Source organism: Balaenoptera musculus, chromosome 20 (assembly GCF_009873245.2).
Source record: "Balaenoptera musculus isolate JJ_BM4_2016_0621 chromosome 20, mBalMus1.pri.v3, whole genome shotgun sequence".
Classification (NCBI taxonomy): domain Eukaryota; kingdom Metazoa; phylum Chordata; class Mammalia; order Artiodactyla; family Balaenopteridae; genus Balaenoptera; species Balaenoptera musculus.
Genome location: NC_045804.1, coordinates 58,406,568 through 58,519,927, shown reverse-complemented (window position 1 = coordinate 58,519,927; position 113,360 = coordinate 58,406,568). Strand labels below are relative to the sequence as shown.

Sequence of the window (113,360 nt, the reverse complement as noted above, 5' to 3'; positions counted from 1 at the left end):
AAATACGTAGGTGGTTTTGCTCATTAAACAAATTCTTGAGTTCCTACTGTATGCTGGCCAAGCCCTTACTGTGGCCCCATAGTGAGGAAAACCCTTCCAGCCGCTGCTCTCAAGAAGAGTGCGGTAGAGCTGTGGGTGCAGATCCAGGCTTGAGGCAGAGGGGTTTGGGTGGACTAGGGGTGGGGTCCAGGGCGTCTTAGTCCCTCCGGATCCTGGACCTGGCTCCCGGGTTCTGGTCAGGGGCTTTGGTCTAGAGTCTCCCTCATTCACTTCCAGTGCCCAGAGCCAGTCTGCTTGGCCAAATTCTTGCTGTGAAAACCTGGCAAGGCACTTAACTCCCCATTTAACAGGGAGGGGAGAGTCCAGAGGGAGCAAGTGAGTGGCCAGGGCTCAGGCCTGCAAATCAGTGACAGGATGTGAAGTGGGGGTGAGGTGGGCAGAGCCTCCTTGGGGTCTGTGGCCAGTTGGGCCTGCAGGGGTAGCCACTGGGCTGGGCGGATAGGGCCCTGGATGCCCCGGAGAGGAGACATTGGAGCTGAGGGAAAGGTCACCCACACCGTGCCTGGGCCCCTGACTCGGGTCACGGGATGGGGGCTCGTGCGGAGGGCTGGGGAGCTGCGAGGGATTCTCCACTGCAGCTGTGACAAAGCCAGACCTGGGTTCTTCCTAGTCCCCGAGTGAAGGAGGCCTTTCGCCTTGAGGACTGAGGGATGAGGCCAGAGGAGCGGGGTCCAGCCCTCGGAGGTGCTGCTGTGTCTGGCGCAGGTTTCTGTCCCCGTACGGCGGCTCCATGGCACCCCGTCTCTGGGACTGTGAGAATCCTCTGAGTAGTCCCCAAGCAGATGGGGGGCCGTATCCGAGTCCCTGAATCTGACTGTCCCCAGCCCTCTGCTGGGGCACTAGCGAGCTGTGTGGGCCATGTGCTGAGTCCCATCTCTGCTCCCAGCCCAGGCTTGTATACAGTAGGTGCTCTAACAACACCTGGTTCCAGCCCTTCCCACCTGGGGAGCCCATCCCATTCCTATAATCCTGTTGTGTGGTGGGGGAAACTGAGGCCCAAAGTCACATTCATTCATTCAAAAAATACAGGTGTACGACTGTGCTGAGCTCTGCTGAGGGTACAAGACAACCTGGTGTGTGTCACACACACACACACACACACATAAGGTTATTGTAGATCGTACTCATAGATGTGCAGCACATAAATTACCAGTAATAAAAGAGTACTCTTTAAGTTCTGTTTAGCCAGTTGTTTCCCACAGAATGCTTTTATTGATTTTTGTTGTCGTTGTTGAGTTCTTGTATTTGTAGCTTGCCTGTGGTGGTAATTCAGCCACAATATGGTAAACGGAGCTGCATCCCATCTGCCTGTATTAGTTTCCTGTGGCTGCTGAAACAGATCGCTACATGTCTGGGGGCTTAAAACAACAGACGTTTATTTTCTCACAGTTTGGAGGTCAGAAATCCAAAATCACCACCACTGGGCTGGAATCAGTGTGGCAGGCCTGTGCTCGCGTCTGACAGCTCCTGGCGGCTGTTGACATTCCTTGACTTGTGGCCACATAACTCTCGTCTCTGCCTCCGTGGCCACACGGCCTCCTCTTCTGTGTCCCAGATCTCCTCTGCCTCTCCCTCATTACAGCCTCCCTGGATAACCAAAAATAATCTCCCCATGTAAAGATCTTTAGTCACATCAGCAAAGTTAAAAAATGTTAAAAAAATTTACATTCCAGGAATTGAGACCTGATACCTTTGGGGGCCACTGTTAAGCCTACTACTACCCTGCTCTCTTCCCAATAAGTTTGTCGTTAAATTTGATACGTGACCTACTGATTACTCACTGATGAACAGATTGTTAGTGGGATTGAAATGTTTCAGCCTCAGTATTACTTTTAAATCTGCATCATTAATATTTTCTCCACCCATTTCTTAAGTCTAGACCTGTGCTGTCCAATACATTAACCACTGGAAGCGTGGCTGTTGAGCACCTGAAAAAACGTGGCTGGTTTGAATTGAGTTGTGCTTTAAGTGTAAAATACACACCAGAATTTGAAGAGTTAGTACAAAAAAAGAGTGTAAAAAATATCATTAGTTACTTTATATTGATTACATGGAAATGATAATATTTTGGACATACCTGGGTTAAATAAAGTATGCTATTTAATTTTACCTGTTTGCTGTTACTCTTTAAGTCTGGCTACTAGGGGAGTTTGAAATTACATGTGTGGCTTGCACTGTGTCTCTGTTGGAGGCACTGGTCTAGAACATGAGCGGTAAACCCAGCCTGATTTGTGGCCGTGGAAACATTCCCTTCTGGCTGGTTCCAAGCACAGCCGCGAGCGCCGTTATCACAGTGTCTCCACCGCACAGATGCAGCCAGTGTAATGCAGAAGAACAGACAGGAGGGAAACGAAGTAAACCAGGAAGTGCTTAGTTCTGAACTTTACCTCTGTTTTCAGTGTAAGTTAGTTTTTAAACAATGGCTGTGTTTAACAGCTGGCTCACAAAGATTCTTAGACCGTGACAACTGGCGGTTGCAAGCGGCTCCCCACGGAGGGCTTTGCGGAGAGGAGGAGGTGGTCAGACTTAGTTAGGGTCCTGCAGGCTGCTGTGTGGAGAGCAGAGAAGGGAGCGTGGCAGGCACGGCACCTGTAGAGATTAAGGGGCTCCAAACCGAGGGCTGGGGTCTTCCAGCTGTGGGTGTCGGGGCGTTCCCTGGCGCACTCCCTCCGGTGCCCACGGTGCGGCAGCAGAGTCCCAGCGATGGTGCCTCGGAGTGGGCGGGGCACAGCCCTCCCTTGGTTTGGATGGGGAGCTGAGGCCCCAGGGGCAAGAACTTGGGTTCCCCACTGCTGCCACCCTGCTCAGCCAGGGCCCCCGGGTGAGCGGCTGTGCAGGGCGGTCCAACTCGCCGGGCATTGTCCCCCGAGCCTTTGCGCTGCCAGTGGCCTCTGCCTTAGGCGGCTCCTGCTGGAAGCCACGTTGTGGGACAGGGCTGCCCTGGGCTCCGTGGACCGCTGGCTTCCCTCAGCACAGCCCAGGGAGCTCTGTGTGGCCCACTGCTGCCACCCCAGGCTGGGAGGCCAGGACTGAACTCCCTAACTCCCACCCTCTCTGGACTCGTTGTGAGTGAGGCCCTTTACGATCTGTCTCATTTAATTCTCAGCACAACCTCTAATACCTCGCTTGGGGCCCGGGCTCATATCCTGACTCTGCCATGTACTAGCTGTGGGACTCTGGGCAGGTTACTTAAATCTCTCTGATCCTGGTTTCTTCCTCTGTAAAATAGGCATAGAATGAAAGGAATGACTGGTGCCTGGTACAGATCAACTGCTCAGTGTTAATCAATGGTAGCAATTACTATTCACCCCCATCTTGCAGAAGAGTAAACTGAGGCCCAGAAAGATGAAATGGCAGAGCAGGATTAGAACTTGCAGCCACAGAGACGAATGAAGCACAGAACCCCACCTTCCAATAGGCCTCTGAGAATCTCCTGGAGCCTCAAACCTGACACCCCTGCAGGGGGCCGGTGCATCCAAATCCCCAGGTCCTGTGACACAGCGTGAACCGAGAAAAGCACAGTTCAGACCCAGGCTCAGGGCAAGTGTGAGGCCTGGCAGCCCTGCCTCTGGAGAGGGAGCCCTGGGCTGGAGGTCCAAAGACCCCTGTGTGGTGGTCCCCCACGTGACCCTGGGCAGGTCACTTCTCTCTGAGCCTCAGGTTCCTCCCTTGGAAAACGAGGACAGGCTGGGTCTGGCCCAGCCTCCCGCTGCCTGGCCCCTTCCCCGAGGCCCAACACACTGCTCACCCTCCTTGGGCCCCAGAGCCCCTGCCCCTGCCCCTCCCCTATCTGGGCCCTCAGAGCCACCATGCAGGATGAGGGCCCCGGTGCTCTCCCAGGCAGCCCCCACCCTGCTGGACCCCTCGTCTCCTCCCACCCAGGCCCCGCCCACCCTGCCCCCAGCCCAGATTCCACTCCAGGAATCGCGGGGCCTGCCAGGCCCCCGGGAGCTGAGCCGCCAGGAAGAAGCTGCTTGTGTGGTTCGGGCAGCAGAGGAGGGTCGTGGCCTCAGCCAGGATCTGGGCCAGCTCCTGGAAGGCGGGGCCATCTGCCTGGCCCAGGCTGTCCTGCCTTCCCTCCCACTCCCTGGCTGCTGCTACGGGGCCTCCCTGCGGCCTCCCTGCGGGGCTTTCGCCACCCCTTCTTCCCTCCTTCTCTCCACAGGTGGCCTTGGGCCTTAGCTTCCATTTCCCGTCTGTGAAGTGGGCTGTCCTTGTACCTACCTCCAGTGTCACCGCAAGGCCCAGGCAGATAAAGCACAGATACAGCGTCTATGGGGGCGCCTGCCTCTGAGGATGCCAGCCTGGCTCGGGGACACCCCTACTCTGCACCTGCCTCGCCACAAGCTTCAGCCACCATTTCCTGTGACCTCTGACTCCCAAACAGTGTGGACTATTATTATTTGCGTTTTGTATTTTTAATGCAATATTTCAAACACACTGACAGATACTTAAGAGAAGCCACACTACCACCAACACGTGTTAACAGTTTGTCACATTTGCTTCTGATCTTTTTTTATTAATTCGTACATTATTTTTTAAATGTGTTGAGTACCTACCGTGTGCCAGGCACTGTTCTAGGCACTGGGGACACAGCAGTGAACAGCAGCATTAAAAACTGAGCCCTCGGGGAGCACATTCTCAAGCTGGAAGACAAGCAACATACACAGAAGTCAGAGGCACGGTGGGTGAGAAGAGGCAAGCAGAGAGGAACAAGGCAAGGGAGGCATCAGGAATCGAGAGGCCAGGGGGGACTTCCTTGAGCAAGTGTCATCAGGTCAAGACCAAAAGGAGGGGAGGGATTTGGTTAAGTGAAAACCTGGGGGCAAAGCATCCCAGGCAAGGAAATAGCAAGTGCAGGGGTCCCAAGGCAGAGCCTGTCTGGTAGGTTTGAAGAATGGTGAGGCAGCTAGTTATGAGCCAGAGTCTAGGAATGACTGGCTCACTAGATACAGAGCCTGCCAGGCCCTGGGCTCCACTCCTGTTGGAATCATCTCATTTAGTCCTTACTGCATTTTACAGATGGGGAAACTGAGGCCCAAGGTGGACAAGTGGCTTACCTGAGGTTACCCAGCTAGCAAGGGCATGTCTTGGGGTTTGAAGCCAGACCTGGGTCCCACCTCAGAGCTGGGTGAGGGCCCTGGGGTGGCCAAGGAGAAGGAGGAGGAGGAGGAGGCTGTAGGGAGAGGCCACCCCACCCAGGAAATGCCGAGAAGGTAGCAGCCCATCCCTGGCCTGAGGCTGACCTGAGGCTGGGAGGCTGCAAGAGGGACCGGCTTTCCCTTCGAGTGCTGCTGACTCAGGCGCCCTCCTGCCCCCATCATCCCCCCAACCTCCAGGACAGCTGCGGGGCCGCCTCAGGTCACTGAAGACCTTGTGTCCATGCCCTTGCCTGGGCTCCCCAGAGCCTGTTTCCTGCTTTGAGCAATGAGCAGGCGTGGCCCTGTTGCCCTGTGACCATGGTAATCATACGCCTGGGCCCGGGCTCACGGGGGAAGGGAAGCACGAGCAGTCCTTGGTGTCCCACCCTCACCCCGTGCCATTCTTAACCGTGCCCCACGTGTGGGGATGGGCTGGGCCTATCCGCTCACGTCTCAGTTTACCCATTTAACCCCTTGAACCTGATCAGATGGGGCCAAGCTGGGGTCTTAGAGTCACCTGGGAAAGGACTGGTTTAAAATCCAGGCTCTGGGGCCCTACTCCATGGGCATTCGCACAGGTGTGGGGGGAGTTCTGACACTCTGAGAACCCCTGCTTGCCTGGGCCCCCCCTCTCCACCCCCTGCCCACTCTACTGTTGAACTGCTCACCCATTACAGCCCAGCTTGAACTGCCCCCCTCCCTGCAGGGGCACCTACCCTGCATCAGATGCCTCTTCTGGGCTCCCACCGCCCCGGGGTGTCCCCATCACAGCACAGCGAACTCCGGGTGGCTGTGGTCTCCACTCGGCTCTGTGCTCCCCTAGACTGTGAGCTGGGGGTGCGCGGTGGGGCAGGCATGGCTGCTTACTGCTTGCTGACTCAGTCCCCTTTCAAAGACAGAAGTGGAGACTGAGGAAGGGCAGGGACTTGCCCAGGGTGACAGAGGGGCAGAGCTCAAACAGCAATTAGCAAGAGCTCTAACAACAGCTGAGTCCCACATGGCACTTCCTGTCTGCCTGGCGCGGTCTGGTCTAAGGGCTTTACAAGTGCTAATTCATCTCATCTTCCTAACGACCCTCTGAGGCAGGTACTAGGATTACCCACGTTTTTACAGGTGAGGAAACCGAGACACAGAGAGCTTAAGCATCTTGCTCCAGGCCGCACAGCTTCTAAAGGCAACGGAAGTAGGGATGTGAATTAACACCTTCCTAACGCTTCCCCGTGTGAGGCCTTCCTTCTGCAGAAGAGGCCACTGGGGCTCAGGCTGTGAAAGTCAGCCATGGGTGGCAGGGCAGGGACCAGAACCCAGGCTTCAGATCTGCCTGAGCTGCCTGTGCTGGACATGGCGTGGGCAGAGGCCGGAGGTGCCTGGCCCGTCTCAGTGCAGCCAGCTCAGCCCCTTGCCTGCACCCACCTGTCTTAGCTTCCTCATCTAGAACCTCGGGGCTTTCCTCCCTCACAGACCTGTTGAGAGCACTTAATCAGCTGAAACCAGGAAAGGGATGTGATTGGTGTCTGCCACACCTGTAGACACTCGTAAGCCTTGTTCTTATCTTCCTTCCTCTCACCTCCCTGCCTCTCTGCTCGGCCCTCTTCCAGATCCAGCCCGAACCCCAGGTAAGGGCTGAGCAGGGCTGACTGGGGGCGGGGGTGTGGTCAGGCCTGTGGCTTGGCAACTGCCTGGGGTCACAAGTCAGGCGCCTCCCTTGACACAGCTGGTGGGGTCTGGGCCAGGCCTACCTGCCCCACCTAAGCTTCTGGGACCCTGAGCCCAGGGCAGCCTATTCTCAGTCTTGGAAGGAAAGGTTCAGCCTCCAGGCCACTGTCCAGATGAGAAAAGGAGGCCTGGGATGTGGGTGGGGACTCAGCGTGGAGGCGGTGCAGCTTTGTTTATACACCATTCCCTGCGTAGGGAGGCCCTCCCCCCACGTCGGAGAAGCCCGGATCCAATCTCGGGACCAAATGCCAGCTCCCCAGGAACGGCCTCTTCTCCCCACTGGGTCTCTGTCCCTCTCTTTAGCTGATGGCGCTCCTAAGAATCCCCCGTGCTGCCACCAGAGCTTTTTATGTCGGATCCTGAAGGATGTATAGGAGTTCCCCAGGGGTGCTGTGGGCGGAGAAGGGCAATCCTGACTCACCACCCAGCGGGACCAGAAGCGTGGCGTGGGCGGTGCTCTGGCACGCTGGGGGATGGTCCAAGTGGTGTCCCGTGAAACTGGTCAAACATAATACAACTCGTCAATCACTGGCCAATGGCGCAGATGGGGAAACTGAGGCCGGGGACCAGGGAGTCGCCCCGGTCAGAATTCTCCTGGCTTTCGGGACGGGGCTGCCTCATTATCTGAGTGTGCGCGTCGCTCGCTCATTGCAGGAAGGGAAAAGCCTCCTCCGAATGGGGGAACGCGCGTCTCCCCTCAAAAACTCGTCCCCAGTGGCCCACGCCGGAGCTCTGCTCGTGGACTACAAGTCCCGGCAGGCCCCGCGCCGCGGCGCACGCGCAGCGGGCGTACTCGCGGGCGCCCACTGAGCGGCGGCAGGGGCGGGGCGGGCGGGGCGCGGGCCGCCCATTGGCCAGGAGGCACGTCCGTTGGGCGGGCCCGCCCCGTGCAGGACCCGCCTCGCCGCGCCCGCGCCTGGCGCCCGCGCCTCAGGACCTGCGGGGCCGCGCGGCGCATCCTGCGGGCGGCGGCGGGCGGCCGGGCGCAAGATGATGAAGTTTCGGTTCCGCAGACAGGGCGCCGACCCGCAGCGCGAGAAGCTCAAGCAGGAGCTCTTCGCCTTCCACAAGGTGCGGCGGCGGGCCGGGGGCGGCTGGCCGGGGGCGGGGACCGGGCCGGAGCCACGTCGGGCCGGGGGAGGGGGCGCACGCTGGGCCCGGCCGCCCCGCTCTGCTCTGCCCGAGCCGCGCGCCAGCCTCGCTCCATCTCTGCCCTCTGCTCCCCTGCTCCTGTCTCCGCGCCTTGGACTCCGCCGGCCTCTCCCTGCGGGCCTCTCCGCCTCCGTGTGTCTCCGGGCGGCTCTCAACTCTCGCTCCGGCTCCCACTGTCTGTCTCTTTATCTCTTTCTCGGGGACCCCTCGGCGCCCCTGCGCAGCCTTTGGGCCCGGTTTGTTTTGCTTTCGCACCCAGGCCGGTGGGGAGGGGTGCGGAGTGGAGGCAGATGTTGGGGGGTGGGGCTGGGAAATCCCTTCCCGGTTCCTCTCCTCCCTTCCCCCACCGCCCGGGGCTCCGGCTTGCGCTCTGCCCGGCACCGCCGGGGGCTCCAGCGGGGGATGCCTGGCCGTGTCAACTGCACTTCGAATCGCGGGGCCTCAGTTTCCCTTGCTATGGAATGGGGTCACTGTCCTCCTTGCTGTGGGCTCTGTCACAGGGGCAGCCGACCCACCGCCTCTCCTGGAGCCAAGGCGGAGGTGGGGGCGGAGGGCTGCTCCTTCCTTTCTTTCCTGGGTAGGGCCAGAGGGGCCACGGGAAAGGGGCTGCCTTCAGCCCCGCCTCCCCTGCGCTGGTGTGTGGTGGAGAGAGGCCCCAGCCTGCCCCTTGCTAACTCTCCCCAGGGGTGTCACTTCTGGCCTCAGTTTGACACCCAGGCCCTTTGATCGCAGGGCCCCTTGCTTCTCTTGGGGCTTAGAGTCGTTATGCCCACACACCGGTGAGAAAATTGAGGTTCAGGGCTGACCACGTGCCCAAAGTCAGAGTGAGCTGGGGCACTTGGTCTTTGGGTCCCCTTGTCAGTGGGATTTGACTTTAGCCTTGAGGGCCAGGGGCTTCGGGAGGGGTGCTGTGGTCCTGAGCTGGCTGTCAGGAGACTCAGGTCCAGGAGGAAGCTCTGGGGCGACCGGTCCTGCAGTGACCGAGGCCGGGTCGTCTCTCAGGGTAGGCGGGGTTTTCCAGGTGGCGTAGGGGCTGCCAGGACCCTCAGACTTGGTGGCCAAGGGGCCCAGAGGGGAGGCTGGTGCCCAGGGGCTCTGAGGTGTCCCCCTTCCTGTGCTGAGTGGCCGAGGGTGAGCCCCCTCGAGATGAGAGGACAGTGATGGTAGGGCAGGCATCGCGCTCAGGTGTCACTTCCTCAGCCAGGGAGTCGGGGTGTGAAGTGGGGACCTGAGACAGGTGGAGAGGAGGCTTGCTCCCCCTGGCTGGCTCCTGGTGGCAGAAGCTGGTCTCCCTGCCAAGGAGGGTGAGGCCCCGTTCTGAGTGGGCAGCAGTGGTGGGAGGGGGCGGTCTTGAGCAGAGGGTCACTAGAGGGGCTGGTAGGTGATCACTAGAAAATAGGCCCAGATTCCCGAGTGGTGGGGCATGGGCAGGGGGTGGTGGTCCAGGGTGAGCCTGGACTTTGGACTCGGTCTCGGGTCCAAATCCCAGCCCTGCCCACAAGTTGCCTGTGGCATGTCCACTCTATGTCAGTTTAACGAATACCGCCTTGGGGGTGCTGATGTACTAGTTGGGGAGATAGTGAGAAGCCAAAAGAAGAGAGGGAAGTGTGCAGCCTGCGGTGGTTTGGATGGTGGTCAGTGCCGTGGGTGAGATCAGGCAGGTGAGGGTGGCAGGTGAGGGTGTGGAGCGATGGCTGCTGGGCCAGCTCAGGGGGCCTCTGAGCAGTTGTCTCCTGAGCTGTGGGAAGAAGCCCACCTTGGAGAGTGCTGAGTAAAGCACGTTCCAGGTAGATGGACCGTAGATGCAAAGGTCCTAGTAGATTGGAGGAGGGCGGAAGGCCATCAAGTGAGCCAGGGGCCGGTGGGAGGAGCCAGATGGAGGGGACTTGGCTTTGACTCGGAGTGAGCCGGGAGCCCCGGAGGGTCCTGAGCAGAGGAGTGGGCTGCCAGACTCGGTCAGGTCCAGCGTGGGCACGGCGGTGCGGGTGCTCCCCACCCCACCCCGGTCAAGTGGGCCACGCTGTCCTCAGGTGGGCTCACCAGTGCCCAGATGGGAAGCCGAGGCTTGGCCAGTGCTGTGACTTGCCCAAGGCCAAGCCAGCTGCTCAGAGGGATCAGTCCCTGCCCAGATGGGATGAGGCTGGAGGCAGGCTGGGGCCACGGGCCTGGGGACCAGGGTTCCTTATAAAACTTGTGTCTTGCTGACGCAGTGGTCGGGGTACCGGCACCCACATGGGGTGTCCCACCTTGGTGTTGAGGGCAGGGGGCTGGGGGCCCAGGGGTGCAAGCTTCCCAGGGAGGGCCCCCAGCCAGGCTTCGGGGTTGACTAGGGGCTCCTTGGGTAGGTGGAGGGGGGGCAGGGAGCCAGGGCTGGTCTGCACTGGGACTGGCCCTGCCGGGAGCTGGGGACCTGGTGGGAGCCGTTGCGTGGACACCCCCAGTGCACAAGCCGCCTGCCCACCATCCCAACCAGGGATGGGAAGGGAATCACGTCTCCCAGTTTCCAGGTGGGAACCCAAGTCTGGCAGGTGCGTGACACCTTCAGGGCCTGGGCAGGAAGCTCCATCTCTCTGGGCCCCAGTCTCCCTGTCTCTGGGGCTGGGGGTGGGGAGCAGCCCCGGGTCGGGTCGGCGCTCGAGAGCCTCTGCCTAGCTGGCCTTGGGTACTGGCCTCTGACCACCCCCCAGAGCCTGTGTTGGGGGTTACCTGGGGCTGCACCCCACTTCAGTCTGCCTGGAGGAGTGGGGTGTGGAGTCCTGCTCCGTGGGGCAGCCAGGGTTCACTTCCGCGCCTGCGCCTCCTCTCGAGCCCCGTTCTGTTTGTTTTCAGAGCCCCGCGCACGGTGGGGTGGACCCGGGTGTAGAGAGGGACGGGGCCTCGACCAGGGAGGCCTCTGTGGCGGGGCCAGGGGCTCAGGCCCTTCCTCACTGGAGGTGTGATTACCCGTTTCGCAGCTGAGGGCACTGAGGCCCGGAGCACGGGTGTGAAGCAGTGGCAGAGCCTGGAGGCTGCCCTGGGGTGGGTGGGCTGTGCCTGTGCCAATGCCCTCACCTCCCTGCAGACCGTGGAGCATGGCTTCCCCAACCAGCCCAGCGCCCTGGCCTTCGACCCTGAGCTTCGCATCATGGCCATCGGCACCCGGTCTGGGGCTGTCAAGATGTATCCTTTGCGGGCCGCGGCCTTCGGGGCCCGTCAGAATGTCCTGGTTGCAGGTCACCGTGTGCCGGGCCCCTGGGGCAGGGCCCCGGCTGCCCCGCGCTGCCTTTCAGCCAGCCAGTTACCTGGCGGTTACCATCCCGGCAACTGTGACCCGGGAGGTGGGCCGGGGCTGGTTGCACACGGTCCCCAGCAAGAGTGGTGGGCGGGCCAGGGTCACGGCGGGCCTTGCGCTGGTGCCCGGGCACACACACGTGTGCCAGTGTGAAGACACGTGTGTCCAGCCGAGGCGCTGGGGGCAGTACCAGGCTCGGCATGGTGGGCGCAGCGCGGCCCGCACCTGGGTGCTGGCGCCACACAATGGGCCTGTGAGCCGCACAAAGGGGCATTTTCCTGCGAGTGCAGGGTGGGTGCGGGGGGACGCTGGCAGCTGGACGCCTCCTTCCTGCCGTGGAGGATCCCAGCCCCGCTGCACGGGGTGAGCCCCTCAGGTGGGGCCCCAGGGGCAGGGTCTGGCCGGCCACTGCATGGTGGCACGGGGTCTCCCCACCCAGGGGCTGCAGGCACTGGCCAGGAAGTTGTGAGTTTGCCGACTCCAGGGAGAGCGGCTGGACCTGGGTGCCCCCACCTCCTGTGGGCCCCTGAGGCATCGGTGGGCACGCAGGGGACGGTGCCCCAGCCGCTGGCCCAGGGGTCCCACTTCCTGGCCCGCTGCTTCTGCGTCTTACAGCGCTGTCCTGCCCCGTGTGTGCCATGGGCCCGGAGCCCCTTCCTCTGTGTCCCGGGGGAGCCTCTGCTGGCGGCATGGCCTTTCTTGTGCGCTGGCCCCTCGTGCTCACAAAGGACGGGCCGGCAGACGGCCTCAGAGGGGGACGAGGCCCCCCCAGCCCCCCCAGACCATTCCGGCCCGAGTCCTGGGCTGGGAAACTGAGGCTGGCCACAGGGGCCGCAGCGCCCCCCCCCGCCCCGGGTCTGGCCCCGTCTCCTTGGCGACCCTGGTTCCCTCCCAGTGCTCCTGCCCTGTTTTTTGTCCCCTTGTCTGTGTCCTCCCGGCTCCTGCAGGGAATCCCAACTCCAGCTCCAGGCAACGGCTCCTGCCTTGTTTCCAGGCAACGTCCCTGACCCCTGCCCGGTCCTCCCTCCTGGGGCCCCTCGGCCTGCCCGTCCACTGTGAAGCCTGGGGTTGCTGGGACTCTGGCGCTCACACTGGGCGCTTGAAGCAGGTCACCCAAGCTCTCCAAGCCTCTGTGGCCTCTCCCCTTGCGGTGGGGGCTGCCTGCCCCAGAAGGAGGTGGGGTTCCTGGCTTGCAGCTGGTGTCGGCCTGTGGCTGAGCCTCCCGGGCCTGGCTTGGCATCTCCCCCCTGTGTGATGCTGACGTGCGGGGCTGACTCCTGTGCACGCAGCCCGGAGAGGCTGACGCAGAGCCGTGAGCCGGGCCCGGGCCGTGTGTGCGGGCGGTGCGTTTATTCTCACGTGCCCGCGTCAGCCCCACGAGGTCGGAGTGCAAGTCGCCAGCCCCTTCTAAAGATGAGGAAGTGAAGGTCGTGCAGCAGCACCGACTTGCGGGGCCGAGCGAGCCCGCGTGTCGTGTGGCGGTGCAAGATGGTGCTCCCTGCGGCGAGGCACCCCCGTGGACTGGGGAGGCGCCTGGATAGGCAGGCCCATTGGATAGGGCCGGTCAGAGTGGTCCTGGGAGGAGGAGGTGTGGTTTCCCGGCCTGTGCCTGCTTTCCGCCCTTGACCCGTCACCCTCAGCTACGGTGCCCCCGGCGTGGAGTTCACGGGCCTGCATCAAGACGCGGCCACCGTCACCCAGATGCACTTCCTGCCCGGCCAGGTGAGCCTCGGCCCTGCCACTGGCTCCCGTGAACCCCTTTTCCGCCCCGCCCCCTGCCCCAGCCCGGCTCAGTCTCGGTCTCACTCACCTGCCAGGGCCGCCTCCTGACCCTGCTGGACGACAGCAGCCTTCATCTCTGGGAGGTCGTCCACCGCAACGGCTGCGCCCACCTGGAGGAAGCCCTCCACCACCAGCCACCCAGTCGCCCGGGCTTTGATGGGGCCAGGTACTGGGGGACTCGGCCAGGGGCGGCCGCCGGACGTGGGGCAAGCCTGTGGAGGGCAGGGGGGCGGGAAGCTGCCCCGGGGCTGGGGTTCAGGGGGCACGTCTGGTGGCCTGGCAGGGCGTCAGGTGGGGGTCCCGGCAGAGTCTGAGGTGAGCAGGGACGGTCTGTGCTCCAGGACCACTGGGGCCCCAGGAGACACGGGACGGGAGAGTGTGTCCAGAGCCCGGTGAGAGGCACTTTCTCCCCTGCGGTGAGGGGCGTCTGGGGCAGGAACTGACGTCAGCACAGGTCCCCTGGGCCCTTGACTGGGGGCAGGGCGACGGGCCACAGTGTGCCTGGGTGAAAGGGCGGGTCGGGGCAAGGAGCGTCCCGCTGGGCTGTGAGGTGCTGGCAGGGTGCCCCAGGGGGGCGACAGCATGGGCTTGGACCCCTGGGGAGAGAGTACGGGGCCTCTTGGTTCCTGGCCTGGCAGCCCTTGTTGAAATGGCCAGAGCGGGTGAGTCTTTCAGGTTGCAGGCTGCCTGTCCAGCTCCGCGGGAGGCTTGTCCTGCTTGGGCTTGAACTGGGGCTAGGTGACCCCCCCCCCGCCCCGTGTCCAGCCCTAACCCAGGATGGATTCCCGGGGTCTCCCAGCCTCTGCAGGGGAGCGATCCAGGGCCCATCTGCAAGTCAGGGAGACATCCATGGTCTGGGGGCGGGGCTTCCTGAGTGGGGTTCAGGGGGCCGTGCGTCCTGAAGGTTCTGGTCCTGGCCCAGGTGGGGCCTGGTTCCTGCCTTCCCCTCTTGGTAGGTGGGAGGAGCTCAGGGGCCCTTCTCCAAGACCTGGGGACCCATTTTTATCCCTCTCCCCGCTGACGTCCTGATGAATAACCGAGCGAGCTGATTACGATGTCCGTGGCCACCGATGTCTGCGGCCACCGCCGTGGCCTTTCTGGGGCTGCCGCGAGTACAGAGGGGCTGCGGCGAGCTGACGGTAGCAGCTCAGCCCCCTCCACGCCCTCCTCAGCAGGCGGATGGGCTCCCACCCTCACCCCCCTCCCCTTGGCCCCCACAGTGGCCTGCCCATCCTCGCCCGCATCACCGTGGTCCTGCTGGTGGCTGCCGGTGACCTGGCAGCCCTGGGCACTGAGGGCGGAAGCGTCTTCTTCCTGGATGTTCCCACCCTGACGCTGCTCGAGGGGCAGACCCTTGGCCCGGACGAGGTTCTGCGAAGGTGAGAGGCCACCCGGCTTCCCTGCACCCTGTCTGCCGGGCGTGCTGCTGCCGGCTCACCCCCCACGCACCCCTCCCCTCCGCCCTCGCAGCGTGCCTGACGACTACCGGTGCGGGAAGGCCCTGGGCCCCGTGGAGTCACTCCAGGGACACCTGCGGGACCCCACCAAGATCCTCATCGGCTACAGCCGAGGCCTGCTGGTCATCTGGAACCGGGCCGCGCGGTGTGCTGACCGCATCTTCCTGGGGAACCAGGTGTGTGGTGGAGTGGGGAGGCCAGCGGCTGCGCCGGGGCCTCTGCTCACGGCCGCTGCGCTCACGCCCGTCCACCCCGCCCCGCAGCAGCTGGAGAGCGTGTGCTGGGAGCGCAGCGGCCGCACGCTGGTCAGCTCTCACAGCGACGGCAGCTACGCCGTCTGGGCCGCGGACGCCGGCGACTCCCCGACGACACAGCCCACCGTGGCCACCATGCCCTACGGTGAGTGCCGGGGAGGCCTGTGCGAGGTCGGCAGTGACCCCGAGCTCAGACTGGCCTTGGTGGGGGGCTTTGGGAGGACTTGTAGAAGGCGGCGGGGCTGAGCCCAGCCACGAAGCTGAGACCCCCCCGGGGCTGTCGGGCAGCGTGCCTTCCCCTCGGGAGGTGGGAGTGATGGAGGCAGGAGGGGAACGGAGAAGCGGCGAGAAATGCAGCCCGGGGCTCGGTGAGCCTGATGCTCTCCTACCCCTCCAGGCCCCTTCCCTTGCAAAGCCATCAGCAAGATCCTGTGGCGAAACTGTGCCTCTGGGTAGGTGGGGCGCCGGGGCCGCGCCTGGCTGCGGGAGCGCAGGGCGGGGGTGGGGGAGGCTCTCCCCGTCCCCACAGGGCCCCTCCGGTGGCTCACGTGGCTCCCCTGCCCCGAGCAGCGAGCACTTCGTCGTCTTCAGCGGCGGCATGCCCCGCGCCAGCTATGGCGACCGCCACTGCGTGAGCGTGCTCCAGGCCGAGACCCTGGTGACGCTGGACTTCACCTCCCGCGTCATCGACTTCTTCACGGTGCACAGCACGCGGCCCGAGGACGGTGCGTACCTGCCCTCCCACCCCGTGCCCGTGTGTCTGCGGCCATGCTCACCCACCCCATCCTGCAGAGTTCGACGAGCCCCAGGCCCTGGCCGTGCTGCTTGAAGAGGAGCTGGTGGTGCTGGACCTACAGACGCCCGGCTGGCCGGCTGTGCCCGCCCCGTACCTGGCCCCGCTGCACTCGTCTGCCATCACCTGCTCGGCCCACGTCGCCAACGTCCCCGCCAAGCTGTGGGCCCGCATCGTGAGCGCTGGCGAGCAGCAGAACCCCCAGCCGGCCTCCGGTGCCTCGGTGTGTGCCCGGGGGAAGGGTGCTGCCTGGGCACGCGCCTGAGATGGGGATGTGGCAGGTGTATGTGGGGAACTTGGAGGGACTCTGTGCCCTGGATGCCACTCCTGGGGTGAGAGGAGGAAGACGCTTGTCCTGACCTTCCGTTTCCGTCTCTGTCCCCGTCTCTCAGAGCTGGCCTATCACCGGGGGCCGGAACCTGGCTCCGGAGCCACCCCAGCGAGGGCTGCTGCTGACCGGGTAGGTGAACGCGTGTCCCCGGCTCAGCCCAGTTGTGACGGGTGGTATGAGTGTGTGTGTGTGTGGGCGAGCAGGGCCTGGCGCAGCCCATGCGGGTGCAGGAGGGCCCGTCCTGGGTCTGGCGGGAGCTGACCTGCTCGCTGACTCAGGCCTGGCCCCTGATGGGACCGGGTCATCCCCATTCCCACAGGGTGCACTGGGGTGAAGCCTCCCTAGACTCTGGTTTAAGGCTCAGCCCTCCTTTTAGCCCGAAACTGGGCTCCACCCACTCAGCCTGCGCTGGGACTGGAAAATCTGGGCTGGCCCATGCCGAGCTGCACAGGGCAGGTGCCCGAGAGCCCGGCCTGGGCCTGGCGGGCGCTGACGTGCCCGGTGACTCGGGCCCCGACTTTCTGCCCAGCCCCTGCCTTGCGCCTGTGCTGGGACCCTTGGGCCTCTGACTCCAGCGCCCCCTCCCCAGTGAGAACTCCTCACCATGGCTTTCAGGGCCTCTGGAGCCGTCCCAACCAGTCCCATGGCCTCACTCACCTTCTCACGCCCTGGCTCTGGGCTCCCCCCACCGCCCAGGCGCCTGTGACCTGGACTCTGCAGCTGTGTCCTGAGGCTGCACCCCAGTTTGGTCTGCTCCTCTCCTCTTTCCCTCTCTGCTTCCTCCCAGCCTCCCCAGGCTTCCTGCTCCTGCCCCTGCCCCAGCCGATCCCTCCGCTCTGTGACTGCATCTCTGGTCACCTTTTCTGGAGGCTCGCCTGGGGGCAGAACCCCCGTAGTCCTCTGTTCCCTGTGTCACCCACCCCTCACCTCCTGTTCATTATTTCTGGTGATTATTTCCACACCTTCTCACCCTCTTTGCAGGGAAGGGCCCAGCACCTACTGTGTGTGGCCTGGTGTACAGGAGGGGCTCAGTATGTGTCCTGTACGGTTGGTAACTTCCTGTTTGCTGTATGCAGTAGGAATCCAGTCAGTGTTTGGCTTAGGCGCTTAGTGCCCAGTGCGTGGTCGCTGGATGACTGGAGGGGGCGGGGGGCTGGAGGACCTGGGACCTGACCTCACCTTCCCTGCAGGCACGAGGATGGCACCGTGCGGTTCTGGGACGCCTCCGGCGTGGCCCTGCGCCCACTCTACAAGCTGAGCACCGCCGGCCTCTTTCAGACAGACTGCGAGCACGCCGACAGCCTGGCCCAGGTCGCCGAGGACGACTGGCCACCCTTCCGCAAGGTGGGCCCCTCCCCTGGCCCCGGGGAGCCTGGTCCGGGCTCCGCCCTGTGTCACCAGCCCTTCCGCCCTGCAGGTGGGCTGCTTCGACCCCTACAGCGACGACCCACGGCTTGGCGTGCAGAAGGTGGCGCTCTGCAAGTACACCGCCCAGATGGTGGTGGCCGGCACCGCGGGCCAGGTAGGGCCAAGGCGTCCCCAGGGCTGCGGGTCTTGGGGGGCTTTCTGGAGGGTCTGGTGGGGTGGTAGAGGGACCGGAGCAGCAAAAGCCCAGAGGTGGGAACAGGGCTCCAGGTGGGACCAGCCAGGGCTGTGGGGACCCACAGAGCCTTGGGGCCGGGGTGGGAGCACAGGTGTTAGATGAGCCCCAGGAGGGCAGGGCTGGCAGGTCCTGGTCGCCACCGTGTTGCTCAGTGAGGGCCCTGGTATACAGTGGGCGTCCAGTAAGTGTTTATTCAGAGGATGCACTGGAGACAATCCTGGGACCACTCTGGCAGAGGCATCGGAGGCTCGGGCGGGGCACAGGTGGCCCCCTCTTTGTACCGATGGCCCCCTGCGCCCCCCGCCCCGCCCCTCAGGTGCTGGTGCTAGAGTTAAGTGATGAGCCGTCAGAGCAGGCGGTGGGCGTGGCCAGCGTGGACCTCCTCCAGGACCGTGAGGGCTTCACGTGGAAGGGCCACGAGCGGCTGAGCCCACGCACAGGGCCGCTGCCCTGGCCGGCCGGCTTCCAGCCCCGCGCCCTGGTCCAGTGCCTGCCGCCGGCTGCCGTCACTGCCGTCACGCTCCACGCCGAGTGGGGCCTCGTGGCCTTCGGCACCAGCCACGGCTTCGGCCTCTTTGACTACCTGCGCAGGAGCCCCGTGCTGGCCAGGTGCGTGCGGGCCCCTCCCGAGCTTTGCGGAGGCGCAGGTGGGGGGTGCCTTCGAGCCTTGCGGGAAGCGCTGCTGGTGGAAGTGAGGCCCCCCGGCGGCTGGGCTCGAGGGCGGGCTTGGGACTCGGGCTTCCCTGATGCCCGGCACCTGCGCCCCCCAGGTGCACCCTGCACCCCAACGACTCCCTGGCCATGGAGGGGCCGCTGTCCCGTGTGAAGTCGCTCAAGAAGTCGCTGCGCCAGTCCTTCCGACGCATCCGCAAAAGCCGCGTCTCGGGCAAGAAGCGCTTGACTGCCGCCGGCAGCAAGGTGGGCCGGGTGGCCGGGTGGCCGGGCGGGGCGGCAGGGGCGGGAAGACCGGGCTCCCGAGCCTCGTGCCCCTCCAGTTGCAGGAGGCCAACGCGCAGCTGGCGGAGCAGGCCGGCCCCCACGACGTGGAGGTGACGCCCGTGCAGCGCCGCATTGAGCCCCGCTCGGCCGACGACTCCCTCTCGGGCGTCGTGCGCTGCCTCTACTTCGCCGACACCTTCCTTCGCGACGGTGAGGCCGGGAGGGGTGTGCTGGGGAGGTGGCCCTAGGTGACGTGGCCCGGGTTCCGGTCAGCCGCCTGGGAAATGGGCGTGGAGCGGCACCTCCCGGAAGGTTGGAAAGTGTTGCCTGCTGAGTGCCGGGCTGCGCTGGTGACAGGGTGCCCCGGCCCACAGCCGCCCCCGGGACAGCCTGACGGTGGGGTTGGTGAGCGGAGACCCGAGCGGAGACGGGAGCCCGGGGCCTGGGGGGGAGCGCGGGCTGCAGCACCGGGGCCGAGGTGGGCGTGTATCAGGAGACCCGGGCAGCATGGCTGGAGCGGAGGACAGGCCCGGGAGGTGTGGGTGCCGGCCGCCTAGCCAAGGAGCTGGCTTTATAGTAAGGTATTTTTTTTTTTTTAAATATAAATTTATTTATTTATTTTCGGCTGCATTGGGTCTTTGTTGCTGCGCGTGGGCTTTCTCTAGTTGCGGTGAGCGGGGGCTACTCTTCGTTGCAGTGTGCAGGCGTCTCATTGTGGTGGCTTCTCGTTGTGGAGCACGGGCTCTAGGCGCGCGGGCTTCACTAGTTGTGGCACGTGGGCTCACTAGTTGTTGTGGCTCATGGGCTCTAGAGCGCAGGCTCAGTAGTTGTGGCGCACGGGCTTAGTTGCTCCGCGGCATGTGGGATCTTCCCGGACCAGGGCGCGAACCCGTGTCCCCTGCATTGGCAGGCGGATTCTTAACCATTGCGCCACCAGGGAAGCCCGAGAGCTGGCTTTGAGCCCGAGCGGTTGGAGCCCCTGAGGGTCCTGCAGAGAGCAGTGATGCGGTCGGGTTTATGGACGGAGCTGCTGATTGGTTTAACTTGATGATGGGGCACATCCCGTTCAACCCCACACCCCGCTGCCCGCCCCTGCTGTCCGTCGTGTCTCGTGGGGGATTTTAAGTGAAAGCCCCTGTGTGAGCAGCTCAGTGTGCGTCTGGTGGACGTAACCTACAGCCAGGGTGCCCGAGTCGCACGCTGTAGCATGGACGCTGATGCTGGAGTTCTCCTGTCACAGTCGGCCCACAGGCGACTCTGTTCATCTCAGGAACGCCTTTTTGGGGTTGCGTCAGCGTCCAGCTAGTCTGCACGTGGCGCTATCATTGATGCATCTTTCCATCTCCGTCTGGGAGGGGAGCCCCCACTTCTGGTGGTGTTTGTGGAACTTCCCACTGTCTGGATGCGGCAGCCCGGGGTTTTGGTTGGCCTGCTTCCAGTGTCCCCCTCAGAAGCCGGCTGGGCTTTGGCAAGCATGGCTTTGATTGCTCGCTCATGTTTTGCTCAGGTGTTCCCACCCCCCATGGTTGCTGCTCAGGTCACCAGTTCATCAAGGGTGCACCGGGGTGACTGCCCGGTCCATCCACGCCTGTGCGTTTTTAGCTGATTTTCCACTCCTTCCTGAGGGGGGTCAGCTTGCACGGGATGGCAGGCTGGGTGTCTGCGGCAGGACCAGTGATGGACGTAGGGGAGTCGGGGCTCCGCGACGGGGCCGCATCCCCGGGATGCTGGGGGCGGGGGGGTCTGAGAGGTCAGGGTCCAGCTTGACATCCCCACGGAGGTGCCCTAGAGGTCACTCCTGTGCCTGCAGGAGGACTGGCCGAGGTCACCAGGGAGGTGTGGGCTGGAGAGAACCAGTCCAGGGTCCCAGGGCATCGGGAGGGGCGGGGAGGGGAGGGGAGGCACGTGCCTGCCTCACCAGCCCATCACCCCCCAGCGGCCCACCACGGCCCCACCATGTGGGCGGGCACCAACTCGGGCTCCGTGTTTGCCTACGCGCTGGAGGTGCCGGCGGCAGCAGCGAACAGCGACAGGCGGCCCGAGCGGGCAGTGGAGGCCGTGCTGGGCAAGGAGGTACAGCTGATGCACCGCGCGCCCGTGGTGGCCGTGGCTGTGCTGGATGGACGCGGCCGCCCGCTGCCGGAGCCCTACGAGGCCTCAAGGGACCTGGCACAGGCGCCCGACATGCAGGGCGGCCACGCTGTGCTCATCGCATCTGAGGAGCAGTTCAAGGTGAGCTGGCACAGAGACCCCTGGGGCTTCCGCCTCCTGGACACCGCCAGACCCTCGACGACGCTTGCCCACCTACGCCCGCTTGCTGAGACCTCCTGAGAGCCCCCAGCTGGCAGAGACGCCCTGGGGAACCCCGGGGGCCCCCAGGACCTCGACCGCCCCCCCAGAGCTCGAGGTGTGGGGGGGTCCCGGCCCCTGGCCCTTCCACCTGGCGGGACTGGCTCCGCCACAGTGGGAGGGGCCTGGCAGGTTTCCGGGCAGAGAAGCGGGTGGGGCCAGAGGGCCGGGCTGGGTGGCGGCGCGGGGGTGAGGACGGGCCGGGCTCTGCTCAGCGGCCATCCCCTGCCCGCCTCCAGGTGTTCACGCTGCCCAAAGTGAGCGCCAAGACCAAGTTCAAGCTGACGGCCCACGAGGGCTGCCGCGTGCGCAAGGTGGCCCTGGCCACCTTTGCCAGTGTGGCCTGCGAGGACTACGCCGAGACCTGCCTGGCCTGCCTCACCAACCTGGGCGACGTGCACGTGTTCTCGGTGCCCGGCCTGCGGCCCCAGGTGCACTACACCTGCATCCGCAAGGAGGACATCAGCGGCATCGCCTCCTGCGTCTTCACACGACACGGCCAGGGTGAGGGCCCTGGACGGCAGGGGAGGGGCTGGTCACAGGGCTTCCGGGAGGGGGGCGGGACCTTCACTGCGCTCTCTGCTCCCCCACCCCCCCCACCCCCCCCCAGGGTTCTACCTGATTTCCCCGTCGGAGTTTGAGCGCTTCTCCCTGAGCGCCCGGAACATCACGGAGCCGCTCTGCTCTCTGGACATCAGTTGGCCCCATGATGCCATGCATGCCAGGTGCGTGGAAGGGGTGGGGCCTGGAGCAAGGAGCAGGGTCGCCATCCCCCGTGTCACCCCTCTCTGGTCCCAGGGCTCAGGAGTGGGAGGGTGGGGGCCTGGCCCTCGAGCCATGAGGCACCTGCCCCTGGTCCCCAGCACAGACCCATCTCCGCAGCTACAGGCCCCGAGAATCGCCCAAGCTGAGCCAGGCTAACGGGACCCCTGGCGTCGTCCTGGGCCCACAGAGCCGCGGCGGAAGCCCCGATCCCACCCGCAGCGAGGGAGCTGGTGAGGAGAGCGGGCGTGAAGTGCGGCAGTTCATCCTCAGGGCGGGCCTCTGCGGGATGCAGCCACTGAGGGGGCCGGGGGGAGGGCGTGCTGGGCACGAGAGGGTGGGGGTCCGTGTGTCGGTGCCGTGGTCCACTGTGCGCTGGACTCGGGACCAGGGCCCCAGGTGTGGAGTCTGCCCCGGGGCCCTGGGAAGGGCCTCATCGCTTCCTCTCTGCAGACACCCCGGAGCCGCCTGAGGCCACGCTCTCACCCACGTCCGTCGACTCGGCCACCAGTGCCGACACAACGCTGGACACGACAGGGGATGTGACGGTGGAGGACGTGAAGGACTTCCTGGGGTGAGGAGGTGGCTGGGTCCACAGGAGGGGGTTGGTCGGCTCCCAGCCTCCCTCCCCCCTTTTAGCCAGCCTCATATCCCAGCTGGGCCCAGAGGGCCGAGGAGGGCCTGACCCCAGACCCGCTGACCGCTGCCCCTCTCCCCAGCTCTTCGGAGGAATCCGAGAAGAACCTGCGGAACCTGTCAGAGGATGAGGCCCGAGCCTGCCCCATCCTGATCGGATGAGGCGCTCAGGTGCGGGGCCCTGGGTCTCCCTGGTCCCCTCGGCGTGGCCTCACCCACCCCACCCCCACCCCCACCCCCACCCCGGTCTTGCACCCGAAACCCTGGCAGGCCCCGGGAGGCGTTTCCCCAGCCTGCCCCTCCCGGAACTGTCCCGGCAGAGCCTCCACAGCCCACGCAGACGTGCTTCTCGTAGTTTGCTGTTAGAAATCAGGGCCAGCCAGTCAGCCCCCAGATAACAAGGCTGGTGTCTGGAATGAGACCAGGCCAAACCACTTAGGGGGACGGCAGCTTGGGGGCTCAGGTGGTTTTGGCCAGCCTGTTTCGCAGGTGAGCTCACCCAGGTGTGCGAGATTGGGCGCTGCCCGAGGCTGACCGGCCCCCGCGCCAGTCTCGGCGCGGCCCAGGCCCGACTCTGATGCCGTAGGTCTGCCCCCGACCCCCGCCTCTCCCTGCACAGACGCTGCGGCTCCCTCTTTGTTGCTGGGGTCACCGCTGCCCCCTCCAGGGCCACGCTTTGGCCTCAGGGGCCCAGATGTGGCCGGGGCTAAGGCTGTCACTGCAGGGCCCTTGCCCTCATCCTGGACAGGAGACTGAGTGGTGGCACACGTGTGGCCAGGTCGCCTGCCCCCTGGGACCTCCCTGGCCTTCGGCTGATGCCTTTTTCCTTCCTCTACCAGGAAGGCCAGAACTGCCAGGCCTGCCCTGTTCGGAGCTGGGACCCAGGACCCCGGCCCTTCACGTAGACCTGCACCTGCTAATCTCAGGCTCCAGCGGGACCTGCCCAGCCTGGCCCCAGAGGCCACCCGGGAGGTCAGGTGCCACAAGGGAGGGCAGCTGGGGCTCACAGCCTGTCACCTCCCAGGCGACAACACCGTCCTTTCCCTCTCCTTTTGCAAAGAGTATTTTTCTAACGCCTGTGCCAGGCACCACAGTCATTTCTAAAACTATTTTGGTACGTGCTCCTGGGCCAGCACCCACGACCCCCGCCAGGCTGTGCACGAGTGTGTGTGTGTGTGTTTGTGACTGAGAGCTCCACTGGGCAACCAGGACTGGGGCGTGTGCGTGTGTGTGTGTGGAGCGGGGGTCAGGATGGGTTTCCTTGTAGATTGTACCCTGGGGTTTTTTTTTTCTGTCATTTTGTTAAAATTAGCAATTTTAATATTAAAAATACTGCTTTTTAATATTGAAAATAAAAGCATTTAATACAACCACACCTGCTTTATCCCTGGCAGAAAAGGGGGCATCACACGTGAGCTCACGGTGGAGGAGAGCCACTTTCCCAGGCCCCGGGGGACACTGGTCAGGGTTACGCCTGTTGCTGCTGCTGGGGACTACGGCACTGGGGGCAGGTGGTGGACAGACAGGCCCTTCCTTTCTCTCCCTCCGCAGAGCCTGTGGTGCCCACCAGGGCACGCAGGCAGCTGCCCTAGGTCAGGGCCTGGCGGAAGGTGCTCCAGGCGTGGAAGCAGCGGGTGAAGGCGTGCTGCTCGTTGCCCTTGCGCACCAGGCGCAGGCGGCGGGGACGCTCGTGCTCCTTGGAGCGCATGTGCTGGATGTACACCTGGTGGGCGGGACGAGTGAGTGCGTGCCTGCAGCCTCGGCCCCTCCCCCCAGGCCCAGCCTTGGCCCCCTCCCCCGCTCACCTGGCAGGCCTTCAGACTCAGCTTGATCTCCACCTGGCTTGTCTGGGTCCCCACCCACATGTAGACCTGTGGGGACAGCGGGGGAGGTAGTCACCCGGCCTCGGAATTCCCATCTAGGGACGGCAGGGCTCCCCGAACGGGCAGGGTTGGTGGGCTCTCACCTCTTGGCCATTGTCTAAGAGCATGATGTCATCATCTGCCAAGTCGTCTTGGCAAAAGTCAGAGCACTTCTCGGTCACTGCGAAGTAGCCCTTCTCGTTGGAGCACCTGGGGGTCAAGGGTCATGGGGAGGCTGAGGGTCGCAGCAGCGGGGCCAGGACTGAGGGGGACACGGGGGGCGGGGGCGGGGCCGGCCTCACCGGAAGAGCCGCGTGTGCTTCATGTACTCGGCGTCGTCGTCGTAGGGCTTCCGTGCCCCGATGCCCACCCAGAAGAAGTTCTCGGGCTCCTCGCCCTCATTGATGACCTGGGGGAAAGGTCGGTCAGCTCGGGGCCGGCTGCCCTCGCCCAGCCACCCGCGTGCGTCACCCACCCTGCTCACCTGCTTGCTGTAGGAGGCCTCAAACATGCTATTCAGGATGTCCTCTGCCAGCTTGGCCTCGTCGGGGTCCGACGCCCGGCCCACCCACGCGTACACGATGCCCTGGTTGTCCTCGCTCTCGAAGGGAACCTGGGTGTGCGGAGGCTCGGGTCACGCCCTGCCTGCACCCCCGCCCTGCCCCGCTCCCGGCCGCGCCAGGCCTCACCTTGAGGATGAAGCAGAACTCGGAATTGAGGAGGCCGGAGTCGGTGCTGATCTGGATGCACCTGGGGGAGGGGGGTGGTCAGCAAGGAGCCCAGGCAGGACACAGCCCACTGGCCTCCCGCGCCCGCTCCCCGCAGACAGGCACCGGGTGCAGAGGGCGCTGCCGTTGGTGCGGATCTGGTACAGGCTTGGTTGCAGGGCTCCCTGGGCCGCCTTCCTCTTGCCCCGGTGGATGATAAACTTTCTCTTGAAATGGGACAGAAACTTGGGGTTCTCCTGCTGCTGTGTCATGCGCACCACCTGGGGGCACGGAAGCCATCAGGGGCAGCTCCCCGGTGGGGCAAGCCTCCCCTGGGTGAGTCCCAGGGACACCCCCTCCCCGGGTTCTGGGGGTGTGGCCGGCACACCTCCAGCTTGCCGGGGAAGAGGCTCTCAAACTTCTTCTGCAGGCTGAAGGTGAAGGTCAGCCAGCCCATGCTGGACGCCTGGCGGCCCTGCCAGAAGTACACGACGCACTGGAAGTCCTCCTCGGGCTGCTTCTCCGCCTCGGCCGCCACCTGCTCTCCCTCCTGGCCCTCCGCCCCCGCCTTCGCCTTCGCGGTCGCCGCCTCCTCCTCCTCCTCCTCCTCGTACTCCACGGGGACCCAGTACCTGCGGGGTCAGAGGGTGGTGGGCAGGGCCGAGCCCCCGGCACCGGGGGGCGGGTGGGGCGAGGGGCGCAGGGGAGGCACCTGCAGAGGAAGACGTAGCAGTCCTGCGTGTAGAAGTGGCCAAACTCCTCCTCAGGCAGCCGTGCGAACTTCTTCCCCTCGAGCACGAAGCCCTCCATGCCGTCCAGGTCCTCGTTCCACTCCTCCATCAGCTGCTCCGCCTGCGTGCGACCCCAGCCGTCACGGGCCTCGTGGCCCTGCCCGGCCCTGCCCCACCCGCCCTGCGCCCCAGCCCCGGGCCCACCTCCGCCAGAGGCATGCGCGGCTGCCGCGGCAGGAAGAGCGAGGTGAGGTCGGCCTTCATCTGATCTTTCTTCTCGGCGTCACGCTTCACCTTCCCCGCGAGCCCCGGGCCCTGCAGCACGGCCTCTGCGTTGCGCGTGTAGTCTACGGTCAACACATCGTCCCAGTTCTTGAACTTGGCCTTGAACACCTGAGAAGGCACAGGTGGAGTAGGAGGCGGAGCCTGGGGAAACAGGGCGGGGCCTAGGAATCGGGAGAGGTGTGGCCTAGCAACCTAGGGGGCGGGGCTCGGGCAGAGGGTCCGGGAAGCTGTGGAGCTTGGTAACCAACCGGCCCACAGAGGGTCAGGGCAAGAACGCGCCCGCGGGATCTCGGGGAGGAGGCCTCCGGGGGCGCCGCATCGCGCACCTGCGCCTCTGTGCCCTCCAGGCTGCGGCTGACCGTGGCGTGGCGCGGCCGGTGCAGCATCCCACACAGCTCCTGGCCCAGCTTGAGGGCGGCAGCGCGTACCAGGCGCGGAGACTTGCGGCCGAGCCAGATGAACACGTCGGACCAACAGTCCAGGATGTACACGCAGCGCGTGTCCAGCAGGCTCTGCAGCTGCGGGGCCCCGGGGGCTGGAGGTCAAGACCAGGGCCACCAGCAAGAAGGGGTCCAGCCCCCACGCCCTCCTCCCTGTGCGTCTCACCAGCCGCATCCCAGGCATCAGTTCCACCTTGGGCCGCAGCTTATGTTCCACAGAGAGCTTGTAGTTGATCTGCGGCAGCTCCAGGTAGCCCAGGCCCAGGCCCACCTGGCAGGAGCAAGACGTGGTCTTAACCAGGCTGGGTCTGGGGGACACGAGCCCCGGCCACAGCAGCCCCTGCACTCAGGTCCACAGCCCACTCCTCTCCAGGCCAGCTTCCTCCCTCCACCCCAAGATGCTTTCTAGAAAATCCTATCAGTGGAAGAAAGGCTGGTAGATGGTGCCTTCCCTACCCGCCCTCTCCAGGTCCTTTCGGGTTCTCTCACCTGTCCTCTTCCCGCCCACAACACGCCCACCTTCCTGTCACCTACAGCACGAAGGCCAGGTCCCCAGGCCTGGCACCCATGTGCTTCTTGGCCTCCCTCTCCAGCCCCGCCTTCCCGGAAGCACAGAGCCCAACACCAGTGCCCCCGGCCCCACTCAGAGCCAGCCTCAGACCCGTGCTGAGCTACTCCTTGCCCAGAAGGTGGCACCCTCTCCCCACTGAGGTCCCGAAGGAGACCGCAGCCGCCGCCTGACCGCCAGTGAAGTCAGGCCAGCCCCGCACCCCCGGCTCACCTTATACAGCTTGGGCCGGGGTGGCGAGAAGTCATCGGGCACGTGCTTCTTGATCTCGGAGGGCTCCCCGCCCAGCACCTCCCAGAACTCGGGGGGCTCCTGGCCTTGTACCAGCAGCGAGATCTCCGCCTTCCCTTTTCGTTCATTCTTGTTAATTTTCTCTGCAAAGAGCCTGAGAGCGGGTGCAAAGCCTTAGTGATGAAGCCCACGCCTCCTCCTTGGGTGACAGTTTTCCTTTGCACAGAACACCCCAGCACGTCTGGGCAGGTCACAGCCCTCTTACCTGGCCTTGGTGGTGCTGCTCAGCGTGGCCTGGGCCCCCCGCCACACGTAGATGTCCAGCCCTTGGTCCAGCAGGAAAACAAACCTGGACAGGAGGGGTGGGAGGGGCTGCCACTGGCCACGGGCAACGACTGCCCCCATACCTCCGACCCCGCCCCAAATCCCTGCTTGCTGGACCTCCTGCCAAGCTCTGCGGGACAAGGGCTGGAAGGCCTGTCTAGAGCCGAGCCCTGCCCCCCACTGGTGGAGAGAAGGTTCGGGGTGAAGCACCCCACCTCACGTCATGGGGCTCACCTTGGGTCCAGGGAGGCCCCCTTAAGAGGCACGGGCTCCAGCTTGAGGTTCTTTTTTCCATACACACGGTACATCCTGGGGGCCAGAGCAAGAGTGGCTTGGCGGGGGCACCAAGGGGCAGATTTACCCCAGTACCCTCCCCCCATCCTCCCCAGCTAAGCCCAGGTCAGTGCTGCCTGCACACCCCTCACCTGGTTACGTAGTGTGTGTCCTCCACGGTGTAGAAGCCGCTGGCCGTCCCACCCTCGACGTAGGAGATGTCGTTGTCAAACACCTGCGTGCGGGGCGTGTGGGCTTTCACCGAGCTGTCCCCCCACCCCCGCCCAATGCCACCTGTCAGGAGGGGCGGACTTGCGTGCAGCAGAGTCAGAGGCTGCCAATCCATGATGATGTTAAAAATACAAGATCTGTGTCTACAGACGTAAACACACACGGGGTGGTACGATGTACATAACCGTGAACGCATTTGCTCATGTCCGGACACAGCATGTTTAGACACGCGCGTGTCAGGGAACAGGACCGGGCAGGTTTATGGAAGAAAGCAAACTTAGGTGGAAGTGCCCAAAATCTCGTCTCGTGTAGGTACCTACGTGTAACCAGCTGGCGGGTAGGCCGGCGCCTCTCACTAACCCAGCTCACTGGACTCTGGCCCTGCCCCTGGCCCCGCCTCCTTGGTGGCCGGCCGGTGGGCCACCCTCTAGCAGCTCCCCATCTCTCCTGGTCTCCTACACCGCCACCAACCCAGTTTCCAGCTCCCAAACTAGCCTGGTCTCCTTATCCTCACCTGAGCCAGGACTCGCCTCACCTCACTTCCCTGACCTCACCCCATGCATCCCTGCTGTCTGCCATAGGTCTGCGGGGCTCAGCACCTGATACAGTTCAGTCAGCCCCGCCCACTGGCCCTTGGCTCCGGCCCCGCCCCTCCGCACCTGCAGGAATTCGTCGCTCTCTTCCCCCATCTCCTCGCGCACGGTGCGGCACTCGGCGCCCAGGTAGTTGCGCAGGTTGACGGCGTGGATGGCAGAGCACGCCTTCTTGTCGAGTGTGGCCTCCCCGCCGATCCAGTAGTAGATCTCCCAGTTCAGAGACCCGCTGTCATCCAGGAAGGTCTGGAGGCCGGGGCAGTGGCCGGGTCAGCCCCCGCCAGGCTTCTGCTGGGCGGCCTCCCGGGCCGAGCCCTCGCCGCCCACCCTCCCCCGGAACACGGCTGGGAGCGGGGGGGTTCTGAGCCGTCCAGGTCGGGCCTCACAGCCCCCTGCCCCGCACCTTGAGCACAATGTAGCAGTCGGCCTCGTAGAACCTGCCGTGGAGGGCTTCCCCCACCAGCACAGGCACGAAGTTCTCCATCTGCCAGATGGTCAGGCCAGGAAGCTGGCCCACGTCCTCTGTGAAGAACTCGGAATAGTCGAGGCGCGGCTTCTCCAGGCCCTGGTCCCAGCGCCGCACCTTGCCCCCAGGCGCTCCAGAGTCCACACTCTCCTGGGATCGAAGGCACAAGGCTGGCTTGACTCTGGGCAGCCGCTCGCGCTGGTCGGCCTGCGACCCAGCTCAGGACCCCTCTCCCGCTGGGCCTGGGTTGCACTGCTGAGCAGAGCCTGAGCCCCGGCCCGGCTTACCTCCTGCTTCTTGTTCTTCTCCTGGGCCACGTCCGACATGCCCTTCAGCACCTGCTTGGCCTGGTCATCCTGGGCCGAGTCCTTGCGCCTCCGCAGCCGCATCTTGCGAGCCAGGGGGTCCTTGGGCCCACTCCCTGCTGAGGGGAGGGGTACACAGCTGACCCGGCTGCCCCCACTCCGCCTGGGGCGTCCAGCCAACCAGGGGCCAACCCCACGCCCCGCATCCAGAGAGCGCGTCCCACCCAATTTACAGATGGGTAAGCTGAGGCCCAGAGAGGAGCCCCCACTGCCAGGCCAGACCTTCCCCTGCTCACCAGCCGCCGCCGCGGCCACCGTGGCAGGGGAGGCTCCCGCCAGCCGCAGCTGGTTTTGCAGCGAGAAGTCAATGTTGTACCACTCGGCGGTGCGGTCAGCAGGCTTGGGGGGCATGACGAGGCTGGGGTTCTCCCGCACGTCCAGGACCTGCCTCGTGGGGCGAGCGGAGCCGGCGCTGAGCCCGAGTTCTACCTCCTGGCCACCCCAGACCCCTGCTCTTTGCGACCTCTGGGTCCAAAGGACCCAGGTTCTCATCCTGCAGCCACCCTCGTGGGCTTGGGCTTTCCCGTCTGTCAAGTGTGACCTTGCAGACTGGCTGGTTATGAGGCTTAAGCAATGCTGTTGAGCGTGATGTGGCCACAGGACGTGGGTCACCCCCTCCTCACCCTGCCACCAGCCACCCCTCCAGGAGCCCTTTGCTCGGTCTTCTCTGGGGGTCTGTCCGCACCTCTCCCGTGCCTCCCTCCCCCCAGTACCAGCCGCCTGCCCAACCTCTATCTCTGCCAGGAAGTGGACGGCCTCCGGGAGGGTCACCAGGCGATTCTTGTTCAGGACCAGCTTCCTCAGCTTTGTGCACCTGTGACGACATAGCTGGGCCTCAGGTGGGTGACAGACGGGGAGCCGGGGGCCTTCCAGTCCCGGGTTGGGGAGGCAAGTAGGGCCAGAGAGACTAAGCAGCCCAGCTAGTTGGGAAACCAGCCAATTTGAAGGTGCCGGGAAAGACGGGAGGGGCCGGGGTCTCCTCACGGCTAAGTGACCGGGAGGGTTTTTCTGCGGCTTCTACAGGGCAGCACCTTCCAAAGGGGCCTTCCGAGAACTAAAGACCCCTGGGTGCGAACAAGAGCGCATCAAAAAACATGTTCTGCCCTCGAATTAACCCGGAAGCTGCCGAGGGTCCTCTGTCCTCAGTGCCGGGGACCATGCTGGTGGACGCTGTGACCTCTAGGAGGGGGAGGGGACGGAAGCAGCACTGTGCCCCAAATGCAGGTGGCAGCGGAGCCCTTCTGGCCTCATCCCTATCGGCATCCCCCCGGACACTGCTCTGGGGACGTCACCCGCAGAGCCAACTCCAGCCCTCCCGTTTTCTACGCGGCACGGAGACCGCGGGGGCAGGGTGGCGGGGCCGCGCTGGGATTCCGGGGCTTTCCGCGCCGTGCTCCTTTGCCCGGCCTCGGCCCAGCACCTGCAGAGGCTCTCGGGGATCAGCTCCAGGTTGTTGTTGGCGGCCATGAACTCTTCCAGGCTGGACAGCTTGCCGATGCCCGAGGGCAGCCCGTCGAAGTCCAGCTTGTTGGAGCTCAGGTACAGCCTCTTGAGCTTGGTCAGCTTGCAGATGGCCGACTAGAGGCGGCACAGGCAGGGGCGGGTCAGGGGCGGGCACAGGGCGGCCTGCAGCCTCCCCGCCCTCCCTGGGCCCCAACGCACGGGCAGTGAGGTCAGCTGGTTGCGGGACAGGTTCAAGGTCTCCACGTGCACCCACTGGTCGATGCAGAGGGACAACTCCGAGATCTGGTTGCTGCTGAGATTCAGGCGCCGCAGGCTGGGGAGGGTGTACAGGCACTCGGGCACCCGCGTCAGGTCGTTGCAGGACAGGTCCACATCTGGGCGTGGGGTGGGCGCATCAGCCGGGGCCCCTGCGGTGGGCTCCAGGGGCGGCGGGCCTGTGTGAACCCCGGCTCCCCCTCCCGGCTCTGTGGCCTCAGGTACAAGACTTAACCTCCTGGTTTCTCAGAGCAGGGGGTCTACGCAAAGCCTGCTCGTAACCTAGTGTTACTCCCAGTCGTCACGGTGACAATGGGAGGAGATGTGACAGAACCACACCCCCTTCCCCCGAGAGGTGCTCACTGAAGCAGGGTACCATCCCCTCCTCTGTGAGGAAGCGAGGGGCTGAGGGGTCCCCAAGGACTGCCAACCTGCGAGGTGGCTCAGGCCCTCCAGGCTGGTGGGCAGGTTGCCCTGGGTGCGCTGTGTGTTCCTCAGGTGCAAGGTCTGCAGGGCCGTCATGGCCGGGAGCTGCCTGCGGGGAGACATGGTGTTCAGGCCGGGGGCCGGGGCCGAGCGGGCCCACAGCACGAGGCCGATGGTGGCGGAGACGCGACACCCAGCAAGGCCGGGGCCCCGGCGGGGAGGGCCAGGCGGGCGCCCACCGGAGCTGGGCGTGCAGCAGCGGGTTCCCGTTGAGCACGAGCGTCTGCAGGTGCACGAGGCGGCGCATCTGGGGGGGCAGGCTCTCCAGGCGGTTCTCGCTGAGGTCCAGGTACAGCAGGTCGGTGAGGTTGATGAAGAGCTGGTTGGGGATGGTGTCGATGCTGCGGGTGGAGGGCTGCCGGGTCAGGGCCGCACTCCCACCTCCGGGACCAGCCCCCGGGCCACCCAGCCCGCCCTCTAGGCACCTGTTGTGGCTGAGGTTCAGCACCAGCATGTTCTTGGCGTTCTCCAGCTCCCGAGGGCACTCCGTCAGCTGGTTGCAGCTCAAGTCCTGGGTAGAGGGGCGAGGCCGGGTCAGGGGCGTCAGGGCTGGTCCCACCCTGCCAGGCCTCCGCCGGGCTCGAGGGTCACGACAGGCACTGAGAGGGGAGCAGAGGAGGGGGCTTCAGGGCAGAGTGAGACAGTGGGACCCTGGGAGGAAGGGGGCCTAGGTTAGGGATCCGACTCCATAAGCGACCTTGGGCAAGGCACTGCCCCCTGTAAGTCTCAGGTGTCTGCGTCTGTAAAACAGGATCACCATGGCCCCAGGGTCCAGCGTAGTGGGTGGGCGCTGAATGGTGGGGCTGGCACAAGGGCCAGGTGGCAGATAACCACTGACCAGAACCGAGAGATCATCCAGCTTGAAGATATCGTCGGGGACTCCGGAATTCTTCAGGCTGTTGGCTCGAGCCACGATGGCCTGGGGATACACCATGAGAGTCCGTGACTCCTAGCTTCCACCCCCCAGGAGAAACAGGGATCGGGGGGGACACCACCTCCGGAAGTCCACCAAGGCCAGGCCTGAGTGCTCTCCCACTCTGGCTTTTACTCATAATCCCTCTACTTGGCAAGCCTTTTCTAGACTACCAATGAGCTCCTATTTATACCTCAAAGCCCAACTCAAATGTGCCCCAGAGCCCAGCACACGGAATCTCAGGGAACCTTTCCTGATGGAATAATCCCTCTTCCTCCCAACCCCAAAGGGCAAGACAGGGATAGAGCTCTGAGTCAGAGCTTCTAGTACAGAAGAAGGTTGAATCAAAGACAGGTCAGAGCGTAGACTCAAAGCAAGTCCGTTTCCTCTCCCCTTAGGGCTGAAACTTGCTCACGCTTCCGAAGTGCAGGAAGTTAGTGCAGGAGGGCTGAGGGGGAGGGGACAGGCCAAGTGATGGCACCATGACTGCAAGCGACAAAAACACTAACAAGAGCCACCGCTGCTGCCCCCTCAGCCCCAGCGTCTGTGTGGTGCCACCGTGTTGCTTCACGGCAGTCACTGCTGGACCATCTCGGAAAGTGGAAGGAACTCGTCCAAGGTCATGCAGCCGGGAAGTGGCAGAGCTCAGATTTAAACTCGAGTCCGGAGGCTGTGCCCTTAACATCTCAGAGCTCTGACCTTGGATGGGAACGACCCTCGCTGAGGGCTGCCGGTCTGGGGGGCCTGAGGGTCTGGGACGGGGGCTCTGTGGAGAGCAGAGGCGCAAGTGAACAGCCCCGACCACCTCCCCTCCTGGCTGAGCCCCGCCCTTCCCCGGCTCTACCACTGCCGGCTGTGTGACCTGCCTCCGTGGCCAAGTGTCCTCATCTGTGATCTTGGTGGAGGTGAAGATCACATAAAAAGCCCTTGTGAAACAGCTGGAACAGCGCTCAGCTGGTAACAGCTGCTATAGTACTTGTTGTTCAAACTGGGTGGGATCTGGGGGTTTTTAGCGCTTCCCTCACAGTTACTCGACACACGGCATTACTGCACGCTCTCTCCCCCAGCGTGCGGGTACAGAGAGGTGCTGGCCCGGCCCTCAGGCCCCGGCCCGAGGTCTGCAGCCTCGGGTGGCACTCACCCGCAGCGACGGCAGGCTGGACAGCTCCCCGTGGAGCGTGGTCAGGTTGTTGTGACTCACCGACAGGTGCTCCTGGGCAGGGACGGGGAGAGGGGCTCAGCAGGGCGGTGGGGCATCCACGGAGCCCCCATCTGCCACCACAACGCTGCCCCATCCAGGGGGCCCTCAGCCACACAGGCCAGTCCATTTCTGCAGCTTCCCTCCCTCACAGACCCAGACTCTTCTTGCACGCCTCCCGGGACGGGGTACTCACTCCCTCTCCACCAGCTCTGCTCTGGTCAACGTCCTCCTCTGTGTCGTCTGTGTTCTGCGCAGCTTCTCCCCACCTGGCCAGCCCCATCCACAGGGACCCTCCCTGCCTGCCCAGAGCCTCTTACCAGCTTCTGCAGGGCGGCCAACTCCTCCGGCAGGTAGCAGAGGCCGGTGCGGTTTAGCTTCAGCCATCGCAGACTAGTCATGGCCTTGACGTTCTCAGGGAAGTAGCCACCCTGAGGGGTATGTCGTGGTAAGGCTGGTCTGGGACACGGTACCCTTGTTCTACCGCCCTGTGGCCACCACTGCCCACGGAAGCCTTTGAGAGCAACAGTCACCTCTCATTGGCTGTGTGAACCTGGACAAATCACTCTGCCACTCTGTGCCTCAATTTCCTCGCCCATAGAATAGAACTAATAAAACCCCCGATAACAAAAGCGTCGTAAGGAACAACTAAGGGTCAGGACGGCTGCTGATCTAGAACCTGTCTCTCTTGCTGTGTTCTCGGCCCCAGGAAAGCTTATTCCAGGTGACATCCGCACACCTAGCTGTGTGGTTACATCAGCTCAATGTCTCTGCCTGGCATCCAGGCCCTGCCTGTGCTCCCACCCTGCCATCAGCATATGGCCGCTAGTGGCAAGGTCGACTCCCTGTGTGAGGCCCCAGCGCCCCACCCTGCACAGGCACAGCCTTATTCGTTAGTTCATTCACCCCTTCGTTCCCCATATTCAAACGCCCACCTCGGGACCCCCAGCCCTTGTGGCAGGGAACCTGGGGCAGCATGTGCCTTCAGCACCCCTGGCTGCTGTCCCCTTCCCCCTCCGGGCACATTCCCAGCAGGTGACTCAGACTCTCCCAGTTTAGAGAGGGCACAGGGGAACCCCAGCTGAGCATGATGGGGATGGGGGCAAAGAAAAGTGGCCACCTGTGCCTGGGGTCAAGTGTGCACACGTGGGTTAAACGCAGGAAGGCGGCCTGTCTTCTCGGCCCTGGCCCAACCCCCGACCCCAGCCACAGGCGGGGCCTCCGGACGCTGCGCTGCGGACCCAGGCTCACGCTACACTGCCCCCAGCCTGAGCCTGCCCACACCCCACCCTGCAGCCGGGATCGCCCTCCAGGAGCCAGGCCAACTCTCAGGGCCTCGTCTCTGGTCGCCAGCCCTAACCCTGCCAGTCTCATTCTCGGGCCTCCAGAACCACTGTGCGTGCCCCCCAGTTCCCCCACTGGCTGGAGGGCTGGGCTCGTGTTCCTGGTGGCTCGGGTCAATCAGTCCAGCAGCTGCTCAGACAACTGCCACCCAGGCCCTCGCCCAGCTGCTCGACACCACCCTCTCCACAGCAACTAATCCCTGCCTCCAGAGGGCTAATTTTAAGCCCCTTCACCGGACGAGAAAGCGAGGCTCGAGGAGGGGAAGTGACTTGCCCAAGCCCACACAGGATGGGGGTGGCAGGCGGGGGCAGGGCAGAGCCGGCGGCGCGGCCGTGAGTCAGGGCCCGGCTTCGGCGTGTGACGTCACAGGGGAGGGGAGGGAGGGCTGGGGAGGCGGGAGCAAGAGCTCCGACCTGGGCCACCGGCCGGCCGGGCGGGGCCAGGCGCCAGGAAGGGGCCCGGTGGGGGTTCCCCGCGCACCCCGACGCGGCTCCGAGACCCCGCGTGCGCCCGCCCGGCCCGCCCTGGGTCTCCTTCGCGGGCGCCGGACGGAGACCTGGGGGGCTCGGTTCGGGGCGGGGCCCGGGCGAGCCCGTCCGCTGTCCCGGGCGTGCAGGAAGCGGATGGGCGGGTTGGGGGGGCCCGTCCGCCGTCCCGAGGCTCACCTTGAAGTCGTTGCCGCTGAGATCTACGCCGCGCACGAACGGCAACACCCCAGTGGCCTCCATGGCGGCGCTCAGCTGCTGGGAGCGGGGAGCGGGCTGCCCGCGGGGCGGGGCGGGGCGCACGGGGCGGGGAGAGCGGAGCCGGCGGGGCGGGGAGCGCGCCGGCCCCACCCCTCAGCCCGCGGCTGCCCGGCCCGCAGTTCCGGACGCGCTCGGGGCCGGCCCGGGGCCTCGAAGAGCACGGCGCGCCTGTGCCCCGCAGGGCCTTCTCGGCCCGCGGCTCTGTCCCCTTAGCTGGCCGGCGCCCAGGACCCCGGTGGTTCGGGCCCAGGCTCGGGCGCGCGGGGGAAGCGGCAACAGGACACCCGGGTCCCCTCGTTCCGAGCCTCGGGCCTCCTTCCGGGAGACGCTCGCTTGGGGGCAGCGCCCGCGCTCCTCGGCGTCCCCGCTCGGAGGCGACCCCCGGGTGCGCGGTTACGTGCCCGCTCGCCCCCCGAGGGAGGCGTCCCCGGGCCGGCACATGGCGGCCCCAGTAGGTGACACGGACGGTGTTCCCTTCACGGGAGAGGCGGCTGCAGACCACACTGACCAAGGGCCCCGCTGGGTGCGTGCCCGGCCCGGAAAAGGCTCCCGTCTCCACTGGCAGTCGCCGGGAGCGCTGCCCTGCTTCTTTAAGACGGAGCGCGCCGGGGAGCCCCGCCCCGAGGAGCGCGCGGCCGCCATTGGCCGAGGCGGCCTCAGGGTGGCACGTGGGCGCGGGCGTCGAGTGCCCCGATTGGAGCCGAGGCCTGCCCGTCTGCGAGCGCCGGGCCCTCGGCCGACCGCGGCCTCGGCGTTCGGCTCCTGGGTCCTCTACGTTCCATTCCCAGGCGGCCCCGTGGCGCGGCCCGAGCGGCCCCCTGCGTCCCCCGGCCGGGGCGCCGAAGCAGCGACGCAGGTACGGCCGGGGCACGGGGTGCGGCCTCCGCCAGCCGCGCGGTCCCTGCCAGGAAAGGGGGCACCGGGGAAGAGCCGGGGCCGGGCAGAGGTCGGGTCGCGTCCTGGGTCCGTCCCGGGTCCATCCCGGCGTTCCCAGGGCCTCGGTGACCCTCGCGACCGGGGCTTGGAGGAGGGGAGGGAGGGGAGGGAGGGGAGGCCCCGCCTCGCCCTCTCCCCTTCCTGGTTGGGGTCTGCGCGACCCAGCTCAGGCAGGCAGGGTCTTTGAGCGCTTTACAGCTTGGAGGCGGGTGGCAGTACTGATCCGCGACGAGGGAGCCGCCGCGGGGCCACGCTGGGTCACCCCCCGGCCTTCTTGCCTATTTTTAGCTTGGGAGAGGGGTGGGGGTGTGGGGGGGTGCGGGGCTGCCGGCCCCACCTGGCAACCGAGCCCGGGCACCCGCCGCGAGCAGGGCGGCAGAAGTCCTTGGGGTTGACTTGGTTCTGAGCTCAGGGTCATCTGCTCGGGCGTTCTCAGCGAGACAGTCCTGCCTGGCCATCTGACTGGTCCCCTGGGCTTGTCCCCTGGTCACACCTCCTCAGTGCTCCGGACCTGAGGGCAGGTTCCCTGTAACAGTCTGGAGTTGGGGCTTAGCACACTGGCCTGGCGGAGATATCTGCCTTCCCAGCCCCACACTCTGGGGTTCCTCACGTTGGACCTTTCCTCATCTCACCTGCTCCATCTTAACAGATGAGCAAACCTCATCTGGGGCATGCCGGCCCTCAGCTTACCTCTGTTGCCTGGGCTCCCAGCAGCTGAGGTCGGCTTCCCACCCACCATTGTCCTAAGCCCGAGAGGCGAGAGGCCCCTGTCCAGGGCACTGGGCCAGCCCTGTTTGTGGTCTTTAGAGTTACCTTGCTGCAGCGGGGCCTTCAACATTGTCTGGCACGTACCTGTTGACAGGAAGCTCCTGCCCCCAGGGCAGCCTGGGCCATCTCACTTGTCCTGTTCTCTGACCTGGTAGCCTTGTCTCTGAGGGCTGCTTTGCTGAGATTTGGGGGGCAGCTGGCCCCCTGAGCTTCACGGAGGTCCCCCCAAAGGCCTGAGTGGCTGTCCGGGGCAGGCTGCATGGGACCTCAAGCCGTGGTCTTCTCTGGGCCTTGGTTTCCTCCTGCAGTGCCAGCCTGGTTAGGAACCAGGATGAGGCCGCTCCTAGGACCTGGCCATAGCGGTGGGCAAGAGTCCAGAGGTTTTGCAGTTGTGGGTCTGAGTCCCCAACACTCACTGTGTGGGTCAGCAGCCCATTTCCTGGTAGAATGGGGGGGGGGTGTCGATAAGATCCACCTCATGGTCTTTGGCGACGTCGGGGGACCAGGAGGGTGGGATGGGGGAGATGGTCCCTCTCCTCTGACCTGCCGTGGGCCTTGAGTCCTTTCTCCGTGAGCCCTCCTGTCTGGGGGGGGGGGGGTTGTTTGCAGCTGCCAATCTCCTCCCAAGAAACTCTGCAAGTGGCCCCTTTCTCCTCAGAAATTCTCAGGAAGCCCCCTCGTGGGCTCTACTCAGTGATCCCAGCGTGATGGCAGCCAGAGCACCTGCCCTGCTGCCAGGCTGGCCCCCTCGCTGAGCAGTCCCTGCACCCTGGCTCTCTCACAGGCAGACTGACCATGGCGGAGTTCTCCCAGAATCGGGGCAAGCGGCGTGACGGCGAGGTGCTGGGCGGTGCCGTGGACTTCCTTCTGGCCAATGCCCGCCTGGTGCTGGGGGTGGGCGGAGCTGCTGTGCTGGGCATTGCCACCCTGGCTGTGAAGCGGGTAAGGCCGGGCTGGCCCGGTGACCCCGGGGCTCCCAGAGCGGGGCGGCGATGGTGGGACTGCCCGAGGCCGCACCTGCCTCTACCCCACCAGCCTGGCTTTGCCCTCGGCTCTGCCGTTCCTGCCCAGGCTTCAGCTGTCTCATCTGTCACTCTGCCTGCAGCTCATCGACAGGGCCACCAGCCCTCGGGATGAGGAGGACGCCAAGCGGGACTCCACGTGCCTGGAGGACAGCTGGCAGGAACTGGGCCTGCTCAAGGCCACACCACGCCTCCAGCCCCAGCCCCGGCCCGCAGCCCTCAGCCAGCCCGTGCCGCCCCCGGCCCCCTCACCCTCAGCCCCAGGTGAGTGGCACCCCTTCCTCTCTGACCTGGGTGGGTCCCCTTTTGGTGGTCACGTTCAGGAGACGCAGCCAGGCCCTGCCCCTGACTGACCATGTGACCCATTTGGGTCCCTCTTCCCCCAGGGCCGTGGGCTCCCTGAGTGTTTAATGACATAATTGTCTGTCCTTTCCCCTCCTGGGTGGTGCCAAGGCTCCAGCCACCAGAACACGTGGTCTGTGGGGGGTGGCGCTGGAGCAAGGTGGCAGCGTTAGGACGGCGGGGCCCTCAGGTGGGGGCCTGTTTCCCACCGTGCGTGAAGCCGTCTCAGCCTCAGGCCGTTGGACAAAGAGAAACTGTCATCAGGCGCTCGCTGTGCGTGAGGACCTGAGCTTGGTGCATTCTCAGGTGGTCACGTTACATCCCTCTGACACGGCCCCCCTCCCCTTCACTCTACAGAGGGGCCTGCAGACGCAGATCCCCCAACATCGCCTCAGCTCTGCTCCCCGGCGCCGTCGATGTGCCTGACGTTCCAGGAGAAGCTGCTGGCGTTCGAGCGGGACCACGTTACCATGCCAGTTGCCCACGTGGCTCTGGCCAAGCAGCTGGCCGGCGACATTGCCCTGGAGCTGCAGGCCTACCTGCGGAACAAGTTCCCAGAACTGCCCTTCGGGGCGCTCGTGCCTGGCGGGCCGCTCTACGACGGGCTGCAGGCGGGGGCCGCCGACCCCGTGCGTCTCCTGGTGCCCCTGGCGCTGGAGCCTGGCCTGTGGGGCCTGGTGCCTGGTGTGGACACCGTAGCCCGGGACCCTCGCTGCTGGGCCGTGCGCAGGACTCAGCTGGAGTTCCACCCCCGCGGGAGCAGCCCCTGGGACCGCTTCCTGGTGGGCGGCTACCTCTCCTCCCGGGTCCTGCTGGGGCTGCTCCGCCAGGCCCTGACCGCCTCCGTCAACTGGCCGGCCATCGGCAGCCTCCTCGGGTGCCTGATCCGGCCGCGCGTGGCCTCGGAGGAACTGCTGCTCGAGGTGCAGCACGAGTGTCTGGACTTCCCCGTGGCCGTGCTCCTGGCCATCGCTGGCGCCCAGGCCGGAGGCCTCCTGCTGGCCTGGCCCCTGGAGGGGCTGGCCGGCAACTTCTGGCTGCAGGACTGGTACCCGGCGGAGGCCGCCCAGCTGCGGGCCCTGGATGAGCGCGACGCTGGGACCCGCCGGCGGCTGCTGCTGTTGCTGTGTGGCGTCTGCCGTGGCCACCCGGCACTGGGGCGGCTGGGCCGCGGCCCCCTGACCCAGGTGGTTCTGCACCTGGGCGAGCAGGAAGCGGACTGGGGTGAGGAGGCCCTGGGGGAGCGCTTCCTGCAGGCCCTGGAGTTGCTCATTGGCAGCCTGGAGCGGGCCAGCCTACCCTGCCGCTTCAGCCGTGGCGTGAACCTCCTGGACGGCCTGCGGGAAGAGGACGTCGACAACATGGGCTGTGCGCTGTACTGGGGCCTGCGGGCCCCCGAGGGGCTGCTCTAGAGGCGCGGGCCCAGGCGGACGCCTCCCTCCAGGGCGTCGAGGGCACCTTGCCCTTGCTTTTACCCAGAACGGGTCAGTGAGAGCTTGGGCGGCCCGCACTCCCACTCACCCCTCGGCCTCAGGGCCGATCCCAGGGCCTCGGTCTGCGGTAGCCACGGTGCGTCCTGGGCAGGGGTGAGGTTGCCTCTGTCTTTCTGTCCCAAGGGTGAGTCATGCTTCCCTCGGGTGCAGGCACCTCCAGGCTGCTGGTGCTGGGCGATGGACACGGCGTTTGGTCCCCCAGGAGCCGAAGTCGCCTGGAACCCTCGGGACGCAGCTTTTGGCTGACTGATAGGCTGGTGTTTTCCATGCTGCGTGTCTGGTTTGCTCTCCAACGTGGGCCAGCGGGGGCTCACCTGGGGGAAGGCGCTTCCCCTCCGGCTGGGGGCACTTTCTCTTCCGGCAGCAGGGGCCCTGGAAGAGCCCCTTCCTCGCGGGGGGAGCTGAGGTTCTGTGTGCTGCCCAGCTGGCCCGGAGCTGAGGGTGTCCCCTGGCTGCTGCGGGGCCCGGCCCCCACGGTGCTGGCACCAGCTGCGCTAGCTGACCCTGCGCTCTCCCTGAAGCTGGCTGGGGGGGGGGGGGGTTGGTCTGCCTCCCCTCCCAGGTGTCTCTCCTCTCTCTGGTATCCTTCCTGCTGAAGCAAAGCTATGCCTCAAGAACTGTGAAGTAGAATAAAAGGAAAAATTCAAATGTCCGCGGGACTCATGTTGGGTTCTTACACGCAGCCACTTGAGGTTCTGTAAAGTTGACCAGCGGAGCTTGGGATCAGCCTGGAGGCGGTGGATTGAATTAGAAAAGTCGGTTACGTGGAGGGAGGATGTTACAAGATTCCCGGAGCGATGTCTTGCTTTATAACGGAAGCAGCTGGCTAGGGTTTTGTTTCTTCCCCAAAGCCTGCCGCCCGGAGCCCCCTGTGCTTTCCGAGACGGGCGGGGCTGCCACGCAGCCCTTTGGCCAGCACTGTCAGTGTGCAGAGAACCGTGGCCCCAGAAGTGGAGGGCAGGACCCCGCGTCGTACAGACTGGGAAGCAAGTGCGTCTCGGTGTCCCCATAGGAGCCGTGGCCGTGGCTAACTTCCTGTCACCACACACGGCAGACGAGGCGGGAGAGGAGGGCTTGGGGCCACGTGCACTGGTGCTGAGGCCACCGCAGCTGTGCCAGGCCTGTGCTGCTTCTCCTTCCCATCCCGTGTGTGTCCCCCTTCCAACTGGGACTAGGGACAAGAAGTGGGGACAGGCTCGGAGGCCTCCCTTGGCCGAGGGCCAGCACAGGGGCCAGAGGAGGTGCTAGTGTGTACCTCTGGGTGCAGGGCCACGGGTGGCCTCTGCCTCGTGGGTGTTCACACAGGCTTGGTCTCCGCAGAGGGTCACGGGGCAGGAGACTGGCTTCCCCGAGGGCCGTTAGGTCACTTGATTCAGGAGCTTCCCGGCCTGAGTGCTCTCAGCGATGAGCAGCTGTGATGGCAGTGGAGGGTCAGCAAGGGGGCAGGCTGGAGGCTGGGGCGCCCTTGGCCCCCTCCCCTATAAAACGGGGGTTCCAGAATACCTGCTTCACAGGCAGCGGCGGGAGCGTTAACCCAGCACAAAGCGAGGCACCCCCGACCCAGAGGTCCCGGACACGAGGTCCAGCATCACCGGGCCCGAGTGCGCCAGGACTCCGCTGCAGGCCTGTGTCCAACCAAGGTTGGGGGCCTTGGGCGCCGATGGGTGAAGGGCTGGCCAGGCGTGGCTTGGGAGCAGTTGGGACGCGAGCGGGGTCAAGGCCCCTCTCAGACAACCCGACCCCACTTAGGACAGTGCCCTCTGGCGGCCTCCTGCTTCAGGTACGTCTCGGTTTCCCCTCACACCGTGATTTCAGTAAGAAAAAGCCAGAATTAACTAAAGAGGAGAAACGAGGTGCTCGGGGCGACGTCCCCTGTCCAAGGCCAGCATCTGGCGCGCGGTCGTGCTGGGGCCTCCGCGGTGGCCGCTGCCCAGCTTCGCTCTCACCCCTTTAACGAGGGCGGTTCTGACTTGGAGTTGCAGACCCTTCGGCTGGACTGGGCAGTCCTCGTCCCTGGCTTTACCAAGTGACCCGAAGCCAGGAGCACGGCGGTGATTCCACCTGCCAGAGCGAACAGACGGCCGGTGCAGGTGGGAAGAGTAGCGCAAAAGGGCAGACAGACACTCACTGACCTACAGCTTCCCCATCTCCTCCACCCGTTACAAGGCAGCTCAGCAAGAGGTCATTCCGCACACAAGACGCCCCCTTTCTGGGTGAGCAGGAATGAGCAGGGCCCCCGGGACCGCTGCGGCCAGTCCATCAAGCGGGCACCACTCGTGCCCCCGGGCTGAGCCAGCCAGCGGTCTCAGGCCGCGCTCTTACTAAGCAGAAAAGGCCCTGACGAAAGCCTGCGCAGGAGCGTTCTCACTGGGGGCCGCAGACGGCAGGGGAGGCGGGCGCACCGTGCTCAGGTCCCCAGAGGTCTTGCCAAACCTCCTGGCGGGGCTGCGGTCAGCGAGCCAAGCCGGAAAACCGCCCCCAAGGCCCCGGGGGCCCTGACGGGCGGGGCGGGAGCTGGACGGGAGAGAAGCCCTCGGCCCTAATCCAGGGCCCCTGCCCCGCCTCTGTCTTGTCCCCTCCAAGACAGCGGCCTTCAGCCTGGTTTAAGTCACATGTGTCTGACGCATTGGCATTTTTTTGTTTTTTGACCACGCTGCGCGGCATGTGGGATCGCAGCTCCCGGACCAGGGATGGAACCCGCGCCCCCTGCGTTGGAAGCACGGAGTCTTAACCACTGGACCACCAGAGAAGTCCCTGCGTTTGCATTTTAAAGTACATTTTTCTTTTGTAATCAGAAAAAATAATCTTGTAAAAAACCCCAGTAACGTTACAGTTTGGTTGCACTTAGTTTACTGAGGACAGACGCTGAGGCTGTGGGGACAACACCCAAGGCCAGCACGGGGCACCCAGGACGCTGCTCTGGGTCCTCTTGGCACTGCCACCCATTTCCTGAGACAGCAGTTCAGCTCGCGGGGGCCTCAGGCTCACTCGCCTGTGTGACTTCACAGCGAACTTTCCAGGCCGACCCCGCACCCCCGCCCAGCGCGAACGCTGCTGGTGTAGCAGGGACAGTGCACCCCTGCCCCCTGCGGAGCCGGCCCCTCCCACCGGCAGGCTGAACGCGGACGCGTCATAGGACCCCCAAGTCTGCGGTCCTGGAGGGAAAGGCGGCTGATCCTCCCCGAGGGCAGTGGGTCCTCCACCCAGCGTCCTGAGAGGCCTGAGTGGAAAACCCCCTCACGGCTTCCGTCACTGTAACCAGGACGACGGCAACCCTCACCCCAAGAGAGGCCACCAGGCTCGGCGAAGGCACAGCCCGGGGAGCACAGCAAGGGGTGGCCAGCAGGACCCCAGTCCCACCCGGCAGTTCTGGTCCTGGTGTGCACGGGAGCACCCTGCGGAGAGACTAAAATCCACAGATGCGTTCAGCATCCTTCAACTCAATAACAAAAGCACAGACACTGAAAAATGGGCAAAGGACTTGACAAGGCATTTCTGCAAAGATAACGTGAAAGGCCACGTGAGCACTGAAAGGATACTCGACTTCAGTGGTCATTAGGAAGATGCAAGTCAGAACCGTGAGACACCACCTCAGGCCCACGAGGATGGCCACAATTAAAAGAAAAAAAAAAGGGGCTTCCCTGGTGGCGCAGTGGTTAAGCATCTGCCTGCTAACGCAGGGGACACGGGTTCGAGCCCTGGTCCGGGAAGATCCCACGTGCCGCGGAGCAACTAAGCCCGTGCGCCACAACTACTGAGCCTGCGCTCTAGAGCCCACGAGTTACAACTACTGAAACCCACGCACCTAGAGTCCGTGCTCCGCAACAAGAGAAGCCACCACAATGAGAAGCCCGCGCACCGCAACGAAGAGTAGCCCCCGCTCGCCACAGCTAGAAAAAGCCCGCACACAGCAACAAAGACCCAGCGCAGCCAAAAATAAACAAATTTATAAAAAGAAAAAGAAAAAGGGGGAAATAAATACTAGCAAGGATGTGGAGAAATAGGAACCCTCATACATTGCTGGTGAGAATGTAAAATGGTGCAGCTGTTGTGGTTCTTCAAAAAATTAAACATAGAATTTCATGACCCAGCAACGCCACTCCTAGGTGTAGATCTGAAAGAATACAGAACAGGCGTTCAAATACTTGTACGTGAAAGTTTACAGCCACACTGCTCACAACGGGGCCCATGCACACAGCTGACTAGTTCAGCCGTAAGAAAGCACAAAGCACTGACACGCAACCACAGGGGTGACCCTGGAAGACACACCACTCAGAGAAAAGCAGACACAGGGCCCACGTGCCGCATGGTTCCGTTTGTATGAAATGCCCAGCACACGTGAAGTATACTGGGCTGCGGGGCCGACCACACCCACCGTCCGGATGCTCCAGGGGCAATTCCGGGCATCCCGCCATCCAGCCAGGGCACAAGGACTGGTCTGAGTGAAGGGTTTGGGGCCGGGAGTCCCAAGACCTGAGGACAGTTCATTTCTTCACTAGCAGCGTGACTCTGGGCAACGCACAGCCTGTCCTCCAGCTTGCTGTCTAAACCACAGAACGAAGCCGACCTGCTTCTGCTCGGCCCCCAAGGCTCTCAGGAGGCGGGCGAGGCGCATGGCGACCTCTGCAGGGTGTGGAGATGGGAAGCGTCGGAATCTGGCACCGGCAGCTCTTCTCTGCCCCAGAGGACAGCGGTGCGGCCGGGGGAGGCCACGGGGGCCAGAGGATGGCAAGAGGACCCAGGCACTGCCCGGGGTCCTGCAAGTACCCGTCACTCCTGCCAACCCTCACCAGACGCTACACCATCACCCGCCAGGGTCAAGGGGTAGAATCCTTTATTGAGGCACATGAGCTGTGGGGTGTCCTGGCCACAGCAGCTTCGCGATGAAGAGGGATAAACCTTCTGTAGCCACAGCTTCTGAACGGGGGACTCCCTGCCATCCTACCCTTTCTCAGGATGTCTGTGGATCACAGGGGGCAGCCTCCATGGCTTCTCAGCCGTGGCCGTGGCCGTTCCTGAGCCCCAGGCACAGGGCCACTGTCCACCAGGCGTGGCCTTCCTGAGAGTGCAGTCTGGACCCGGACTCCTTAGAACACAGGCCACACTCCAAGAGCAGCCACTTTCCTCAAAGCCGCCCTGGCAGCGCAGGGCCACCTGGCCCTGGAGAAACAGCTCGTTTCCCGAGACAGAAGCGGCAGGCGGAGGCAGTGGCCCCCTTGGCCGTACCCTGCCCTCATCTGTTCTGAGGACAGAAGGGACGGGTGTGTCCAGGCTGGTGGCAAAGGCTGCACTTCCGGGGTTTCTTGGCCGCGGACCCTGCGTCCGAGGAACCAGCCCGGGCCCTTTTGCTTCTGGCCTCTGGCCCCTGGCTTCCTCCTCTGGCTCCTGCCCAGGGGGGGCCTCCAAAGGTCCCTGCAGGGAGAGCGAGGGGAGGAATGAGTGTGGACAGCAGAGCCCCAGCCCTGGTGAGGGGGCCCGTGTCACCTCACACGCAGAAGCAGGGACCAAGCAAGCAGCCCCGAGCGCGTGCAGAGCCCGAGCTCTGGACCCTTCCAGTCCTTCTAGAGCCTCACCGTACTGGCCGCCCCATTACCCAGGACACGTGACCAGGCGGCCCGGAGATCCGACACCACCTCCACCCACCGGGAGCCCTCGTGCGTCTGCCGTGTGCGCCGAAGGACAACGTCCCGCACGGCACTGGCGTCTCCAGCCTCCGCCTGCCCCAAGCCTCTGGGTTCTCCCTGTGTGTGCAGACCTGCCGCACGCGTGCTAGAGTCACAGTTTCAGGCTAACAGGGACCCTAAAAAGGTAGGCAGGTGCCCATCTTACGGAGGAAACAGGCCGAGAAGCCACACCAAATGGTTCAAGGTCACACAGGTGGGCCCCGAGAGAAAGCTCCCGCCAGGCTCCCTTAGACACGTGACCAGGCTTCTGCGTGTCCTGGAGGAGCCAGGTGCCTTCAGGTGCGTCATCTACCTTGACCCAGCGTCCGGCGGCGGTTCTCCCCACACCCATCCGTGGGGCGCCAACCCAAGCTGTGTAACCAGACATCAGGAACCAGGGCCTCCGTCTTACAGGATGAGGCCCCGATACAGAGCCCGCCAGGTTTACAAAGGCGGGAGGAGCGCAGGGCTACAGGAGCAGGCAGACCCACAAGCCAGGCCTGGGCTGTGTCGCGGTGTGATCCCGACAGGTCACCCCACCCGTCTGGGCCTCACCTTCCTCTCCTGTGAGTCGCGATCACAACTATCAGCCGATGAAGGTGAGAGAAGACACACAGAGCACAACGGCGCGGTGCCAGGCGCCCAGCAAGCTGCCCGTGACCTTGCAGGTGTGACTGAGCGGGGAGGCGAGCAAGGCGACCCGTGCCCCCACCCCAGCGCCCCTGCCCCCCTCAGGCAGGCCCCGCGTGCCCCCTCACCTGGGGCCACGTTCTCGTCCACCCACTGGAAGAAGCCGCACTGCTGCTCCCGGGGCTTGGCGCACGTGTGGAACTGGCGCCCCTTGTTGGGCCCGTCCCTCTGCACAGTGCGCGTGACCGCGGGCTGGCTGCACAGGCAGCGCGCGCCGCCGCCGCCATCGCCGGGGCTTCTGGGCCCGCCCAGCGGCTTCCCTGAGCCGCCTGGTGGTCTGGGCACCTCGGAGGGACGCCCCCCTGCTTCTGGGTGGCCGCCGTCGGCCCACAGGAAGAAGCTGCAGCCGCCGCCGCTGCACCTGTAGAACTGGCGGCCCTGGTTGGGCCCCTCCTTCCGGACGGTGAGCAGCACGGCCTCCCGGCCGCAGTTGCAGGTCACGGAGTTGCTTTCGCCCTCGGCGGCGGGCAGGGGCAGGGTCCTGGCCAGAGCCTTCGAGGGCCTGGTGGCAGGAGGCTGAGGGTGGCCGTGCTGGCCGCTGCCCATTCTGTTCAGGGCCTGGCTGGCCTGCAGGTGGCCGGAGGGCTGGCTGACTGGCTGGCCAGCTCGGGTGGGCCCCTGTGAAAACCTGAGGTCCAAGATCTCCCGCAGGGTCTCGTCACATCCGCCAACGCAGCCGACAAATTCCAGTGGCATGGTTGGGGGAAGGCTGCCTCGCTTAAACTTGAACTTCAACCTAGTGAGGCCAGAAGATGAGAAAACACGTTAACTACCGGGTGCCAGAGTCTTCTTGGTCCACATAGGGCTGTGCCCACCCCACCTAGGAGAGCCACGCAAGGCACAGCCAGCCCGGCCCCTGCGGTCGCACAGGAGCGCAGAGCAGGAGGGAGATGAGCTCTAAGACCCATCACCCGCCAAAACCCAGGAGCCTCTGAAAGGTGCACCTCCCTGTGCCCCGGCTCAGCGTGGTCCAGGGCCTCTCAACGTGAGGGCACACTACTTGGTAGCGGCATTAGGACGCACGTGGGCTTTGCTCTCATTCTCCTGTGTGCATGCATTAGGGTTTTCCAGAAGCTCCAAAACAGCAAACTCAGCAAACTGACTGCAGATGGAGAGCTGAGAATCCTACCATCTCCTGTTAAGCCAGACCGTGAAACTGGCAAAAATGGAAAACAATACAATCTTCCTCTCGTTTTTTTTTGCTTTGAAAATAAGTACATTTTATCCTAAAAACATGTTCACTAATGTTAGTATGCAATGCATTTGTTACAAACACGTTAATAAACATTTTAAGTGATGCCTCCACTTTAATTGAAAACGTGGTAGAATCTTTATAAACGTTAACTCACAACGGAAGCTCTCTGGGTTCCTCCGTGATTTCTGAGAGCGTAAGGGGTCCCATGACCAAAGGTCTGAGGACCAGCCCTAGGCGCGGACCTGGGGCTTTCTGGAGGAGACCACCTTCCTCAGCCTCTGCGTCAGCCCACAGTGGGAGAGGCGGGGAAAGGTCGGGCTCCTCCAGGAGGTGCCAAGGAATGAGGGCCCCCAGGGATGCCACCCTGTGCCCATCCTGCAGGTGCCTCGGCCCCCGGCTCACCTGTAAACGGGGTGTGGCTGACACACCGGACACACGCTCCCGTCCCTGCTGGCCTCCAGCACACTGTCCGGGAACCACACGGCCGAGCGACATTGCGGGAACCCCGTGCAGCTGAGGTAGAACCTGGGGAGTGAGGGCCGGGGTCACGCAAGAGCTGCCGGAGACGGTTCCAGCTGATCACATGGGACACTCATGGTTCTGGAGGACACGGTCGCTGACACCGAGGGACAGGAAAAGCAGCCTGCATTTACGTCCCTGAAATCCCCACAGTCACACTGCTGACGCCTCTTCCTGCTTAAAAACAACGAAGCCGCTGCCAGCGCCCAGACCACGGCAGGGCCCCGCCGGCCCCTGGGTGCTCCCTGAGTCCGCCTAGGCCTCCGGCAGCCTGGACTGCACGCGCTGCAGAGAATCCGATCCGTACCCTCCCCGCAGCTTTGTGAGGAGAAAACGGGCTCAGCGGCTCAGCAACCAGTGGGGCCTGCGTCGCTGTCCACACACAGGGCGAGCGGCATCCCTCCCCAGGGGACAAGCCCCGCCCTCACCAGCACCCCCCGCCCATTCCCACAGGGCCTCACACCCCCAGGGCCACCATTCCAGCCCCGACGCCCCGTCCAGGGGCTGGTGAAGCAGGCCTGCGTCTAAATAGCGACGTGGGAACAAAAGGATGGGCCCTGCACAGCGTCCAGTGCTGGGCTGCAGGGGCGGGGAGGGGAAGGCACAGCTGGGCACTGACCCGCCGCTCTTCCTGGTCTTGAGGACCATGTCCTTGCCGCACTGCGGGCACTTCCTGACGGGCTCCGGCACAGCTGGGAAGATGGCTTCTTGCTGGGCCAGCTCCGCCCCTGCCCCAAAGTACTGGGACAAGGCCTCGTCCAACCTGAAGAACCAGCAGAGCATTTACCGCGTTCTTGCGTGCTCACCACACGCATGACCCGGGGAGCCGGCCAGTCAGCCACAGGCCCGATGCGGCGCGCCAGGCACAGGGCGCCGTGCTGGCCAAGCGGCCGGCTCCTCCGACCCGCAGCTCCCGGGAGGGATCCAGCCGCAGGCCGGCGCTTCCGCCTCGCCACTGGCCCCACAGCAAGCAAACAAAACCACCCGGGCCGCGCACACACCCCTGAGTGTCGGTCTGGAGTCAAGTTTAGACTAGCGCGTGCATTTCTTTTCAACACTGGTACGGGGTTAGGAAACGTGTTACTTCTAACAGAACACACACACGCTACTTATTCCAGCCACCTCCCAGTGCCCTAGACAACAGCGGGGTGCACACCCGCAGCCGGTGAACCCACCCCCGAGGCTGTGCTGCCTGCTAACGCAGGACAGGATGGAGAGGGCGTTTCCAAAGCCAACAGCCCAGAGAAACTGGACCAGGTCTTTCTGGTTACGGTCTCCAGACTGGCAAGGCTCTGCGGCAGGAACCAGCCAAACTCGGGAGGAAAGCCCGGAGGGGCCGCGGCCCCCGGCGAGGGTGAGCTGCCCGGCGGGAACAGCGGCATCCGGGGCGCGCCATCACCGGGGCTGAGCGGGCTCGCACAGGAGAGCAGGCCCGTACTCACCTCTGGGCTTTGGCCATGGCTTCGATGAAGACCTGCTTGTACTTCTGCACCTGCTGCTGCAGGACCACGAGCTTGTCCTTCTTCCCCTCGCAGATGAGCTTCAGGTCGGCCTCCAGCTCGGCCCGCAGATCAGGCTTGGACATCTCGTAGCCCATGGAGTCATAGCCTGTTAACGAGGGCAGCATCATGAGGCCCGGACACACCCGCGGGGCTTCAGTGACACCCCACCCTCCGCCCCGCCCTCGAGCCCCCGGCTCCTCACCTTCCACGAGCCCCATGCCCAGGTGCCCGGGGAGAAAGCGCTTGTCTGGCGTGAGCCCAACGTACATCCGGGACTTGATGGTCTCGATATGCTCCGCGTGCGTCGCGTCGGTACCTGCAGGCCACTCTTGTCACTCAGGCTGATCCGCGCCCCGCCCCCGTGCAGCTCCCTTCCTCTGCCTGGACCTCCTACTCCAGGTGACACAGCTCCGCCCAGAGCCGGCCACGCGGAAGCCACACAGCCGCTTCCTCGCCCTCACGCCCACTCACGCAAGCTGTCCAGTCCAGCTGGGAAATCCCTTCGGTAAGCCCCGCCCCCGCCACGTGTCAGAGCCCACATCGCTTGCTCGTCCACATCATTACAACGTCCCCGGTCTCCTGGCTGCTGGTCTCTTCCTTGACCCAACCCACTCTTTATGCCACAACCAAGGGGATCTTCTGAAATGTAGCTCTACCATCAAGGAAATGCAAATCAAAACCACAAAGAAACACCACTTCACTCTCACTGGGACAGGTACAACCCGAAAGACAGGTAGTGGCGAATGCTGGTGAAACCCCTGACCCTTGCATGGATTGTAAGATGGTGCAGCCGCCGTGGAAAACAGTCTGGAGGATCCTCAAGGTGTTAAACACAGAGTCACCATACGACCCAGCAATTCTACAACAGGCATGTACCCAAGAGAACTGAAATCATGTCCACACAAAAACCTGTACACAAATATTCACAGCAGCACTATTCACAGTAACCAGAAACTAGAAACAACCCAAACGTCCATAAGTTGATGAATGGATAAACGAAATGTGGTCCATCCACACGACGGAAGAGGTCTGGTGGTGAAAAGGAATGAAGCACCGAGACACGCTACCTGGATGACCCCGCAGAGCAGGCAACGTGGGACGCCAGGTGCAGAAGGCCACACGCTATGTCGTTCATTGATAAGAAATGTCTCGGAGAGGCACATCCACTGAGGCAGAAAGACGAGGGCTGAGGGGCTGCAGGGGAGGGGGACAGCTAACGGGCATGGGGCTTCTGAGGTGATGAAAATGCTCTGAAATGGACCGTGGCCACGGCTGCACAATTCCATGAATCTGCTGAACACTGGACTGTACCTCTGAGCTCAGTGGAGCGGACGGTGTGTGAATTATGTCTCAACAAAGCTGTTACCATTGTTTCAATGTAGGTCTGTGAGCTCCGTTCTTAGAAATCTCAGGTGGCTCTCTGCTGACCTTGGGCACATCCGAGCCCCTGAGCCCGGTGTCCAGGCCCCGCAGAGTCGGGCTCAAATCATCTTTCCGGCCTTGCCTTCCAGAACCTCCCCCTGCAGCATGTGCCTGCTGGTCCCCGCGTCCTTCCTCAGACCCTGCCTTCATGCAGAGCGAGTTCTCACCATGAGGTTCTGAGGTCCCTGCAGAACCCCTCCCAATGCATCTAGTGTTTTGGTTGGGTTTGTTTCTCCTGCTGGATGAGCCCTTGAAGGGAAGGACCAGGCCTCATTACTGTGTCCCTGGGGTCTAGACCACGGTCAGCTCTTGTGGGCCAAAGTTTTTATAAACAAATTATGGTGGGTGAACTACCTCTACTTGTACCTAAACCCACAGGCTTTCTGGGTAGCACAGTGGTGGCCAGCGGGCTCCAGGCAGGGGCACGAAACTCACTGCAGTGAGGCGGCTGTGCCTGGGGGCCACCCCTCCGGCACGAAACTCACTCTGCAGTGAGGCGGCTGTGCCTGGGGGCCACCCCTCCACCTACGCCGCCCCCGCCCTGTGGTGCGGGCCCTTCTGGACTCTGCTGCCAGAGGTAATCCTTGAGATTGCAGAGCAGTGGTGAAAACTGAGGGGGGAAGCAGATCAGTCACAAGGGACCCACCTGCAAAGCTTGGGCCACGGGACTTATTGGGAAAAACAATTCTGGCCCAGTTTTTTTTTTTTTTTTAATCCAACTTCTGATTCTTAAACAATTATGGGAAATGCTTTAACAAAAGCTAAGCAAACGGCCACCCATGGCAAAGGGCGGGTGGCAGATTCAGACTCTGAAGGGCCCAGCACGTGCCAAGCAGGTGAGCGAAGCCAAGCGTGAGCGACAGAAAACAGCCACCACTCAAGGCTGCCAGACCTCCCGATGCTTCAAAAGAGTGTTTACATGAATCCTGGCAGTTTTAAATGTTAGTACCTTGTTAAGAATACAACAAAAACAACAGATTCCTGTGTGGGCCCAAAATACCAGTCAGTGTGTCCCAGGTGAGACTCCCGCGTGACGGGAAACACCCCTGTCCCTATGCGGATGGTGCAGGGCAGCGGTTAAGGGCACCGACTGCAGAGTTATCTGGACCCAGGTGTTCACAGCTCACACACTTTGTGACCTGAGGCAAGTTCTTAACTGCTCTTAAGCTTCCCTTTAGCTGCAAAGTGGGGAGGAGAACACAGCCCCCTCGTTAGAGCTGTCGTGAAGATCAGAGGAGAACTGGGCCCCGCACCCGTAAGAGGGCAAGAGCCGCCAGTTACCATGACGACAAGCTACTTACCAATGCCGTGCTTCTCCATGAGGGCAATAAGGTCAGCCTCAGTGAGCAGCTGGGGCGGACTGGTCTCCCCGTCCACCATCTCCACGGTGCTGGGCTGAAAGCAGGAGCCTCGACTGTAGACAGGGAGGGTCTACAGAGGGCAGCAGACGCGGTGGTCAGACCCCCGCCCGGAGCCCAGGCACAGACCGCGCTCTGTTCTGTCGCATGGTGCAAGGGCCGGGAGCACGATGGTCCCCCCTCCCCGCTGTGTCACCTTGTCGCTCCAGCGATCGTAGGGGTACACGTCCAGATAGTTTCGGGCCAGGATCATGAGGCCGTGGGCCACGAAGCGCTCCTGCGCGATGTCAATCTCCACGGTGGTCTCCTGGCCCTGGGCGTCCTGGGAGCAGCAGGCCAGGAAGTGGCGGACGATGAGCTCGTACAGTCGCTGCTCGTCCCCCTGTGGGGAGAAGAGGCGCCCTAGTCCCTCGAGACGCTGCCGGCAGCTCAGTCTGGCTGGTGCTACCCTCCAGCCCAAAGCGCCACACACAACAGAGCGCAGCTCCTGCAGCCCCGTGCCCACGCGCAGTGCAGGCAAATCCCTCGCTGCTGTGGGTTTAGGCCGATAGACTTCACAAGTGGAGTCCCCTTGCCCTCAAGACTGGAAAGCGACTCCTCTGATGTAAACCCAGTCCGAGCAGAAACCAAGGCGACAGCACCAGTTTCCAAGAGGCCCAGTGTATGCAGGACACACAGACTACAGGTGCGCCGGCAGCCTCAGACCTATGAGCACAGGGCCCGTGGTGACCCTCCACCCTTTCTGTAACCAAGCACACGGTAAAGCCCCCTCTATCAGAAGCCTGTAAGACATCCACACTTATATCCAAAATCCTCCTTCTAAGAATGTCTTCAAAGGAAATGTGACATCCACGCAAATATCTATTATGCAAATGTTAACTGCAGTAGATCATCCTTTAAAAACAGATCTAGTAAAATATAGTACCTCTATGCAATCATTATATATCATACGTTACAATATTTTAGCCTATGGGGAAATGCTCACGATATAAAATGGAAAGCATTAGTTTACAAAGCTATTTAAGGTTATAATTTCATTGTAGGAATTATATACACACAGAGGAAAAAAACGTGGTTTTCAGGAAGTGGTGAGATTACAGGCAATTTTTTACTTCCCTATAGTCTTTTGTATTTTGTGAATTGTCTAAAATAAACATGTATGGCTTTCAGAATCAGAAAGAACGTGTGCTATTAAAGGAAGAACAAAACAATAAGCCTGCAGCCACCAAACAGGCCTAAGCGGCCGTGGCCCCGGGAGCGTGTGCCGGGCTGAGAGCACGGCTGGCCCGTGTTACAGGCTCTAGGCGCTGGGTGAGAAAGCCCCCAGCCCGGAGCGCGGCCGGAGGGTGGCGGAGAAGTTTTGGGAAGGTGACGGAAACCGGCCCGGTCTTGGAAGGAGAAGGGTGGGGGCCGAGCAGGGGCTCAGGGAAGGGGCCACCTGGTTTGTGGCGAGGGTCAGGGCGGCAGCAGAGGGAGGGGACAGAGGGCGGAGAGGGGCTGGATGGAGCAGAGCCCCCGTGGGGGTCTCTCGGGAAGCCAGGCACAGGCTGTGGGAGGAGGATGGTGACACGACCTCTTTTCTGAGATGGAAATTTCGAGACCACTTAGTTCCTAAAGTCAGAGCCCGCAGAGGAGATTCAAACCCCAGCCCTGACCCCGACCTCCCTGCGGGTTCTGGCGGCAGCACAGCCAGGAAAACCAACCTGCAGGCTGTCAGTGTACTTGGTGGGGTGGATGGGGGGGTGAGCTTGGTCAGACTTGTTCCCGTTGCGTGGAGTGGGGCCGCCCCGCTCTAGAATGCTCTGGGCAAAGGGCCCCCAGCGTGGGTCCGAGGTCTGCTCCTCCACCAGCGCTGTCAGGTCTAAGTCTTTGGGGAAAATGTTTGTTTCAGTTCGGGGATAGCTGATGTACCTAAACAAAGCCAAACAAACACAAGAAATTGCTAAATTGGTCTACAAACGACTAAATTAGCTTGAGAACACTGGTGACACCCGCAACAGCCTGTCTGATCCAGGCAACTGCGTTACCCATGCTGGGGAAAGACCTGAGATGTGACCCCCCCCCGTGGGTGGGGAGCAACCGGCGCCCCTGCTGGGTCACTCCCGGGAGGCGGGGACAGATGCAAGGGCACACTTGCTCCAGCCCAGCCCTGCTGCCCCCGGGGACTTGGGGCACTTCCCCACCTCCCCAGCATGGGTGGACAGAACGGCCCCAGGACAAGCCCTGCGGTCCTGAGCCGAGCGGCCCGCGCTCCGCGGCTTGTCTTGAAGAAGAGAAAGAACGATGCTGCCCCTGAACTACAAAGTGGACCCTGTGTGTCATTTTAAACGTTCCATTAGCCACTTGAGCATTACTGGGACAATTTACAGCCTTTTCTCACACAAGCCTTCCAAACGCGTTATGTTTACACTCTCAGCACGTCCCAGTTTGGACAATCCAAATTTCACGTGCTCGACAGCCACTTACGGCGAGTGGCTGCCACACGGGTCAGTGTGGACCACGCTGTCCCTGGACGGCGCTGGGTGCTCACGACCCCCGAGGCAGGATGGTTTACAGCAGGCACACAAGTCCTAAAGGTGCCACCCGCCCCTGCCAGGGCCCCAGCGCCCCGCCTGCTGAGAGGCCGAGAGTGGGATTTGAGTTTACTCTGCGGAGTGTTATTTTAGGATTTAAGTGACTTTGAAATGCCTTTTCCATCAGAAAAGAGAAGTCAATGTCAAAATTCCTCTACTTGAGAGCCGGGTGATATCTAGACAGTCTGGTTTCCTCATAAGCTCTATTTCTAAAATATTTCACCCTGATAAAGATGCATCAAATTCTCTTCCCAAATGTGGACTAATATTTACCCTTGAGTGTAGAGCTTTTCAGCAATCCTCATGGTTTCTTTAGCATTTATCCTCAACTTCCGAGAAGCCAGCTTCTCAAGTTCCTGTAAGATGTGTGGACAGGCACGGTGCATGAGTCACAGGCCCCAACACGCCACACACCTCCTCTTCAGAACCTCCCGGCGTCCCTCCAGCTGCTCGCACACGTCTGTGTGAAAGGCTGTGCTGCGGAAAGGTTTCTGGGGCTGCTGGGCAGAGCCAGGCCCCAGCCCAGGGGTTCCCAGACTCCGATGTGCAGAAGCCAGAAGCACCTGGAATGCAAGCAGACTGCTGGGCCCGAGCACTAGGGATTCTGAGAGAGGAGGGCCAGCACAGAGGCTGGAAATCTGCGCTTTTAACAAGCGTCTGAAGTATTGCTTCTAATGCCAGCAGTCTGAGACCCGCACTTTGGGGACACCATCTGAACCCCCGGGACATCCCCTGGCTGATGAACGCCATTCTTCCAGGCCTCACGGGGGATCACCAGCTGTCCCTTCCCCTTGGTGACCCTCCGACAATGCTGCTGGCTACAAGTCAAAGCATATTAACCAGTGAGGGATGAAACACTTACGCCTACTGTACACAGTCAATCCGTAACCCCTCCCATCGTCCCTCACCACGCGTGTGCACACACACACACAGGCAGACACGCACCCCCCCCCTCCCGAGACAACGGACGCACTGCCCACCAGTCCCTGCACGTTCTGCATGTTCAACCTTCAGAGGCAACCCGGACAGTAATTACACCCTGAATTTTCCTACAGAGTGGTGACTGGGAAGGGACACCCTAATGTGGTTTATGCAGACTTGTGTCCCGTTGGGTGGTTCTTCTTGGGATCAAAAAAATCTCAGAAGCCCTGTTCTAGGGTAGGCTAATAAAGTAGATATTTAAAATGATGTTTACATACATTATGCAAAAACGTTAAAGAAAATGCTTGGGTGGAAAACACTAGCTATTCCAGTAATGCTGTGAAAAATAAGGACACCGAAAAAAGAGGAAGACACCAAAAATTACATCAGCAATTACCTAAAGATGGAGAGGTGATGGGTGATTTCTCTTCCTTCTTTTGTTTCCAAAACCCCACATAGAGCAGTTATATTGCATTTATTAACTGATTTAAGAGGTCAGGCAGGCCTGTGCTCTGGGGTTTCTGTTTCTCCTAAGAGCATTCCCGTGCGGCACTGGGAAGAGGTGCTTCCTGTCACTGGGCCACCTTCCGCAGCAGAAGCCCCGTCCCAACCACAGAAGTCAGAGCTCCTCAGGGCTGGCACAGCCCCCCAGAACATACCACAGTGTCCAAAGCTTGAGGCCTCCACTTGCTTTTTGCCTTGGACCTGACCTCCACCACGGTCGCCCTGGGATCCTAGAAAGCCAGGAAAAGCAGAGGCCGCTTTAACCTGCTGGAGCACCCTCCCCAGCTTTCCTCGACTGCCCCTGGCACTGCCCGCAGAGGCCCTGCTCCCTCCCTCAAGACGTCAGCTTGCAGCCCACAGTGTGCTGGACGCCAGCGCCTGCTTCTCACTCAAAGTAAGACTCTGAGGGGCAAGTTCACAAGCCCCAAGGTGCCCCCTCCAGAGCCTCGGCATCTCCTTAGTTTCCTGTCTACGCATGCACAGTGTTACTGTTTTGTTTTGTTTTGTTTTTTTAAACTCACGACAATACAGAGCTGGAAATAGGAGAAGTTACATAATACAAACTGGAGAACTCTAATCTTAAGACCAACCTCACATTTTTAAGGGAATGCAAATGGATAAAGAACTCAGCTTAAGTGATTTGTTCATGAGGATGTTTACAAATCAAAATCCAAATTTCTCTCTGCAAATAGACTGGGGACCAGGTGCTCTTGGACAAGGAACTCCAAGCATCCCACCTGCCATGTTTCCCTGCACCACATCCTGGTAAAGCAGAAAACGGGCAAGTCTTTTTATTCAACAGATAAATGTGCAGACTGTGTAACCTTGAGGGCCAAAGGGGAGAGCAGTGGACAGTTGGGGCGACCCCTGAGAGGCAGCGTGGTCTGCAGGAGCTGGAGAGTCAGACACGCTGGGAGGCTGTCCGAGCTCGGACCCCACTAGCTCGAGTGTGTCTGCACAGTTACTCAACTTTCTCCAGCTTCCCCGCCTGTCACATGCGTTGGCATTACCACCCCCAGAAGCACCACCAGGACCGAACAGATAACACACAACATAGAGCGCGTCTGGCCTGTAGCAGGTACGCAAGTTATTACTCCCCGATACCAAGTCAGTAATAAACCTGCCGGGGGCCAGAGCCAAGAGGCATCCCTGACTCACTGAACCTAGAGGTCTCTGAGTTTTATCCAGGTACCACCGTGTGCAGCCCCTGGGTTAAACAGGCCATCACGTGCTGAGCGACGGGAAGCAGCACCACGGAGCGGACAGCCTGAGGGCGAACCGGACGCTGACTGGCCTGCGGCCTGAGCAGCTCTCAAGCCTCCCGTGGCCACCTCCCGCTGAGCACTCCCACCTCCACTCGGCGGTCGCCCTGGGACGCCCTTCTCGAGCCCCGGCCCTAGAGCAGTCCCTCCCTGCCCCCGGCCCTTCTCCGTTCCTTCGCCTTACTTTCCTGCCCTGTCATTATCACTGTATGACGTTCACCAGTTCACTCATCTGTGCCTTTCACGTCTCTGGATTTCATCATCTGACCAGTGGAAGGAGCTGGGCCAGACGCCATCTAAGCTCCATCCAGCTCTAGGATTCTCGGGTTTGGACTGGTCCAGCTGGCCCTTATCAATCTCTGGTGACAGTGTACTGCTTCACGAGGGATTTTAACTATGTGTTTCTTAGCATTTCTGGTTTCACCTAAAAGTTCTACAGGTCTTTCCTTCCGCATTTCTCGTGCTGTTTTCATGGGGTCTAGTCTTATTGGCACCCAGAAAGTGATGTCCTGGATGCAAACTGAAAGCTACAGTCCGGTGGGAAATGGGGAAGAGAGGGAGCGGCTTGGGAAATCACAGGATGGTTTTCCTAGATCATCACCTTCAGAGCCCTTCTTACCTCCATGCACAGCTGATAGAGGACAAGACAAGCCGTGTGGTTGAAGAGCCGATGCCTTTTCCAGCTGAACTCCACTGCGCCATCCCTGTGGTCATGAGTCACTGTGGGGGGCACACAGGAAGGCCGTGACCCGGAGAGGAAAAGGTCCATCACGGTGAAAGCCAAGAGCCATGAGACAGAGGAGACCACCTCGGACACTTGAGGTGGGTCCTGAACACAGTGACGAGGGGGTCAGGGGCAGCGAGATGCAAACCACACCCTGAATTAGCACCCAGGACGCCCCACGTGCCCTCAGCTTCTGCACCCCGAGCGGCCTCACCTCTGATTTTGTGGAAGGTTTCTGGCACAAACGCCTGAATGGCTTTGAACCTCTCCACCACGAACCCCAGGGTGGGGAACTGGCAGCTGCCATAACTGATGAGCTGCTCCGCCAACACCTCGGGAAAGATCTTCTGCAGCCGCAGGGTCTGGAACCTGGTGAAGGCAGCCCCTGAGGAGAGAGGACAGAGGGAAGTAAGGAGAGGCCGTGCTCTGCAAGGTCACAGCCGGCTGCGCCGGCTGAGCCCGAGCCCCGCCCCCCTCGCCGCGGCCCCGCCCACCACCCCGCCCCTCACCGATCCGCAGGTCCAGCTCCTGCCTCACGTCCACGGCGTCGCTCACTCTGCGGTCGGGCTCCATCAGGTTTTCACAGGCCGCCTGGACAGCGCGGGCGGTGATCTCGGAGAAACGGGCTCGCAGCACCTGCAGGCTGGGCTTCACTGCGGAACAGACAAGGGCACCGGGGCAGGTCCCCCGTGAACGGAGGGTAAACCAGTTCAAGCAGCTGCGAGGCAGCCAGTTTGACGGGTTCAGTTAAGTCAGCGACATGCTGTCTAAGAGGGAAGGCTCACTGCAACCAGGCTGAGAGGTGTCAGAAACAGGAGCGAGTGCATCTCAGCCATTAGCTAAACCCTCTCCGTGAGCCTCTCGAGGCGTCCATCTCGTGCTCTCCTGAGCCTTCAGGGAAAAGGGAGATGTTCAATAAAAGGTCGTGGGGGAAGTTCATGTCCTGTTATGGATATAACACAGGACATGCACACTGTCCCTGAGAGTGAATATTGAATATGTTTAATCCTAGGAGTCGGTATAGTTTGAAACACAAGAGCATTTAGGGAGAAGAGAAGCCCCCCACTCTCTGAAGCCTGAGAATGGCCTGCACGTCACTTCCTCTAAGTTACCTGAAATCATTAAGCTCACTTCAACAGTTATTAATGTTCAGGCATCGTACAACGAATACAGACAGTTAAAAAACAAAACCAGAAAGAACATTCTAGAACTATTCTTTGTACTTTACGTATGGTGTATACATTCTTTGTGAATATTTAATTTTTTAAAATTAATTTATTAATTATGGCTGTGTTGGGTCTTCATTGCTGCGCGCGGGCTTTCTCTAGTTCCGGCAAGCGGGGGCTACTCTTCGTTGTGGTGCAAGAGCTTCTCGTTACGGTGGCTTCTCTTGTTGTGGAGCACGGGCTCTAGGCGTGTGGGCTTCAGTAGTTGCGGCACACGGGCTCAGTAGTTGTGGCTCGTGGGCTCTAGAGCGCAGGCTCAGTAGTTGTGGCGCACGGGCTTAGTTGCTCCGTGGCATGTGGGATCTTCTAGGACCAGGACTCGAACCCATCTCCCCTGCGTTGGCAGGCGGATCCTTAACTACTGTGCCACCAGGGAAGCCCGAGAATATTTAATTTTTAAAAACAGAATATCAAGTCTCTGCTCTCAAGGAGCTGGCAATCAACTTGGACCAAACACACAACAAGCCCTGGGCTGCAGCCGGTGAGCCTGGCAGAGGGACTCAGGACAGAGTGCCACCCTGCCGCGGCCCCAGAGCAGACACTCACCAGCCTTGCACACGTGGATGATCTCAAACCCGATGTTTTCACCTTCTCTGTCGCAGTCGGTCCAGATCACCAGGACCTGGCACTGCCGAGCCTCTCGCTCCAGAGTTTTCTGAAGTGCCCGGTGGGGGAAAGAGTGGTGAGAGCATGGTCTGCAGAGCATCGCACAACAGCTCTGCACTGCATCTGCCCCAGCATTAATTAGGTTCTTGGAGAACGCCAGCTTGGTGAGGAGACACGGAGAAAACTGTCCCCGCCGTGTGTGGTAAGGATGGCAAGGTCACTAGTACCGCCCCCCATCTTAGACCCACCCGCACACCCATGAGCTTCTAGAAGACAGGGGTTTATTACGACGACATCATCTTGACGAGCCCTGAAACTCGGCTCTAACACACCTACAGCTCTAGGGGTTCTGATCATGTCCTCAATTAAAAAAAAAAAAAAAAAATCAACCCCTAATTGAGCTTCATCCCCACAAGCGCTCCTGGTCAGCAGTGAACCAAGGACAGGTGCCCTGACTGCCTGAGAAACCACAGCTCAGCGTCAGATGGCCACTTGCAGATCGTAGTCTCTTCCCTCCAACAGCGGGGCGGGAGGGGAGTGGACCCTGATGACGTAACCACACCTACTCCCAGGGTTTAGTCAAGCAGCCGCTCTTCATAAAAAGGCTCGCTCAGTCCCTCAGCCAGTTAGCTGAAATGGCTTCATTTATATAACAGGTGGCAATACTTTTTTTAAATCATGGTACTTAGTTTAGTGGAAAACCTATCCTTCAATTCTAGTGCAGTCAAAATACAGAAACCACTCGGTTTCATTAGGTGGTGGTTGTTCAATATGTCTTCCAAAAGATCCTACCTTGATGTCTAAAAAATTCTCTGGGCAGTACTTTTCAATTTCTGCTTCAAAGAGGACAAGAGGATTGCAGCTCTGCCTGGAAAAGAAATGAAAACACACAAAATCCTAGCACAGCACACGATGGGAGAAGATTGCCCCAGTGCACTCATGGGTGCATCCCCACCAGACAGAGTGCCCTGTGAAACGCCAGAGGATTACAAGCAAGGCTGTTACCCTCTGTGCAATGCACTCCCCATGACGATTTCTAAGAAGAAATTCTGGAACTCTTTCGTATGTATCTGCAATAGGGTAACTGCAATCCAGTGACTGCATGACAAGGGTTTGGGTAGGGAGTTCCCTGGCGGTCCAGTGGTTAGGACTCGGTGCTTTCACCGCGGGGCCTGGATTCAATCCTTGGCTGGTCGGGGAACTAAGATCCCCCAAGTCATGCAGCATGGCCAAAAAAAAAAAAAAAGGGTCTGGGTATTTTGGGGGAACGCACCTGAAAGTGGCTGTTTATTCTAAGCATATGGTAAAAATTCACAGCGAACCAGTTAATCCTAGGTCACTGCTATGGTATCTATGGTTTGTGTTCCCCGCAAATTCACATGCTGGAATCCCGACACCAATGTGACGGTGTCAGGAGGTGGGGCCTTTGGCCGGTGATTAGGTCGTGAGTGCAGGCCTTCACGAAGGGGACTCGCGGTCTTATAAGAGACCCCGGCAGGCTCCGTAGACCCTCCACTGTGTGAGGACACAGTGAGAGGTCAGCAGGCCACAGCCTGGAAAAGGCCCTCGAGGGACCATGCAGGCACTCCGACCTCCCACCTCCGTAACTGGAAGAAACACATTTCTGTGCTTCACAAGCCACCCAGTGTGTGTATTTTGTCACGGTAGCCCAATGGAGTCAGTCATCTTACTGCTGTAAGTAACAAAGTAACACCGACATGCCTCACACTTCCTGTGATATTTTACAACTCACTGTCATAATCAGAAAGCTCCCCACCCCAGGAATCGTACTGACCATTTGCGAAACTGCATCTGGAAATCATGAGCCAGCAAGTGTCCTGAGACTGAAGTCATTATCATGGTGACATTCTGAATGATGACAAAATTCAAGTTAGTCTTTTAGCAATTAGATTTTGCCAAATCATTCAAATAAAAGAGGGGACCTTCTATCAAAGGGAAAAAAAATGGTCACCAGGGGGTGGGGGGAAGGGCGGATGAATAGGCAGAGCACAGGGGACTTTTAGGGCAGTGAAAATACTCTGTATGATATTATAATAATGGGTACACGTCATCCAAACCCACAGAATGCACACGATCGGAGTGAACCCCAATGTCAACTGTGGACTTTGGGTGACAATGATGTCGTGTAGGTTCACCAGTTGTTATGAAGGTACCATGTGGTGGGGGCTGATGAGGATGTGTAGCTGTGCATGTGTCGGGGCGGGGGGTATGCGGGAAATCTCTGTACCTTCCTCTCAATTCTGCTGTGAAGCTACAACTGCTCTAAAAAGAAGTCTATTAAAACACACACACACACACACACACACCCCAAAACCAGGTGACTGGGAAGAAACAAACAAATATACCTCTTCAAAGCCAAAACCATAGTGATACAATCACCATTCTAATTCTGGCACCATTATGCCTTTTAAATTTAAACTATTGTATATTAGCTTCTTTCTTGTTATAAAGAGTTAAGATTGGGACCATGTTTTATAAAAAAGAGGCTTCCTTATAGATTATAAAACGATCACCTGTCACCAGTGATCTTTAGGTCATAACAATAGTTTTTCTTAAAAGACAGTGACATATTCTACAATGACATATTCTACAAAGACACATTCTACAATGGCCAGGCTAATTCTCCTTGATTAAATAATTCTAAAATACAAGCAATTTAGGGAGGGCTTGTCATAAACAGCTGCTCTTTTTAGCCATAACTAAAAACCCAAGGAATGTACAGCAGAATGGCGCATGGATCTGAAAGCATCCTTCAGCCACAGGATAGAAGTACTACAGCACCTACCTGGCCATGCAGACGATAATCAAACTCATAGATCTTGTTGAATCTGGAAAGTCCTTCTCTCTACAAAACAAAACAAAAAGAAAATCTATAAATTACATAAAAGACAAACGATTCCTCACATAAAGATCAAGTAAATCCCTGATAAGTGGGAATATTAAAAATGCAACAGTACCTCCTATAGATTAAAACAAGGCGAAATCACTAAGACCATTTGTGAAGTGGCCCCTCCAAACTCAGTTACAAGCATGTACTTGCTCAAGTCCACAGAGCTTTTATGCTGCAAGGTGACCTGAGCATAAAAAGTGTTACGTGTAACACCACGTAACATCTTTCTAGAGCTGAGAATGGACTTGTCCAAGATCACATGACAATTACTCCAGAGACAGGATTAGGACATGCATCTCTTGACGGTTTTGTCCGTTCTCCACACACACCTCTCTACTTCCTGGCCATACAACTGCGCCAATAAACTGGTGACCACAGGCAAGTATTCACCTTTCTGAACCTCAATTTATTCTGAGTAAAGTTACCTGTAAGGTCCCTCTGGCTCTGAAATCCAGTAACGCTATAAGCCCCAGTCAGGCCTGGGAACCAGCCTACAAAGCACCTCCTCAGCTGCACTTATGTGTGAACGAAACCCTCTCAGAGAAGATCCCACCTTCTACAAAGGTGTTAAAAGTAGCTATGCACGCGAGTTTCACACCAACGCTGCACAGAAGACAAGACACAGGCCAAGCGGGACCGGGGCAACCTCCAAGCGCCAAGAAGGATCGTGTCGAGAACACCCTCACACAATTTCTCTGGGTCGAACATTGAATGAGGCTCTTTTCGAGGCACAATGGCAAATTTAAAGACGGAATTTATCTTAAGAGCTCACTCGTCTAGTGTTGCCAAGAAAGGAAACTCCCCTCTACAAACTCCAGTTGCTAGTTAAGCCCTTTTAGTACCAGAGAAAAGAAATTGTTGCATCACTGGGGTTTCTACCTCTTTTTAAGAAAGCACTGAAGCTTCCCAGACAAGCTCTTACGTGGACCCTGATATGTAACAAGGTCCAAGCACTCTGGCTGCAACAAGGCTGAGCTCTGCTAACAGCCTATCCCGAGTCCGGCCCCAGGTGGCTCCCGAGGTGCACGTCCGTGGTCTCCTGGATCTCCCGGGAACAGTCTGGAAACCACTGTTCTAATCCTCTCCCAGTGGATGACCTGTCTAACGGCATGTGTGCGACCCGGGGCCAGGGCTCTCCCAGGCAGCCTCCTCCACCAGGGGATGGTCCTGAGGAAGTAAAATGTTTTTCCTGGCATTTCAAACTTGCCTCCCCGCAGTTCCCAGCTGAGGACAGTACTCAATTACGTATGATCCCACCGCTTGGGTGAGGTGCTCAGGGGAATGGGTTGCTCCCAAATTGCAGCAGAGTTTTGGAGCCCAGTGAAAGAAGAAAACCTAGTAGACAGACCAAGAATGTGGCTTCTGTGATCTCTTTGCAGTGCCATCCACGCCATTAAAACTAAAGAAAACAAAAAAACAAACTCCCCCAACCCCAGAGCAGTCCCATCTTCTCTAAGTGCTCTGTAGGGACTGATCACATTGCTGCCACTGAATCTACTGGATTCTTTTTTAAGATTTCTCCTCCTGAATATAAAGCCCTCAAAGATCTATAAGTTACTAACAGCGGTCACTGTGGACAGTGGGGCTGGTTTACTTGATACACATTTGTATTCTCTCAACTATCTGAAGTAGTTACTAGCGTTTAAGCACTACTCTTAAAGAAAAAAGAGAGACATTCTATCTGTGTCAATATTTTGGTGAATTTCTCTCAAATGTGTACATATTTATATATATGTTTGAAAGTCTTTTCCGTAACAGGTGTCTAACTATCTATCATAAGAAAGTACAATTTACTTTGCTATCCCCTGCCATGACTAGTCCGTGTTACTTCCATTCTTTGCTATTACAAAAGCTGCAACGACTATCACCTGATTCTGAGCTCTGCGTGTGGATGTCTTAGCTCCTCCACAGAACTTAAGTCCCTTAAAGGCAGGGATTGCTTCATTCGAGGCAAGCCCTGTGTGAGGGATAAATAAATGAACAGACCCGTCACTGTCTTAGGGAGCGACACACCATGGGAGAGAGGGATGAGCAGCTAGAGAATCGACCCGTGATGACGGCCAGCACCAAGAGTGATGAGAACGCATCCGGAAACAGAGAAAGAAATGGATGGAGAGGACGCTGAGGAGGAAAGAGTTCACGAAACAGGTTCATTTAAGTTGTCCTCTATTTTTTCTTTTAAAAGGTGAAGAGTTCGTCAGGTGAAAAGAGGGACAATGTCATTTCAGGAAGAAGGACCAAAACATGTGAAAGCACGGTGAACTTTCACCTTTTACACCCTGACTGCTTTCATCATTCCCTTCCTCTCCGTTCCCTCTGCTCCCACCCAGTGCTCCTGGGTCCCTAGGGTTCAGGCCTCTTACCCCCCACATGGAGAACCCCAACAGCTGCCTCCCGGACTCTAGCCTTTCATTCTTCAAGTCCTCTGTGGCCAAAATGACTTTATAAAACACAAATATGATCCACTTAAAACCTACACTGCTCTTCTCAACTGATGCAGAAAAAGCATTTGATAAAAATTCAACAGCCTTCACCATAAAGTGAAGTGTGGCATTTACAGAAAACCCACAGCTAACATCATACTCAATGCTGAAAGACTGAAAGCTTTTCCGCTAAAATCAGGAACAAAACAGAATGCCCGTTTTCGCCATTGCTATCCAAGATTACTAGAAGTTCTCACCAGAGCAATTGGGCAAGAAAAAGAAATAAAAGACATTCAAATCGGAAAGGAAGAAGTAGAACTGTCTATTCACAGTCAACGTGATCTTATAGATAAAATCCTAAAGAAGCCACAATGAAACTATTAGTGCTAACAAACAAAGTAAGCAAAGTCTCAGGATACAAGAACACACAAAAACCAACAGGAACGAACAACCTGAACAGCAAATTAAAACAATTCCATTTATAACAGCATCCAAAAGCACAATGAAAACTGTAACACATTGTTGAAAGAAATTAAAGAAGACATACTCAGTCATAAAAAGAATGAAATCATGACATTTGCAGCTACATGGATGGACCTAGAGATTATCATACGAAGCGAAGTAAGTCAGAAAGAGAAAGAGAAATACCATATGATATCATTTATATGTGGAACCGAAAATATGACACAAATGAACTTATCTATGAAACAGAAACAGACTCACAGACACAAAAAACAGATTTGTGGTTGCCAAGGGGGAGGGGGGTGGGGGAGGGATGGAGTGGGAGTTTGGGATTAGCAGATGCAAACTATTATATATAGATGGATAAACAACAAGGTCCTACTGTATAGCACAGGGAACTATATTCAATATCCTGTGACAAACCATAATGGAAAAGAATATGAAAGAGAATGTACATATATCTATAACTTGGTCACTCTGCTGTACAATATAAATTAACACACATTGTAAATCAACTATACTTCAATAAAATATGTTAAAAAATTAAAGACATAAATAAATGGAAAGACAATCTTTGTTCACAGATTGGAAGACTTAATATTAAGACAGCAAATTCATATGGAACTGCAAGGGGCCCCAAGTAGCCAAAAAATTTTGAAAGAGAAGAACAAAGTAGGAGGACTCGCCCTGCTCAATTTCAAACCTTATTACCAAGCTACAGGAAATCTAAACAGTGTAGTACTGGCATAAGCAAAGACATACAGAAGAATGGGACAGAACTGACAGTCCAGAAATAAACCCAAATATCTATGGTCAACTGTTTTTTGACAAGGATGCCAAGGCCATTCTATGGGAAAAGGACAGTCTTTTCAACAAACAGTGCTGAGAAAAACTGGCTATTCATATGTAAAAGGATGAAGCTGGATTTTTACTTTACACCACATAGAAAAATTAACTCAAAATGGATCAATGACCCAAATATAACAGTTTAAACTCTTAGAAGAAAACATAGGGGCAAATCTTCATGACCTTCAGTTTGGCAATGGCTTCTTAGATATGACAGTGAAAGTATAATCAACAAAAGAAGGAAAAACAGATAAACTGGACTTCATCAACATTAAAAACTTCGGTGCATCTAAGAACACTATCAAGAAAGTGAGAAGACAATCCACAGAATGAGAACATCTGCAAATCATATATCTAACAAGGACCTAGTATCCTGAATATATAAAGAACTCTCACAGCTCAGCTACAAAAAGACAATTCAAAAATGGGCAAAAGACATGAACAGACATTTCTCCAAAGAAGGAGACTCAACGGCCAACAAGCACATGAAAAGACGCTCAGCATCATCGGTCACTTGGGAAACGCAAACTGAAACCACAGCAAGATATTTCACACCCACCAGGATGGTGATAATTAAAAAAAGAAAAGAAAAAGAACAAGTGTTGACAGAATGTGGAGAAACTGGAACATTGATGGTAAGAATGCAAAATGTTTCAGCCACTGTGGAAAACAGTTTGGCATTTCCTCAAAAAGTTAAACATAGAGTGAACTTATGACCCAGCGATTCCACTCCTAGGCATTTACCCCAAAGAACTAAAAACAGGTATTCAAGTAAAAACTTGTACATGAATGTCTATAGCAGCTCTATTCACACGAGCCAAAAGGTGGAACCAGTCCAAATGCTCACCAACTGAAGAAAAGATAAACCAAACGTGATCTATCTATACGATGGGATATTTATTATTCAGCCGTAAAAAGGAATGCAGTACTAACATACTACAACATGAATGGATCTCAAAAATGCTAAGTGAAAGAAGCCTGACACAAAAGGCCACGTATTGTATTAATCTTTTTGTGTGAAATATCCAGAACAGACACAAATCTTTGAGGACACAAAGCAGCTTAGTGACTGCCAGCGGCTGGGAGAAGTGGGGAATGAGGAGTGACTACTTCATGGCTACGGGGTTTCCTCCTGGTGTGATAAAACCTGGAACTAAACAGAGGTGACGGATGCACAACATTGGGAACGTACTAAACGCTGCCGAACTGTATACTTCAAAACGGTTGACACTCACGTGCAAAACACGTGGCTCTCTACTCCTTTCACGATGTGCCTTCAACTGCCATGCTTGCCGTGCCCACTGGCTCCTTCCCCCACCGTCCCCACTCCCAACTCCCACCTTTTGAACTTGCCAAGCTGTTTCAAGCCACTGGGTTGTTCTTTGAACATGGCGTTTCCAGTGCCTGGTAAAACTTTCAAGACTGAGCTCAAATGTTCATCCAACAAATATGGATTGAGGGCCTCCTGTATTCCAGACACGTGTTAGGTACCAGGGATACAGCAATGACCCAAATAGCCATAGCCCTTTCCCTCGGAGCTTCGAGTCCACAGAGGGGTGGCGGGGACTGAGATGAGTAATTCAACAGCACGTCATCGAAGTGTAACTGGGAGGTGCCTTCCAAGTAAAATAGGGTGAGCTTATCACACAGCGCCCTGACCCAGCTGGGGGAGAGGGATGCGAGGAAAAGCTTCCCTGAAAAAGAGACACTCAAACAGAGCCCGAAGGATACACAAGTTAGCTCTGTGTAGAGGGCCCCGTCTCAAGGAGCCTGGAGCCCTAGAAATGGGCACAGCCTGGGGCTGGTCACCAGGACACTCAGCGCCGGAAAAGAGGTGACGCTGTCAGCCAGCACCCGCACAACCTCGGCTCCTGTTCCCACCATCCACCGCGGGAAGCAGAGGCCTGAGGACCCCGCGATGTGAAAGAAAAAAGAGCAGGGAACGTCCACCCATGCTCTGGGAAGTCTCCAGAAAACCGTTTCAGGATCCACTTTTGTAATTGAGAGTGTCCTGACAGCTCGTGAGGCCTCGTGTCACCTCCTTCCCAAACCCTTTCTCACCGTCCCTCTCCTTTGGGCCTTCCGTGTGTCCAGAACACACCTGATCCCAAACTCGCCTGACTCTCGTAATTCGTTAGTAGCGACGGAACAGGGGCTCGGACGGGTCGCCCTCTCGGATGCACCTAGACTGTAGGGCCGGGCGTGCAGGCGGGGGACCCCGCAGGCTCGAGAGTAAGTCGGGGGAGTGTGGCCTGCGGTTCCGAGTCTCAGGCCCGCTTGGCATCCGCCGCCGTGCAAGGCGGACCCAAGGTCTCCAAGCAAACGAGAAACACGTTAACTCCGTTTCTAAACGCCCGTCGGTCGCAAGAGGCGCCCAGAGGCGCCGGCCCAACGGCTGGGACCCCCAGTGGGAGCAGCGGCCGCTCGTCCCGGTCCCGCCCGCCCAGGGGCCTCCTCACCCGCCGCATGCGGCCGCCGGACAGCAGGTCGGCGATGCCCTTGGCCGCGTCATTCTTCTCGGCCACGCAGAGGATCTTCCGCACGCCTCGCATGGCCACCTCCATGTCGGCGAGGGTCAGCGCCCGACTCCCAGGCCGCGGCAGCCAGCGGAGCGCGCAGCGGACGGCTGCGAAGATCATCCCCGGGCCCCGCGCATCTGCGGCGCCAGCCCAGGGACCCGGAGCCTCCCGCTGATCCGCAGTCCCTCACGCAGCCCACTTCCGCCCGCCTTCCCGCCGCTTCCGTCGGCGCGAGGGGCACAGCCCCGCGAACTACAACTCCCAGGCTGCCCGGCGCGGCCACCTCACTTCCCTCCCTTCCCGCTCCGCCCTCGGGAGACGCCCCTCTCCGGATCGGAAGTTGACGCGAACGCTTCCGGGTCGCGCGACTCGATGTCTCGAGTCATGTGATACCAAGATGGCGGCGCCGCGGTAGCTGGATCTGGGTGGTGGCGTCCGGGGAGCCGCGACGGTTTCTGCTCTTGGGCCGTGGGGGCTGCCACGCCTGGATGGTCCGTGCGACGGCCCGTACCCCCGCATTGGGCACTTGTTCAAGGCTGAGGCTGTTGCCGTGGCGGTGGGTTCTGGGAAGCGCCGGTGACCTCTCTGCGGGTGCCCTGCGCTGGCCGTGGTCGCCCGAGGAGTAGAAGGGCAGCCGTCCTCCCGGGTCTTCCCGACTCGCGGAGTTTCTCAGGCCTCCGAGAGCTCTGGAGGAGCCACAGCTCTGAGGGGCTGCGGGAGTTCAAGCCCGCGGGTGTGTGACCGGCAGCCTCGTACCCTTGAGGGCGCAAAGAAACCCGCAAGAACTTTGCTTCCTCCTCCAGAGGCCTGGCTCCCTCGCGTTGGCTACTCCCGCATTCTTTCCCACTTCCTCTCAGTGTTCTCACCATATACCTGGAAATATGATCAGCGCCCCTGACGTGGTGGCCTTCACCAAAGAGGACGAGTACGAGGAGGAGCCTTACAATGAGCCGGCCCTGCCCGAGGAGTACTCGGTGCCGCTCTTCCCCTTCGCCAGCCAAGGAGCCAGTCCGTGGTCCAAACTGTCCGGGGCCAAGTTCTCTCGGGACTTCATCCTTATTTCCGAGTTCTCTGAGCAGGTGGGACCCCAGCCCTTACTGACCATCCCCAATGACACCAAAGTTTTCGGTACTTTTGATCTCAATTACTTCTCTTTGCGGATCATGTCTGTGGATTACCAGGCCTCCTTCGTGGGCCATCCCCCTGGTTCTGCCTACCCCAAGCTGAACTTCGTGGAGGATTCCAAGGTCGTGCTGGGAGACTCCAAGGAGGGGGCCTTTGCCTACGTGCACCACCTCACCCTGTACGACCTGGAGGCCCGTGGCTTCGTGAGGCCCTTTTGTATGGCTTATATCTCAGCAGACCAGCACAAAATCATGCAGCAGTTCCAGGAGCTCTCAGCTGAATTTTCCAAAGCTTCAGAGTGCTTGAAAACAGGCAACAGGAAGGCATTTGCTGGGGAACTTGAAAAAAAACTGAAAGACTTGGATTACACCAGAACAGTGCTGCACACCGAGACGGAGATCCAGAAGAAAGCCAATGACAAAGGCTTTTACTCATCTCAGGCCATCGAGAAGGCCAATGAGCTGGCCAGTGTGGAGAAGTCCATCATCGAACATCAAGACCTGCTGAGGCAGATCCGCTCGTACCCTCATCGGAAGTTGAGGGGGTCCGATTTGTGTCCTGGGGAGACGGAGCACACCCAGGATCCGCCCAGCCAGGCAGCCACTACCTCTGACCCCGAAGAGTCTGCTGACACAGACCATTACACCTGCAGACCCGCCTACACCCCAAAACTCATCAAAGCAAAGTCCACCAAGTGTTTTGACAAGAAGCTGAAGACCTTGGAAGAGCTCTGCGACACCGAGTACTTCACCCAGACCCTGGCCCAGCTCAGCCACATTGAGCACGTTTTCAGAGGAGACCTGTGCTACCTCCTGACCAGCCAGATCGACAGAGCACTCCTGAAGCAACAGCACATCACAAACTTCCTCTTTGAAGACTTGGTAGAGGTCGATGACAGGAGGGTAGAGAAACAGGAGAGCGCACCCCCTAGGCCCAGTCACGACAGGCCACCTTCCAGGTCTGTAGAGGAATGTCCAGTTCCTCAAGTGTTAATTAGCGTGGGCTCCTACAAGTCCAGTGTGGAGTCCGTGCTAATCAAGATGGAGCAGGACCTTGGGGAGGAGGGGTTCAGGGAAGTGGAGGTGACAGAGCCAAGCAGTTTTGACCCCCAGGAGAACCTGGCCTACCTGGACACGGACATGAAAGGGAGCATCAGCAGTGGCGAGAGCATCGAGGTCCTCGGCACGGAGAAGTCCACCTCTGTGCTGTCGACGTCTGACAGCCAGGCCAGCCTCCCGGTGCCCTCGAGCCCCCAGGTGGTCCGGAGCAAGGCTGTCAGCCACAGGACGATCAGCGGGGACAGTATTGAAGTCCTCAGCACCTGCCCCTCTGAGGCCTTCGTCCCCGACGACTTCAAGGCCAGTTACCCAAGTGCCATTAATGAAGAAGAGTCCTACGCAGGTGACAGCGGGGGAGCCATCCACTTCCAGGCAGGCCTCAGCCCGCCGGAGCTGGGGGAGGCCAAGGAGGGCGGCTCGGGAGTCACCCCGTCACAGACAGACTCCTGCTGCATCGGGAGGGAGGGTGGCACTCTGCGGGTGCCGCTCTCCACCCCGGGCCACACGCTCTCCGACGAGGACGGGGTCGTGAGTGTCCCCCCGCAGCACTACCGGCAGAAGGACCAGGAGTTCCACGTGGACGTCTCAGTGGAAAACGCCAACGCCTCTTCCCGAGACAGCGGTTCCGAAGGCTTCCCTGCTTATGAGCTGGACCCGAGCCACCTGCTGGCCAGCCGGGACGGCAGTAAGACCAGCCTGGATGACCACTCCGACGCCACCAGCTACGGGAGCAGCGTCACCTCCGCCAGCTCCGACAGGACTCCCTCCTCTGTTCCTCCCACTGGCCCCTCTTCCGAGAGGCATAAGAAGAGGGCGGGCCAGAACGCCTTAAAATTCATCCGCCAGTACCCCTTTGCCCACCCAGCCATCTACTCCCTGCTCAGCGGGAGGACGCTCGTGATCCTAGGGGAGGAGGAGGCCGTAGTCAGGAAGCTGGTGAGCGCGCTGTCCATCTTCGTCCCCAACTACAGCCTCCATGCCAAACCCGTGAAGCACTGGGTCTCCTCTCCTCTGCATATCACGGATTTTCAGAAGTGGAAGCTTATTGGCCTGCAGAGGTAATTGGTTACAGGTGGTGGGGATGGGCCCTGGCTGGTCAGAGATGAGGCTTCAGGTAGCCGCCCCTCTGGGTGAGGTTCACAAGTCGGTGTGGTGGTCCCGGAACCAGGAGGCCTGGCTTCCAGATTGGCCCCAGCACCAACTCGCTGTGTCGCTTTTGGCAAATCCTCTCCCTTTTCTGACCTGTTGCCTTGTCTGTCACAGGAGGGGTTGCAGTTCCTGAGTGGTTCCCAACCTGGTCTGCACCCTGCTGTGTCAGAATTGTTTGGGAGGATTTTCTAGAATACCGCAGGGTTGCGTTCGAGTTGGCCTGGGGTACGGCGTGGGGTTCGCCCGGTGTGCGGCGAGGTTTGGGAACGACTGGACTGCTGGGTCTCAGGTCCCTGCTGAGTCTCTAACTCACACTATGGGGTAAATGACTGAGGCGGGGTCTGCCTCTGAGGACGGCAGGGGTGCTGGGAGAGGCAGCCGCCCCGGCTCTCCCTCCGCTGTCCCCTCTGCCCCAGGAGCCCATCCCCCCGCCCCCCGGAAGCTTCCTCCTTTTCCCCCGCGTCACCGGCTGGCGCTGTAGCAGGTTCTCTGGGGTTTTCCACGTTCTGCTTGTCTGGCTCGGGGGACTCCTGCCCTGGCGTGCGCACTGGGCCCAGCCTCCTGGCTCCTCTCCCCGCAGCCGCCTGTGCTCACCTGAGACGCACGCGCGTCCAGCTGGCTGCTGGTCGGAGCCCGCTCTCTGGACCACGGAGGGGGCAGGAGGCCTTTCCTCCCCGCGGCAGTCAGCCGCCGTTCGTTCTGTTTCCCTTTACGCGGGTCCCTGGCGTCCGTGAGGTCACCGTCCCGAGCCGCCTCGTGTTCGCCCCGCTCACGGCCACCTGACTCGCTCGATCCCTGGCTGCCCCGCGGGGGCATGGTGGTGGGATTCAAGCCCGGGGCGCTTCCACGTCCACTTCACTCTCGGGCCGTGCTGGCGGCGCTGGGGTACGAGGTGGAGGTCTCGGGCAGAGCCCCTGCTCTGGGAGAATTCGTGCTCCGGAGGCCAGAGCCCGGCGGCACAGGGAGGCTAGAGCTCTGACAGGGGCGCCTCGCGTGGGAGGCGTGGGACGGGGTCCCGGAGGAGGGCTGGGGTGTCTGGCTTGAGCGGCAGGGAGGCTGGGGTCGCAGTGGGGGAACAGTGAGGATGGGCCTGCCACACCGGGGCAAGCCCAGCCCGTGGGCATCGTGGGAGCGTGGACGCAGGGCCCAGGCTCAGCGGGTGCCCGGGCCCCTGCCCCCCTGCCGGCGCCAAGTTTGAGCTGGGGGCGGGGTGGGGGAGGCCTTTAAGGGACTGCGTTAGGCTGCTGTTCTCAGTGGGATGACGGGCGGGCGGCCCCTACACACACACCTTCACCCCTCCAACTCTCTCCTCTCATCCCAGTCTCTGACTGACCTTTGATTTTTTTTGCCTCAAAAGGTGGAGAATCTAAAACACGTCAGTTTATCGACATCACCTGGGTTATCCAGGACCAGGTTCGGGATGGCCTTGCCCTTTCCAGAGGCTTCCCCTGAGCTTCCTTTCTTAGAACGCGCCGGCAGGCAAATGAGGTGTATCCTTCACATCAGCTCCACTCTCCTGGGCACCCGACTGCAGTGCTGTGTTGAGAAGGATTCTGCGGCCCGGCGTGGCTGCACTGGGGAGCCGGCTGTGATCAATCACGATGTCTTTGGGGTGCAGGCGGGGGTAGCGGCAGGTGGCAGTGTCCCTGGAAGGGGGCTGTGAGCTGCTTCTCCGCAGTGGGCACCTGGGCAGCGCCTTCCTCCCTCCTGGGAAAATAGTGGTCATTTGCCAGATACTTACTGAGAGCCATTACGGGCCAGCCGCTGTGCCTGGAGCCAGGATACAGGTGCGTCAGCAGTGGGGCGTCGCGTGACAGGGCCGCCCTCGCTCCCGTCCCAGCGTCACCACCCCGTGGGCTGGTGCTCCCCCAGGCTGTTTCCATCTGCACGAGGAAGACCTGCCTCGTGCTGGCGCGTGTCGGGGGCCCGTCGTGTCTGACCCGTGCCTGCTCCATGCAGGCGCTGCTCTGACGTCCTGGGGGGAGTGGAGGGGAGCGCCGATCGCCGTGTGGAAGGCAGGCCAGGCGGCCGGGGTGGAGCTGGGCCCTCGCTTCCGGACTTGGAGCCGTGGAGGGTCCCTCCAGGAAAGCGGGAGGCCCGTCAGCAGTGACAGCTGGGACCTTTCTAGGGAATGTCTGGTGACTCGTCCCACGAAGCCCTCCCTCCCACACCCCCTGAGCGCGCACAAGTGCTGGGAACCGGGAGATCTGCCCCCAGAGGGCCCTGCTCGGGCGGGCGCCACGGTCGACGGGTCGGGGGCCTTGCCCCCCAGGGCACGTGTCACTGGAGGGTCGACCGAGGGGCCAGGAGGAGAGAGGGGACTGGATTCGCTGCTCACCCGAAGGCGTCCCGGGCGGTGAGCAGCGGACCCGGTGGGGCGGCGCCGTGAGGGGACGAGCCGTGGCCCTGGCTGTCGGGCGCGGAGGCTCCTGCCGCTACCCCGCGGAGCAGGGAAGGGCTGCCCCCGGGATGCACGCGGAGCCCTGGCCCCGGGGGTGCTCAGAGCTGCGGGTGGGTGGTGAGCCGGCCCTGCAGGCAGATCCGGCACTGAGACAGAGAGGCAGATGGAGGCCCACCTGAGGGTCCGCACTTAAGGGTGCGCGCAGAGGGGTGCCTTTGTGTGTCCACGGGGCTCGGTCCCAGGTGCTGGCTCGGTCTGGGATCCGAGGGCTGTGGCCTACGACAGTCCCTTCCCCCCCAGGCACTTGGATTGTGGGTACGACTGTTCCTCAGGACTCTCACCCCAGAGCCACCAGCGGCATTGACCCTGGATTTCCTTTTTCCCACTTAGTAGGCCCTCTGCCTGGAAATGCTTGTCAGTCAGATCAGCCATTCGTGGGTGTAAGAGACGGATAAACAATCAGGTTGGCCTCCCGCGGTTATAAATCAGAACCAGCAGTAATCCGGTTGCTTACTAAGCAGCAGTGAGAAGGCCTGGACTGTTTGGAAGACAGCTCCGTTCTGGCAGGGAGGTGCTGGTGTTGCATCAGAGGCCCTGGGTCTAATCCCGGCTCAGCCGCCTTCTACGTGGGTGACCTAGGACAAGCCACGGTCCCTCTGCGGGCCTCAGCGTCCTCATCTGTGCAGAGTCCCCCCGCCACCCCGGCTTCGGATGGGCCATGATGAAGTTCAAGACGGGGGCGGGCGGGGTGCTGCCCGAGGGACAGAGGCCCGGCCGCACCTCCTCCCATGTTATCTGGCCTCCGGGGGAGCTTTGGGGGAAACCAATGAAGGAAAAGTTTGGAGGCGCAAAAGAGGTGGTGCCGCCGTGGGCGGGAGTAGGCCGGGGCGCCAGAGCCTGGGGAGAGGCTGGCCTGAGGTGGGCGGCGGCCAAGTGCAGGGCAGGAAGATGAGGTGAGGCATTTAGCTCATGGCCCAGCCCCCTCGGGGGGAGGTAAGGGTGACCCAGGAGCGGGCGGGGAGCCGCCCGCAAGTCTGACTCCTCGTGGCCTGTGGTGGGGGGCTCGGCCCCGCACACGTGGCCCCGCTTGCCCCTGCGCCTGCCGTGCTCTGCAGTCCCCAGAGCCCACCTCTCTCAGGACTCCGAGGTCCCTCCTCCAGCGCCTTCCCAGCCCGCGGCCGCTGCTGTGGACACGGAGGCCACGCCTCCCCTCGCTGGGCCGGCTCGTGCGCGTGTCCTTTCTTCCCGGCCAGGCCAGGCCCCAGGTCACTGCCTGGAATACGCTAGGCGCTCGGTAAACGACTGTCAACTCTACAAGAAGAGAGCACCCACGAGGGGAAAGTATGATGAGGTGACCTCAGTCCCAAGAGACCGTCAGTCCTTTTACAACTGCTTCACAAGCCCCAACTTCCAGAGGAGCGTCAGTGTGCGAAGCGGCTGGTCAGCCAGCCGTTTGCTGGGCTCTGCAGGGCAATCCCAACTCCTCTGGGAGACCCGGTCTAGACGGGGTGGGAAGGGGCCGCTTACTGAGGCCGACACGCCGGCCTCCTTCCCTCGCTGGGTGAACCTGGCCTGCCTGCCTCTGATGTGCCGGGCACAGCATGGGGTACGGTCCTGGGTCTGCAGGAGCTCCTGGCGCCACACTGGTCAGCACCAGGCCGGTGGCGAGGGCCAGACGCTGTCCTGAGCGCCACAGCCTGTGCCTCCGCTGTGACCCCAGAGGCAGGACCATCGTCCCTGCCTCACAGACGAGGCTCGGAAGTTAAGGACCTCGACCAAGGTCACAGAGCAAGAACGAGAGGAGCAAACAGGTCAGGGAAGGCTGGGTGAGGTTTACGTTGGCGTAAGCCGGGCACAGAGGGAGGGCTGGGTGTTCCGGGCGAGCAGAAGGGCCCCCACGGAAAGCCTGGCGAGGCTGCAGGGGAGTCCCTGGGGAGTGACAGGTGGGGCGTCAGGGGCAGCAGGAAGCAGGTCGTCGGGGCCTCGTGGGCCACGCTAGGCACTTGACCTTGGTCGTGAGAGGGGTGAGGAGCCTTGAAGGTCGTGATGGCCAGACCTGCCTTCCAGAGAGTGCCGGCGAGTGGGGCCGGGTGGGGGCTGGCCTCGCGGCAGCGGCCCACCCCGGCTTCTGCCTCCTGACCTTGGCCTGTGTGTTTCAGGGTGGCATCCCCCGCCAGTGCTGGCACCCTCCACGCCCTGAGCCGCTACAGCCGCTACACGAGCATCCTGGACCTGGACCGGAAGACCCTGCGCTGCCCCCTCTACAGAGGCACCCTGGTGCCCCGGCTGGCGGACCACCGCACGCACATCAAGCGGGGCAGCACCTACTCCCTGCACGTGCAGAGTGTGCTCACGCAGCTCTGCGCCAAGGCCTTCCTCTACGCCTTCTGCCGCCACCTGCACCTACCCGCCCGCGGCACGGAAGCCGAGGGGCTGGCCACCAGCCGCCAGGCCAGCTTCTTGCAGCTGAACCTGGGGCTGGTGAATGAAGACGTCAAGGTGGTCCAGTACCTGGCAGAGCTGCTGAAGCTACACTACACGCGGGAGCCTTCCGCGGCCGGCCAGCCCGTGCTCAGGTTCGACTACGTCCCCAGTTTCCTATACAAGATCTGAGGTCAGGCCCGGCCACTGTGACCAAGACCTGTGACTGAGGGTACGGGGAGGGCGTTGGCATGACCGGGGGGTCTTCTGAGCTGTTTAGACTTCTGGTGTCGTTGGCGGGAAGGAAACCGAGGTGGCAGATGTGGTTCCCAGGTGGCTCTGGGCAAGGGGGGTGGGGGCACTGGCCCCCGGGCGGCATCTGGAAGGACGGTAACAGCTCGCGGCCCCGTGGAGAGTGGCCTGGGGTCGGGACTGGGGGCCAGGGCAGAAGAAAGCTTCGGCAGCGTGATGAGGGGCAGGGAGGCGGAGCCTGCAGGGAGGACCACGCCGGCCCTCTCGCACAGCAAGATCAAGGGGAGCAGCCGGTAACCGGACGATTTGGTCGAAAGCAGGACGACGAAACGTCCATTGCCTCGTGCAGACCCCAGCTGGGCCTTTTGCGTGGCCTCGCGGAGCCGCCCTCCCAGGGGAGGCCCCTGGATGCACCCTGCCCTGTCCTCACCTCCTCGCCAGGCACGGAGGGGCCTGCCGCTGGGCTCCCAGGCTCAGCGGAGTGACCAGGCACTGGCCCCTGGTCATCAGAACCGCTGTCGTGGGGGGCTGGGCACAGGCTTCCCGCTGTGCGGGCGAGGAGCCACCAGCTCTCCTGGGGGCGCCGACACTGTCCTCTCGGGGAGGGTCTGCAGACGGGCTGGCGCTCGCCCGGCAGAGGTCACCGCAGACCTTCGCAAGCACTTCACTACCTCACGGGGTGTCGCAGGCGCGGGGCAGCTGGCGGGCTGGGATCTCCTCCGGGAAGGCCGTGGCTGCCTGGAGCGCGCGCATTCACAGCAGCTCGTTCTGCCCCAGCTGAGTCCCAGCCCCACCTCCTGTTCACCCACCAGGACCCTCCTGACACAGTTACCACTGGTGTGTGTAGCTGGATGGTTCTTTGCAACCTTGAAAATGTCATACTTTTCTTCCTTAAGCCGTTTGTCCCTAAGCAGGGAGAACTCTTGGTATTACTGCTTTTTAATTTTTTCCCCCACGTTGTGGTAAAACACACCTGAACCAGCCACAGCGGTTGCTCCTGAGCACGCGTGCGTGTCTGCCGGGGCCGTGTTCTGTGTTGTCCGAGTCCTGCTGTTGAGACCTGGTCCGCCACCAGCTTTGCGGCACACCACAGCGGTCAGGACCCCCTGGTGACCGAGGAGGCTTCGTATCATCTCTCCCCCGTGGCCCTCCCTGCCCAGGCTTCTGGTCAGGGTCCCCATTCCCGCCAGAGTGTCATTCTGCTCCAGAGACCGTGACCGAGGCCCACTGTGACAGGGCTGCTACCGCGTCTCCTCGGGTCCTTGTACCTGTGCTGTCACCTGTGTCCCCCAGAGAGGCGTCTCCAGGGACCACACGGCAGCCTCCGAACGTGCAGTGTGGGTGCTGGTGGGAAGGCTGCCCTCCTGTTACCACCGCACCCCTTGTGTTCAGATGCTGCTTTGTTTTCTAGGGAGGTGGCTAATTGCGTGTACTTGGGCCTCCTGGGACACGAGCTTGTGACACCTTATCTCCGAGGGAAGAGCGGTCCGTGGGGCCCAAATGACCAGATGGGAAGCGATCACAGGCCCACCCGTGTCTCGTTCCCGGGCCACCAACATGGCCTCTGCGGTTCACACCTCGCACCTGGGAAGCCAGAAAGGGCAGCAGGTCAGTCACACTGGCCTCCTAGAAGCGGAAGTCCACTCTGGAGGGTGTTTGTGCAGAAGCGCCGCCTTGGGCGAGCCCTGCTGGTGCAAGCAGAAGGCCTGGCCGTGGGGCGGCCGCAGAGAGGGCACCCGGAGCCCCTCTCTTGAGCTGTTTCTTCATTGAGGAGTAGAGCTGTCTTCGCTGACCAGTGGCTGAACTCCAGCATTTAAATTTTGCTTAAAATCCAACTTTGCAGTGTGCAGGTTCACAGAATTGCTTGATGCCAAGTATGTTTCTCTTCGAAGGGAGCTCAAAGGGGAACCAGGCCTTCCCGGCCCTGCCACCCTGGCGACTGGAACCTGCCAGGAGTCTCAGACGCACCTGAGTCTGAGTGGTGGGGGCCTGTGCAACGAACTCATCTCGTCAGGAATCTTAACAAGAGGTTTTCCCTGGTACTAGGTCAGCAAGCGTCCAAATGCTGAGAAACGCTTCCAAAATCAGAGGGAGTCAGTGCCCTTAGTACTTCTTCAATCCTAAGTATCGCCTCGAAGGCCCAGGCACCAGAACCTTGAGGTTTGTTTCAGCTTCACTTTCAGTCCGTTACCTGCCCCCCACCCTGCCTTTTTAAAGCAGTCCAAGTTAAGAAGAACCTGCCTAGGCTGGCATTTATGCAGTAGTGATTTCCAGAAGCTCCACGGTAGACATCAGCTGAACCCTTTTATAGCACCTGTGGCCCTGGGGACCCTACTCCTTTAGTAGAATCTGGAAATGGGCTGTGATAGCCCAGCTGCCATTTCCCACGTAGCTCTGAACTTCTTGCTTCAGATCAGTTACTGTGTGCAAAGTATTGTAGACTTCATCCCCAAACAAGTAACAAATCCCATGTCAAAATCCCAGGATGGCCGATAGATTCTCCCCTGAGTGCCAGGGCTGCTGCAGCTTGTGACACGTCCCCGGAGGCCCAGCGGCCTGGAAGATCTCGCACGCAGCTCGCCACCCACCCTCCCCACCAGCCTGATGGCGCCTGGCCGGTCAGCTTCTCCACGTGGCCCACGTCTTTGCACAGGCAGGAGCCCTCCTGGGCTGGTGCGGTCCATCAGTCCGTGTGGACAGCCTTCGGAGGCACCAGCCCCCCAAGCCAGCATCAGATCTTACCTCCCATCTCCCTAGAGGCTCAAGAAAGTGCCTTGGCTCGTGCTTTGAAGCAAACCAGCTAGCTTTCTGGCTTTTTCCCAATATTGTGATAGAAACTGATACAACTGGAATTTTTGAGAGAGAGATGGTATTAACAGATTGGAAAAGGAAAAGTATCAAATCTCTACTTCTGGCTGGAAGGAAAACCAGCCTCAGCTAAGGTTGGAGCACACCCAGCTCTTCTGAGCCCGTCCTGCTTTGAGGTTTGGTTTCAGCTGTGAGGAGGAGGGAGCACTTGGCCATGAATCAAGTGCTGGTCTGGGGCCCCAGCCTCCCGGGAGTGCTTGTGTGGTGGCCTTTGTCTCCTGCGGGGGAAGAGTCAAGCTCCTGGGTGTGAGGCTGTTTCCACAGCTGCGGAGGTGGCAGCCGCCCTGCCCGCCATGCTGGAGCCCCGGGGCGTCAACCACGGCCGTGTTAAGGCCACGGTGAGAAGCATAGTGCGTGAGGAAGTTGTATTTGTCGTTTTTTGAAAAGCTACGTTATTACTGCATGCTCCTCGTCGTGTGTGAGCGTGAGTCCCACTGGGTGAGCCGTGGTCACTGCGGCCAGGGCGAGAGCACGCTGCACACAACACACGCGTGCCCGCAGCTCCCGGTGTGGCTGCACCAGAGTTCAACCAGTCATGCCAAACAAATAGTATGAGAAGTGTACTTTTTAAGAAATTAATTTATTTGAGTTGAGATATTTTTGAGACATAAAAATCGGTTGTATTTTTTAAAGCTATAATTCTTGTAGACATTCTGTGGTTAAAAATTTGTGCTTATTAAAAATGGTCATCTATGTTTTGCACCTGAGATTTGTGAAAACTAAAGCTTCTGTGGGAAGGTGACCTCTGGCTTCCTGATCACGGGAGGGAGGGGCTGTTTGCTCAGTGGCCTGCCTGCCCTGGGCTGGGGGAAGGGGACTACACCCCCTCCTGCCCAGGTGCTGCAAGCGGGACTCCCACCGAGCTGGGTGGCACCTGAACAGACCCGTCTAACTTGTGATTCTGATTGAAAGCACAGCAGAAGGGCCAGGACACCCCCTCCTCGTTTGCGACGGTTATAACCGAGTCCTCCTCTGGCGCCCACTGGGGAACAGACAGCAACAGGCGGCTCTTCCAAGCTCGAACTTCGGTGCTTCCGGCTGCCGCAGCAAGTCAGGGAAGCCCAGGGACTCTTAAGAGTGGAGTCTTCCCAGTAACCCTGCCCTCCACCAGTCTGGATAATTAAGGCTGAATGGCTAAATTGTATTGCATTTTTCCAGAATAACTATACATAACTGCGAGAAAGTGAGGTTCAGATTTAAACTCCTTAGTAACTTGTCCCAGAATGACTAACACTGAGCCTTAAACAAATGGTTTGTGAACAAGGTAAAAAAAGCAAAGTCTGGAAAGGGGCCCGTGTGGGGCCTCCAGGGCGCTGGGTCCCTGGGCGGGCGGGCCCTCCTCTAGAAGTCGGGCAGGCCCGGCAGAGGGAAGAGGGCGGCGAAGCTCTCCACCTCCGCCCTGAGTGCCGCCAAAGCCCGCTGGTGATCCTCGGCCCCCGCCAGCTTCTCCGTGAACTCCTTCAGGGTGGCCTTCACCCCCACGGTGTCCTGGATCTGCAGGGTCAGCTCTATCCCTGCGCCAGCGAGAGACGCCACTGCCTACGTGCCCCCGGCAGCCGGGCCCGACTGCTCTGCCGTCCACGCGCCCACCACCCTTTCAGCCCACACGGTCTGCTGGGCGATGCTCTGTCTCCCAGCCCTGCTCCAGCCTCGACGTCCTTCATCCCGACCGCACAGCCCCGCGCGGCCAGTGTCCACGCCTCTCCTCACCTCTGTGAATAAAATGGGCAACTTTTTGGAAATCATCTTCCAAGAGTCCTCGGGATGTCAGCGCTGGGGTCCCCAGGCGCAGTCCGCTGGGCCGCAGGGCGCTTTTGTCACCTTCAAGAGAAACAGGCTCTGTCCCTGGGCTGCACCCATCTCCCCACTGACGATCGGGCACCGGGAAGGGGCTCGTGGGCAAAAGGAATAGGCCCACGGACGCTGGCTCACACCTCGGCTGCGCTACTTGAAATATCAGGAGAGCCGCCTTTTGCGATGTGGTCCTTGCTCCTGACACCAGGGCAGCATCTGTCTGGGTTTGAGGGACGTCGCCCACATCTTATTCACAACCCACTGAGAAATGCAGCCGGTTTTCCAGAGGCCCCAGCCTGACCTCTCCCTCTCCATCCCCAGCGGGGTCAGCGCCGCGTCAGAGGGGGCGGGCGGGGGAGCACGGCCTGGCCCCCGTCCTGCGCTGCACGTCTTGTCCCCAGAGCCAAGTCACCATTGGCCTTGAGAGGTGCAGACAGGAGAGGACTGAGGACGCTCACCTGGGCAGGTGTTCTTGTTGCAGGCGATGGAACAGGCTTCCAGCACCTTCTCAGCCCGGCCGCCGTCCGTGCCTTTGGAGCGGAGGTCCACGAGGATCAAGTGGTTGTCAGAACCACCTGGAAACCAGGTTAGACACATGGAAGCCGACCCCATGCCGAGTGAAGGGATCTTTCTCTTCCAAAGAAATGGGGGGCTGTGACCCCCACCACGTGTCCTGCGGGGCTTTCATCACCTGCTAAAGACCACATGCCCCAGGGCCTCAGAGTTTGAGAAGAAGCACAGAGTAGTTTAAAAAGGGAACATGAGGATGCAGAGGGGGCTGAGGGCAAATGGCCAGCCCAGACGGCCCGCTGCCACGTCCCAACCTGTCAGGTGCCAGGGCAGCGCCTGGAAGCCTGTTGGGGTGATGATGTCATCTGGGAATGTCCCCCTTCTAAGTCCACCCTCAAGGCTCCCTCTAAGGGGGCCTCAGAGTAGCGGGCAGTGGGCGATCTAGGTGACAGGGTGACGGGCACGTCAGGTGCAGACACTGCCAGCCCATTGTGTGCTTTAACCCCAATCCTGTGAGGATGATAGTATTTTCAAAGTGGTGCAGAAGAGATATGGAAGAACTTTCTGGAGCGGCCCAAGGCCACCCAGGAATCTTCCAAGCACCTGATCTTCACTTTGAACTCTAGTTAATCCCCGGGTTAACTAGATCCCCATCGCTGACTTAGGCGATGACCATGGCTTCAAAGACGCACGTGGCCTAAGCGGATGTGTGGCTCTGGACACACAGCCCCCTTGCTTGCCGCGTGGCTTTAGGAACCTCAGATGCCCATTTGTAAAATAAGACCAGTGATTCCCAAGGCTATCTCGAGGTCTGAACGAGGTCGTGTATACAGAGCTGAGGGGGTCCCGAGTCACCCCATGGCTGCAGCCACCGTGCCCAGGCCACAACCCTACAGCCACACCCTGGCAGGGCCTGGACGAGACTCAAGCAGGAGCAAGGCTGCCCTCAGGGCTCGGTTCCTGTCATACCTGTGACCACTTTGTAGCCCAGCCCCATCAAGGCCTCGGCCAGAGCCCTGCAGTTGGCCAGCACCTGGCGCTGGTAGAGTCTGAACTCCGGAGTCATGGCCTGCTTCAGGGCCACCGCCACCCCTGGCAGGAGATGAAGACAGACCGTGAGTCGAAGAAACATCCGTCTCCACTCGGGCTTCCCAGCTTCTCGGTGTCACCCAGGGCGGCGGGTTACATCTCCTCCCAAAATGATCTCTTTTAACCCTGCAACTGCCCGGCTAAGCCTCAGACCTCTCTCTCCGAGCAAGTGCTTTTGAGGCGGCCTCTCTCCAGCATGAAGTTTCGGGCTAAAGAAATCACCAGGGGAGAGCTGTTCCCGGCAAGATGGATTTTGTCCTTTTTAAGCTCGACGTGTGAAAACGGGTCACTTAGCTGCTGATGCTTTGATGCCAAATTATGCACCTTTCAGAGCAGAGCCCAGATGAGAGGTACAGGCCTGATCTCCCTGCACACCCAGACTCCTCTGGGACCTTGTTCGATCCCTGGAGCTGCTTGAAGGGGCGCAGAAGATGGAGGAGGATGCAAACCAGGCGCCCACGTCCTGGCACAGGAGCCCCCAGTCCGTGTGTGGGAAACGGCCTGGAGAGGCTGGAGGGCTGGCATCCCACCACTGGAGGGCGCTGAGCAGCTGGGTGTAAGGGGAGCTGCCCCTGCCCACTCTGGAGCCTAAAACTCCCCCTTCACTGCTCCCTCCACGCCCCTTCTTGCATACACCGGTACTTCTCCTGACAGTCTCCCAATGGGGACGGGACACCTTTGTCCTGGCTCCTCCACCAACTGCTTTGCTCCAAAGACGGAGTAAAAGCTCTGAGGTCATCAGATTTTCTAAGGCTCGGGTACAACCAGAGAAGGAGTATATCTATGACAGCTGCTGGGCTGTGATGGAATAGGACCTAGGAGGTACCAGCGTAGCCCCAAAGTCAAGGCCAAGGGTCAGACACAGTTGTCGCCGTCCCCTCCCCTGGAGGCCAGGAGACCAGGGGAGGGCCGCCCGCCCGCTCACGTGCTCCTTCGGCTGTGCAGTCTTCCGTTGTCAGGTCCCCTCCCCGTGGTTTCTCAGGGGCTCAGGTGGGGCCTGCCCGACTCAGTGGAGTGGCCGTCACCTCTGTCCCTGCTGACATACGCACTGCTCCCCTTCTCTGCCTCGTGAGCACCTCTTAGACAGGGCACATGCTCTGGGGGATGGGCTATGGGGGAGCCGCCCAGGGTGGGTCTGCGTTACCAGCAATGGCGTGGTTGTGGGGCCCCCCCTGCAGGCCTGGGAACACGGCAGAGTTGATGAGTGACTCCAGGTTGTAGCGAGTCTCTCTGCCCGTCTTCGGGTCCACGCTGCGCACTCCTGGACAAAGGACAACACGGGACATGGGAAAGGCCATCCCCTCTGTTTTCTCCCCATCTGGACACAGACCCGGCCCCACTCCTGGAGGCGATGCTGCAGGCCAGGGAGGGTGCTTGCTCCTAGGGGGGCTGGGTGAGGGAACCACCCTTCAAAGGTCAAAGGAAGGGGCTTCCCTGGTGGTGCAGTGGTTAAGAATCCACCTGCCAGTGCAGGGGACACGGGTTCAAGCCCTGGTCCGGGAAGATCCCACATGCCACGGAGCAACTAAGCTCATGTGCCACAACTACTGAGCCTGCAATCTAGAGCCTGCAAGCCACAACTACTGAGCCCGTGCACCACAACTACTGAGTCTGCACGCCACAACTACTGAAGCCCACGTGCCTAGAGCCCGTGCTTGCCCGTGCAATGAGAAGCCCGTGCACCGTAACTAGAGAAAACCCGCGTGCAGCAACAAAGACCCAACGCAGCCAAAAAAAAAAAAAGAGATGAAAGGAAGGATGAAAATGTCCCTCCACTGAGAGAGTAATAAAGAATACACCTTGGGCATATTTCCTCAAAGAACTATCCGAGAGAGCAGTCTTCCAAGATGACTCCTTTGGGGGAGACGTGACTCATTTGGCCAGAAACGGAGAAGCAGCTTCCTTTCTGAGAAAAGTTAAGGACCAGTAATAGGAGCTGCCAGTGTCTCCATGGAGCTTCCTGTGAGGCAGGAACTGCTCTGAGCAGTTTCCCTAAATTCATTCATTCAATCCTCGCAACAGCAGTCCCCAGGGACAGGTACAATTATTACGATCCCTACTCTGGAGGCGAGGAATTGAGGCTCAGAGAGGCTGCACAACTAGCCCAAGATCACACAGCACATCCGTGGCAGAGCCAGGACTTGCTCTGCCTGGAGGGTCAATCGAACATCACCAACATACAGTGGGGAAAACAAATGTCTCCCCAGCGGGTGGGAAAGGCCGCCTGCCTCAGAAACCTGAACACAGCTGAGGAGGGGCCTCTGAGGGGCACAGAGGCAGCAGGGCCCTGAGAAGCCCAGTGGGCACGTGGTGTATCCAGTCCTGGCCAGCGGCTGAGCAAGGGGGTCCCGCAGGGGGTAAAGAGAGATGCGGTCACCAGAGGGGGGTTCTCTCTGCTGACGTGAGGTTAGTGCACCGGGACTGAAGACTATGGGACCCTAATCCTGCTTCTCAGGAATGGGAATCCCAAATAAGGGAACACATACACATAGGCTCCATCATGGGAAGGAGAAATTCCTCACTCAAACGACAAACTCCTACTATGGTTTACACATCAGTGTCTTACGGTTTGATTACTGAGTCTTTCTCTGGGAGAAACATGCTACAGTAAGTTCACCAAAATAACGCCGCACGGCGAGGTCTCCTGGAGCCCCGCCAGCCACGCACACCCTCCTGTCACCCCAGCGTCTTCCACTCAACAGGGTAAGCTGAGCCACAGGACGCTGGCCCCCAGGACGCCCTTCCCCTCCCCCTTCCCCGGACCTGGACAGCCGGGCTCAGGGCTTCCTGCTCGTTACAGCATCGGGGTCAGTCTTCCCGGCTCCCTAAACCGACCGTGGGCCCCAAGAAGAAAGGCAGCCCCGGCCCCGCCAGGAGCGCACCCTTCCTGTAGAAGATCATGCCGGCGCGGCAGCCCCGCAGGGTCTTGTGGGTGGTGGTGGACACCACGTGGCAGTGCTCGAAGGGGGAGGGCACCACGCCGGCCGCCACCAGCCCGCTGATGTGCGCCATGTCGGCCATGAGGTACGCCCCGTTGTCGTCAGCGATCTCGCGCAGCCGGGCGTAGTCCAGGTTCCGGGAGTAGCAGCTGGTCCCTGAGACGGCAAGGGTGACGCTGAGTCAACTCGAGGGCAGAGCCGCCTCGGTTGGGCACAGCGTCTGAAAGCCAGCCTTGCCCCCTCTAAGGCCTGAGGATGGAAACGAGGGACGCCTGCAAATCCCGCCTGTGCCAAAGGCGACACCCTGCTCTCTGCCCCTGTGTCGCGTGGCTGGGGCGGCCCCCGGCCATTACCAGCCCAACTAGGCAGGGGCCAGCATGTCCAGATGCTTCTGGGGAACAGTGCAGGACTGACGGTCCTGAGAGAAAAGGAAATAGACCCAAGCAGCTCAGCTGCGTGGCAGAAACCAGCAGGGAGTGAGGACAGGGTGGGAACCGCACACAAGCTTGTTTGTGAGAGGCTGGGGCCCCGCCGGGCTCCTCACCTGCGATGATGAGCTTCGGGTGGAAGAGGCGGGCGTTCTCCTCCAGCTGGTCGTAGTTGATGTAGCCGGTGTCGGGGTTCACCTGTGGACGGCACGGAGACGGGGGCTTGGGCCACTTCCTCCTGCCCGGCTGTCGAGGGTAAGAGGACTCCCTCCACCTGGCCAGAGCTCTTTGCTCCCCTCGCTGCCAACCAGGACTTGAGGGCGAGACGGGGCACAAGCGCTTAGGCAACCAGGCATCATGGCTCTCAGACAGGATGCCCTGGGGGTCCTGGGGGAAGAGCGAGCCCTGCTCCTGACTCGCCGCAGAAGGAAACAGAGGGACAAACATGCAGCACGTGTGCAGGTGCGAAGGCCCCGCCGCCTCACCCCATGTCCGTCTAGTCCAGACACATGAGGCGAAAAGAAGAGAGAAAGGCTCGGGAACCCAAAGGCCACCCAGGCTGACGCTACTCAGACACCTTGATTGTGCACCACGAAGGCCTGGGCACCAGAGGTGAGCCCCTTAGAACCAGTAATAGATCAGCAAGGTCCCCGGACACAGGGCTGAAAAACAAAGGTCAATTATATTTGTGTATATATATATAAGCGGGAAAAAACAGAAAACGAAATTTTAATAATATCATTACATTAGTTTCGAAAAACTGTAAAATATTTAACAAAAGATGAACAAGACCTCTGCACAAAGCACTATTGAGAAAAACTTTAAAACACCTAAAAAGAGTAATTAAGGCAGCGCGTGCTTGCAGGACGATCTGATGGACAGAACTGATCCCAGAAGCAGAATCCCTTGTGCGGGAAGGCCACCCGCTTGGTGAGGACGGGGGGCCCTGCAGGAAGGAGGTCTTCCGGTCGCGGCACTAGGCCAGGTGGGTGCCCACCTGTCACCTGGGCGCCGACCTCACCCCATACACAGAAATCCCTTCCCAGCAGACCACAGATCCATGTGCAGCCTGTAAAACACAAGGCCTTTTTTTTCGGGGGGCGGGGGGAACACATTTCTTAGTAATTCCAGTTTATTAAAGTTGTGTTAAAGCATTTGTGTTGGGGAGTGGACACAACCACAGAGGGGTACCTGCAGGGAGACTTCAGGGGCATGGGAGCCCCCGGGGAGGAGGTGGTTGGAAGCCCCTGCCCCCGGGGGGCGGGGGAGGATTCAGGTTGGGTGGGCGCCCTTTCCAAATGAAAAAGGTGCCTACAGCTTAGCACGGTTACAGAGCTTGTGTGAGACGTGCTGGGACCGGCTGAAGGGTGCTCGGGGGCTTGGTCTGGGGCTTTGTTTCAAGGGCGTGAACCGGTTCCTCCTCAGTCACCTGAACTCGGTGAAGAAACTGCTGTCTTAATAAAAAATCAACAGCTGACCCACAGTAAAAAATTGGACATAATTCTAAAAAAGTTTTAAAAGAGATTAATTACCAAAAAAAAAAAAAATCTGCTGCTACTCTCTCCCTCCACATTTTGCTGTTTAAATTTGTGGGATTTTTTAAAAAGGTTTTTTGTATCTTATAAATCTTGACAATTCAACAGTACAACAGCTCCTAGAAGGATTCACAGGCATTCGTCACAAACTACAGAGGGGCCAGAGCAGCAACAAGAAGGGGAGAGGAGGGATTCCTGATGCGGCTCCTCTGTCTGCCCGTGCGGGGTGACTGCCGGGAGGTGACAGTCCCGCAGAGAGGGCAGGGGCTGGGGAGGGGCCCGGCAGGGAGGCAGCCCGGCGGGCAGGGGAGGGACCCCGCTGGCTGGATTTTTCGAAGAGCAAAGTTAGGTCGGCAAGCGTAATGCTGCGTGGTTGCCGTGGCTCGGTGGGTGGGTGGGTGGGGGCACGAGGAAATGACCAGGAACGGCCATTCGACAAGAAACACCGGAGACGGGTCCGGACACAAGGAAGCAGCACCCTGTGCACGACCGCACCACAAGCCAGGATGCAGGTTACCTGCCGTCCACCCCACTCTGGTCATCCCCGTTGATAAGTCGCCACGCCTCCACGAGCCCACCAACCTTACATGTGGTTTTTGACCACACTGTTTATGATGACGAGGGCTGGTCCCATGCCAGGCACAGGCGGGTACTGGGTGCAGCTGGCTGAAGTCAGGTCTGGCGGGGGCGGGGGTGTAGACACAGGCTACTCTCACCATGCCAGGCATGGGTGGCCGCACAGCCCCGGCTCTAGCCCCCCGGCTGCAGGGACTCAGCCGGCGTGGAGGGCTGTGTGCTGGGGCCACCCCTGGGGGGTCTGGCTGTCACCCCTCTCCCCGGTTCTGGACCAGCCAGCACCCTGACTGCGCCTGAAAGCCCTGGGCAGTCGCCTCCCCGCCCGTCTCCCTGCGCCTCAGCTCAGCCCCTAGCGCTCTGTCCCCTGCGAGCCCTGAGCGCCCAAGGGTCCCCAGGGCAGGGAAACGACACTGACAGGGGTACTTCCTGAGGTGCCTGGGAACGAAGCTCCGTATTCCCACGGGCGCGCCCAGCGCTGGAGGCTTTGAGAACGGGCTGTGGAGCTACGGAGAGACGCACTTGTACCTTGTAGGGCATAGATTCGAAAAAGATGGACGTAGCGGAGATCTTCTTCTTGTTGGTCATGAACCCGTGGGTCAGGTGGCCCCCGTCGGGCAGGTCCAGGCCCATGATGCGACCATGGGGCTCCACCAGGGCTGTGTACACCGCCAAGTTTGCGGGGGACCCTGCAGCGGGCAGACCAGGGAGGTGCGGTCACTCCTGCCCACAAGGCCGTGACCAGGGTGGCCAGAACAGGCCTGGCCGCGATGCACTCCTCCGGCCCCAGGTGCCCCTGGTGGGGACATTCAGAGATGGGGGCTGCCCGGGAGGCGCTCGTGTAGCTAGCAGCCGAGGGCGATGGGGGAAGACCCCAAGCCCAGCGGGATCCCCGGGAGGCTGGCAGAAGGGGGCTGCCCAGGCCTGTCTGGACGTGGTGATTACCTGAGTAGGGCTGGACGTTGACTCCCCAGCCCTGGGGGTCCAGGCCGTAGACCTGCAGCGCTCGCTTCTGACAGAGGACCTCCAGCTCATCGATGAATCCCGTCCCGCCATAGTACCTGCGGGGAGGGCAGGGGACGTGGGCCCACGCAGCCCACCTCTGCGCTGAGGACGGGGGAGCACGGGTGAGAACGCGCACCCTGAACCCACGCGACAGCTTCCGCCAGCGCCCAGGGGGCTGTGTCTGCCCGTCTGTGAGGAGGGGCGGACGGACCTTGGGGACACTGTCACGGCTGTGTGATCACCTATGTAAGGTGCCCACAGGAGTCAATTCACAGGGGCGGGGCGGGGAACAGTGGTTGCATTCTAATAAAATTTTACTTTTGGTTGAGTAATTCCGTATCAAAATTTATCATGCGTTTGTATTTTTTATCATTTGTATACTAATACTTGTAATAACTCAATCCAGAAGAAATTTTTAACACTTAGGCCTTGTGGTCACAAACAGCTCTAAAAATTTTAAACTAAATGTATATACATTGTTTGAGTATACTGAAAAGCACATAACATGAAATTTGCCGTCTTAACCATTTTTAAGCATTCAGTTCACTAGCGTTACATTGATAAGTATGTTCACTTTGCTGTGTAACAGATCTCCAGAACGTTTTCATCTTGCAAAACTGAAACTCTGTACCCACTGAACAACAGCTCCCCACCCCCTTCCTGCCCCTGGAAACCACAGTTCTACTTTGTTGTGACAATTCCAGGAACTTCATCTACGTGGAATCATACAGTATTTGACTTTTTGTGACTGGTTTATTTCATTGAGCGTAATGTCCTCAAGGTTTATCCACGTTGGAACAAGTGTCAGGATTTCCTTCTTTTTTGAGGCTGAAGGACATTCCACTGTATGGATGGACCACAGTTTGTGTCTCCACTCCATCAGTGGACACTTGGGTTGCTTCCACCTGTTGGTTCTTGTGAATAACACTGCAATGAACATGGGTGTACAATCATCTATTTGAAGTCCTGCTTTCAACTCTATTGGCTAAACACCCAGGAGTGGGATTGCCGGATCATATGATAGTTCTATTTTTAGTTTTTTTTAAGGAAACTCCATACTGTTTTCCATAGTGGCGGCACTGTTTCACATTCCCACCAACAGTGCACAAGGCTTCAGTTTCTCCACATCCTCGCCAACAATTGTCACTTTCTGTGTTTTTGATAGTAGCCATCCTAGGGGGTGTGAGGTGGTCTCTCACCGTGGTTTTGCTTGGCATTTCCCCGAGGGTTAGTGATGCTGAACGTCTTGCGTGTGCCTGTTGGCCAGAGTTACTGTTTCACGGGTACAGAGCTTTGCTTCCACAACATGAAAAAGTTCTGGAGACGGATGGTCACCATATCAAGAGTGTACTTAATGTCACTGAAGTTTTCACTTAAAAATGGTAACTTCTACGGTATGTGTATTTTACTACCACACTAAAGAGGGGGAATGTGAGGTTTGTACTCACAACACTTCAGACACCAAACGTGTGGGTTTTTTTCCTCACACCGACCAGCTCTGACAACCCTGTTGCCCTACAGTTCAGCTCTGACCTAGCTGCCCCGAGTTAGCGCCAGACCTACAGAACCTGCAAGGTTCGGGCCCCCCCATTCCGTGTGATGAGCCTGGGGTTCCGGTAACACCCCCTTAGGTCCAGCAATTGCTAGAAGGACTCACAGAACTCAGGGCGGCACTTTACTTACTGTTCCCGGTAAATTATAAAGGACACAACTTGGGCTTCCCTGGTGGCACAGTGGTTAAGAATCCGCCTGCCAACGCAGGGGACATGGGTTCAAGCCCTGGTCCGGGAAGATCCCATATGCCGCGGAGCAACTAAGCCCATGCACCACAGCTACTGAGACTGCACTCTAGAGCCCGCGCACCACAACTACTGAGCCCGTGTGCCACAACTACTGAAGCCCGTGCGCCTAGAGCCCGTGCTCCTCAACAAGAGAAGCCACCGCAATGAGAAGCCCGCGCACCACAACAAAGAGTAGCCCCCGCTCGCTGCAACTAGAGAAAGCCCGCGCGCAGCAACGAAGACCCAATGCAGCCAAAAATAAATAAATAAAATAAATTTAAAAGATAAAAAAATAAATAAAATAAAGGACACAGCTCAGGACAAATGAAGAGATACATGGGCAGGGTATGGGGAAGGGGCTTGGAGCTTCCACGCTCCCCCCAGGCGCCACCCTCCCAGCACCTTGATGTGTCCGCCAGGCAGGACGGTCCCCAAGCCCCGCTGCTCAGGGTTCTGTGAGGCCTGACCGGTGAGATCGGCTGCCGCGACTGACTGGGTCTCCAGCTCTCCAGTCAGGCCACCAGCCCTCATCCCGAAGCGCTCGAGGGGCCACCAAGTGTCACCCCCTTAACACACACTAGGCTCGGTGGGAAGGGCTCATCGTAACAAAAGCTGCTCAAAGGACTTGGGAGCTGTGTCAGGAATGGGACAAAGTCCCGATACCCTTCTACCATACTCTTGGGGGCCACAGAATTGAACACTTTATCTGGGGGGACTGAACGGCACACATATTACATCTCAATAAAACTGTGATAGAAAAGAAAAACCAGGGGGGAGGAGAGAAGATGGCGGAAGAGTAAGACGCAGAGATCACCTTCCTTCCCACAGATACAGTAGAAATACATCTACACGTGGAACTGCTCCTACAGAACACCCACTGAACGCTGGCAGAAAACGTCAGACCTCCCAAAAGGCAAGAAACTCCCCCCGTACTTGGGTAGGGCAAAAGAAAAAAGAAATAACAGAGACAAAAGAATAGGGACGGCACCTGCACCAGTGGGAGGGAGCTGTGAAGGAGGAAAGATTTCCACGCACTAGGAAGCCCCTTCGTGGGCAGAGACTGCGGGTGGCAGAGGGGGGAAGCTTCGGAGCCACAGAGGAGAGCGCAGCCACAGGGGTGTGGAGGGCAAAGCAGAGAGATTCCCGCACTTCCCGCACGGAGGCTCGGCGCTGACCAGCACTCACCAGCCCGAGAGGCTTGTCTGCTCAGCCGCCGGGGCGGGCGGGGCTGGGAGCTGAGGCTCGGGCTTCGGTCGGATCGCAGGGAGAGGACTGGGGTTGGCGGCGTGAACACAGCCTGAAGGGGTTAGTGCGCCACGGCTAGCCTGGAGGGAGTCCGGGAAAAAGTCTGCAGCTGCCGAAGAGGCAAGAGACTTTTTCTTGCCTCTTTGTTTCGCGGCGCGCAAGGAGAGGGGATTCAGAGCGCCGCCTAAACAAGCTACACAGACGGGCGCGAGCCGCGGCGATCAGCGCGGACCCCAGAGACGGGCGTGAGACGCTGGGGCTGCTGCTGCCGCCTCCAAAAAGCCTGTGTGCGAGCACAGCTCACTCTCCACACCGCCCCTCCCGGGAGCCCGTGCAGCCTGCCACCGCCAGGGTCCCGTGATCCAGGGACAACTTCCCCAGGAGAACACACGGCACGCCTCGGGCTGGTGCAAGGTCACGCCTTCTGACGCCGCAGGCTCGCCCCGCCTCCTCTGTACCCCTCCCTCCCCACGGCCTGGGTGAGCCAGAGCCCCCGAAGCAGCTGCTCCTTTAACCCCGTCCTGTCTGGGCGGGGAACAGACGCCCTCAGGCGACCTACACGCAGAGGCGGGTCCAAATCCAAAGCTGATCCCCAGGAGCTGTGCGAACAGAGACGAGGAGGGGAAATCTCTCCCAGCAGCCTCGGAAGCAGCGGATTAAAACTCCACAAACAACTTGATGTGCCTGCATCTGTTGAATACCTGAATAGACAACGAATCATCCCAAATTCAGGAGGTGGACTTTGGGAGCAGGATATATTAATTTTTCCCCTTTTCCTTTTTTTTGTGAGTGTATATGTATATGCTTCTGGGGGAGATTTTGTCTGTATAGCTTTGCTTTATAATAGCTTTATTTTACTTCACTATATTATAGCCTCTTTCTTTCTTTCTTTCTATTTTTTCTCCCTTTTACTCTGAGCCGTGTGGACGAAAGGCTCTTGGTGCTTCAGCCAGGCATCAGGGCCGTACCTCGGAGGTGGGAGAGCCAACTTCAGGACACTGGTCCACAAGAGACCTCCCAGCTCCACGTAATACCAAACGGCAAAAATCTCTCAGAGATCTCCATCTCAACATCAAGACCCAGCATCACTCAATGACCAGCAAGCTACAGTGCTGAACACCTTATGCCAAACAACTAGCAAGACAGGAACACAGCCCCATCCATTAGCAGAGAGGCTGCCTAAAATCATAATAAGGCCACAGACACCCCAAAATACACCACCAGACGTGGACGTGCCCACCAGAAAGACAAGATCCAGCCTCATCCACCAGAGCTCAGGCACTAGTTCCCTCCACCAGGAAGCATACACAACCCACTGAACCAACCTTAGCCACTGGGGACAGATACCAAAAACAACGGGAACTACGAACCTGCAACCTGTGATAAGGAGACCCCAAACACAGTAAGATAAGCAAAATGAGACGACAGAAAAACACACAGCAGATGAAGGAGCAGGGTCAAAACACACTAGACTTAACAAATGAAGAGGAAATAGGTAGTCTACCTGAAAAAGAATTCAGAATAATGATAGTAAGGATGATCCAAAATCTTGGAAATAGAATAGACAAAATGCAAGAAACATTTAACAAGGACGTAGAAGAACTAAAGAGGAACCAAGCAATGATGAAAAACACAATAAATGAAATTAAAAATACTCTAGATGGGCTCAATAGCAGAATAACTGAGGCAGAAGGATAAGTGACCTGGAAGATAAAATGGTGGAAATAACTACTGCAGAGCAGGATAAAGAAAAAAGAATGAAAAGAACTGAGGACAGTCTCAGAGACCTCTGGGACAACATTAAACGCACCAACATTCGAATTATAGGGGTCCCAGAAGAAGAAGAGAAAAAGAAAGGGACTGAGAAAATATTTGAAGAGATTATAGTTGAAAACTTCCCTAATATGGGAAAGGAAATAGTTAATCAAGTCCTGGAAGCACAGAGAGTCCCATACAGGATAAACCCAAGGAGAAACACACCAAGACACATATTAATCAAACTGTCAAAAATTAAATATAAGGAAAACATATTAAAGGCAGCAAGGGAAAAACAACAAATAACACACAAGGGAATCCCCATAAGGTTAACATCTGATCTTTCAGCAGAAACTCTGCAAGCCAGAAGGGAGTGGCAGGATATACTTAAAGTGATGAAGGAGAAAAACCTACAACCAAGATTACTCTACCCAGCAAGGATCTCATTCAGATGTGATGGAGAAATTAAAACCTTTACAGACAAGCAAAAGCTGAGGGAGTTCAGCACCACCAAACCAGCTTTACAACAAATGCTAAAGGAACTTCTCTAGGCAAGAAACACAAGAGAAGGAAAACACCTACAATAACAAACCCAAAACATTTAAGAAAATGGGAATAGGAACATACATATCGATAATTACCTTGAATGTAAATGGATTAAATGCTCCCACCAAAAGACACAGGCTGGCTGAATGGATACAAAAACAAGACCCATATATATGCTGTCTACAAGAGACCCACTTCAGACCTAGAGACACATACAGACTGAAAGTGAGGGGATGGAAAAAGATATTCCATGCAAATGGAAATCAAAAGAAAGCTGGAGTAGCAATTCTCATATCAGACAAAATAGACTTTAAAATAAAGACTATTACAAGAGACAAAGAAGGACACTATATAATGATCAAGGGATCGATCCAAGAGGAAGGTATAACAATTGTAAATATTTATGCACCCAACATAGGAGCACCTCAATACATAAGGCAAATACTAACAGCCATAAAAGGGGAAATCGACAGCAATACAATCATAGTAGGGGACTTTAACACCCCACTTTCACCAATGGACAGATCATCCAAAATGAAAGTAAATAAGGAAACACAAGCTTTAAATGATACATTAAACAAGATGGACTTAATTGATATTTACAGGACATTTCACCCAAAAACAACAGAATACACATTTTTCTCAAGTGCTCATGGAACATTCTCCAGGATAGATCATATCTTGGGTCACAAATCAAGCCTTGGTAAATTTAAGAAAATTGAAATCGTATCAAGTATCTTTTCCGACCACAATGCTATGAGACTAGATATCAATTACAGGAAAAGATCTGTAAAAAATACAAACACATGGAGGCTACACAATACACTACTTAATAACGAAGTGATCACTGAAGAAATCAAAGGGGAAATCAAAAAATACCTAGAAACAAATGACAATGGAGATACGACGACCCAAAACCTATGGGACGCAGCAAAAGCAGTGCTAAGAGGGAAGTTTATAGCAATACAAGCCTACCTCAAGAAACAGGAAACATCTCGAATAAACAACCTAACCTTGCACCTAAAGCAATTAGAGAAAGAAGAACAAAAAACCCCCAAAGCTAGCAGAAGGAAAGAAATTATAAAGATCAGGTCAGAAATAAATGAAAAAGAAATGAAGGAAACAATAGCAAAAATCAATGAAACTAAAAGCTGGTTCTTTGAGAAGATAAACAAAATTGATAAACCATTAGCCAGACTCATCAAGAGAAAAAGGGAGAAGACTCAAATCAATAGAATTAGAAATGAAAAAGGAGAAGTAACCACTGACACTGCAGAAATACAAAAGATAATGAGAGATTACTACAAGCAACTCTATGCCAATAAAATGGACAACCTGGAAGAAATGGACAGATTCTTAGAAATGCACAAACTGCCGAGACTGAACCAGGAAGAAATAGAAAATATGAACAGACCAATCACAAGCACTGAAATTGAAACTGTGATTAAAAACCTTCCAACAAACAAAAGCCCAGGACCAGATGGCTTCACAGGTGAATTCTATCAAACATTTAGAGAAGAGCTAACACCTATCCTTCTCAAACTCTTCCAAAATATTGCAGAGGGAGGAACACTCCCAAACTCATTCTACGAGGCCACCATCACCCTGATACCAAAACCAGACAAAGATGTCACAAAGAAAGAAAACTACAGGCCAATATCACTGATGAACATAGATGCAAAAATCCTCAACAAAATACTAGCAAACAGAATCCAACAGCACATTAAAAGGATCATACACCACGATCAAGTGGGGTTTATCCCAGGAATGCAAGGATTCTTCAATATACGCAAATCAATCAATGTGATACACCATATTAACAAATTGAAGGAGAAAAACCATATGATCATCTCAATAGATGCAGAAAAAGCTTTTGACAAAATTCAACACCGATTTATGATAAAAGCCCTGCAGAAAGTAGGCACAGAGGGAACTTTCCTCAACATAATAAAGGCCATATATGACAAACCCACAGCCAACATTGTCCTCAATGGTGAAAAACTGAAACCATTTCCACTAAGATCAGGAACAAGACAAGGTTGCCCACTCTCACCACTATTATTCAACGTAGTCTTGGAAGTGTTAGCCACAGCAATCAGAGAAGACAAAGAAATAAAAGGAATCCAAATCAGAAAAGAAGAAGTAAAGCTGTCACTATTTGCAGATGACATGATACTATACATAGAGAATCCTAAAGATGCTACCAGAAAACTCCTAGAGCTAATCAATGAATTTGGTAAAGTAGCAGGATACAAAATTAATGCACAGAAATCTCTTGCATTTCTATACACTAATGACGAAAAATCTGAAAGTGAAATTAAGAAAACACTCCCGTTTACCATTGCAACAAAAAGAATAAAATATCTAGGAATAAACCTACCTAAGGAGACAAAAGACCTGTATGCAGAAAATTATAAGACACTGATAAAAGAAATTAAAGATGATACAAATAGATGGAAAGATATACCATGTTCCTGGATTGGAAGAATCAACATTGTGAAAATGTCTCTACTACCCAAAGCAATCTACAGATTCAATGCAATCCCTATCAAACTACCACTGGCATTTTTCACAGAACTAGAACAAAAAATTTCACAATTTGTATGGAAACACAAAAGACCCCGAATAGCCAAAGCAATCTTGAGAACGAAAAATGGAGCTGGGGGAATCAGGCTCCCTGACTTCAGACTATATTACAAAGCTTCAGTAATCAAGACAGTTTGGTACTGGCACAAAAACAGAAATATAGATCAATGGAACAGGATAGAAAGCCCAGAGATAAACCCACACACATATGGTCACCTTATCTTTGATAAAGGAGGCAAGCATATACAGTGGAGAAAAGACAGCCTCTTCAATAAGTGGTGCTGGGAAAATTGGACAGGTACATGTAAAAGTATGAAATCAGAACACTCCCTGACACCATGCACAAAAATAAACTCAAAATGGATTAAAGACCTAAGTGTAAGGGCAGACACTATCAAACTCTTAGAGGAAAACATAGGCAGAACACTCTATGACATACATCACAGCAAGATTCTTTTTGACCCAGCTCCCAGAGGAATGGAAATAAGAACACAAATAAACAAATGGGACCTAATGAAACTTAAAAGCTTTTGCACAGCAAAGGAAACCATAAACAAGACCAAAAGACAACCCTCAGAATGGGAGAAAATATTTGCAAATGAAGCAACTGACAAAGGATTAATCTCCAAGATTTACAAGCAGCTCATGCAGCTCAATAACAAAAAAACGAACAACCCAATCCAAAAATGGGCAGAAGACCTAAATAGACATTTCTCCAAAGAAGATATACAGGTGGCCTACAGACACATGAAAGAATGCTCAACATCATTAATCATTAGAGAAATGCAAATCAAAACTACAATGAGATATCATCTCACACCGGTCAGAATGGCCGTCATCAAAAAATCTAGAAACAATAAATGCTGGAGAGGGTGTGGAGGAAAGGGAACACTCTTGCACTGTTGGTGGGAATGTAAATTGATACAGCCACTATGGAGAACAGTATGGAGGTTCCTTAAAAAACTACAAATAGAACTACCATACGACCCAGCAATCCCACTACTGGGCATATACCCTGAGAAAACCATAGGTCAAAAAGAGTCATGTACCAAAATGTTCATTGCAGCTCTATTTACAATAGCCAGGACATGGAAGCAACCTAAATGTCCATCGACAGATGAATGGATAAAGAAGATGTGGCACATATATACAATGGACCATTACTCAGCCATAAAAAGAAATGAAATGGAGGTATTTGTAATGAGGTGGATGGAGTTAGAGTCTGTCATACAGAGTGAAGTAAGTCAGAAAGAGAAAAACAAATACAGTATGCTAACACATATATACGGAATCTAAGGAAAAAAAAAAAAAAAGGCCATGAAGAACCTAGTGGCAAGACGGGAATAAAGACACAGACCTACTAGAGAATGGACTTGAGGATATGGGGAGGGGGTGGGGTGAGATGTGACAGGGTAAGAGAGTGTCATGGACATATATACACTACCAAATGTAAAATAGATAGCTAGTGGGAAGCAGCTGCATAGCACAGGGAGATCAGCTTGGTGCTTTGTGACCACCTAGAGGGGTGGGATGGGGAGGGTGGGAGGGAGGGAGATGCAAGAGGGAAGAGAAATGGGAACATATTGTATATGTATAACTGATTCACTTTGTTATAAAGCAGAAGCTAACACACCATTGTAAGGCAATTATACTTCAATAAAGATGTTTAAAAAAAAAAAAGAAAATAAAAACCAGAACTTTGTTTTTCAACTTGTATCAGGCAGCCGTTAATGCTAGATCAATATTGTTTTCAAATATTAACCCTGATCACTAATAATGTTCCAAAAGGTTAACTGACGTTACTAACAAAACATGAAAATGAAAATGGTTAATAGTCACCTCTTAAAAGAGTACTTTACCATGAATAAATGAGTTAATTATCTACACACCTATTTAAGTTTTTAACGACAGTCTTATTTGGTTCAGGGAAGGAACTGAAAACCACAGAACTAGTCTTGCAGCTGAAAGGGGCTTCACGGACTGATCTGGAGGGTGCCTTCCGCCTCACACTCCCTGCTCTGTGACCCAAAGGGCCTGGTCTCCCACAGCTTGCAGGAGAGCAGCCCACGCCAGGGACAGAGCTGTGGAGGGGCAGGATGTCAGGCTGCACCATTTTCCAGGGAAGCAAAGAAGGACGGGATCTGAGGTCACTGCAAGCCTCCACAGAGGCAGCCGGGAGCTGTGGCAGGAGCCACGTGGCAACAGGGCCCATCGGACTGGAGCAGCCTCCGTCATGTGTTCCCCAATTCCTTATCTCAAAAGGGGTGAGCATGCTGACTTTGTGGTCGGGCTGTGGATACCTAAAAATGAGGGCGTGTGACCACGCTTCGCGCTGCTAAAATGCGAGAAAATGAGGCTGGGGGGTGAAGAAAGTCAGCGAGTGCTCAGGGAGCGGAAACGCGGCCCCGGCTGCTGTCCCTCCCCACCCACACTTTCCTCTCCATCCCCTCCTCTCCTCACCAGCCCCCACGCTCCCCCGCCCCGTTCTGTTCTGGGCTAGGGATTCGGTTTTGGCCTGGGATCCAAGCCACGACCTTCAAGTCGACTTGACCCTCCAGAGAGCGATGCCCCTCACTCATGTCGTCACGGGAACAGGGCTGGGGGGTGGGGTGGGTACTGCTGTGGCCACGGCGCCCTCAGCCCCGGCAGGAAGCAGCAAGGCTTCCGTACCACACCTCTCTGTACAGAGGCACCAAAGCATTTTCTACAAGGTCAGCTGGAAATGCCGGAACCCCCGGGGCAGCCTGGGGTTTGGAGTGTGTGTGGTTTTCCAACATCAACGGCCAGTTCTCAGACACCAACTAGGTGTCCAGTGACTCCACTAGGTTCCGACACTGACCACCCAGAGTCAGTACGGACCCACGGGCTGAGGGCTCAGGCCCACAAGTCTGCCCCCCACTTCAGACATCAGGAGAAAGTCCCCGGTCACCAAGCCACCCGCACTGCTGCCCAAGGTGGCTACAAATTCTGGGGTCCTCACAACCCCTTCAGGTTCAATAATTCACTGGAACAACTCGGGACTCAGGAAAGTGCTTTACTTATGATCACTGGTCTATCATGAAGGACTCGCCTTGGGAACAGCTTAGTGAAGGAGACGCGTGGGACAAGGTAAGGGAGGTTTGTGACCCACAACCACTGCCCTCTGGCTGCCCGGCCCCGCCCCGCCCCTCCCAGGGGGTTGGGCGTCGGGGGCCAAAAGTGCTGACCCTCTAATCAGTGTAGAATGGCATCTCCACTCCAAGGTGACCCTCCCTTTTCCGTGTCCTTTGGGACACAAGTGTACAAATTTGCAAAAACCTCGTGTTAAATTCTGGAATCACCATCTCTGCCTGATGATAACTACTAAAAACCAAAAACGAACATGACCTCTTGTGGTTTTCACGGTGAAAGAGTTGACCGAAATCACTGGGTAGGTAGATCCAGCATTTAAAATGCTGAAACGCTTTCTAGTATGAGAGGTTATTTTCACTTCGGGGTCCCCTTCCTGCTACGAATGCGATTCCCCACACAACCCTCCACTAAGCACTGACATCCCTCTGGAGGTTCAGCCACAGCCAGCAGCTGCCCCTTCGGGCCTGGCTGTTATTCCAGAAAGGCCCCAGGGGGACGGTCCAACGGACCCCGACTATCCTGCCCTGACAGCATTGGTGCTGCCACCCTCTGGGAACTGTAAGAGAGGAAACAGAAGGCCCCGCTGTTGAGAACCTGGCTATTTTCTGAAATTTCCACAGTTTTAGACTCCATCCTGATTCACGGCCTCGGAGGCAGGCCTGGATGGCACTCACGTACCTTTGGCCCGGGTACCCCTCGGAGTACTTGTTGTTTAAGCAAGAACCCAGGGCCTCCAGAACAGCCCGGCTGGCAAAGTTCTCTGAGGCGATCAGCTCCAGTCCGACCCTCTGCCGGTTACTCTCCTTCTTAATGATGTTGTAAACCTGACGAGAAGAAAACAGGCGCTGAACACTGGGACGTTTCAGTTGAACGTTTTGCTCTGATCAAAGCCATAACCGAGTAAAGAGAAGAGACACTATTACACACTCATACTTTGCCCTCAGAAGCCGAGCATAACCGGACTAAGGTGATTCCCACAGCACCTAAGGAACAGAGGAAATCTTCCTCAAAGCTTTTAGCACCTGGGAAGGAATTAATAGAAAATGAATTAAGGAAAACAAAACGATGGAAGAGAAGATGATCCTTAAAACACGTATCCCACAGAATTTTAAATTCTATACCATCTTGTTCTTTTCATCCCTACACTTCACCAAGTTTTCCCTCCTGAACCTTGTTGCTTGCTCCCCTTCCTTAAAATAAAAGATGTTTAGGGGGCTTCCCTGGTGGCACAGTGGTTGAGAATCTGCCTGCCAATGCAGGGGACACAGGTTCGAGCCCTGGTCTGGGAAGATCCCACATGCCGCGGAGCAACTGGGCCCATGAGCCACAATTACTGAGCCTGCGCGTCTGGAGCCTGTGCTCCGCAACTAGAGAGGCCGCAATAGTGAGAGGCCCACGCACCGCGATGAAGAGTGGCCCCCGCTTGCCGCAACTAGAGAAAGCCCTCGCACAGAAACGAAGACCTAACACAGCCAAAAACAAATTAATTAATTAATTAAAAAAAAAAAAAAGAGAGATGTTTAGATAAATCCACAGAGACAGAAAATAGACCAGTGGTTGCCTAGGGGTGGGAATTTGGGGGGTGGATGGAGGTGACTGCTAATGGGTTTGAGGTTTCTTTTTGGAGGGATTAAAATGTTCTAAAAGTGATCGTGAATACTCTAAAAACCACTGAACTGTGTACTTTAAATGGGTGACTTGTACGGTAAGTGCATTCACTCGTCTCACGTATAAAGCTATTGTAAAAATACGTAAATAAAAGATGCTTCTAGAAATACTCCTCCGAAGGTAAGGAAAAATGTAAGGTCAAATCTCAATGATCGACCGGTCCCCCTTTCCTCGGGAGCAGCCAGCACAGTGCTCTGCACTTCGCAGAAACTCAAATATTTAAATTTACCCTCAAAGGACTTTTAGCCACTCTGCAGCCACTGCCTATAAATCCGCCCTCTTACCCAAACCACAAGGCTGTCCCGAACACGGTTTATTTCTAGTGAGGACTAGAGGTCTGAACAAGGGCCTCCAACATCAGAACATCCAAGAGGACCCGCAGCCTCACCTCCATGTCATTGTCTTTCAGGGGCTGCGCCAGCATCTTCTCATGCGAGGACCACAAGTTGGCATCCACGGGGGCTCCGTTGACGGGAGTCGCCATCGCGCTGGTTCAGAGTCGCCTAAAAATGGGAAAACTTCCAACATTAAACTCAGTCACAGCTTGGGGCTTCCCTGGTGGCACAGTGGTTAAGAATTCGCCTGCCAATGCAGGGGACACGGGTTCGAGCCCTGGTCCAGGAGGATCCCACATGCCGCGGAGCAACTAAGCCCGTGCACCACAAGTACTGAGCCTGCGCGCCACAACTACTGAAGCCCGCGCGCCTAGAGCCTGTGCTCCGCAACAAGAGAAGCCACCGCAATGAGAAGCCCGTGCACAGCAACAAAGAGTAGCCCCTGCTCGCCGCAACTAGAGAAAGCCTGTACGCAGCAACGAAGACCCAATGCAGCCAAAAATAAAGAATTACAAAACCCTCAGTCACAGCTCAGTACCACCTGTCAGTTCCCGAGTCGCCAAAGTACTGACACACGTGTTAGCCTTGCCCCCAGAACCACCTGGAGACCACGAGGACTCTGTTGCAGAACCACCATGAGGGACCACCTGCGACTCCCTGCTGGTCACCGGTTCATCAGGAGATCCGCCCTCCTTGCCTCGAGGCCGAACCAGCCTCGGGGAGCCCGACATCCCCTCTTCACAGCTGAACTTATCCTAGTTGTGGCTTAGCTCTAAGCCAGCTTCCTTGAAGGCAAGGACTGAAGGTTACTTTTTAAAAATCTCCCACAGTACCAGGCACAGCCATACAGGAGTAATATTTGCCAAATGAGCAAGTGAATTGCTGGCTTATGTATTATTCCTTCCATTTTTCAAGCACTGAAAATGAGACTCAGGAAAGTGTCTTAGCCAAGGGCTGCAGAGCCCGCTGGCCACGGAGGACGGACTCAGACCCCAGCTCACACTCCACGCGCCCAGCGTCCCGCCACCGGGGCTGCAGGTAAAGCGCACGCGCGCTGGCTGGAACCCAGGCCTCCCGTAAGGACCACGGTCAGAGGCACACGCCTGGATTCGGCATCACTGCAGTACAGCCGCCTGGACAGGCGTGTGTCTTAACATACGTTCCCACAAAGAACGAGCATTTGAGCTCAGTGGTATTTCTGCTCAAGTGAGAGCTTAAATATTTACAGGAACTGACCTCGTTTACTCAGTAGTTGGCAGCTTTTCAGTGCGCTCCATGAATTAGGTAAGTTTTCATTTCAGATCCTTTCCCTCAACAACTGCTTGACGGAGGCCTGCAGCAGCCATGCACTGGGACTGGGGGCACAGTGGGAACCAAACGGGCCGAACCTCCGAGGCGCTTACCGGGGGAGGCGAGCAGGAAACGGAGCAAGCGCCCTAAATGCAGGTGGATGACCGAGCCACGAGGACTAGAGCTGGGGGCGGGCTCCGTCTGGACAGTGGCTGTCGGAGGAGAGGACGCCAGACGGGGCGCTGGGTGTGTCTATATAATATATATAATATATACATAGGTCTCTGCTCCTAAAAGCCCTGCGACTCCCTGGGTGATGGGAGTATCTTTTGTCCTGATGAGGCGACTCCGGGCGGGCTCCTGGATGGGGACCGGCCACCAGAAAGACCAGACCACGAGGAGAAGCTTCGCAGCACCCGCACGGCCAGCCCCAACTCCTCCAGAGAGGGGAGGGGGCTGGAAATGGGGTTAATGATCCCTCAGGCCTCCAGGAAGAAGCCCCCATAACATCCCAGTAGCACGGCGTTCGGGGAGCGAACCAGGTGGGTGAACATTCCACACCGAGTGGGTGATGCACCCCAACTCCACGGGGACCCTCCCCGGCCTTGCCCCGTGCTTCTCTCTCTCCATCTAGCTGCTCATCTGTGTCCTCTGTCACATCCTTTAATAAACCGGTGAACGTTAAGTGTCTCCCTGAGTTCTTTGAGCTGCTCTAGCAAATGCTCCAATCCAGGGGGGTCCTGGGAGCCTCGGATTTGTAGGCAAGCCGGACAGAAGCTGTGGGTCACCTGGGGACCCAATACTCACAACGGCACCTGAAGTGGGTCGGGGGAGGCTGTCTGCTGGGACGGAACACTTGACCTGTGTGGTGAGTGTCAGAACTGAGTTCAACTGTAAGACACCAGCTGGTGTGGCAGGAGTGCTGGGTAAGGAACCGTCTGGTGTCAGAAGTGCTGTGACTGGTAGTGGCGAGAGTAAAGGGGAGACACAGCAGAAAGAGCACAGTTCTTCCTACACAAGTACAGATAATATAATTTGCTAGACAAATATACCCAGTAAATAAATAGGCTAATAGTTTCCCAGTCACAGGGGTCCTCCTTAATCTCTGGGAGAGCTACTGAAAAGACACCATCAGTAAACTTTAACCAGGAAATCCCTAACTGGGGCTTTTGAAGCAGTCATTATTTTAACACGAGCACAGCGTGATTAGAAATACGGCCACTCCCACAAACCCAACAGTGAGTGCTGGGACTTAAATGCCACGAATGCTTCAGCAGCAGAAGCAGCACAGGCCACAGTGCCGGGGCCTCATCCACGTTGTGCCAGCAGTGGAGAGACGTGGGTGCTCTGGGCACCCTGCCCACGGCTCCTCCTAACTCAAGCCCGGCTTCCCACATGCCCTCAGCAGGTGGCAAACCCACAGAAAAAGCACAAGAGACAAAACAGGCCCTCTGGTCCTAGAATCTCAGAGAAAAGCTTCTTTTAAATACCGACTACTCAAGGTTAAAGAGGATTCAAAGGTGGCAAGCAACACAGAGCAGGTATTTCTCAACCGCCAAGTAACTGAAGTCCGTTTGGAGCCCCCTCTCCCCGCCCTCCCCCCGGGACAGTCAGATCTACAACCGTCCCTGAGAGGCATTCAGACGGGCTCTGCTCAGGCAGAAACTGCTCTCTGCTCTCCAGCTGTGGTCTCGCTCGTCTCACTCAGCGTCTGTCACCACCTGTGGCCCTCTGACCTCTCTGCAATCCCTTCTCTTACCCAAGTTGCAAACTCCCCAGTTCCTTCTCGACCCCGGGGAGGGCTCTCTGTGCAGCCGGCGCCCCCTCCTAGGCGGGCAGTGCCCCGCTGCTCTCACTGAAACCCCGTAGGGGAGTTTTCCACCATGTATCCTGTTCCCACTCAGGTCAAGTCATCCCCCAAATGGAGTGCTCAGTCCACACCCAACTTGAGTTCTAATTTAAGCTTTTTTTTTTAAACCACGAAGAAGCCTGAATTCTTTATTCAAACAATAACTTCAAGGTTCTTTGACTTGTTTCAATTAAATCAATAATATCTATTATAGATATAACCTATTATATCCTGGGGTATTCTAAACTACAGTAAGAAAAGCAAAGATCCTGAATGTGATGGTTAGTTCATATGCCAGCCTGCCAGGGCTGAGGGACGCCCAGATAGCTGGCAAACAAGTGAGACAAAGATCCTGAGACTGCTTTTTTAGATCAGAGGGAAGATCATTTTTAACTGATACTATATTTAGGGAAGACATACTTACCATCTATTCTTTGAGTCTGGAGGTTGGCTGGAAAACAGTACACCTTGAACTTCTCTCATCTTTTTTGAACTGTGATATAAGTGCACAGTTCAGTGGCATTAAATACACTCACACTGTCGTGCAGCCATCCCCATCATCGTCTCCAGAACGCTTCCATCTTCCCAAACTGAAACTCTGTCCCCATTAAACATACTCCGTTCCCTTCTCCTCCAGCCTGGGGTGAAAACTATTCTAGTTTCTATCTCTATGAATTTAACTATTTCAGGTACGTCATGTGAATGAAATCACACAATATTTCTCCTTTGTGTTTGGCTTATTTCACATAGCATAATGTCATCAAAGTTCACGCATGTTGGAGCATGTGTCAGAATTTCCTTCCTTTTAAAGGCTGGGTAATACTCCATTGTGTGGATAGACTATGTTTTGTTTATCCATCCATCCATTGCTGATACCTGGGCTGCTCCCACCTCTTGGTTATCGTGAGTAACACTGCTATGAACACGGGTGTACAAATATCAAGTCCCTGATTTCAATTCTTTTGGGTATAGGCCCAGAAGTGAAATTGCTGGATCATATAGTAATTCTATGTTTAATTCAAAATAAGCTTTTGGTATTTAGGAGCTTTACTTCACTACTATTAGCCTACAATGGATTCATTCATTCCTTCAACAAATATTTATTGAGTGACTCCTATACCCCAGGCACTGAGCTAGGCACTAAGAACACTAGGGTCAGCAAGACAGAGGCCCTGCTTTTATGAAAAGCAGGCTCTAAAAAAGTAAACAAGAAATACACGGGATAACTTCAGGGGGTGATGACTGTTATGAGGGCAATAAATGGGTGGCGGGCTTCTGTAGACCGGCCGTGGAAGGTGCCTGAGCTAAGATCTGAACAGTGGAAAGGAGCCAAGCTTATGAGATGGGGGGAAAGAGCCATCACCAAGAGCAAAGGCCCTACAATGGGAAGAGGTTTCACTTGCTGAGGGGCAGAAATCAGGAACAAAACAGAGGCACAGGAGATGAGATCTGAGGGCCCAAAGGCCAGAGCTGGGATGGGAGAACAGATTCTCACCTTGACAGTACATAGCTGACAAGTTATTTCCCAATGCACCTGCTTGAGAAATAACTGTCTGAAACTAACAACTAGAGAAACCCAACTGGAGAAGATCCAGGTTCCTTATGGAAGAGCAGGTGGACATCTCACGGGCTGGACCCCTCCCATTCTCCACTTCCCAACGGTGAAGACCACACCCGGGGGAGCTGTGCTGAACTCACTGCAGAGGCAGCCTGTGGGGTTCAAGCCCCACCCCCACTTCCTAATGTGCAGCCCCAGGTGCTGACACCTGTTTGTCGGTTCCCTCATATATGACTCAGGGACGACAGTTCTGAGTTAGTTGGGAGTTAAATGAGGTACCAGACACAGAGCACTCAGACAGGGCCAGGCAGAGTAACTACTCAAAAATCAGCAGCTACTATTGTTATGAAAGACACCTGGGGATCTTAGAGCCAGGTTACTACCACTCAGTAACCCCAGCTGAGCACCCCAGGAAAACACAACTCACTGCAGCGGTTACTATGTTACACTGTTGGTGCTTCCACTGGAGAAATGTCACTCACCTCTGGCATGATCCTCACCTCAACCCCAGGGTAACAGTCCAAGTACGTGAATTCACTTGCCAAGGTTACCAGCCTCTCCATGCCCCCAGGTCTTCCCTGGGCCTTTGTCACACAAGTGGGACCAGCCAGAAGTCTCCTGAGGGAACTACCATCTGTCCGTGTTCCCTACTTTATAAAGGAGGAAACAGGCTCAGAAGCTAAGTGGCTTATAATAGTGAGAGTCGGAATCAACTCTTTTCCGTAACACTGCACTAAATAAAAGCACAATCGCCCACGTCCACTGCATGTTCCTTCAAGTAAAAAAATTATGAGTCCATAAGAACCTGGTGTTTCCAGTCCGCCAACTCTGCCCGACTGAAGCGCATGTTTGTGTCGGCCTCAGCTGACCAAGGGTCGCTTAACTTCCTGGACCTCGACGCGCAGGGCCCCGGGCCAAGAACCCCACAGGGCAGTGCTTGTCTCCTAGGCCGGGATGAGGGATGGGGAAGCCAGGCGCAGGCCCGCCCCGTATGGCGACCGCACGTGCAGCGGCACCGCGCGGGCTCCGCCATTGTGCAGGCCGCAGGGAGGCTCCCAGGCCCGCCGCCCTCTCCGAGCCTCGCCTTCCCCGCCTGCGAAATGGGCTACAGGACAGCACTCGGCTGCAGCCCCGCCGTGAGGATACTGTGGCGAGGTGACGCGCTGCACCGAAACCTAAAGTGCTCCACGAGCAAGGCGGCCGCCAGCACGGGCAGCGAGCCTTCGCAGCTGCGGCCGAGGCCACCGCCCCCCCCCCCACGCACGGGTCTCGACCCGGGGCCGCGCGCGCGCACTTCCGCCGGGCCCCTCACCCCAGGCACCTGCAAGGCGCTCCGCACTCACCCGACCCCGCTTCTCGGAGCCGCGGTTAAGTGAAACCTGGTACACCGCACCCCTCGCTGCGGCCGGCGACAGGAGTCCGAACCCGCAGTCCCGCGCCCGCCGCCACGTGATCCGCGCGTTAGGCAGGCACCAGAACCTGGCGCGAACCGCCCCGGCCCGGCCCGGCCCCAGGAGCGCCCAATCAGAGCGCGCATCCCGGCGAGCCCCGCCCCCGAGGCGTCCAGTGAGAGCGCGAAACCGGGCGAGCCCCGCCCCCGGAGGCGCCCGCGCTATTGGCTGCAGCGGGCTGGGCCCCGCCCAGCACAGTGGCGAGGTGCCCCTGCTCACCTGGGCCAGGGAACGTGGTGCCATCCGCCCGGGCTGCGGGCCAGAGGCCGGGGATTTCCGAGAAGACGGAGGATTAGGGGTGGACTCTGTTGCTATACTTAACTTTTGCATTGTCCTACTTACAGGTTAGCACAGTGGTCATTTAAATAGGAAAAACGTGGGTTCCAACTCCGACACTATTACTCTGCACATACAGAATCCTAGACCAGTCCCTTCACTTATTGAGTTTCATACTTCTCATCTTTGAATTGGAGATAATTATATCTGCCTGGCAGGGCTGTGGGGAGGACTCACAGACGTATGTAAAACACTTGACATTGTGCCTGACACACAGTAAGGGCTCAATAATATAAACCATTGTTAAGAATTAAAAAACCGAGGGGCTGCACGATATAGGGAAAGAGCTGACAAAGGTTCTCTCCCTGACGGAAGCCGGACTTTTGGACTTTCCTGTTTGTCTCTGTGTTGTCGGATTTAATTAAGCAAGAATCCTGCTAAGTCAGTTTAGACAGAACCCTACCCCCACCCACCCACCCCCGCCCCATTCTCCATATCTGATTGGATCCTCATCCTCTACGATCCTCGGTGATGTCTGATCACCCAGGCCTGGTCAGTTTAGCCAGAAACATCAAGTTTCTGACATCACATCAGAAACTTGATGTGATGTCAGAAACCCTGACCCCCCCGAATGTTTCCTCTTAGTAATTTTCCATCCACCAACCTCACCATGTTCCTTGGCTATAAATTTCCACTGCTCCTGCTGTGTTCAGAGTTGAGCCCAATCTCTATCCCCAACTGCAAGATTCCGTGGCAGTGGTCCCTACACCTACTGAAATAGTCCCCGCCCCCTTGAATAAAATCTGCCTTACTGTGTCATTGAATATTTTTTTCTTTAGCAGCTCCTGATCTTTCAGTTCTCAACGTACCTACAACGCTTTACCTCTTACGATGTCAAGCAATTTCCAAAATGTTGCAACAAACGTCGCTGATGTCACAGTGAATGGATTCAAAGCTGACTCGGAAAAGTCCAGGGAAAGACAATGAGAGAGTAGGGATCCATAACAATTCAGAGAGGAAGCACTGTTATTTCCAGGAGTCATGCACTGCAATGCATATAAAGTTAATCCCTGAACAACTTGGGGGTTGGGGGCCCCAATGCCTGCAAAGTCAAAAATCCACTTACAACTTTAAGATCAGCCCTCTGTGTCCGTGGTTCCACATCCAAGGATTCAACCAACAATGGATCGTGTAGTACTGTAGTAAGTATTTATAGAAAAAAAAAAAGGGCTTCCCTGGTGGCGCAGTGGTTGAGAATCTGCCTGCTAATGCAGGGGACACGGGTTCGAGCCCTGGTCTGGGAAGATCCCACATGCCACGGAGCAGCTGGGCCCGTGAGCCACAACTACTGAGCCTGCGCGTCTGGAGCCTGTGCCCCGCAACGGGAGGGGCCGCGATGGTGAAAGGCCCGCGCACCGCGATGAAGAGCGGTCCCCGCACCGCGATGAAGAGTGGCCCCCACTTGCCGCAACTGGAGAAAGCCCTCGCACAGAAACGAAGACCCAACACAGCCAAAAATAAATAAATAAATAAATTAAGTAGCTATAAAATTAAAAAAAAAAAAAAAAAAAAACTCTCATACCAGTCGACCCGCACAGTTCAAACTCATCCTCCTCGAGGATCAACTGTAGTGAGAATGATTTTGTCAAATGCTTTTTTGCCTAGTGACTCCCTTCCTTCCCCTAGTTCCCCTGCCCTCCACTCCCCCCTGATCCCCCATGGATTTTTGGAATTTAGAGCATCAAGCAGGAAGTAGATTGTAAAGATAAATACAAATTTAAAATAAAAGGCTTAATTTCCCCAGTTTAAATAAGAGATTTCCCTCCCCTCCATTTTCTTTGAGCATTTACTTTAGAAAACTTGTGCTTTCTCTTCTTTGAAACAAAGCAGGACCCTGCAGGACCTTCCTGGGAACAGGCACCCCCCCCCACCCCCGTGTCCCCTGCTTCTTATTTGTAGAAAGGCTTTAGCCTCCGAAGCTTTCCCAAGTTCCAAAAAGCAAATTTAATCAGCGAAGTGAGAAAATGCAGAAACAAAGGAAAGCAGTCAAGCAAGATAAAATAATAATTTATCCATAAACAAATTAAGAACCTTTAGTTCCTCCTCAAGGGCTACAGATAACATCCTGAGTCGTATCCTTGAACTGTTTTGCAGAAACTAAAACCCCCACCAGGTGGAAGAAGTTAGCTGCATGCTGCCCACCAGCACGTCTTAGACCCCAGACCGGTTAGAGCCAAAAAATTGATAATTGAGATTCCCAAAACACTACCCTGTTACCTCACCACCAACCAATCAGAAGAATGGTCACGAGTTGATCACACACCCTTGAACCCTCACCCTTAATATCATCTTTAGAAACCCTCCTGAAAACCATTGGGGAGTTTGGGTCTTTTGAGCATGAGCTGCCATTCTCCTTACTTGGCCCTGCGGTAAATGCTGTACTTTATTTCACCATAACCCTGTGTCAGTAGGTTGGCTTTGCAGTGCATCAGGTGAGCAGATGCAAGTTCAGTTTGGTAACATCTCTTTGAAATGTATATAAATCCTTTTGAAGACTAGATAGGTCTTTTGTCAAATTTATGACCCAGGAATGTTGTTCTCAAGAACCTGGGAGCCATCTCTTTGAAACGGAAATGTGAAGGATCCAGTACAGCTATTTCCAAGTGACTGTGGGTGGGTAGGAGCCTCCTTCTAAGTTGCAAAACTACCTCCTGTCATAAAGATAGGAGAAGTTTGTTGTTCCTCCTGAGACAGGAATGAAGGAGCAGAGCAAAACCATCAAAAGAATGACACAGCCTTTGAGGATACAATAAAAACTGGTTAGAACCAATTAGGCCCAAGATAGTGGAAGATTCAACTTCCAGTAGACCTTGAGCCTCATTATATGCTCACTGTAATGCATTAGCATCTAAATGACACACCTCAGGCACCAAGACAGTTCAAAGGCTGACCATAAAAGACCAAAAAGTGGGCAGTGGCCCAATTCCTGGAAATCCCTGCCCCTTCTCCAAAATAATTGGGATAATCCTCCCACTTGTTAGCCTATGAAATTACCCAGCCCAGAGAAACTAAAACTCCATACCCCAGGGCTGCCCTCACCTTCTGAGAGGGACTGCATTCTGCCTGAGGAATGTGTGCGTATCTCTC

The 113,360-nt window shown here is 58.1% G+C and overlaps 6 protein-coding genes across 16 annotated transcripts; 3 read left to right on the top strand and 3 right to left on the bottom strand.

Moving 5' to 3' along the window:
- The first annotated feature begins 7,835 nt into the window (after positions 1 to 7,835).
- Positions 7,836 to 23,545, top strand: LLGL1 (LLGL scribble cell polarity complex component 1). 3 transcript variants are annotated; one of them, XM_036835377.1, is made up of 23 exons: positions 7,836 to 7,988; positions 11,131 to 11,228; positions 12,981 to 13,062; positions 13,158 to 13,288; positions 14,343 to 14,501; positions 14,593 to 14,755; positions 14,846 to 14,978; positions 15,231 to 15,285; positions 15,404 to 15,558; positions 15,626 to 15,849; positions 16,019 to 16,086; positions 17,148 to 17,301; positions 17,375 to 17,479; positions 17,877 to 18,169; positions 18,331 to 18,478; positions 18,556 to 18,709; positions 20,436 to 20,731; positions 21,088 to 21,352; positions 21,459 to 21,573; positions 21,731 to 21,843; positions 22,064 to 22,184; positions 22,330 to 22,417; positions 23,086 to 23,545. In XM_036835377.1, exons 1-22 carry the CDS (start codon positions 7,908 to 7,910, stop codon positions 22,406 to 22,408), a joined length of 3,192 nt encoding a protein of 1,063 aa, XP_036691272.1. In that variant the 5' UTR covers positions 7,836 to 7,907; the 3' UTR covers positions 22,409 to 22,417; positions 23,086 to 23,545. The 3 variants fall into 3 exon arrangements, with proteins under 3 accessions (XP_036691272.1, XP_036691273.1, XP_036691271.1); XM_036835378.1 differs by having other exon boundaries at positions 14,843 to 14,978; positions 21,737 to 21,843; XM_036835376.1 differs by having other exon boundaries at positions 14,843 to 14,978; positions 23,086 to 23,544.
- Positions 23,546 to 23,591: 46 nt separating this feature from the next.
- Positions 23,592 to 35,780, bottom strand: FLII (FLII actin remodeling protein). Of its 2 annotated transcripts, none has more exons than XM_036835374.1 (30): positions 35,648 to 35,780; positions 33,959 to 34,069; positions 33,582 to 33,653; positions 32,366 to 32,446; positions 31,953 to 32,038; positions 31,707 to 31,868; positions 31,473 to 31,576; positions 30,985 to 31,160; positions 30,743 to 30,900; positions 30,052 to 30,136; positions 29,559 to 29,706; positions 29,245 to 29,381; positions 28,895 to 29,107; positions 28,558 to 28,737; positions 27,820 to 27,902; positions 27,629 to 27,703; positions 27,336 to 27,419; positions 27,053 to 27,224; positions 26,438 to 26,542; positions 26,158 to 26,349; positions 25,751 to 25,939; positions 25,528 to 25,667; positions 25,204 to 25,447; positions 24,942 to 25,096; positions 24,798 to 24,858; positions 24,593 to 24,721; positions 24,411 to 24,517; positions 24,213 to 24,318; positions 24,052 to 24,117; positions 23,592 to 23,969 (listed from the first exon to the last, which is right to left on the bottom strand). In XM_036835374.1, the coding sequence occupies exons 1-30, from the start codon at positions 35,708 to 35,710 to the stop codon at positions 23,835 to 23,837; spliced, it is 3,819 nt and encodes a 1,272-aa protein (XP_036691269.1). In that variant the 5' UTR covers positions 35,711 to 35,780; the 3' UTR covers positions 23,592 to 23,834. The 2 variants fall into 2 exon arrangements, with proteins under 2 accessions (XP_036691269.1, XP_036691270.1); XM_036835375.1 differs by having other exon boundaries at positions 29,245 to 29,378.
- MIEF2 (mitochondrial elongation factor 2) lies at positions 35,689 to 40,941 on the top strand. 3 transcript variants are annotated; one of them, XM_036835382.1, is made up of 4 exons: positions 36,457 to 36,584; positions 38,217 to 38,374; positions 38,538 to 38,718; positions 39,154 to 40,941. In XM_036835382.1, the coding sequence occupies exons 2-4, from the start codon at positions 38,228 to 38,230 to the stop codon at positions 40,206 to 40,208; spliced, it is 1,383 nt and encodes a 460-aa protein (XP_036691277.1). In that variant the 5' UTR covers positions 36,457 to 36,584; positions 38,217 to 38,227; the 3' UTR covers positions 40,209 to 40,941. The 3 variants fall into 3 exon arrangements, with proteins under 3 accessions (XP_036691274.1, XP_036691277.1, XP_036691276.1); XM_036835381.1 differs by having other exon boundaries at positions 36,478 to 36,584; positions 38,091 to 38,374; XM_036835379.1 differs by lacking the exon at positions 38,217 to 38,374 and having other exon boundaries at positions 35,689 to 36,584.
- A 3,325-nt stretch (positions 40,942 to 44,266) lies between these two features.
- Positions 44,267 to 69,859, bottom strand: TOP3A (DNA topoisomerase III alpha). 3 transcript variants are annotated; one of them, XR_005017770.1, is made up of 20 exons: positions 69,556 to 69,859; positions 63,261 to 63,320; positions 62,250 to 62,323; positions 61,247 to 61,322; positions 60,395 to 60,503; positions 59,132 to 59,275; positions 58,837 to 59,007; positions 58,518 to 58,618; positions 56,792 to 56,866; positions 55,485 to 55,567; positions 54,342 to 54,549; positions 52,835 to 53,020; positions 52,582 to 52,711; positions 50,061 to 50,174; positions 49,799 to 49,964; positions 48,976 to 49,119; positions 48,240 to 48,362; positions 46,711 to 47,378; positions 44,665 to 45,701; positions 44,314 to 44,403 (listed from the first exon to the last, which is right to left on the bottom strand). XR_005017770.1 is itself a non-coding variant. In XM_036836534.1 (19 exons), the coding sequence occupies exons 1-19, from the start codon at positions 69,733 to 69,735 to the stop codon at positions 45,523 to 45,525; spliced, it is 2,991 nt and encodes a 996-aa protein (XP_036692429.1). In that variant the 5' UTR covers positions 69,736 to 69,859; the 3' UTR covers positions 44,268 to 45,522. The 3 variants fall into 3 exon arrangements, 2 of the variants coding, with proteins under 2 accessions (XP_036692430.1, XP_036692429.1); XM_036836534.1 differs by having other exon boundaries at positions 44,268 to 45,701; XM_036836535.1 differs by lacking the exon at positions 56,792 to 56,866 and having other exon boundaries at positions 44,267 to 45,701.
- Positions 69,860 to 70,008: 149 nt separating this feature from the next.
- On the top strand, positions 70,009 to 81,584 carry SMCR8 (SMCR8-C9orf72 complex subunit). Of its 3 annotated transcripts, XR_005017771.1 has the most exons (3): positions 70,009 to 72,856; positions 74,305 to 74,734; positions 77,508 to 77,616. XR_005017771.1 is itself a non-coding variant. In XM_036836537.1 (2 exons), exons 1-2 carry the CDS (start codon positions 70,497 to 70,499, stop codon positions 79,773 to 79,775), a joined length of 2,703 nt encoding a protein of 900 aa, XP_036692432.1. In that variant the 5' UTR covers positions 70,009 to 70,496; the 3' UTR covers positions 79,776 to 81,584. The 3 variants fall into 3 exon arrangements, 2 of the variants coding, with proteins under 2 accessions (XP_036692432.1, XP_036692431.1); XM_036836537.1 differs by lacking the exons at positions 74,305 to 74,734; positions 77,508 to 77,616 and adding an exon at positions 79,433 to 81,584; XM_036836536.1 differs by lacking the exon at positions 74,305 to 74,734 and having other exon boundaries at positions 77,508 to 79,574.
- Positions 81,454 to 109,965, bottom strand: SHMT1 (serine hydroxymethyltransferase 1). Of its 2 annotated transcripts, XM_036836538.1 has the most exons (12): positions 109,830 to 109,965; positions 103,843 to 103,957; positions 102,465 to 102,610; positions 90,703 to 90,818; positions 90,286 to 90,446; positions 87,766 to 87,847; positions 87,165 to 87,377; positions 85,427 to 85,543; positions 84,163 to 84,285; positions 83,142 to 83,258; positions 82,600 to 82,710; positions 81,454 to 82,403 (listed from the first exon to the last, which is right to left on the bottom strand). In XM_036836538.1, the coding sequence occupies exons 2-12, from the start codon at positions 103,936 to 103,938 to the stop codon at positions 82,231 to 82,233; spliced, it is 1,455 nt and encodes a 484-aa protein (XP_036692433.1). In that variant the 5' UTR covers positions 103,939 to 103,957; positions 109,830 to 109,965; the 3' UTR covers positions 81,454 to 82,230. The 2 variants fall into 2 exon arrangements, with proteins under 2 accessions (XP_036692433.1, XP_036692434.1); XM_036836539.1 differs by lacking the exon at positions 84,163 to 84,285.
- Between the last annotated feature and the right edge of the window lie 3,395 nt (positions 109,966 to 113,360).

Bases quoted from the DNA above. Each gene is read 5' to 3' on its own strand.
- TOP3A (XM_036836534.1), bottom strand. From the start codon at position 69,735: ATGATCTTCGCAGCCGTCCGCTGCGCGCTCCGCTGGCTGCCGCGGCCT. The intron at 56,867-58,517 runs GTAAGAAGGGCT...CTGGCTTTCTAG, and splicing joins TCTATCAGCTGTGCATGGAG to GATCCCAGGGCGACCGTGGT. The intron at 48,363-48,975 runs GTCAGTGCCCAG...CTCACTCCCCAG, and splicing joins AAGACCAGGAAGAGCGGCGG to GTTCTACCTCAGCTGCACGG.
- SHMT1 (XM_036836538.1), bottom strand. From the start codon at position 103,938: ATGGCGACTCCCGTCAACGGAGCCCCCGTGGATGCCAACTTGTGGTCC. The intron at 102,611-103,842 runs GTGAGGCTGCGG...TCTTCTCGTCAG, and splicing joins TGAAAGACAATGACATGGAG to GTTTACAACATCATTAAGAA. The intron at 84,286-85,426 runs GTAACGCAGACC...ATCTCCTGCCAG, and splicing joins CCACAACCACGCCATTGCTG to GGGTGGCGGTGGCCCTGAAG.
- FLII (XM_036835374.1), bottom strand. From the start codon at position 35,710: ATGGAGGCCACTGGGGTGTTGCCGTTCGTGCGCGGCGTAGATCTCAGC. The intron at 34,070-35,647 runs GTGAGCCTCGGG...CATACCCCTCAG, and splicing joins TCAGCGGCAACGACTTCAAG to GGTGGCTACTTCCCTGAGAA. The intron at 32,039-32,365 runs GTCAGTGGTTAT...CCCTCTACCCAG, and splicing joins TGGATGATCTCTCGGTTCTG to GACTTGAGCTGCAACCAGCT.
- SMCR8 (XM_036836536.1), top strand. From the start codon at position 70,497: ATGATCAGCGCCCCTGACGTGGTGGCCTTCACCAAAGAGGACGAGTAC. The intron at 72,857-77,507 runs GTAATTGGTTAC...TGTGTGTTTCAG, and splicing joins AAGCTTATTGGCCTGCAGAG to GGTGGCATCCCCCGCCAGTG.
- MIEF2 (XM_036835379.1), top strand. From the start codon at position 35,709: ATGGCGGCGCTCAGCTGCTGGGAGCGGGGAGCGGGCTGCCCGCGGGGC. The intron at 36,585-38,537 runs GTACGGCCGGGG...CTCTGCCTGCAG, and splicing joins GCGCCGAAGCAGCGACGCAG to CTCATCGACAGGGCCACCAG. The intron at 38,719-39,153 runs GTGAGTGGCACC...TTCACTCTACAG, and splicing joins CCCCTCACCCTCAGCCCCAG to AGGGGCCTGCAGACGCAGAT.
- LLGL1 (XM_036835376.1), top strand. From the start codon at position 7,908: ATGATGAAGTTTCGGTTCCGCAGACAGGGCGCCGACCCGCAGCGCGAG. The intron at 14,979-15,230 runs GTGAGTGCCGGG...CTACCCCTCCAG, and splicing joins CGTGGCCACCATGCCCTACG to GCCCCTTCCCTTGCAAAGCC. The intron at 17,302-17,374 runs GTGGGCCCCTCC...TCCGCCCTGCAG, and splicing joins ACTGGCCACCCTTCCGCAAG to GTGGGCTGCTTCGACCCCTA.